Source organism: Ambystoma mexicanum, chromosome 5p (genome assembly GCF_040938575.1).
Source record: "Ambystoma mexicanum isolate Mex_15411 chromosome 5p, UKY_AmexF1_1, whole genome shotgun sequence".
NCBI classification, from domain to species: Eukaryota; Metazoa; Chordata; class Amphibia; order Caudata; family Ambystomatidae; genus Ambystoma; species Ambystoma mexicanum.
This window is the reverse complement of record NC_090930.1, coordinates 1,218,141,883-1,218,286,061: the sequence shown is the minus strand read 5'-3', so window position 1 is coordinate 1,218,286,061 and position 144,179 is coordinate 1,218,141,883.

The following is a 144,179-nucleotide window of genomic DNA, read 5'->3' as shown; positions in this document are numbered from 1 at the left end:
CAAAGTTAAATATTTACCGTTTGGCGTGGACCTCAATTCAATTATAAGTTCCCGCACGGCGTGTTCATCGTGAGCATAGGTTATGTAATCATTTGGGCACTACATGTCCCATAGTGCATCATGGAATCTATAAAGGATAAGGAATATATCAGTTCTGCGCTGGTTTAATTTAAAAAGTGTGGAGGATACATACACTCAGCACTTACTTGACAAAGAATGTCCCAAACGCTATCTTGCTTTTTTTTCTCCTATTTTCGTTATTTTTAAGTGTCAGCTTGCATTGTCAACCAGACCAGGGAATCAAGTCCTGCATGTGGGCAGGAAGAGCCAAAGGAGACGGTCAGCCCTCTAGTTATTTGTCGGGTAGCCGTGTGTGTCTTAAAATCAAAAGAAGCTTACCTTATTTGTCAGTTCACGCGGTGAAAAGCTACCACTGCAGGGCACAGCTTCAATAACATGTACCTCAAGGAGGAACTGCCTGCACAATGAGGAGGATACCTGTCTTGCTGGCATTCAGGCAGAGATCGTTGGCGGCACACCAACCATGAATGGCAGTCAGGCAATCAGAGATGAGAGAAGGATAGGAGGTGGCCGAGGGAAGCCTGAAAATTAGTTGAGTGTCATCATCATAGCACTCAAAATTGGGGCAGAAAATGGCAATGCAGTGGGCGAGATTTTCCAGGTATCGGTTGAAAATCCAGTGTGCTAGATTAGACCCCTGGGGCACACCACAGGTAGAAAGGAAGATAGATGAAAGGAAGAACCCAAGTTGGACCTGGGAGGGTTGATCAGAGAGGAAAGAGGTCAGCAGGCCAGAGCCTGATCGTTGATACCCAGGTTGTCATGGAGACAGTTGAGTAGGATGGTATGGTTGCCCGTGTCGAAAGCAGAGGGGCGATCGAGTAGGATGAGGACAGAGGGAATGTTAGAGACGAGGTTGGGGAGCAGATCGTCAAGGAAGTTCAGGAGAGCAGGTTCCGTACTTCTGGCTACTGTAAAGCCAGACTGATGGTCATGGAGACAGCCAACTGAATCAGAATGAAGGTTAAGCTGAGATATGGCCATCTTTTCCAGGAGTTTACCCAGAAAAGGACTAATGGAAATTGGGCAATAGCTGGACAAGAAGGATCAACTGTGGGTTTCTTGAGAAGAGGATGCACAGGAGAGTGCTTCAGAGGAGCGGGAAAGGCACCTGAGGCAAAGGGGTGGTTGCAGAAATTGGCAAAGGCCAGATCAAGGGCATCAATGTGGTCCTTGATGGTTTTAGAGGAACAGGGAAAATATTTTACTGAAAATGCATCACTGAAGAGATAACCACGGATCTTCCTGCTTCATGAATAAATCTTGTTCTCCTAGACTTTTCACAGCTGAAATAAGTCTTCTCTTGTAATTTCCAGGCCTAAACTCGGACACAAAATAAACAGGACCTACTCCAAAGTCAAACTTCAATGAAAGGCTGTTTAAATGTTCTGCCAGGCCCTTTGTTTGTCCTTCAACCAATCAAAAATCCAGGTTATTTCCACCATCTTGACTTGAGATGACCTCAGTACTCTGAATTGCCCATATTAAGGCCCAACCAACCAACGAGGTAAAATAAAAGGGAAAGTGTAGATTGCCACTAAATGATTGTAATGTAAGTTAGATGCCGAATGACCATTGCATTTACTACCTACTGTCTACATCTACCAGGGACAGTATCCCCTCTCCAAGGCACTGACTCAGGGTCTGGTTTAAACGGATTTCTTCTGCAAAACCTGGCAACAAGCAAAAGAGCATGAACATCATTCACCTCCTACCAGGAGCGTTCTTCGGGACCAAAACCCTTCCAGTCAATTAAATATTGAAGCTTCCCTCTAACCTTAATTGAATCAATTATGGACTTAACTTCAAAATTCTTCTGACTGATCCGCAAGAATGACAGGGAATAGGGCAACTCCTAATCTAGTCCCTTCTTGCAAAGGCTTACATTGACGCACATGGAAGGTTGGATGTATCTTCATGTTAGAGGGTCATTTTAATCTCACTGCTACTGTATTAATAATCCTTTAAACTTCAAAAGGGCCCACAAAACAAACGTGGGCTGAATGTATCCCTTCCCTTTATTCTCAAGAATCTAGTAGATAACCAGACCTTGTCTCCCACAGAATATACTGGACCATGCCTTCACTTTACATTGGCAAACAACTTAAAACTAGCCTTTTTTACATCAAGTACTTTAATTGCTCACTCTAAGTTACTTTTCATGACCTGTAACCTTTCTCAACTGCTGGATTGACTATCTCCCCACCAATCTGCTCCCTCAAAATTCGAGGATGAAAACCTTGAGAAATAAAGAAAGGGGACATAGGTGTAGAATCCTTCATAGAATTATTGTAAGCAAACTCTGTTACCCAAATCACATCCACCTAACTTTGTTCCAGTTTGTAAGTAGCATCTTAGGTACTTCTCCAATTCCTGGTTCACCCGTTCTACCTGATGATTAGTTTCTGGATGATATCATAAGGTTAACTTCACCTCCACCCCAAACATTTACAAAATGCCTTCCAAAGCCTTGATATACATTTAGACCCTCTACCAGATATTACTTGACTAGGTAGCCCATGCAACCGCACTACAACCCTCTTTCCCGCCGGCTGCCCTTGGCCCTCATACTGCTCTTATCTATGAGGCTAAGAACCTTGGGGTCATCTTCAACTCCTCACTCTCTATCTCATATTTCCGATGTCTCTAAAAAGTCAAACTACTAGCTGTACCTCCTCAGAGGTATTCTTGCTTTCCTCTCCTTCCCCCAGAAGCTTACTGTATCTAGAGCTCTGGTTCTCTCTAGGCTTGACTACTGTAATAGCCTCTTTCTAAATCTGCCTGCCTCTACTCTCTGCCCTCTGCAACTCATCCAGAGCAGGACTGCAAGACTTGTCCTTGGCCTCAAGCCCAGGTATTGTATCTCTCCAGCACTGAAATCTTTCCATTGGCTCCCAGTGGGCCAGTGGGTGCAATGATCAAGTTCAAGCCCCTTTGCATTGTCCACCAGGTCTTCTGGGGCATGGGACCAAAATAACTCCAGCTTTCCCTTCTGAAGTATCTTCCTTCTCGAGCTCTTCACTCCTCCACGTTCAACTCCTTGAGGGTCAGTCGCTTTTCCAAGCAACAAGTTGGGGGCAGAGCTCTCTATTCGGCTGGTGCCTCTCTCTGGAACAGCCTCCCTTCCTTTCTGAAACTTGAGCAGAACCATCTCTGGTTCTGGAAACAGATCATGACTTTCCTCTTTGTTTCTGACTTCTCTCTTCTGCTTCCTTGCTGATCCCCTGTCTGATACTGCACTGGTTACCTGGCTATCTTCTGAACCATGGACCCAGGTCCCTGCCTTCCCAGTTGCACACCTGCACTGCGTCCTGGCAACCTTGCACTTGGGGCTGTATCTGCAACCCTACAACTCCCCCCACCTGCACTTATCCAATCACTTGTTTTCTGTACTTAACCATGCACTGCCACCTGTTGGCCTCACTTCTTGTTTTCAATGTTTGATCCTGTCTCTTGCACTTGCTCCCCAGGAAGTGGTTCCAACAGCCCTACTGGTTTTCCCACCTGAACTTTAGCTTGTGCACAGACTTCACAGCTCTTAACAACATTTTAAGTGTCCACTCTCATAGTATTCCACCAAAAATGCCTTCTCACCATTTTGAAAGTCTTTCATAAAACCTGGTTGTCCAGTCAAAATTGATTCATGGAATTATTTTAAAACTTTATCCCGAAGTATCTCAGAAGGAAGGAATAGCCTTGTGTCTTGATAGGGTAATCCTTCCTTAATCTTTCTTGACAGATCGTGTTGTACCCAATTCTCCATCAGATCCTGAGTCATGCTCTCCAGAACCTCCTTAAAAATGCTTTCATTTCTCTGAGTACCAGCCAACAAAAAACACTCAGGAGCAATCAAAGGTTGGGGAAACAGTTCCTCTTCTTGTTCACTGCCAGGAAACTGGCAAGACAGTTCATCAGCCTTCCCATTTAATCTTCCAGGCTTGAAAGTCACAACAAAATCATAATCAGCAAAAAACAATGGCCATTTTAACTGTCTTGGAGTTAACTTCTTGGCATACTTTAAATGAATCAAGTTTCTATGATCGGTTAACACAGTTACTGTGTATCTTCCCCCTTTGAGATAGTGGCGCCACTCTTCAAAAGCTGACTTAATAGCCAGTTCTCAGTCTATAATTGTATAATTCACCTCAGCAGAAGAAAATCTTTTAGAATAATATGCCACTGGAAGAAACTGCCCAGAACAATCATGTCTTTGAGAAAATATGGCAACCAGGGCAAGATTGGAGGCATCTGCATCAAGAATAAATGGCTTAACTGGATCCGGATGAAGGAGAATGGCCCGAAAATAAATCTTTTCTTGAGAATCTGAAATGCTCCTTCTGCTTCTGCACTCTAAACAAATTTCACCCCCTTCTTTAGAGGGGCTCCATCAAATGGACACGGCATGGGCCACCGATACATCCCAACCAAGGGGGTTTCCCAGGAGTGTTTTGAGGATATGGCCACATGTGAAGCAGGGCACAAGGGAAAACTCAGTAGTGTTCCAGGGGCAGAAGAGGGAGCCACCACAGTGCTGCTCGTGCAAGCAGATAGGGCACATTTTTAGAGTGTGCAGAAACAGGGGGATGACGCAGAATTGTTGAGTGCAATACCAACAAGCATATCAAGGGGACCAAGACGACTATGACACACAAGACCAACCACAGCAACAACAAGGACAGACACAGAGTGCACATCCACAGGTACACCAGACCATGACACAGATACAACAGATGCAAGCACCCGTACCACAGTATTTTCAATCACCCCAGATTCAAGGCAGGATGCAGCAGGTGTCACAGATACAGAACAGGAGACAGCCAAACAACAGCACTGTGTCACACATAGACTCCATAGCAACAGCCCCGGTTAGAAACCTGTGAGGGATCACCATGGTAGGGAACAATCCATTTTCTTGGAAAGGGATGTCCTTATACCCTCAATAGGACATCGCACAGACAGACTTGATGTGTTCCATCCTGATGATCACACCCAACCCTGCGGAAGAACCTTGCATAAGGGTGGCGATAGGTGACAAAACGCTTTCCTTTCTTGTAGACACAGGGGCGTCTAGGTCCTACATTCAAGAAGGAACATTTAGGTTGTCAGGCGATACAATGAATACTCAAGGATTCTCTGGTGCTCTTGAAGTGGTTCCTTTTATGGACAATATCTCCCTTCTTTAGGGGAACATGATTTATCCTTGCCTTTACTTTACTCTCGACAGACACCTATAGATATAATGGGATGAGACATTATGAGCAGACTAAACATGTCAATTTCATTCACAGACAAGGGAATAGTGTGCTCTATACCAGGGATACACTTTCTCAATGTGACAGAGATCATTCAAGTATATTGTGTGCACACGGTACATGGGGGGGGTACCAGTAGCTGAGGAACTGTTGCAGTACAAGACTGAGATTGCAATTGCATGTCTCCCAGGGATTCAAGGGAAGATGTTGCGTGTCCCAAATGAGTATTTGTTCAGACAAGAGATACCATTGAATGAGGCACAATAATACCACTAGAGATTGAAGCAGTAATTGTAGGGGACGAGTGGATAGCAGTACATGGGATGGATGACACAGGATGGCCATGGCAAGCAGAGATCGCCGTAGAAGAAGGATACAGGCTAACTACAGTGACAGATGAAGAATTATTCAGAGACGAACGATCAGAGCATGAGATGGTGTTCGAGATGAGTGTGACATATTGGTTGAAGATACACTACAGAGAGGTACCACAGATGATGGCAATGGTGCTGGAAGCACCACAATCCTTCTGCAAGGATCATTTGGCCAAGGTGTCCAGCATCCTATGGACCAAAGGTCCCTATGATGTGGGGCTTCTAAAGAGAGTGGGGGGAGTGAAGATAAAACTGAAACCAGGATTAATTTTACCTAGAGTCAAACAGTACCCACTATCAAAAGAAGCAGATGAAGGCATTTATGAGATGATTGCAGCACTAGTGGAGAGAGGCATTCAAATACCTAATAATGTCAAAATCACCATTCACTACTGCAGTGTACCCAGTTAAGAAAGCAAAAGGGGGTCATGGTGTCATATTCAGGACTTGCACCCCATTAATAACATTGTAGAAGCAGGGTATCCTCTGCTTCCAAATCCAGCGAAAATTTTGTGCAGCATTCCGGCGGAAATTGCGTTTTCATGGTCATAGCCTTGAAGAATGCCTTCTTCTCAATACCACTCCACCCAGACACATAAGACTTGACTTCCTTTATATATAGAAAACAGAAGTAGAAACATATAGGATTTCCTCAATGGTACTGTGAGTCATCCAACATATTCAATAGGGTCCTCCAGATGGACTTAGGCAATGTACAAATGGAGAGCACGGTCATATAGTATGAAGACGATATAAGGTGGACAGAGCAAAACTACCAAATTGTCAGAAAGATGTGCTATATATTGGACAGATGATCTCACAAAATGTCTGACAGCTGACACCAGAAAGGGTGGAGGCAATACGCAGGACAGCAAAACCCACGACAGTGAGAGAAATGCAACAATTTCTGGGATTGTGTAATTACTGCAGACCATGGGTTTTTGATTACAGCACTCACACCAGTCCTTCACTGGGTGCTCTGAAGAAAGCACACAAGGGACACAAAACAATAAGATGGATAACAGAGATGACTGAGGCATTTTATGAGCAGAAAGAAGCAATGTGCACAGCTCCAGTGTTAGGGGGATCCCAGACTACAAAAAGGAATGTTTCTTGCTCTCACACACCGATGTGGTGGTGATGAAGGCTGAGCAGACACAGAAGACAAGTTTGGGGCACATGGCCATAGCCTACTACAGTGGGAAGCTTTTCCCAGTAATGAGAGAACATTATCCTTGGGAACAAACTTTGACTGCTGCCGCCTTCTCAGTGGACAAATCAGCAAGTACTACCATGGGGTGCAGCACAACTCTCTATGTGGCGCATGCCCTCTTTGCGATACTAAAGAAGCCAAAGAGCACACTGACGACACAGAGAGCATCATGGTATGAGGTGTTGCTATCAAACCCATCACTAAAGGTGGTAAGGTGCAGAGTTGTTAACCCAGTCATCTTTCTTGCAGACGTCTTACAGGAAGGTGACTATGCACATGACTGCACGGAAAACATACAGGAATTTAGTGACACCTGTAAGGTACATGATGCACTTGAGGGAGGAGATGTGCTTTACATTGACGGTTCTTCAATGCTTGATCAGACAGATGAGGCCAGATACACAGAAACTGCAGTGTTAAGGTTGAGAGAAGATGGAGCAAGTGAGGTAGTGGTCAGTGCATGATTGGCATCACAGTATTCAGCACAGGAAGCAAATTAGTCACCTTGATACTAGCATTGGAACACAGCAGAGGAAAGGAGGGGACAGTGTTCTCAGATGCTGCCTACGTGACGTCAACAGTACACTCAGGACTGTCACAATGGATGAGGACGGGCTTCAGGAGGCCAGGCGCATCACCAGTACCCTGCACTTTCACTGGGCAGATTAATTGAAGTTATACAGTATCCCACGCAGATAGACATAGTGAAATGCCAGGCACACACATGAGGGGAAGATCCTATCTCAAGGGAAATGAAGCAGCAGACTCAGAAGCAAAATGTGCAGCATATTTTGGAGAGATCCATGAGATGGAGGCCTCATCACATGCCCAAGACTATGCCAGGGCAAAATATATTACCAGACATTCAAATAATAGAGTTGCATGCAGCTGTACCCAGGGAGGAGAAAAACTTGTGGATTTGGAGGGGATGTACAGTTTCTCCAACAGACACCCTATGGCGACAGAATAACATAGGGAAAGTGGTCATGTCACTAGCATTATTGCACACTGCACTGACACAGTTTCATTATCCAACACACACAGAAAAGGAGGACATTGCCGCCCATATTGGAGAAACATAGTTCTGTCCCAACTTGGCAGAACAGGTGGTTGAATTTGTGAGTAACTGTTTTCTTTGTAAGCAGTTTACTGCAGGACATACATTGAGATTTGTAAGAGGAGCCACACCTCGTCCAGCAGGCCCGTTCCAGTATCTCCACGTTGGCTATGTCGACATGATCCAAGTTTGCCAAGGATACGAATACATGATAGTGGCTGTGTGCCCATTCTCTCAGTCGAATGACCCAGGCCCTTGTTCTCATCCGGATGCCTACAGGTCAGCAACATTTTTGATCTGGGAAGTATTCCCACCATGGGGCGTCTGTGAAGTCCTACGGTCTGACAACAGCCCTTTCTTCACCAATGAGATGTTCAAGCACATTACAACGTTGCTGTGCATTCAGCATAAATTCTCCTGTGCTTATCACCTGCAAGCAAACGGGATGTGTGAATGCCTCCATGGCTACTTGAAGGAGAGCATGGCCAAAACAAAGAAAAGTACAAACACAAATTGGCTCCTTTTCTTTCCCCTTCCACTCTTTGCATTGCACAACAAGCCCAGGTGTGACCACCATTTAACGCCCCATGAGTTGGTAACAGGATGGCGCATGCAACTTCCCCTGGCTCCTCCAACTAGGGCACTGAAGGATGCTGAGATTAGTGCAGCTGTGTTAGGCCAGTAAATGTTTGACTACATGACTTCTTTGATTGCAAGTGCCTCTTTTATCTCTTGTCAGATACAATGACACCAGGTAGGCCCAGAACCCAGCATAGAGAGCAACAGTGACAACAAACAAAGAGACTTGCAGACAGAATGACTTGGCCATCCAGGGGACACCGTCCTTTTGATGAACTTTGTAAGGAGGTGGGACGCACCCACATTCACTGGTCCCTATATTGTGGAGAGTGTGGCAGACAGCGATTAAATTGGAGGGACAAACGGTCTGGAACCACCTCTCAGACATCAAGCACTACAATGCGGAGGCCTCACATTGCAACAAGATCAACATCTCCAACAATCCTCAACAAGAACAGCAAGATCATTCTGAATTTACACTGCTGAGTGGAGGATACCCTATGGTTACTCGCTCAAGGGCAGCAGAGTTAGGGCAAGAACTGCAGACACATCCAGAGTGAGGATACATTGTTTGTTTGTTATTTTAGTCTCTACATACATTCTTCAAGAAAGCCGACTGTGATATGTGATGACTGTTCATGTTGCTCAATGATTTACAACGTGATACCTTTTTGGCCCAATTTGTCAACTATATTAAAAGACCCAACCGATTCCAAGCACGTCCACCTAGAGTATAGTATCTTGTTTTCATAGCCTATTTGGCCCAAGCTTACCCACAAATTGAATGAGGAAGCCCGTCAGTTCTTGCCATACTCAGAGGCCCTGGAATTAGAACTGTGTGGGAACAGCTATTTATCTTTGCCAAGAGCGACTATTTGGTGCATTACAGGCGAGCAACTGATATCTTCAAGCTGCAAAAGGATCCAGGAACACAGGTAAAGATGAGTAAAATAATTAAAAAATGTGCTTATTTTGTCATGTCTTTTATTCCCAAGTTGGATATTTGTATTAATATTTTGGAGAATTTCGCTTGTTTCCAGTGAAACCGGTCTATTCTCTACTACCATTACCCTGACCCCAGCAGGTGGAGCGACCATGTCAGGTGGACAGGAGATCACTGAAAGCACAGTAAGGAGAGGTAAGCGCAGTGCTGACACAGACATGAGGGGGGTGGATCTCTATCTCACAGACACTGCTCGAGTGTCTAATAACATGTGGTACAAGAACATGACCAAATGCCATGAGTGCCTCCAGAATGTTTATAGCAACTGAAATACCAGCAGCAAGAGCTCAATGCCTGATGTAGCTGTCCATGGCAACAACTTGAGCAAGATTTCAAGGGAAAACCATAACATTGAGATGGATGTTCCAGCAACATTCCTTTATGATGGCAGTTACATAAAGACTCTTGACATGATTAACAATAATTGCCAGTTAGACCAAGCAATACAGCACATACCTGACAGGCCCAGAAAGGTGACACAAAAACAATAACATTGAAGGAAAGGCCTTGCCTGAAGAGGGCGCTGATGGAAATAGGTGGTTAGCCAGGATGCTGGCAAAGACCACAAATGCTTTTGTATGGCCAAGTATACACAGAAGAAGGATGGGAGGACAGAGTAGTAGGGAGCAGAGCACACACTACAGTACAATCACCAGTGAACACAGTACAGGGAGAACATGGTGAGTGCCTGAAGGAATGGGGCGTGAGTGCAAAGCTGATCACTTGGGTGGACCATGAAGCTGGACCAATACATATAATACCCATGAAGAAGCCAGCATTGTGTTACAAGAATGAAGGATTGGAGATAACACAGAGTGCAGGCATACCGAAAAACACCCAGCAATGAAGATAGGGGCCGCTGTACTGATGGACCACTACTGGGCTTGTGGATCCAGCCATAAAAGAAGCAGCCACACAACTGGGGATGAGTTTGCTCATTGGTACACATCAACATGCCATCACTGGTAGTGCCCGATAAGGGCATATAACGCTTGGTGACTTCCCTAAAGTGGACATCAACTCAAGGAAGAAGAGGTCTGTGAAACCAGAAGCAAAGGGAAGTGAGAAAAGTTCTGAGGAAATTAGTAGAGAGAAAAGAAGCAACTATTTCTCAGATGCATCAGTAACAGCATTAGATGATGTGCCACCAGAACGCAGGTTATTCAGCCGAACAGAAATGTTTTTCTTGTCACTAGTTCCAGCAGTACAGACATATACTAATGCAAAATGGCTGCAGATTACCAGATGGGAGCTGATGCAGACAATGACCTCTACAGTGAATGGATTCAACGCAATAAAAGAAGAGCAAGCAGTAAGGTTGATGGCGATTCTGCTCACATCAATGGAATGAGGAGTTTGTGCCAAAATTGGGAGTTCCTGTTGCACTTTGTACCTGCCAATGACGTAGAGAATGGCACTGTGACTGAAGCAGTGACCCAGCTGTCAGAAATGCATGCCAAAATGGAGGAAGAAGCCAAGGGCACTGGAAAAGACCAAAATTTGATAGCATACCTCTGGTCATGGATGCCTTCATGGCTGGCAGACAGACTAAAAGCTTTACTAGGAGCACTAATATTGGTACTAGTTGCATTGTGTGTGATCAAAATCCGCATCGCTCAATGCCAAAAAACGACAGAGAGAACTATAGGGATGAAGGTGATGATGTATGTCAATTTTGGAGGACAAAAAGACAAAATAGTGGAGGAAAGGGAAAAGCAGAGAGTGAGGATAGTGGACTGTCCACTATTCCCACATGAGGCGATGAAGCCAGATATTCCATTCAATGGTAAGAATTATGAAGGGAAATGGGTATGGTGCAACCCAGTAGGAGTATGCAGTTATATGTACTGGACTTTTGATGATTATGTAAATTATTATGGACACCTAAGAGGGATAACGAACATTTGGCAACTGAAGGCAAAAGGTGTGAAATATGAGGATTTGGTCAACAAGTCGACCAGAGGGGGGACTGAAGAGAGGGTCCCAAGAATGCCCTTCCTCCCCCCTAGATTCATGACAAGACAAAGAGACAGATACGTGTGCAGCCACCCATCTTATTTCAGATGAATCCCGAGTGCACCAATGATTGACAAGTACACAGAAAGGTATCCACTCTGCCAGCCATACAGACATAATCCAATACTTGTCTTCATAGGTATAGGAGAAGAAACAGAGATTGTAGACGTAAATACCTATACGGACAGTCCCGACTAAGCACCAAGAAGCCTCTATGCTGACATTAGTGACAACACAACGTAGCAGTGTTAGACATGAACCACACTCGCAGTCCTGCACTGCATTACGCTAAACACACTTTTGCATATACAAAGAACATGCTTACACAAATCAATAGCTAGACAACTGATACATATACATACTGTCAAAGCTTTATTATTTTTCTCAGAAGCCAAAACTGCAATGCACAAGAGATCCAGAGCAAACTTGCTCATGCTTAAAGCCAATAAGCCTACACAACTCCAGGAGTATATATGGAGGTTGGTAGAACCATGTGTAACTAACGTATAGAGTACTTAGAATAACATGAACATGTCGAAATTATATTATACATTTAAGGAAAATTACAGAAGGCCTCAAGCCACAGAGCATAAGACGAGAAGAGCTGATTCAGGCTGCACAGAGTGCAAAGCAGGCTCAAAGCCAAAGTCAGAGATTCACTGACGCATTCCAATCTTCAGACAAGGGGACCAGCTGCAGAGAAAGGGAATACATCCTCGTAAATGCAAGCTAAGAGCTCGATTTTGTGGCCTCTAAGCACATGGTACATCTGAGCCAGACAATGTACATTCACATGTGGTGGGAAAACAGCACCGATCCCAGAAAGTCTGATGCAGATGGCAACACGTGTTGCAACGTAGGAGCGCTTTCTCATAAGGCAACGGTGATACACACAAGTTACAATGCAGACACATAATCGTTCACATCACCTTGAAGAGGTGCACAGAGGCCTGAGAACCAAATTGAATCCCAGGTCTGGGGAGATCAGCCCTAAGCAATCACAGCTTAGAAAGCCCGGGGTGTATGGCAAAGGGTACCAACCAATGGTAAGCCCATTACTCTGCAACAATGTAATAGATCCTTTTTTGGGGATGGGACATGCCAGCGACCTGACATGCAAGGACGAGTAAAATAACATCTATCGGGTTCCTCCATAGGTAATAGTACTCTTGATACCAAATCCTCTGTTGAGATAGGTTTTTTCGGGTAAGGGCCCAGGTGATGATGCCATACTTGTACAAAACCGGACTGGTTACCATGGAGAGCTGAGAAATACTGGAGAATCTCAATTTTGTTTTATGATCCCTGTAGGTATTTGCAAATAAACCGCAGTTCTAACTTTCTGTTGGCTGAGTCCTCCAGTTATTCGGGGAAGGGCGTTGGGGCCCTTAGGAGTCAGGCAGATCCCCAGACCTCTGTTATACCTTGGGAGAAATTACCCCAACTGTTGAACATTTTTAGAGGTATGGTTCACATGTCCTTCTGCACTAAGGGATGATTCTAGGTGAATGCCTGGATCTTTACTTTCCCTAGTACTGGAATATTGCAGTCCTTGATGTTAAAACTTGAATACCTAGAATTTAATCTTGCCCGGCCCTGAGAGTATTCAAAGATCAGCATCACTGTCTTCCTTCCATTCAGACACATCCAATATTTGGTCATCCAGAATTCAATCGTGCTGTGTATGATTTGGAGATTAGCTGTGTCAGTGTCATACTTGCCACTGATCTCAAGGATCAGCTGAATATCATCAGCGAAATTTGTGAAAAAGACCCCCATTCCCTGAAGAAGACTACAGAGTGGTATGATGAACAAGTTGAAAAGGGTGGGATATAATCATGCTCCCTGTGGCACACCACAGAGGATCAGGGCTGTTTGTGAAGTAGCGTCACCCCAGCATACTATGTATTTCCAATGGGATAAAAAAGACTGAACACATTTTACTGATTTCTGAGCACAGTTTCCTAGGCCGACCAGGGTGTGGAGCAGGCATTAATAGTCAAGAAGGCCAAACGCCGCTGATAGATCCACCAGGACTAATAGTCCTGTTTTTCCTTCGTCCAAACATATAAGTCTGGAGGTGAGCAGGGCCGTCTCTGTGCTATGCTCAGATCTGAAGCCAGACTGCCTTATGTGTAGTTTAAGAGTGGTATCCTGGTAGGCTTGAAGTTGTAGAGGTACAATGAATAGGAGTACAGTAGGTGGGCAGGGGTGCACAGTTTAGATTAGGGTGTCTGCATGGGGATAGACATAATGCAAATAGAGTGGATCGGTGTGAGTACAAACGTTGGTAGTAAAGTGTATTGGTTTAGGTAGAGAGGGTGTGAATTTAGTGGGAGTGTATAAACATAGGGGGAGTAGACATGGTGGAAGTAGAATTAGTGTACATACAGACGGTGTGCGTACACATAGTACACATAGGGTGAGTGGATAGGTAGAGGTAGAGAGGAAGGAGTTTGGATGGATAGGGGTAGAGTGAGTAGGGTACAGTGGGTGCAGGTTGGATGGATGGGAGGGAATAAAGACAATGGGGGTACATGGGAATAAAGAGGATGGGGAACAATGGATGGGGCGGCAGAGGGTGTGATAGAATGGACAGTTGAGGGTAGAAAGGGTGGGATTAAGGTGGATGGATAGGAGTAGATACAGTGGGGTAGGATGAGTGGGCGTAGACAAGATGGGGAAAGAGATGGCAGAGGTAGAGGGGGATAGGGGATGCGACCAGAGAGGATGGGGTGGGTTGGCTGGGGGTAGAAAGTATTGGGGTAGGGTGGGTGCATGGGAATACAAAGGATGGCCGCAGCATGGGAGCACATATAGAGAATGCAGGTAGACACAATGGGCCTCATTACGACCCTGGCGGAAATCGCGGTGCAATATGCACCATGGAGCACGGCGGAAAGCTGCCGATACCGCCATGGGGGTTGGCGGATTTACCGCCCCATTCCGACCTTGGCGGGGCGGTAAATCCCCATTCCCCATTTTACCCTTCCCCATTCCCATTTTTGCCCCATAGGGCATAATGGGAGTGGGGAAGGCGTTAATTACGCCACCGTAAAATACGGTGGCGTAATTAACAACAAGGTCCCGTAGCGCCATGGATTTCTCCGCCCGGAAAAACCAGGCGGAAAACGCTCCATGGCGCTACGGGAACTCGTAGTAGGGCGGACGGGTCCGCCGCGAATACCGCTGGCGTAAACCCACTCCGCCAGGGTCGTAATGAGGCCGAATGAATGTTAGGCAAATGGATTGAGTGAAGAAAAAATTGATGTAGGATGGGTGTGTGGGAATATAGAAGGAGGGGATAGGTTGGGTGGTTGAGAATATAGAAGGCAGTGATAGGCTGGTGCACATAGGGTGCATGGAGATAAGATGGGTGCGTGAGGGTAAAGACAATAGGAATACGTTTGTTGAGTGGGTGGGGATACAGACAAGAGCAAATAGGGTGAGTGAAAGGAGGTACAGTGGGTGGGGATAAGGTGGATGCATGGGCATACAGAGACTGAGGGAAGAATGCCTGCACAAGGATACACATAGTTAAAAAAATACACATGTACAAAGCCTACATTTGTCATTCATTCTTTCCCCTGCTGTGTGTATACAGTATTCAAAAACCTACATATTTATAAGCAGTCAAGTGTCAAAATGAAGTCACAGTATCAATCCAATATCATTAACATGAGTAAATGTATAAACATCACTACTACACGTACATTGAATTAACGGAAATAAAGAAGTTAGCAAGGTCACATTAACAGCATATAACCAATCAAGTAGTTTAACCAGTGCTTAATTTGTGCAGCCCCACCACTTAACTTATGGGCAGGGAGAAGTGACATTTCTGAATTATCCATTGTGTGATGTCTGTAGTACATACTTTGTTTCAGCCACTTCTTAGAGATTGCACCTCAGTGCCTGCTTACACGAACCCATGCCCCTCCTGTGCCCCTTTCCTATTTTTGTATCTGGGAATGTATTAACATAGTCCTGGTAGGCAGACTCATCACGGAAGTACCAGCACTGTAACAGTGCCAGTGCTTCTGTGAACCCATTCCCGTGGAGACCGATAGGACTACACGGAATGGGGACTAACATTTTCCGGCATCTAGCTTCCCGGTCCACCGGGACTTGTAATGTTCCGGTGGCAGCAGGAAGATAGGTGCCTGAAACGGTGTTACCAGGTCAGCGGCAACTCGCCAGTCGCACCGTCGGGTTACCGTAAACTTCGTAATCAGTCCCAATGTGTGTGTAATTATCCCAGCAGTCACCTCATGCATATTTTCACAAGGATATGCCATATTTGTACATGTCATGAGTGATTTTGTTTTTTTGGGAAACATACAAAAACTGCGATTCTAAGTAAAGGCAGAGATATTATTACCAAAATGAACATTGTAAAGAGTCGGCATAAAGGAAGAAACATTATTACCACTACAACATTTTTTTAATGAAAGAACCTAAGCAAAGGCAATAAAACCATTATGAATTTTGTTGAAAGAAAGAGCTTAAACAAAGGCAGTGAAACTATTTCAAATACTGACAGTGTTAAAAAAAGCAAAACACTAAGTAAAGTCAGTCAAAGAAAAAAAATTGTTGCTGACCCAATATTGGAGGATTGTAACAAGCTGGATAAAAGAGGATCTACAACCAAGAGTGAAAAAGCCCTGGCAGGTTAGTGAAGCAGGCAACCAGTGAGTCTGGTACTCACAACCAAGCAAGAAGGAAGAAGTTAGGAAGACAAAGGACTAAAGGGAAGGTTCATAACTCTTTTTAGGAAACAAGGACTAATACCCTGGCATGAGAGCAAACCAGGGAAGAAGGAAATATTAATAAAGCCCAGGGGTCAGAAACCCTAAGTGTAAACGTGTGTATCAGCAAGGGAACACTCATGCCCCTTTAAGCATTACAGATACAAAGGGAGGAAAGCACCCAGGGGTAGAAAGAAATGAACACATCTGAAGTTGTATGATAGTGACACGGGGAGGGAGCCATACCCCCTGAAAAAGGAACGAAAGAGAGAGAAAGTGACAACCTGGATAGAAAAGAAACATCAAGGAGTGAAGCATCTTCTTGGGAAACATTGGGACATTACTGGGTGCATCAGAAGCACCAAACTGATAGAGAGAAACAAGAAGAAACATAGGGGATGGGAGACCCCCTATTTTCCTGGTGGAACACTTTTTCCTTTTCTTTTTGTGCACCTTAGAACTATGTTTAGAACTTCAAAAATAAGCCATTCGTCTATTGCTCAGAGAAATCCCCATGTGCTCCTTATATTCAGTTTAGCAAGTAAGGGTCAGTTTAGAGATTTTGACACAGGACGGAGACACTTTATTTGTTAGAGATCCTGACACAGACATTCATTCATTTTATTGACATCGGGAAGCCCCTCATTGACATAGGGACAATTAGGATTTCCCTAACCTTATAACGAAAAACTCAAACTAACAATGTGCCTGGCTCTTACTCTTGATCCCTTACAATAGCCACAGGGAATATGGGAGCTGCGCTTCTATTTTGTGGTCTGAGCAAGTCCTGCCAGTCTACATTTTCAGCAACCACCAATATTAACGAGAAAGCCCCATTGTTAATGTGCAAGCATTTTTCGCTTAAATTATTTCTTCACGGCAATTTCAACTTGCTATGCACCCACACAAAACTTTATTCACATCACAACATTTAAGCATGGCTACATTTACAGACCTTTCACAAAGGTGTGAATGTGATCATTTTATCCAAGGTTATGTACAAGCAACAAATCTGACATCCAAACGCTGCCAATGTGTGCGCCATATCAGTGATCTTGGTGTCATCCATAGCAAAGAATCCAGGCAACATAATTGTTTTCTTTTTAGACGTCATTTTAATGGTGAATGTGCAGAGTCTGGTGGATGCACTAATAACGCCTTGGAAATATTGAATTTGTGGGGCTTCACTGCGATTCAACAAACACTATCAAAACTGTTAGTTGAGGCATTGGAAATGTTTGCATTACAACCGGTAGTTGCAGGAGGCGTATGTCACCACCATGGCATAGGTTGATTATTATAGTAGCATGGGCAGCAGTGTGGAAGCGAGGTATGCTTTTTGGCTCCTTTTTATATTTAGCTCTGTCGAATGGCAGGCTAAATTAACTTCTAGTAGCAATGACTCTGTCTGACAGGACTCTGAACGTAGTACTGGTGCAAATGCGGTATCTGGCATCAATAGGTGAATGGCCTCCACAGCCATGAGCTTTGGTGAATCAGTCAGTGCCGCAGTTTAGCAGAATGAACTAATTATGCTACAGGCAATGCACAAGACTATCTGGAGATACCCACATCACTGTGCAAGGCTATGTGGAAAAAGCACCATGTACAAATCCGTAAAGATCCTGACTTGGGCCTGTTCTTAAACCGTTGCATCCTCAAGAGTATGCCACTTGCAGAGCCATCTTTGGCCGGTGACTTGAGTCTACTAAGTGGGCAAGTAGGCAAAGGAGACAACCAATATCCACAAAGGAGAGTAAGTTTAACAGCTCTATGCTCATCATCTGTGGGTGATGAGTGGAATTATGATATTGAGTGACCCTGATTCTCCGCCATTACAAGATTAATTTGACACCGATCTGGCTGGAGATTGGGTAGACTCAAATGAGGAACATCCATCTACTTTAGGATTAGTTCACCACATGATGGAATCCATATTTAACCGCTTTGGATTTGCGTTCCATTAATTATTGTGGAGAGGTAAGCCCAGTTCTTTCTGGGCAGGAAGCTGGATAGTAGCTCCAGATGGAAGATGAAGCTCTATATGGAGGGGAAATAACATTTGGTGTAGAGTATTGACTGCAAACGGCCTTGGCCACCTGCCAAAAACAGCTCCTAAATTCATTAGTGCCTGAGACGGCTCATGTGACAGAGAACCATTGGATCCTGAGGTGATATTGTGTTGGCCTGGAGGGCTTTATGTACCATTGGAGATACAAATGCTTCCAGTTGATGTAGCTCGGGGACACCCCTTCTCAGGTGGAGTAATAGGAAGTCCTGTTTGGAGATGGGCTGATGAAGGAGACTGGCACATTTGTAACAATGTTAACTACCCTTGCCAAGGCATGGACATCTCTGAGGAGAATATTTCAACCCACTATCTCTGTCCAGGTCAGCCAATTCAAGGGTAGGTCATTCAGATGGGCTCAAGCCACTAGATGTGGCTTCCAGAAATCCTATTGCCACCCTCAAAGTTGTATGTGGCAACAGAGGAACAAGATACCATTTTTTCCCTGGGAAGGGCAATGAGGCAGAGGGTCCAAAAGGGACGCAAGTCATGAGCTATGTGAATGTAACTCTGTTTCTAATACCTATTTTAAATGTTCTGATAGGGAGATGGATTCAGTACTTTTTTCGCAAACTGAGCATTGATATCCACAAATCTCTTGGTATTAGATACTGTCAGGGGATATTTCATAGAATACTTCATTGCACCACTGCTGTATAGCAGAGGATAGGGCAATAGCTTGTAAAAAAAAAAACAATATAATTTTGCAGGCCACATTATTCCATTTGTCTCAGCAATATCTTGAATTTTTGAAAGAAGCACCATTCTTTTTTGCTCTTTTTTCAATCTACGATCCTTGAACCAAGATTATTTTGAGGCCAGACAATTGGTCTGTTACATTGGACCTCAAATAACAATTACCTACTGATAGCTATTGCACCAGAATGCAGACAGTGTATGTGCTTCCATTGGCAACATTAGTTGATGGTGCATTTCAGCATTATTGAGGTATTGTGGCCAGTAGTGGGTTTCTTAAGACTCAGAGGGGACAAGTTGTTAATTTTCCTAGATAATATTCTCATCATAGCACAATCTCCTGAGGTGCTTTTGGAGCACCTACAGCTTACGGTCAACCTGCTCACAGCACTCAAATTTCTTATTGAAAGGGAGAAATTGGAAGGATCCAGAGGATTCAGTTTTGGGGTTTTGTGATAAAGTGGGCATCATTACGAGTTTGGAGGGCATGGCTGCCTCCAAACTCGGGTCCGAGTTCCCTGAATGGGGAAATACCGGGCCATTCCTACCTTGGAGGGCCCGGTATTTCCCCATTCAGGGAACCCAGACCCGGTCCATCCCCATTCCCATTTGAGCCCCCATAGGGCTCAATGGGAATGGGGAGCATGCTAACAACTGGCTCGTTAATGACGGGCCTGTTGTGAGCATGCTGGGCTGCTCGCGGGACCCACTAAGGACGCCTGGTAAAACCATGCGTCCTTAGCGGGTCCTGTGAGTAGACCTCGTAATTGGGCGTAAGGGGTGAACGGCTCCGGCACCTTTACCGGCGCCGTTAACCCCTTACCGCCCTACTCGTAATGAGGCCCATGTTCTTCTTCAAACCACCGGCTTCTCAGGGAAAAGGTGCACTATATAAAGAGAGAAATTGGGCACTCTCAGTAGACTTATTTTCAGCATACAGCCAGAATGTGAATTTTGTTGGCATCAATTCTGGTTAATTATTTCAGCACTTCTACATTACAGGGCCCTGCAGCGACTAAAGATTCGGGAGCTCTGCAAAGGTGCATGTTATCCCTATTCGGTGGGACCTTCTTCAGTAGGGTTCGATACATTTCTAAGATGGGTCGATCATGTGGATGTTTGGAAAAGCCAGGCGATTTTTTGTTACTGTCCCTAGTTTTGTCTTAGGATCGGATAGGATCTCACTGCGGTGGGTAAAGCAAGGAATCACCGGTCCTATGCGGTCAGGATTTTCACAAAAAACAAGTTATATTGTTGCATCTGGCTGCAAATGGACAATCAAAGATTTGCTATATCAACACACTCGGTAGCACGAGGTCCAAGGCCATTCCCCGTCAGTTGAGAGCATGGCCCATTTTCATTTCCAGGGTCTCAAACATTACCATGTTGCTTGTCGGTTATAATCTCAAAATCCTTCACTTCACAAAAATATCTATATACTACATAAAAATTCAAATTTTTAAATACATCAAAATACATTTGTACCTTTCCCACTGACACCCACAATTTACAAAATCAGAAAACTGTTGCTTGTTTCACAGCTTCTAACACAGATGTGTTCAAGTGGCTTCCTTTCATATGTGTGATTTTCAAAATGCTTATAATAACTTGAATTGAAAATCTACACTTTTAGGTTCCGGAATTAATGGGCCTCATTACGGGTCTGGTGGTAACCGTGCCGGTGATACTGGCTGGTTGCCCACGGACCCGTAAATATTTACTGTGCCTGACTTCCTGGTAACACCGGAGGATTACAACCCCGATAGACTAGAAAGTCAGGCGCCGGCAAACTGTAAGTCCCCATTCCTATAATGTCCTATGGGACTCTATGGGAATGGGGACGACAGAAGCACTGGCACCATTGTTAATGGTGCTGGTGCTTCCGTGAAAACTCTGCACGCGGGTGCCATCCCGCCCGTCAGGTCTGACCTAGCAGGCGGGAGGGCACCCGCCCGGGAGAGTTGTAGTGAGCTGGTCTGGAAACAACAGTGCCAGTAAGCTTACGGGCACTGTTGTTTCCGGACCAGCATGCTTAGAATGAGGCCCCATGCTTTTTGAATAGTGTTTTTATTGTATGTATGGTTCATTAAAACGTTTATACAAATATATAATCAACATCACATTTCAATACATTAATTGAAATTGATTCAAGCATAAAATACTTACATTACACTTGTCATCATACGTTTCATAAAAAAAGACTTAACACGACCTATCATATTCCATGTGCACTTCTCAAGTTGATATACAGTAATTCAATAATAATTTCAAATACAATATATTGGATTCAGAAAACCCTCCTTACTACCTGAATGGCCAGCTTTCTCTCCATGCATCATACATTTTCTTTATAAAAAGATATTTATTTTTCTAAAGAGTGCATGGTGGAGACGAAGTTAATTGTGGTGGGGTAGGGTTGAGACACTGTTGCGCTGGTATAAATTAGATATCTGCAAATACTGTTATGTGAAGGATGTTGTGACTCAGATTAGTCAATAATTTGTTATAATGTATGGTACTATGTTGACTGAAATAGTTGTATGGATATGATAAATATTCTGAAATAAACTTGTTTGACTGACTGATTAAGGTAATAGTCACCTTTACTTGATTCCCCAACAGCAACAGACCCCAAAATGAATTTGACGACAGAAAATCATTTGCTGTAAAAAGTGTAAACTCCAATACAAATCTGGAAAATAATTAATGTATCAGGTAACGTGTATATGCACACTCCAGAATTCAATGTTTCCAGGTCTTGACATCCCCTTGAGTCTTACAGAAGTTTCATCGGGCCACAAGTTTCCAAGTTGGGCAATTGGTTCAACCTAAACCGCATGAACACCAAACGAAAATGATGGTTTGGAAAACAGGTAAGGTTCCCTGGCATAGTATCATATTTCATCACAGTATTTCCATATTCTTTCAAGGAAAAAGAGGACTTTAATAGATCACATCGGTTTACCCAGTCAAACTCTGAGATCTTTATGCTGACTGTGACTTGGTTTATCTCTAACATCTTCATCACACCCAATTTCAAACAGGTAATCCCTACAATCCCTCCTAAAAAAGTTCAACAACAATGAATCTCCTTTCTGTTAAATGTCCCTTAGGGTCTAATATAACAAGCCTTTACAAGGTCTTAAAAACTTTGTAAAATCATCACCTTCCTAGTATTTACCAGTGAATATTTCGAAGATATCGATATCGATTGTAAGTCCAATTCCAGCCATTTGGCTACCATAGGATTAGACTTAGGCAAACCCAACATTCCTTTCCATTCGAGACCCACAAGCGTATCCTGATCTTTCTTGCTTTGAGTGTCAACTACATCTATTCCATATAATAATAAAGGTAACACTTTTTGCTTGTAGAACCTGACCAGCAGTATCAAGGTATATGTACAACAATTTTGTTTGATTCTTTTCATGTGGGTCAGTAAAGGAATTAGTTTCCTGTGAAGACATTTTATCACTTTGCTTTTATTGAATGTATAAACTATCGGATACCCCAAGCAAATCATGTGCCTGCAGGTCTCCAATCTATAATTATCAATATATCAATTGAATGTTCCCCTTTTTAAAAGAAACAATAGCTATCTTAGCCATATTTATCTTCAAATTATGATTTCCTAACATTTATATGATTAGAATTTGCAAGACTTTGCAGCCCAATCGCTGTTGAGTCCAATAAAATAATGGGCCTCATTACGACCCAGGCGGAGGACCATGGTGCTAATAGCACCATGGTCCATGCCGGTAACTTACCGACTCCGCCATGGAGAAAGGGGGAATTACCATCCCATTAAAAGGTTAGCGGGGCGGTAATTCCCACTTCCTCCATGGCCCTTCCCCATTCCCATTTTTGCCTCAGAGGGCTCAATGGGAATGGGCAAGGCGCTAAGTACGGTGCGGCAAATTGCGGCACCGTACTTAGCACCAAGGTCCCTTTGCGGGTCCCTACTTCAACGGCTGGTAAAACCAGCCGTTAAGGTCTGGTCCCGCAAAGGGACCTCGTAATTAGGCGCTACTAGGTTAACGGCGCCGCAGCCTTTTACAGCGCCGTTAACCCATTAGCGCCTGGGTCGTAATGAGGCCTAATGTCATCAGAAAACGCCAAAAATCTAAAATGTCTGTGTCAAATTTTCTGAGAAAAGATCTAGTATTGTCTAGAACCTCTGCCAGGACGCTAATGTATACATTAAATAGGCTGGGGGCCAGATCACACCCCTGCCACTTTTGTCTGACTTTCTTTAGTTAGACTTCCTTTCATATATAATTTCACCTGCATTCGGTATGAGTATGTAGTGCGATGATAAACTTTAGCATGCTCTCGGCATTTCCCACCTCCGCAATTTATTCCACAACATGAATATATCAATGGTGCCGAATGCTGCATGTATGTCTAAAAATGCAATATGCATCGAAGCCTCCTGTCATGACCTAACTTGCTGCCTTAGTAGTTTCATCAAGAAGCCTTTCAGGTTTGTACCTACTCCTTTCCTGTAACCCATATGGTGTGGAGAATCTTTCCACAAACCCAGTACACAAGACTCCAAGGGGGTAATTCATAGAAGTTAGCGCACAAGTGGCGCACGCGGCTAGCGCACAGAGTGCGTGTGCGACAGTCTGCGTCAGCTGTGTGTGCCAAAACCCATTTTAGCGCACAGCGTATTCATGCATACTTACATCCATAACCAGCCATGGTGCAGAATGGCGCAGCGACCCTGCAGCGGCGCCAGTTACACCCCTAACCCCACCCTGTGCGCCAGAAACATTGCACAAATCCCCTACATGGCGCAAAAGCCAGTGTACCAGCATTCAGCCCTCCAACCACGAAAACGCATGGAAAACTCCCCCACACCCTTCGGAATACGCACACCCCGCACACGCCGCCAAAATCGCGTGTAAAACTCATTCCGCACCCCGGAATACACGTACCCCGCTCGCGCCAGCAAAATCATGTGTAAAACTCCACGTGGACCCCCGGAATACACGTATGCCAGCAAAATTGCGTGTGAAAGTCCCCGCGTACCCCTGAGAACACGCGTACCCCACTGCATCAGGTAAAATGCGTGGCAAAAGTCCACCCTGTGGTGTGGCCTGCCTGCGGGGCATGCCCAGGGGTGATGGGCTGCCTGCGGGGCATGGCCAGGGGTGGTAGGCTGCCTGTGGCCCATGGACCAGGGTGATGGGCTGTCTGCGGGCCGTGGACAGGTGTGATGGGCTGCCTGTGGCCCATGGACTGGGGTGATGGGCTGCCTGTGGCCCATGGACTGGGGTGATGGGCTGCCTGTGGGGCATGCCCAGGCGTGATGGGCTGCCTGTGGCCCATGGACTGGGATGATGGGCTGTCTGTGGCCCATGAACTGAGGTGATGGGCTGCCTCTGGGGCATGCCCAGGGGAGATGGGCTGCCTGTGGCCCATGGACTGGGGTGATGGGCTGTCTGTGGCCCAGGAACAGGGGTGATGGGCTGCCTGTGGGGCATGCCCAGGAGTGATGGGCTGCCTGTGGCCCATGGATAGGGGTGATGGGCTGCCTGTGGCCCATGGACTGGGGTGATGGGCTGCTTGTGGGCCATGGACACGGGGGATGGGCTGCCTGTGGCCCATGGACTGGGGTGATGAGCTGCCTGCGGGGCATGCCCAGGGGTGATGGGCTGGCTGTGGCCCATGGACTGGGGTGATGGGCTCCTTTCCGGCCATGGGGAGGGTGGATGGGCTGCCTGCGCGTATTCCATGGGGTACGCGTGGACTTTCACATGCGATTTCGCTGGCCTACGTGTATTCCAGAGGAGCGTGTGGACTTTCACACGCAATTCGGCAGTGTGTGCCCTCCTGGGTGTGCCCCCCTCCCCATGCCCTGCAGGCAGCCCATCACCCCAGACCATGCCCAACAGGCAGGCCACATGGCACCATGCACTCAGGAGCACAGACACATGGCCCACCAAACAACATTACCCAAAAAAACAGATCCATGGCCTTTGTTAGGCAAAATCCACTGCAGTTCCCTTGGGGAGCACTAGAGCAGATTAAGACTACAGGTATATGCAATAAATTCCCTTTGGTATCAGTCTGTACCACAAAGATTTAGTTGGTAGCTGTGGCTGAGCAGTCAGACGTATCTCAAGAGGAAGATGAGCAGTATTAAGGGTTTACACATTAGGACTACAGTACTACGGCACAAGGAAACACTGACCAAAGCTTTGTATTAAAAAGAATATATATATTTATTTTACACACTTCTAGTTCAACAGATGAATCACAGTTATCAAAGTTAGTTAAAACAGTCAAGAAAAGTATACACAACTCCCTATTTAAATTATAGACAAGTTTGAGCAAGAATGAAAACTGAGCAAAATGGCACAGGGTCAACCAAGCAAAAATGGAACTCTAGTAATTTCTCAAAAGGGAGGGAAAGGACAAGTTATACAGATTTAACCTCTTAAACGTACGAGCAATACTTCCCAAGTAGATGGTGAACAAGTTAGGCAAGGTAGCACTTTAGCAATAGTCATACATAGGTGAAAATCAAGCAAAATGGCACTTCAGCAATACTTAAGAGGGAAGGAAGAGTGGTTATAAGAGTTTCTGGTTCACCAACACAGGTGAGGGTGAATAGCAATCTAATGAAGGCAGTTGTAACAGATTCAGCCAAAGTCAATAAGCCTGTGCCAGAGTTAGTGGTACAGGGCAATGTGCCCAGGATCAAACTGTTCTAGTGGCTGCAGTCAATTCTTTGGTTTAACGATTCAAAAGGAGGGTGCAGAAGGTAAAAGATAATGTTAGTCAATAGGGGCGGCCAACTCAGGAGGTAGGTAACGGATTTCAAACACCTTTAGGAGTAACCCTCAAAACGGGAGGCCTGGCGGAACAATGTACCTGAAAAAGTGGAAGCGGCTCCGGCGGTGGCGGTGGTTCCTGGCAGGTCCTGCAGTTTGTGTTGTCCAGCAGAGGAAGAGAGGCTCCCATCGTGGAGGAAGGTTCGAGTTACTGCACTGCCCAGGGAAGAAGCCAGCTGCGGTGATGCCGAAACGGGTTAAAAGGTACGCTCCTTTAAATCGCAGTCGTGGTGTACGGGTGCCTGGCTATCCGGTCTCCATGTGCAGGGCACTGGCGATACGACCAAGGCAGGTCCTGGGAGGCGATTGATGAACTGGTTGGCCCCACCAGCTCAAGAGAAGAAGACTCTTGCAGGCGAAGATCTTCTCAAGTCATTGGAGAAAAGTGGGGAGGATCTGCAGCAGTGCTTCATCCGTGGTTCAGTCGTTGCAGATGTCTTCAGCTTCTCTCCTCTTCGGTTTCTTAGTTCCAGTGGTGACGTTTTGTCCTCCAGTCCTCAGGACCCTGCTTTTATGCAGCAAGACCCCCATTCATACACCCTAGCTGTCACTCACACCGTGGGGTGGCTCTCCTGGTGGAAGAACCCCCCAGTCTATAAGGGTATAGTGCGACTTGGGTTGTGTAGGCAACCGTGTCCAGGCTGCCTATTCCTCCTCCAACACATCCTCTCTACCCCAGATCAGTGGTGCCGAGAGGAGGGCTTCTGTGCAGAAGCCCGCCAAAAGGACGAACAAAGGATCCCCGACCTGGGTTATGATTCTAAAGACACGAGAAAGAATTTTAATCCAAGTTCTGGCAATAAAAACCTACTGGAGTAAAGTTAGTATAAAAATAAACCAACGGTATGTTAGAGGCTGTCAGAAAAAGTGGTAGCCTCGAACAATGGGAAAATCCCATAGGGAAATATTCACGGTCGAATATTTACAGTAGTAACCACTGCCACCAGCCAGAAACTTTTGAGAGAGGGACTGTACGGTACCCCCTCGAAAATGAACACGAAGGAAAAACTATTAACCCTTCCCAGTACTTCCATAGTAAGATGGGGTGTACTGGTTTTGTTCATAAGAATTGAATAGTAAAGTCAATGGGGACTTTACATGCCCTGGGAGACAGTAGTCAGTCCCAGGTTATGGAGTCTATGTTTGGGGGTCACTGCGACACCCCTGTGGTACGGCACGGAGGGTGCTGTATACCACACATGTAAAAACATGATTCGTATGAAGGGGAGAGAAAAACCCCATAGACCATAAGCACACAAGATAGCCTAAAACACACACTAGCAATCTGTCTAAGAGTGGAAAAAAGGGTCTCACTCTTAGCAGGAGAAAAAAATAAACCTTTCAAATCCAGCAAAGCTGCTGGGGCACTCTATAGGTAAGGGAAACTAGCCATAGAATCAGAATTCTCCCTAACAGCCCTAATGCCAACCCAAATCCCCCTTCCCCCCCAGTACAAGCATGCAACCATCCACTGCGCCCACTCCCACATTACCCATGCCATGACAGTCCGAAAAGAACCAACATGCCCATGCATAAATGTACAACAGAGCCACACAGTGGCAACACATGACTGAGGCATGCACAAAAACAATGATAGTACACAACACCAATCATGAAGTTAGAATAAATGTATTAAAAACATAATGAAATAACATGAATAAAATCAAACCTGAAAATCAATAAACAATGACAGACATTACCAAAAAAAACAGAAAATCCAATGAAAACCAGAAATCCACAGCATGAAAAAAGAAAAGTGGTCCATCACCAATGTCAACATGAAAAGAAAATCCAAAAAAAAAGAATTCCATTGATCCATGGAGAATGTCAAAAAAGAAAGTATGTACAAGTCTCCAACTACATACAATCCAAGTCCAAAGGGTCCATGATCGCAAAAACAAACGAAACCTAACAAAATGTCCTTTGAATACAAAACTATGTAGATGAAGTTGAGCAAAGTCCTTTAACTCCAAAAAAAAGAAAAAACAAAGGAAACCTAACACTAAAATACTATGTACAAAGGTGGCCGGCAAGTGCAACGGCTCACTTGTTGATGTTCCGGGCCAGGGCATCATCAAACTCCACGTCCATGTTCCAGAGGTGGGCCTCTTCCCTGGCCTTGAGGTCTTGCAGGGATGCAGTCATGGCGTCCTCCAACTCCCTGCGAGTTGCCTCGAGGGACTCAGCCCACCTCAATGCCCTGCACATGGAGTTCTCCCCCCTGACCATAGTGAGCTGTGCCTCCTCCGCCCGCCGCCTCTCCGCATCTATCCGCTGGCCCAACCGCTGCCACACGGAAGACACTCCCACTCCAGGGTCCTCCTGCCCTCTGGCCGATTCCTACCCCTGTGATGATGAAGGCCCCGTGCCATCATTGCTCCCAACCTGAGCCTGCTGCTGCTGTGCTTGTGGCCTACTTGTCAATGCCTGCACGTCCTCCTCTTGCTGGGGTCCAGTTGTTGGGGTGGCCACCCCTGCTGGACCTCTGACTCCCGACTGTGGCAGGGATGTGTCCTCCACCAGCCTGGCTGCTGGTTGAGGGGCAGCCCCACAGGATGCCCAGGTGACACTTGCGCAGGAAGATGGTATGGAGGACGACTGGCGCGTAGGAGGTTCAGTTGAGGAGGGGGTCGCTGGAAGATCCAGCACGCGGAGGAACCCAGTGCTGGCGACCTGTCCTAGTAGGGTGACGTGGTGAATGAGGTATTCAAAATGACATGCATTGTCCACACTAGAACTCGCACGTCATCCTGAATACCCTGTTGATGCATCGCCACCCCAGCTAGGACAGGCTCAATCCGGTCATGGATTGCCACGTCCGCAGGGAGACGAAGGCCAGTTGTTGTTTGCGTATCCCCTCCCTGAAAACGGGTCTGGACGAAGGCATCCCTGCTGGTGCGGGAAGATGCAGTCACAGGATCGGGGACAGGATTACACACAGGCACCTCTGCGGTGACCTATGCTGCCTCCTGTCTCTGCCCCTGGACTACACCACTAGCAACAGTGGAATGCCCCCTTCCAGGCCCTGTGCGTGGGCCTTTAACAGCCTCCTCCTCAACCAAACACCCCACCAACCTGGATGATTCCATGCCATCTTCCTCCATAGGCCCCTGTGGGGGCTCAGCTGCCCCTACTGCTGCCGAGGAGTCCACCTCCAACCTCCACCTCTTGGACCTTCCCTCGGCAGCTGCGACCATGGACGCGGGATTAGACTCCTCACTCCCAGAAGAGATGACAACGTGGGAGGAGAGCTGGGCCTTGCATCACCGGCTGGCGGTGGGATCCCTGCCTCTGAGCTCCACAGCACCATCTCCGCCTTCTTCATCAGTCGACGCTGCAGACAGGGAGAGACAGAACACAGGCATGAAGGCACTGTACAATGTACGGATACACACATGACAGTTGCACATGAGTGGCAGTGTCAAACTTCACAGATGGCATCACACTCCGCAACACACATATCATTTGAACCCACACATATGCACAAATTGACAGGAATCGTGCAGCAGGCAGCAGCATCCATACACACACAGCAGCATGAACACCTGAAGGTTGGCATGATGTCACAAGCAACATGGGGAGTGCCAAACACATGCACACGCGCCAACAGACAGACATGCATCTGTAAATCTCCACTACCTGTCGCAGTGCAATCATCAGCAACTATGTCACATCTGTCAATTGGGTTCCTACATGTCCGTGTCACATGCATCCATGTTGTATCAATGTCACACACGTGCAACCCACACACACACACGTATGCCGTGCACATACATGAAGGTATCCATGTGTCACATCCCAGGCATGCCATAGTACATACACAGAAATATCAACATGTGTACATCTCCACATGCAGTTGTACATCATGATTTGTAACACATACACCATTGATGCGCGTCACTCATGACAGTACTCACATGCAGCACCGTCATGTCCCTACACATACACATCCATACCTGGACCTTTTCAGACATATGTCCAAGCTGCACACTCCTGGCACACCTCAACATGCACAGATTCCAACAAGTATGCATGTACAGTTACCGTTCGACTCTCGACCGGTCTCCCTCTCGAGGACCTGGCAGTGAAGCCCTGGGTTAATGCGTTCCAGGACCCTCATGTCGTTGGTGGTAAGATGGACCCGGCGCCTCAATGCATCCGCTGCTTCCAAGAGGTAACAGGCCTTGCTGAGGGCCCTGGACCTGAGATCCTCCAAGCGCTTACGGACATGTTGTATGTCGGGGGTTGCCACCCGCTCCGCGTTGATGGCAACCACAATGTCCAGCCAGATGCTCTCCCGTCCGTCCTTGTCAGCGCGTCTTCTTCCATAGAGGGCATCATAATGCACCAGGACTTGCTCCACCAGAATGCCAACCTCTCCTACTGTGAAGCTGGCAGCCCTCTGCCTCTCTGGCTCTGAGTTTCCAGTGGTGTCTGATGGTGTTTCCCCCGACATGGCAAACCCCGAGGCAGGTGTGGGTGGGCAAATGGGTCCTGGTGCTGGGCTGTGGAGCGATGGAACGTCAGTCGGGAGTCTTCTGTTCCAGCAGGGGTGGTCACTGCAACTGGACCCCTACAGATGGCTGACATGCAGGCACCAAATGGCAGGGCACGTGGCCAGCAGGCAGGCCGGCAGCAGCAGATGGCAGGTGGGAGTCTGCTCGGGGCTCTGGTGGCCAGGAAAATGGCCTTCTGGGCAGGAGCATGGTCTTCCATGTGTTGTCGCGTGGCCAGCTTGATACGGAGTGATTCGGCATGTGAAAAAATAGTGTAATTCGAGGAAAGGCCCTTAGTGCGTAAGCGTGTCTGTGACGTAACATGCACATGCATTTCCCTCAGCACGGGTGCATCCGCATGTGCCAAAAAATCATGTACACGTGCGAATGCATGTAATTGGAGGAAAGGGCCTCAGCACGCGGGAGTTGCCTTCAGCACGGGTTAAATGTGAGCGCGGGCCTGCAGAGCACTGTTTGTGCTGTTCGTGGAGACTGATGCGTGCGTTTACTCTGCTGGAATCACAAGCGATCACTTCACAGCGTCTGAAGTCCGTACCTCTTCTTTTGGTGGGGTGTTGCATACACGCACAAGCACGTGTGTTTTTTTTTTTCACGCAAGGCAGGCGGTCAGTCGCGTACGCTATTTTTCCCAATGTGGTTCCCCCTGTAGATCGCGTACCATTTTCAAAGTCATAGGGCCTCATTACACGGAAGGCGGTAAGGGTTAACGGTCACCGGTAATGGTACCGGTGACCGTTAACCCTTACCGCCCTACTACGAGATCCCTTTGCGGGTTGGTACTTTAACGCCTGCTTTTTAGCAGGCATTAAAAACCAACCCGCAAAGGGACCAGGGTGCTAATTACGGCACCGCAATTTGCGGTACTGTAATTAGCACCTTCCCCATTCCCATTATGCCCTATGGGGCAAAAATGGGAATGGGGAAGGGCAATGGGGGAAGGGGGAATTACCGCCCCTCCAACCTTGGAATAGGGCGGTAATTCCCCTTTCCTCCGGTATTTTACCAGTATTTTACCGGTACCGGTACCGGTATTTTACCGGCATGGACCAAGGTGCTAATAGCACCTTGGTCCACCGCCTACCGTGTAATGAGGCCCATAGTAGCTTGCGTGTTCCACGCGTATGTGTTTTTTGTGTTCCTGGGTGCCACACCATAATGCTGGAGGTTAAATCCACGCACGTGGGCTACCGAGGTCGCATGCACATCTTTTTTCACTTTCTTGTTCTTATATTTTGTACATTTCTAAATTTTTATTTTTTTATTTTTAATTTTTCTTTTTGGGGGTGCCTGAGCATTGTGTGACCCGTCATTTTTCCCCAGGGGTCACAGACAGCCTTGCATGGGCACTGGGGTACCTATTCCATCAAGTTCCCATGCCCCCCTCTAGCCAATTGCCCAGGACAATTGTTGAGTGAACCTCCGATAGCCTATTTTCCATTGGTGCCATGGTTGGGAGGCCACCAAAGGCTAGGGGTGGCAAAGCAGGGCGTTCCCCCAGGGCTGGACGTGGTCGGGCACGTGGGCGCGGAGACCAGGGAGGATGGGGAGTCCAGGGTGGCCAGGGTGTCTACAGGGGGGGAGAGGCAGGGGTGCCCCTCTCGGACAGGATGCCTAGCCACATGCTGGTGCAGACATGCCACCACCCCCTGTGGCTCCTGGTGATGCAGCTGTCGCATCACATCCTGGCACCCATATCACCCAACAGCAATTTACATCTGCTGTCACGGGCCCACTGGTGGTGGTAGCTGCAGGTGCAGCTGTGTGCACCTCCATCCGGGCTCTGGGTCAGGCAGCGCATGTCGTGTTGTGTGACGAGGACTCCCAGGACGATTTTCATCTTGTGCGGAGGTTGGGGTCTTGTGTGTCCACTGTAGCTGTGACTGTGGCACATGTATCTGGCGCAGTCATGACATCTGCTGCCCCAAGCAGCCGGGTGGTGGTAACTGCATGTGCAGATGCAGCCAACACCTCCCCGGCAGTGGGTCAGACCCAAGCCAGACCTTCTGTCCTCATACATACACCACTGCCCCTACTGATCAGGGCTACATTTCCCACTCAGGGTCAGTACCACCTGCCAAAAGGAGGAAGCGTGCTCCTGCACAAGAGGATGGGACCCCAGACACGGCTCCGGCCTCTGGCATGTCAAGGAGGAAGCTTTTCTGCAAGCAGGAACTGGACTTCCTTGTGGACTACGTGTCGGAACACCAACACGATATGCTTGTGGACCCACAGTGCCATACAACGCATCACCAGCATTGGGTCCAAAGGCAGCATGTTGCAGATGGTGTGACAGCCATTGGATTCCAGGTGCGCACAGCTCAGGACTGCTACAAGCACTGGAATGACCTCAGACACATTGCTAAGCAAAAGCGTGTCTCCAATTTCTCCATGTCTCTGGTGACTGGTGGTGGGCTTCCACCAGAGGAGGATGAACTCACTCAGCATGAGGAGATCACTTCAGACTTCATCCCGGAAGAACAAATCCGTGGAGTGGGAGAGAGGATGGATTATGATGCATCATCTGGTAAGTATTGATGCGTAACTCAATGACATGTGTGTTTGGCATGTGTGACCCGCCCAGCTAAAATTTGGCTCTTTCCTATCTTCCATCTCCCTCACCACTTGTGTTGTTCACCAGGGGTCTGACTTCTTGGCCACAATTTACAAAGAGCACCTGGAAGCTCTTGACTACTGCATTATCAGTTTCTTGTACGACTTCCAGTCCTATGCTGATGACAACCAACTAATTTCATGGCTGCCCTTGGCCACCTCCTGTCCCTCCCTTATTTCTGATAGCCTCATTGCCATTTGCTTTTGGTGTACTACCAACAGTCTTTGTCTGAATGCCAGCAAGACTGACATCCTCCTCATCGATACACCTTCTCCATCCTTTGCCCTCAATCTCTGGCCAGCCCCAATTGGCCCTCCTCATGCCTCCACCTGCAAGGCCAACAACCTCAGGGTCACCTTTGACTCAACACATTCCTTTTACACACACATTTGTGATGTATCTTGAGATGGATTATCTTCTTGCTTCACCTCCTCAAGGGTACCGTGCCTTTCCTATCATTCACCTACATTCTCACAGTCTATCAAGCTCTGGTTTACTCAAGGTTGGAGTACTGTGACAGTTTCTTTCAATATTCAACCTGCCTCCACACTCCGCCATCTAAAACGAATCCAATACAGGACTGTAGGACTTGTCCTTGGCCTCAAGCCCTGGGATCCTATCTTTCCAGCTCTGTAATCCCTTCATTAGCTACCAGTGGGTGCAAGGATGATATTTCAGACCCTCTGCATTGTGCACAGGGATTTTTTGGGCCTGGGTAGAAAAGACCTTCAACAATCCCACCACCAATTCCTCCCCTCTTGAATCCTTTGCTCCTCTACCTCACACTACCTCAAGGTCAGTCGTTAATTGGATAAATAAGGTATGAGCAGATCTGTGTGTATGGCTGGGAGCTCCCATTGGAACAGCCAACTGGCCACGTTGAAACTTGAGGAAAAATATCTCTGCTTCTGGAAGCACCTCAACACCTTCCTACTTGTTCCTGCATTAGCCCCTCTTCTCCCCAGCTAAAAAATGTTTCCTCTGTTGGCACTGTGCCCCTGCACACACTCTGTCCATCGGGCCAGGTACCTGCTCACCCTGCCTCCCTGCTGCACTGCGTACAGGCCTCCCATATCAATGGGTCCAGTGCATGTACCCATACAGTACAGCATTCTTCATCTGCACTCATCACATTTGCCCTGTCCAAATCATCTTGCACTTGCCACTTGCTGGCTGCACTATCACTTTTTGAATGGCTATTCTATCATTGGACTTCATTTTCCTTCTTTGTTCTCCTCTGTTTGGCACGTTCCCGTTCTCCCCCTTCCTGGGTCCTCAAACCTTTATCCCTTTATCCCTTTCCCATGCACTTTTTTCCATGCACTTGCGTGTTCTCAATGTCACTGTGCCCAGTATGACAGTTGTTTTGAATTCCTTTTCTCCATTGTTCCCCTCCCTTTGCTTGCTTGCGCTCTGAGCCACTTGTGTACGAGTGCAATCTTCATGAGAAGTCATATCATGTCACAAAACATCCTTTGTCCTTGGTACAGTGTGTCTCACTCTGACTGTGCTGATGGCAGTGGCTCCCCATGCACATATGTGCACAACCATGTTCCATGTGCTTTCCATGTATGCCCCTAGGTGTCCTTGACCACCTGCTCATTGTAGTATTTGTCCAGGATGATCCAAGTGTCATCTCATTTGGACAGCCATGTCATGCTCACTGTAGGTCTGTGTGTCATCACGCACGACTTTAGGCTGTGCACATCAGTATCGTGCACATGGCTTCCCTTGTTACAGGCCCACTGCCTCTTTTAAAGTGATGTCTTCTACATGCATGGATGTACTATGGATGGTTCCTCACCTCTCCTCCATCATGTCCACTTCTAAACACTGTCTGGCAATGCACAGTTCTGTGTGGAACATGTCATTGGAATGCAGTGCCTCCATACTGTTGCCCAGAGGGTGGGTGTTTCACGGAAACCATGCTTCATGGTGCATGCCATTTGCACATGATGGCTGCAATTGCAGTTACACTGCCATCATGTTTGAATATTGTCATCACTACGTACGTGTTGATGTTGTAAATTGAGGGGTTACACATGCACTGCACTGCACACACCCACTTGTGTGCCAATGTAAGCCCTTCAACATTCAAACACAATGCTGCTGTGTGATGTTGACCTGACAAGTATGTACCCATGTCCCTCCTTTCACTGTATTGAAAGGCACTAGCGTAGGTGCCTCCTGTGACACATGTACTGTGCATAGTTGATGTCAGTTGGTTGCTTAACATGAACATGCATGTTACATGTTTCATGGTGTGTTTGGTTAGATTTCTAGCTGTGTATATTTGTGTGTTCACACATGCTTCTGCTAGGTGCCATATCTTTGTTCCCATCTCTCATTTTGGCATTGGATATATGCCTGCTAGAGGTTGTGTGTGATGCAGGTGATGTGCAACATGCAATACATGTGTTGCCTTCACATTTTGCACACATCCTTTTCTGCTTTTAGGATGGCCTTGCATTGCAATGCCACTGGATGCATGTTGGGGTTTGAGTTGCCTGTGACATGGCTGTTTCATTATTTGGCTGTCAATGTTGTGAACTGTATGTGTGTGGTATGTGCTAATGACATGCCTGTCCTTGTTGCTTGGCGGCAGAGGATGAAGATGTCATCCCAGACACGATGGTCAGTTCACATGACCAACCAGGCACCAGTGATAGTCATGGGGTGGCAGCCCATGAGAACCAACAGGTGCTCCAGGCCATTGTGTCCAGAGCTGAGTCAGGCTCTGATGTATCCTCTGACCGCTATGTTCAGCCGGATCTGCACCATGACGTGTCGTCACCGATAAGTGATCCTGTGTTAGATGATCTTCTGTCCGCGACACCTGCAGTAGGGGGCCTGGCAGGGTCGGAATGTCCGTCTGTGGTGGTTACGGGTGCACGGTCACACTCAACTCCAGTTGGCCATGTTCCTGTGGCATCAGGTCGATGGAGGGATGCAGTCCTGCAGCCACGGGCGGCACCAACCCAGCAAGGACCACGGCTCCTTGGGCCCAGCAGGTGTGGTGTCTGGCAATGCGGTGGCCGTTTGCCACCGGGGTCAACTGGGTGAGAGCGTTCCATGATTGCCATAGCACAGCAACAGGGGGGAGCAGTTGAGATGATTGCTTACGCTATGGAAAGTGTGGCCCATTCCATCCTCCCCTCTCTAAGGCAATTGGTGCTCCAGCAGCAGGCTACTCAGTCCAAGTGCCGCTCACTCAGGCTGGGATTCGCAGCGTCTGACAGGGCGTGCCGGGCTGAAATGGTGGCTCTGCGTGCAGCACTTAATGCTCAAGCAGAGGCACACCGTGAGCCCATGAGGGTGGAACACCAAGCCCTCCAATCTACTCTGGTTGACCTCATGATGGATGAGAGTAGGCGGACAGAAGACAGGATGGTACAGCTTGAAAGAACCATCTCAGCTGACCGGGAATCACTCTGTTTGTCATGTGAGGCCATGCAGACAGAACTCCGTCTCACATGTCAGTCCTTGCAGGAGGAAGCACGTGTGACACGTGAGGTAATGCATGCTGACCTCAGTCTCATTGCCAGCCAGGAACTGGCTTACCAGACCCACATGCTTGCTGCCACTGAGGGGCAAGGCATGGCTAGGCGTGGTGAGTCAACTGTGCCACGTCCACTTACTGATTTCCATCCAGAGGATGACGACCTATCTCCCACATAGGTCGGGCCGTGCAGGCGCTGAGCCCAATGAGTTTTTTTTATCTCAACATCTACACATGTGGGTGTTGAGGTGCACCCTGTACCTCCCCCCTCCTGGGTGCCCCCCCAAGCCCCTGTGTCATATATGGCCATTTTTGATTTTCTTTTCTTTTTCCTGCAATTTTGTAAGCATTTTTTCAGCAGTTTTCCATCACAATTGCATGGTTTTGGGTAAGTATTTTTTTTTAAATTTCATTTTTCAATGTTTTTTAAATGTTTACTTTGATTTTGTTGTTCTTTTACAATGATTTATCTATATTGTTTTTTTATTTTTTAAGAATTGTTTTTGTTACTTTTCTTTATTTTATTCAATTATTATTATTTTTTTTTTAATTACTCATTTTTTTAAATTGATTCTTTGATTTTATTTGTATTTTCTGCTGATTTTTTATTTTTTTCAATTTTCTTTTGTCTATTGTGCATACATGTGACAGTGTGGTGCTTTGTGGCATCGGAAGGCAGCCACTGTGTGTTCCAGCTGGGCCCATTCAGGCTTGTCTTGTGTATGTGTTTTGCTTGGGGTCCTGACACATATGCTACACCTGCTTCCCCTTTCCATGGGCTCACAAGGATGGCTCGGTGTAACAGCATATCACACATGGGCATTGGGCTTCCTTCATTTCTGTGGCCAGCCTGCAGTTCTACTTGTGTGTACACGCCTAGTGGGTATTCCGGATGTTTTCTCCAATGCATGTCTGCACTTCACTTTGGTGAATAATATGCTGACTGTGCATTTCATTATGTTGCTTGAGATGTTTGTTATGTATTGACTGTCTATGTTAATGCATTTCCTGCTGTAGGTGGTACCATGCACCCTTTGGCTGTGTACGACACACTGATGGTGGGAGGGGTCCATGTACTGAATATGGTGAATTGGGACAGTTTCCCACCAGTGATTTTGATATGCCACATGAAGACTGTATGCTGAGTTACCCATGTCACCATGCATTTCAACAACCACCCATTCCTTGCTAGCACAACTTTGGCCATCTTGCAGCCCTGGCTGGTGTTTTGATGTGCCATTTGAGGTATGACTGCATTGTTCTTAATTTGATTGTCCTGTTTGTGTCCTGGACCTGCTCCCCCCTCCCATTGCTTGCACTTGACCCTTGTGACAATCCGGCCAACCAGGATGCTAGAGCCTAACACCACTACCAAAAGCCCACAAAGGAGGCCCTTTCTATACCTGTCCACCAGCCTTCTGAGTCACTTGATTGCCCCCTGTCTTCCCTGCCCCTGTCAGTGTCCCTCTGTCTCCCCCCTTCATCATCACATCCCCTACTCTTCTTCACCATCTGGTTTCCCACTGCCCCCTGTGTGAGCTTTCTTTCACCATCTTCCCCATTATGCATTTTGAGCTTGGCTCCCTCCTGCCTTCTCTTCTCCCTCTCCCTCTCCACCTTCCTTTACCCTCCTACTTGTACTCTGGGTGTCATTTTCCACCACTACCCCAATTGCCATCAGCCATGGTGCTACGTATGCGCTTTTCTTTGCAGACATTTGCCCTTCTGCCTCCGTCCTTCCACACCCCACCTTCAAATTATTTAGTAGAATTTTGCGAGTTACTTTTATCATTTGTCCCTCCACCACTGATTACAGGTCGGCTGTTCACCCATTCCCTTCTGTGTTTCTTCTACCCCTCCCCAGCACTATCTTGATTCTTTGTTGACCTACCACAGTTTGTCACTTGTTTTGTTACTCTCCTAACCTCTTCCCTCCTCTTCCCTTACTCACCTCCTTATGTGACTCTTGCACTGCGACTATTGCAGTCAGGCATAGGAATGTTGATTCTAGTTTTGTCATACAACATTCCCTCCCTAGACTCTCCCTTATTGTTCCAGGCACTTGTAATATCTACTTTGATTTTACAGTTCATTATCACATTGTAGACTGTTTGAAGGACATGTAGGCATGTACTGTTCTTCTCCCTTGTTCACTCCCTCATTGATGCGCTTTGATGAACTTTGTGTGTAGGTTGTATTATGAATTTGTATGATTCAGTAATGGGCCACTGTCTTCCATTGTCGATGCAGGGTACTCTTTACATGATATGTTCTGCTGGTCAATGGCTGATGCAATGTTGTGATTTATTTTGAGGTGTCAGGGGATGGGTGTAGTTTAACACACAGGGGGGTCCTTGAGTGCTATGTTCACATGTGCTGTGTACAGGACACTGGCACTCAATTCATTTCACATGCATGTATTCAATGCATGTCCCTACTGACAAATACACTTAGGCAACACCCCCCCAACTCCAGTGACACCATGCACACATGTGCAGCCAGATTGCCTTCTCAAGCATGCTGTGTCACGACAAACCATGTTCACTTCTGAGTCATTGATTCTGTACATGCATGACAGGGTACTAGTTGGTTGAATGCCATTTTTTCAAATGACGCTGAAGGGTTTTCACCAATGCAATGCACACTCACTGTGCTGTCTAGTGAGTGGTGTTTGATATGCCAATTTGCAATTATACAATGTGCAAGTCAACAGGTATTCTGACTTTTGTTGGTTGCACCATTGGTGGCATGCATTTGTGCCACCGTTTTCATGGTGTGAGGTTTTGGTCAGTCATTTCTTCAGTTTCCATGCCAGGTATAATTGTCTGCTGCCTATTTACATTTCTCACGTGGCACTTCATGAATATTGTTTCATGTGTTGTGCATAAGGTTCGATGTTTTGCCATTGCCTACCATGGTATGGTGTTGCAGACGGGGTTCAGGGGTGTTGGGAGGGTTTGGGTGGCATACCAGTACTTTCATGCCCTGCTTAGCAAGGGGGTGGGGGAAGCACCTTGCATGTGTTCCCTTTGGTCACATGGGATTGGTTGTGTTTAATTAGCTAGGGATGCACACAATGTGGCACTTCCGCGTACACATTCTCAAGGTGGTAAGGTTGTGACAGTTAACTGTCCCTTTCTCATCATCGATTGTGACCTGGTATGTGCCAGGTCTGTGTGCACTCCACAGGGGTTGGAGTTTAGGTGAAAAATGTGGCCACAAGCTGGGTACAGGCTGCCTCGCCACAAGCCCTTTCCCCTCCCATGTGCAGCGGCTGTGCATGTGGTTGGGAATGTGGGGGCACCACCATGTCCACTGGTATGCCATGCCGTGTTGCAACGTTGTGCAGGACACATGCTGCCACAATGATCCTGCACACTACTGGGGGTGCATATAGTAGCTGTCCACCAGAGCGGTCAGGGGAGTGGAAGAGTGACTTGAGCACTCCAAATGTGCGCTCCACTATGGCCCTGGTTGCAATATGGGCTGTGTTGCATCTTACCTGGGGTGGTGTGGTGGGGTTCCATATGGGCATCATCATGTAGGTGCTCAGAGGGTAGGCACTGTCCCCTGGTAGGTTGATAATGGTTGTCATTAGTTGGGCTTGTGTATTTGTCTGTGTGTGACATGCATGCACGTGCACAGGCATTTGTACTCAACTAGGAGCCATGTGTCGCCATGCTTCCCAGCTTCCAGGGCCAGGCTCAGGGCAGACATTCTGAATATGAAACTATCATGGGTGGACCCAGGATAGTTTGCGTAGACAGAGGTGATGATTTCCTTGGCATCGCATACCACCTGCACGTTGACAGAACGCCAGTGCTTGTGGTTTCGATAGATGTGCTCAGTGGCCCTAGGTGGACGTAGGGCCACATGGGTGCAATCTATGGCACCAAGCACTTTGGAGAAGTGTGCCACCCGGTAGAAGTACAGGACCACGTCCTGCCTTTCTGCGGGGGTTCTGGGCATGTAGATGTGCCTGCAGACTGAGGGGCACGCAGTGATTTTTGCCAACACGTGGTGTAGGCAACGTGACTGAGTGGGCTGTGAGACACCATCCACTATGGCAGTTGTCCCCTGAAATGACCCAGTGGCCTAAAAATTCAGTACATTGAGCACCTTCTCCACGGGGCTCAATGCTTGGGAGCACAGGGTGGGTGATGTGAGTTCATCCTCCCACTCCCTGACTATCTCTAGGATGATATGAGGTGGAACATATACCTGCCATAGACCTGGTCATCAGGCATCCCAAAAAGGCTGGTCCTGGGCAAAAAAATGCAGAGCCTGGCTATTCTCCTCCTTAGGTGTCCCACGATCACTGCTGCAAAGAACGGGACATTCATCGTAGCTGTATATGATGGTTTGTTGTTTGCGTGCACTTTTATGCTGCGCCGGGTCTCTTCCGCCTGCTGTCATGTGCCGGACGTAATTGTGCGTGTGCGTGTGTTTTGACGTGCGCAGGTTTTCCCTATTCGATTCCATGAATACGTGTAGTTCGCGTGCGTGTGGGCGTTCCGTGTACTTCCCAGCAGTACTACCCCAGTTACGCCATTTTTCCACACACTGTTCCCCATTCCGCGTTTTCAGCCCCTTGTTCCGCCCCCTTTTTGATGTGTGCGCTGATGTTGTGCGCTTTAGCTGTGCGCGTCGCGCCCAGCGTTTGGGATGTGGAAGTGACGTGTGCGCCGCCGCCGGTGTGCGCCATGTGCGGATTTGGCGCACATCCCGGGAAATACACGCGCAGGGCCTTCCATGAATCACACGCTTGCGATTCGCATGTATGAGCTGGCTTTTTCACGCTTGCTCCGGCTTGCGCCAGTAATTTCGGCGCACATTTATTCCATGAATTACCCCCCAAATGTTCAAATACTAAAGAAGCAAAAATCATGGGAGAGTCTCTAACCCCTTGTGTTTATAAATTATCACAGTAAAAGTCCCATAACACGAATCAGGCAGTCTGAATTCTGCCTTTATTTTTGAAATAGCAGATGCTGATAGTAAGGGTTCACCTTTCAACATAAAGTTTGACAAGCTATCTGGGCCACTAGCTCTGGAGGGCTTATACATGATGCTCCTTTCGATATCCGCAATGTTCACAATTCAATCCCAATTTAGTAGCTCATTCACACAAAACTCCAGCTTTGTGACCGGTGATAGACCAAATATATTCTTAAACAATTGTGCCCAAACCTCCTCTGAGATTGGATTTGTCTGGGCTCTTTTTTGAGCCACCTCATTAAAGTTGATGCAGTCCCAAAAGGTTTTAGAGTTTTTGTCCTTCACAATCAATAACATATCTTGACTATACGCATTAAGCACATGTGCCTTATGGACTTTTATCCAATTTGTATATGATTGGCAAATGAGCTCTATACAACATACTTTTATCCTATTTATCCTAATATTATGTCTCAAGATTTTTTTTCACCTGTAACATCCGTATCAAAGGAGTGAGCGTTTCTAATAAAATGTTTTCAAGCTAAGCACCCCTTCTTGTCGACAAGTACACGTATCTCTCTATATTAAAAACTGATGTTAGATCATGTTGGCTTATTGCATCACCAAGCTTCTTCACACGTGAGTTCAATTCATCCCTTGACACTGCCACTCTTCCCAATCTGTTTTCCTGCAAGTGTATTTCCAGGTTGGCTAACTCTGGGGCTTCCAAAGTTAAATTCAAACAAGAGTGATCACTTCTACTAGTTTCAAGCACCTCTAGGAATTCTACCAACAGGATTGATTCACTTGAGGTGGACATTTGCTAACGTATGAATCATTTATCACCATTCCTCCAAGTTGGCTTGGCTGGAGTGTCTCCTGTAGCATGCTCATTCAACATAGCAAAGTCCTAGGATTCCATTAGCCTCCCATACAACTCCCTGTCGTTCTTGGCAATGAGTTTTAAAGCTGTCTCCAGTCTTCTTTTTCCAGCACAGTTGGAGAACTTTTCTCTTTCGTGAAATGTGTCTAGTGCCTAGCATATTTATGCAACATTGAATTGAGCCTGGTTTTGAGTGCAACTCCAATTGCACGCCATTTAGCCCTTTCAAATGTTCTACCCAGGATGTAAAAACCAAACATGTACAGCCCTCCACCTCTTGAACATGCTATTGATGCATATATGCACCTTTACCCAAGATAATAACCACCATATCTGTCCTCTTGTATATACATTCAGCTAACTCAATATCAGCAGATGACACTGTTTCAGAACAGGGATAATTGAAAATATGGAAAAAAAACAGATGAGCCATTCAAAGTCAATTCCCCTTGATCTCTAAATATGTGTTCAAATACAATGCTCGTTTTTGAGTACCTGCTTTCATATTTCCCAAACTCAGTCAACTGGATATTCAACTGTTTTCTGATTTGTGGCCCTTCTTTAAGCACATAGTCTGACGATTTACACAGACTTGTTTTTTTTTTTTTTTAAATATATTTTTATTATTGTTTTCTTATATTTTTTTTTTTTTTTTTTTTTTTTGCATTTCAACAAGTTTCAAATAGTGCGTGTCCATTACAATAATGCTTGTATCTTAGATCGTTCATAGTGTTGACAAACTTAAACTGGCAAAAAACCGATAACGAAAAAAAGATGACTTGCACATAAGTACCAAATTAACACTTGTGCCCCCCCCCCTCCCTTTCCCCCCCCCACCCTCCTTCCTCTCCCCTTTTTCCCCTCCCTCCTTCCCCTGAATTCGCTCTGATACAGATATGGTCGAGTCCTATCAAACAGATTGTGTGGTGCTTTTTTTCAACTTTTACAAGTGAGATCCTTTGTGTTGGGTGCAGTGCTCAAAATCTTACTTTGTTGGCTATCCTGTATGGGTTAGCTAGCTGGTGGGGGCAGTTTTCTATATGTTTCTCGCCGATCATGTCGGTGTGTGTCTGTTGCTTCGTCTCATGGTGTCCCTATGCACTGAGTAGAATTCTAAGAAGGGCAGCCATATCGTATTTATGTTCCTCTTAGATTCTTGGATTGTTGCTGTAAGGCTTTCCATTTCAAAGATGGCGTGCGCTTTGGTGACCCAGTCGTTCTTTGTGGGCAGGGATGGGGATTTCCATTTTATTGTCAGACAGACCCTTGCTGCTAGCATTAAGTTGCGGGGCATATGTGTGAGTATTACATTGGAATCCTCTCCGTCTGGCTCTACTCCGAACAGGACTAGGATTGGAGTTAAGTCCCTGTGTATTCCATCTATGGCTTGTATCCAGCCCAAGACCTCCTTCCAGTACGTCTGCACTACTCGGCAGCTCCACCATTGATGCCAGTAATCACTGGTTTCACCACATCCTCTCCAACAGAGTGGAGACGTTCCGGAAAACATCCTGGACAGTCTTTGGGGAGTATAATGCCATCTGACCAGCAAGCGTGCATTGTGCATTTTATATTGGACTGAGATAGATGATGTCCACACTGCTCTATATATGGTGTCCCAGGTTTTCGGTTGTTCAGTTAGGCCTAATTCTTGTTCCCACCTGGCTTCAGATTGGGGGCGTTTCAGACATCCCCTCATGAGTAAGGTTTTGTACATACGTGAGATCAGGCCTTTCATTGTTTGGGGGACGCTTAGTATCTGCTCAAATGGAGTAAGGGGGCGTTTTAACTTTGTGCCCCACCTAGCATCGCTCAGAGCACCTCTTAGCTGCAGGTATAGCATAGGGGTCACCTCGTTTCCACGCATTGGCTCTCTCGCTTCTTCGTAAGAAATAAATTTGCCTTCTCTCCACATTTGGCCCACCCGCGTCAACCCTGCGTCAAGCCAGGGCTGAAAGCGCTGTACGTCTGTTATGAGATCACGGATGGGGGAAGCCCAGATGAGACTGAGAGGGGAGGGCCAAGTCGTGACTCCTTTCATTTGTCGAGAAGGGCGCCATAGAGACCATAAGACTTTTAGGATTGGGTGTTCTCTTATCCTACGGGTCATTGCTGGTAGAGGAACCCACATCCAATCTCCCAAGGTGACTGGTGCAAAAATGTCGTTTTCTATGGCTACCCATTGTTTTTCGGGGTTTTCCCAGAGGTGGTCTGATAAAACTCTGAGCTGAGTTGCCCTGTAGTACTCTTCTAAATCTGGGTATCCCATGCCCCCTGACTCTTTGGGTTGAATCATTGTGGAATATGGGATTCTTGGTTTCTTGTCGGCCCAGAGATATTTTAGGAGCGCTCGTTTGACTTCCGCCATGAACAGCTCCGGTACTATTATGGGGAGGGATTGAAACAAGAACAATAATCGAGGTAGGACATTCATTTTTATAGAGGTGAAGCGGGCTGCCCAGGATAGCGGTAACCTCGCCCATCTGTGTATGTCTGCTTGAATGGTTTTCCATAGAGGGACGTAGTTGGCTTCAAATAGGCCTGATATGGGAACGGTTATGTTTACGCCCAGGTATTTTACAGAGTGGGCCTGCACCAAGAATCCCCAGTCCGCCTTCAATTGCTCTAGTGCTGCGATGTCAGGTTTTAGTGGAACCGCAATGGTTTTTTGCAAGTTAGCTCTGAAGCCCGAGAGAGCTCCATAGCGGAGTATCTCTTGAAAGAGGGCGGGTATGGATTCCCCGGGTCGGGTGAGGTATAATAAGATGTCATCCGCAAACATAGCTAATTTGTATTCCTCTCCTCCTCGTGGAATTCCATGAATCAGGGGGCTTGATCTTATGGCTTGGGCAAATGGTTCAATAACTAATGCGTATATTAAGGGGGATAGCGGACAACCCTGCCTCGTGCCTCGTGTAAGGGTGAATGACGTCGAGGTGAGACCATTAATAGATACTCTTGCTTGAGCAGAGTGGTAGAGTGCTTTGGCCCCTTGGATCCATGTACTTCCCAGGCCGACCCATCCCAATACTGCCCGCAAAAAGGGCCACTCCACGCGGTCAAACGCCTTCTCGGCGTCGATCGATAGGAGCAGGGGGCCTTCTCCCGCCTCTCGCAGTGTCGCCATGAGATCCAGGGTCTTCCTGATGTTGTCTGCTCCCTGCCTTCCCCTTATGTACCCGACCTGGTCGGTGTGAATTTGCTGTGGCAAGACTACCGCTAACCGTGCCGCCAAGATGCTAGAGTAGATCTTGGCGTCTACATTAATGAGGGAGATAGGGCGATATGATGAGCATTCCAGGGGGTCTTTATTTTCCTTTGGAATGACAATAATTATGGATTCAGTAAACGATTTAGGTGCCTGGCCCGTCTCCAAAATTGAATTAAATAATTTAGTAAGGAAGGGGGTCAGGGAGGTACTATTAGTCTTATAGAAGGCCGGTGTGTAGCCATCTTGTCCCGGTGCTGAGCCCGCTTTTAGTTTCGAAATTGCTCCCTGAACTTCGAAGGTGGTGATTGGATCATTTAGTACTCCCAGGTGTTCTTCCGTTATTGTTGGTCGGGGGAGAACGGATAAATATGGGTTTATAGCCGGGGTGTGTTCGTCTCCTTCTGTTGTGTATAGTTCTGAGTAGAACTTAGCAAATCGGTTGACTATGTCCTGCGGACCAGTGAGGGGGGTACCCAATTCATTGTTAATCTTATGGACTGCTCTTTCCGCTCTTTGTTTTCTGAGTTGGTTTGCTAGCATTGTGTGGGCCTTATCCCCCTTCTCGAAGAACTTCTGTTTTAGGTACTTAAGCTGCGTGAGTGCCTTGCCCTGCCATATGTCTTTTAATTCTCCCCTAAGTCCCTTGATTTGATCTATTAAGTCTACCTCGTGAGTTGGATTCTGCCTCAGAGTCTTCTCTAGAGATGTTATCTCTGTTCTCAATTCCCCCTCTCTACGCTGCTTGAGCCTTTTTTTGGCTGCACCCTCTGCTATGAGGAGCCCCCTGATTGTGGCTTTTCCTGCCTCCCATACTGTGTTTAGTGGCATGTTATTAACGTCATTTACTTCAAAATAGTTAGTGATGGCTTCTGCCAGGGTCTCTTTAAATATTAGATCTCTGCACAAGAAGTCATTACAAATCCATCTGCGCTCGGGGTTGGGCAATGGGCCGAAGTTTAGCTCTACAGTGCATAAGTCATGGTCTGACCAGGCTACAATTTCTATGGTGGATTTCAGGATAGCGCTTTCCTCCTCTGCTCCCAGTATTATATAGTCTATTCTTGAGAGCGTTTGATGCGGGGGAGAGAAGAAGGTGTATGTCCTATCCTCTGGGTGTGTTGTGCGCCAGGAGTCAATTAGGTGATGTTCTCTTAGCGAGCTTCGGAATCTATCGCCTTGCAGGTGGCTGGGGGGGTGGACATTCTGTGCCATTGAGAGCCAATCCTTTTCTCTTTCTGCCACTACATTGAAATCTCCCCCGCAAATCAGGGTGCCCTCTCGCCAGTCCTCTAGGAAATCGAGCAATGGTTCGATGAAGGTGGATTGGGCTTGATTCGGGGCATATACAGAGCAGAGAGTAACCTTACGTGTTCTCATCCTGCCTTTCAGAGCTACGAACCTGCCCTCTTTATCTCTATGTATGTGGTCTATTTGGAGGCTCAGGGATTTCCTATATAGTATTCCTACCCCTCCTTTCTTGCGTGGGCCTGATGCCCATATTGAGTCTTCCATGTCCCTGCCCACAATTTTACGTTCTTCCCCTTGGGTATATTTCGTCTCTTGGATGAAAAGTATATCAACTCTGGATTGTCTAAATTGGCGGGATAACATTGACCTTTTTTGAGGGGAGTTGAGGCCCTTAACGTTAAGGGAACCGAAGACGATTCCGTAAGTTCTAGCCATACTGACCAGTGTGGATCTTGTACTGTGCTCCCTTTATCTGCTGCTTTTGAGGTAGCTCTGTTTTTAACACCTGTTTTTGGTTATTGCTGTATTGAAAAGGACCCCCCATGTGTAAAGTGTCGTGACGTGTCAATTTTTCTGTTCTGTAGGATTGCTTATTCCCCCCTCCCTCCCTTCCCTCCCCTCCCCTGCGAGATGCTCTCGGGAGCATCTCATTTGTGTGAGAATGAGACGCCCTTTTCATAGAAGGGCCACACTAAAGGGGCCCCTCTCCAGCGACATTACTTATATTTTAACCTAAAACATGAACAATTAATGCGGCCTGCTTAGTGCAACTATTAACTTATATGGGTCCGTGGCCTTAACTCTAACATGACAAATGTCCAATCTACTATTAGCCTGTGGTACTGCGGTGGGTAAGATCAAAGCCGGTTTTCCCTCGTAGGCCTCGAGAGTTGCTGTGCTTGTGCATTCCATAGGTGTTTCTCAAGGAGTGTTAAGTTTCTTAAATTTCCATTTGGATTGCGCTCGTCCTCGTCGTGGTGGTTTTGGTGCTGAATCGCGCAATGGGCCTGTTGGTTCTCTTCTGGGCTCGGAATTCTCATCTCCCCCTGAGACCTGCAGGTGTTGTAGAGCTCTTTCCGCCTCCTCGATCGACGTGAGCCTGAACTCCTCACCATCGTATTCGAAAGAGAGTGAGAAAGGGTGTCCCCAGCGATAGCGGACTCCCCTTTCCTGCAACCACCCCGTCAGGGGCCGGCATCCTCTTCTTTTAGCCAGGGTCATTGCGGATAGGTCCTGGAAGAGTTTGACCTTTGAGCCCTCGAAGTTTATGGTGTCCTTGTTTCTTGCTTTTGCTAGAATTTCTTGCCTTTGCGTGTAATAGTGGCATTTAACAAGGACTGAGCGGGGTCCGCGCGGTGGGCCTCCCGCTCTGTGTACCCTGTCGAATTGTATTGCTGGGGGGATTTCGCCCTCATAAAGAGATAGAATCAGGGATTTTATTTTGCTCTCCAAGCTGGTTGGGGTTTCCCCTTGCGTTTCTTCGAGACCCATGATTCTTATGTTGGATCTCCGCTCCCGGTTTTCCAGATCGTCCATTTTGGACTCCATGTCTCGTTCCTTCTGCTCTAGGTCTTGAAGCCGAGCTTCGTACTGCATGGTGAGAATGTCCCCTGATTGCTGGACGTTCTCCACGGCGTCCAGCCTGTCTTCTACCTTGGCCATTTTAGATTGGAGGTCAGTTACAGTTTCTGTGAGGCTTGTCTTTATCGACCTAATCTCCCCGAGAAGGAGGCGGATGTCGGATTTTGTGGCACTGTCACGGTCGTTACCTGGTATCTCCGAGGAGCTTTGCACTTCATTCTGCTCCATTGCCTCGTTTGGACGACTGAACCTGCGCAATGTTGCCAGGGTGGCTGGATCCAGCTTGTGCGTGGATTTTGACGGGTGTTTTAGTGTCGACTTAGAGTAAGTAATACTCCCACCAGCGATGTTCAGGGTGACAACGACCGGTGCAGTGCGTTGGTGCTCTATTGTCTGGCAGCGTGAGAATCTCCCTGTGCTCTCCGAGTTCTGTGGTGGTGGTGCGGTGAATCGATGGGAGGCGTCGCTAGCCTCGATGCAGGATCTCCTTTTTTGCTTATGTGGTTCAGAGCTTTCCAAAGTATTTCTCTATACTTTGTGCACGCGTGCCGCGGTGGGCTGAGATCACTTTGCAAAGTTCTCTGGGCGTTGGGGTTTTGTACTGCTGTGTGAGAGTGCCAGTGCTCTGTCCATGCGTGTCGCTGGGGGTCTCCGTCCCTCTCGTCGAAGGGTTCGCGGCCTGAATGAAGCCCGGTGCCAGGTTGGAGTGAGATGGCCACCGGTGCTTTATTATTTGAGTGCGTGGGGGTATCCACACACTCTCAGCGATCCGTGGTAGCTGTGCAACGAGCTAACTGGCGGTGATGCCAGCTTTGGTGCGGCCTCCCATTTCTTTTGTGTGGCCCTCTTGCTGGTATAATAAGCACCTGGATTATTTTTTTTTTTTTTTTTTTTTTTTTTTTTTTTTTTCCCCCCCCACCGGCAACGCGGAACCGCAAGTCTTTTGCCGCGTATGTCGCCTCTGGCCTGTTTATGAAGAGGCTCTCAGCGCGACCTTAGCCGGGAGCCTGGTTGGACTGGGATGAGCGCTTCAAGCAGTTCAATGGGGGGGAGGGGCGGGTGAAGCCATGGAAGCCCGTTCCCCACTTTTTGGGGCTTTTCAATCGCACCTCCCCGCACTCCTCACCAGTTGTCCCTTGCGTTGTTTCTGCTGCGGCCGGATTGTGGCTCGTGGATGCAGGGCACTTCGCTTGCGTCTGCCTCGGGGTATTTTGTAGTCTCGGCTTCTGTTAGTCGGCCGCCATCTTTGTCGTTGATGTGACGGCTCCGATCGTCTGTCTTCCGAGACCGCGTTTACTGGGAAGACGCTTCCGATTCTTCTTCGGTCTTCTCGTGCTTTGTCCCAGAGTATTCACGATCGGTCTTGTGCATTTTTCGCGTTGCGTTCGGTCTTTTTTGGAAAGTTTGTTCGGCGTTCGTTGTCGCTGGAGAGGGAGACACGGGCTTAGGCTGCCTGCATGTCTGCGCCCCCTGGTGGTCACCCAGACTTGTTTTTTTAAAAAAAATGTAACAAGTTGCACACTGTCCTCTCTATAGTAAATGCAATAGGACTCCTATACAAATGATAAAATAAATAAATAAAATATTGTTGTCAATACTGAATCAGCACCCCCAAATCCTCCATGTCAATGGAACAATCCCCCATGTGATTTGAGTGATCCGATTGCTCTTCTATAGGCTTACTCTGCAACTTTGTGAGGAACGGAGCAATGGATTGCGTTACTTGCTCAACCACAGCTTTAGATTTTTTATGATCTGCGTTGTTTTATCTTTTTTTCCGTCCCTTAGCTTTGCTACTTTTCCTTACCATAGATGGCTCCCCTGAAAGTATCATAACCGAGTTTGAACCTATTAACACGTTTCTAAATTTTGAATAAGGCCTTTGAGGACATAGGTTTCTTTTTCTTATTATTTTTATTTACCTTTGTATCCTTCTCCAAACTAACAATTCTTTTTGATTTTAATCTCTCTTCTTTCAGCACCTCATTTTGATTAGATATATTCTCAGGTATTTCAATCTCCCAACTTTCTTCCTCCAATTGCTCCACTAACTGCGGAAGACGAGAGAAAATCAAAATATCAGAATGTGTATGAGAAGTACTAGCTTGTTACAGAACGTTTCCTTACTTAAGTCAATTGGTTCCCTATCTAATGAGTTTACTTTATCCTGACCTGCAGAACGATAGCAAGCTACAAACTATTTTAACAAAACAGAGTTACTCTGTCTTTATTTGGTCATAGAGTCTCACAAAAGACTGTGCCATGAAATGGATTGCTGGCAGAGAACCATTATATAAAGCAGATAGAGGATACAAGGCTTATATGTTTGCTTCGACTTTCCTATGAGAGTCACCATATTGTTCCCTAAGTAGATGCTGTGACGAGTTACCCACCTGCTCCTGCGTTGTTCCATTTACTTGTGTCGGTATGGAGGCAAAAAGCTATGGAGTCATCGAGATGTATCTCGCCTTGCAATCCTATGCTTCCTTTTCCATACTATTGCACATATTTAAGAAGGAATCCTCCAGCTCATATAGGGGTCCGTCTTTGGGAGCAATCACTTTACATGCAGAGACACCCGAAACCTCCAGGAAAGCGATGGGAGACTGTTGGCTACGGACATAGAAAGAATTTTCCCTTTTCCCATCATTGGCTTTGTTATTTGTGGGGCTGAAGACTAAGACTTTCTTTTAGCTGGTGTTGAATGAAAATGCATGTCACTAGTCAGAGGTCATTTGACAACTCAGGACATTAGAAAGCAAACTTTTGTCCCCTTTGACACTCATATGCTCAGGCCCACCAATATAAGATATCCACGGATTTACACCACCCATGGATATAACTTGGACTTGCATCATAGCTGATTCAAGTAGGCGGGAGTACTCCTCAAATTATACTGGAAACCAAGCTCTTGATCATGTTCAGTGGACATCTCTGTAGAGACTGACAGCAGACAAGACCCGAGGAGTGGGCGGGACTTACTACAGTGCATAACTTTTCATGGCAATCAACAATAGAACGCTCTTCCACTCCCCCTCTTCCAAAGTGCCACTTACCGCACTTGGCCCGTGCTCGCACTCTGTGTGTCGCTGCTTGGTTTAAACAGCTCCTGCTGTGCCTCAGTCAAATGAGTCTTTCAGCAAGTCAAACTCCAAAATGAAGCAAACTGCCAAACATACTCACACTTTGCGCATCATGGCTTGGTTTAAACAGCTGCTGCTGTACTCTAGTCAAATCAGTCCTCCAGCAACTCAAATTCCAAAACAAAAGAGGGCGCTAGAGGGCCATCCAAGATGGCCGCTTAAGTCTCAGCTCCCGTGTAGCCCCGCATCAATCCTGCCAGTTCCTGCGGTCCCTGAAGGGCTAGCCACCTTAACAACACTCTCCCGAAATTTGGAGTAAAATCGGCGCTCCCTGCCCAAAAATCGGCCTAGGCGGCCCGACTGCCGAACAACGCAGGGACGGCCCACTCGACTCCACGCTCCCAGGGCCGGCCAGTCTAACTACAACGACATCGAGCACCTCCTGTGCTGTCTACGGAGAGTGTGCCCAGAGTGAGGGAGAAAGATCAGCAGCGGTCCGAAGCACGTGCCCCGGCCGGTGACGAACCATTGGGTGATCCTGACTCCCCCACGTGCAGCGGAGACAGCAGTCGGTGGATTGGGCTGCTTCATCGTCCGCCCCCATCTGCTCCGGCAGCCGGCTTCCCAGCCATGGGCCGTGGAACGTTGTCTTACCCCCCTGCTGAAGAAGGCGGTGAAGAACCAGAGGGAGCAGCAGTGACGCGAGGAGCCGGCGTGCGGCTGCGCCTCCAGCGGCCTCTTCATCTGAGCCCGGCCTCCTCCACCGAGCCCGTCCGGCGATCGGAGCCCGATCAGGAGAAGCATTAGGAGAGAGTGCCCTGTGCGAATTGAGCGCAGTTGGTGGCGTCCCAGAGCTGCCGGGAGGTAAAGAGGGGTGGAGAGACGGCGACTCTCCCCAGGAGCTGCCCCAAGGGGTGGGGACCCACTCCCCCAGCTAAACTCACACACCAGCCCCCTCCAGTCAAGGATTGTTGACACACCCGTGCGCGCGGAGCGCTTGAGGAACCCTGTACTACTACACAGGTGTAAGGACATTAGACTATCCCTCCTCCTCCTCCTGCTTTAGATTTGCCTGGAAGGCCCAACGTTAAACAACCCGGACATCTATCAAAGGCGCCCCATTACAGTCGGCTCCTCATTCTAAGAAGCCCATAGGGCGGGTATCCCTCGTCACACATCAGTCCTGCAACGAAACTTATCGTGGAATCTGCGCCATCTGAGGAGGGCTCCATATACGACGAGAACCGACCCCCCCCCACCCTACTCCTGTACTGCCGCTAAATCTCCTATTACGCTCAACCTCGCCCGAAGGTGGACCCAAGAGGGGTGAAAAGGCACAGCGAGACCTCCCGCACCCCAAATTTAAGCTGTTTCGATCCCGCAGCCACGATGGGGAAATACGATAAATCGCAGAGGAAGCTGAACTTCGAAAGTGGCACGACCCCCAGGGCTCTGCCCCACCAAGAAGACCAAGCTTCTTCGTCTGTCTGCCCCCAACAGGAGGCAGTCGCGGAGAACCCCTTTGAAATAATAGAAATCCTTCTGGACCTGAAAGCAGGCATTGGCAGTTTGAGTAACAAAATGGACGGTCCAGCGTCCAAGGTCGATCTCCTACAACATCGCATGGATTCCCATGCCGAACGCATGAACGAGATGGAGCAAAGCGTGTCGGATCTCGATGATAGTTCGGCAACCCTAACCAACAGAGTCTCTCAGCTGGAAACACAGATGAAACTAACCACTGCCAAGTGTGAGGACTTAGAGGGTCGTTCGAAGCGGAACAACCTGCGGATAGTCGGAGTGAGAGAACAGCAAACGCAGGAGAAAATGGAAGACTTTGTGGAATCTCTATGCACCAATCTATTTGGGCGTGAGGCCTTGTCCCAGCTATTTATTATTGAGAGAGCCCACAGGATTCCCGTGACGAGACCAGCTCCAGGTGCTCCTCCCAGGCCAATAATAGCGAGGTTGCTGAATTACAGAGATCGCGACGCCCTGCTCCGTCTCGCCAGGGAAAAGGGCGAGCTAAGCCATGACGGGGACACAATCCACCTCTATCTCGACTTTTCCCCAGCAGTACAGTTGCAAAGGAAAACATTTGCTGGTGTCAAACAGAGACTCCATAACAACCAACTGCCGTATTCAATGCTCTATCCAGCAAGCTTGAGAATCCAGCACGAGGGGAGGGTCCAGCTCTTCCAAACCCCAGACGAAGCAAATCTGTTCCTGGATCGTCTAGGTCTCCCAGATCTGAACCAGGTTCGCCCCAGACCTCAAAGAGACAGGAACCCCAGGAATCCTCCTTAAAAGGCACTTTAAAGCTACGCACAAAATGCGGCACAGCAGCGCAAAGTAAACCAGTTCATTACAGCAGTACGAGTCGGGGCAAGGTCACTTGGGAGGCCCCAGGTGCCCCCAGCACAGCTACTGTTCAGTTACTGTTTGCCTACGTTGAGTCGGTACATTCGAGGTGTGATCTAACGCCTCGGCATGGCGACTCCACGGGCCTTCTTGGTTTTGTGTTGGGTAATTCAGAAACTCGGGCCAGTTTGGGGTTGCCCACCCAGGGGAGAGTTCCGTCTCGGGCCTGTTGAGGTTAGCCCGTAGCTCAAGCCCCTCGATGTTAAGGGGAAAGTTAAGCGCCACCGGGTCATGACTGTCCTGCTCCTCGCCAGCTCCCTGCCCGCTGCCGAACCCGTCACCGCACCGGGGCCCACAGCCCGGGAGCGAAGACCCCGACGTAAGCTCAAATACGGCCAGACCTTCGCAACCCATGAAACCAGAAACACGGCTCGATATGAAATCTAAGTCGCCCCATTCAATGTTCTAACGTGGAATATAAGAGGCGGCAAAATTCCGGCTAAATCTAGGAAAATTCTGCAATACCTAAGGCGCCACGAAGTGGATGTAGCATTGATTCAAGAGACTCATTTTACTCAAGGGAAGGACCACCAGTGGGCCAGAAGCTGGGGCTGCCACAGATACTTTTCATTTTACTCCACATACTCGAGAGGAGTCGCCATCCTCATACACAGGCGGCTCAGTTTCCGGCTACTACACATGGCAAAAGACGACGAAGGCAGAGCACTATTGGTGAGCGGCATCATCGCAGGTCAGAAAGTGACCTTTGTTAATTCTTATGCTCCGAATATAGATGGCCCTGACGCCTTTGGCTGGGTGTTAACACAGCTCTCGTTGCTCAACCCGGCAACAATTGTCTGGGGCGGAGACATGAACACGGCGATAGATTCTGTAAGAGACTGATCGACGACCGTTCAATATCCACCCTCCAAGGCCAGTGTCCAGATAAAAGAAATTTGTAGAGCTTTTGATTTACAAGACTCGTGGAGGGTCTCCAATGGGGAACAGCGTGAATACACCTTTCATTCGACGGTCCACAATACAAGCTCCAGGATTGACTACTTCTTCACCTCAACAAACGCCCCCCTGCCATGCGGCCGGTGCTGCATCCACCCAAGAACACTTTCAGACCACTCACCAATCCTCCTTAAGCTCAAACCAGCCAACCCCGCTCCGCCACGACAGCGTTGGCGCTTTAAACAGGGATCACTTCGGGACGAGGTCTTTGCATCTGAACTAAGAGAGGAGATCGACCTGTTCCTGGAGGCCAACCTGGGGTCGGTCCCCTCAGCAGGTACAATCTGGGAATCCTTAAAATGCTTCATCAGAGGAGTCTGCCTCGCCAAAGAAAATGGCATTCTCAAGCTTATAAGGAGCGAGCTTACAACCAGCGAAAAAAAATTGAAACAACTCGAGATCCAGAATCCGAACAAAACCAATCCGCAGTCTGCAGTCGCTATAAAAACGGAACTGCAGAAATTCAACGCAGCAGCAGAAGGTGAGGTTAAGTTTCTATACCGCACCAGCCAAGTCCATCAATATGGTGAGGGCCAGAAACCAGAAGTTCTACTGGCAAATCTAATCAGAGCCGACAACAAGCAGTCCCAAATCGAAAAGATCAGAACCAGGCAAGGAGAGGAAGTCCACACGTATGAAAAGATAACAGAAGAATTTAGACTTTTTTACCAAGATCTCTACAGCGCCAGGCTCCCGAAAGACTCGAACCTCCCTCTGAAATACTTAGAAAACACTGAACTCTATTGGGTCGAGCATCAGCTACGCGGACCTCTGAACGAACTGATTTCACAGGAAGAGATCAGAGCAGCTATAAAAACCCTACCATCCTCCAAGGCACCAGGCCCTGACGGCCTAACGGGTGAATTCTATAAAGCCTTTGCAGAAACCCTGGCTCCCCTGTTGGCAGCAGTATATGAGGAAGCGTTGGAGCGTGGGTCTCTTCCTCACTCCTCCCGCGAAGCCAATGTCATTCTACTACACAAATCAGGAAAACCACCAGAAGAATGCGCCTCGTACCGCCCAATCTCATTGCTTAACCTGGACAATAACATTCTTGCCAAGATCCTAGCGAATAGATTGATGCCCCAGATGCCTGCCCTGGTGCTAGCTGACCAAGCAGGCTTTATACCGGGCCGGAATACGACCTTCGGCATTCGAAGAATGTTTGGAATCATCGAGGCTCTGGACCCAGCAGACCAAGCAATTGCAGTCCTGTTAGACGCAGAAAAGGCGTTTGATTCGGTGGAGTGGCCGTTCTCACCAGGATGGGGTTGGGGGCCCGCTTCATCAAACTCGTCTCCCTCCTATACACCAATCCACAAGCTAATATCGTAGTGGGCATGGCAAAATCATCCTCAATAAACCTACAGCGTGGTACAAGACAAGGGTGCCCTCTTTCGGCACTAATATTCGCTCTGGTAATGGAGCCACTAGCCTCCAATCTGCGGGAACTCTGTCAACAGAGGGGTCTCATCATCGGCCCACACAAGCTCATAGTGTCCCTATACGCCGATGACGTGGCCCTATATATACGTGACCCGGAGGTTAATCTGAACCCGGTCATGCGGGAAGTCATCAAATTTGGGGCGGCCTCTGGTTTGAAAATCAATCATTAAAATCAGTTGTCTTCCCACTGACCCGAGACACAAAACAGTTTGCCGATGACTTCAGACTCACGTGGAGAACCGCCGGGGTTCAATGTCTGGGGATCCAGCTGTCGCTGGACCATCAAGTAGTGTTCCGGGATAACTATGAAGAGGTGCTTTAGTCCCTGCACGACAAGGTTTCTCGCTGGAAGACGTTCCCACTGACACTCTGGGGCAGAACCTCATTAGTCAAAATGGTAGTGTTGCCAAAATGACTGTACCTCTTCAACAATATACCGCTGTTACTACCACAATCCTTCTTGAAAAGGCTAAAAAGCTTGGTTCTTGAGCTACTCTGGGCTGGCAAACCAGCTAGAGTGGCGTATACAATACTGACACTTCCCGTGTCCAGCGGCGGAATGGCCGTCCATGACCTTGAAAAATATTTCTGGGCAGCCCAAGCACAGTATCTCAGCCACTGGTATGCAACGCAAACAATCCGCCCTCATGTACAGGTGGAACGAGCCCTGGCGACTCCCAACTTCCTGACTGCAGTGGTCTTCTCCGAGCTCCCCGTTCCCAATCGCACGATGAAGGTGATGCTCACAACATACAAGATCTGGAGGACTGTGGCAAAGAAGCTGGGGGTGCACACAAGGTACTCCCCCCTCTTGCCAGTCAAATTTATCCCTGGAATCCCTCTTACATCAGAGAAAGTGTTTCACCAGTGGGTTGATAAACTGCATATACAATCCCTAGGGGATCTATTCACAGAAGAGGGTTTCATGACACCAGACCAAGCCAAACAGAAAGGGGGCAACACAGCGCTAGACGTGTTCCTCTACTTCCGAACTCGCTACACCCTGCAGACCCAGCTGCCAGACTTCCCGCGTCAACCACCTACGTGGCAATTGCTGCACGATGTCATTCAAGCACAAGGAGACGGCAGGTTGGTGTCGCAAATATACAAAACTCTAACCACTGGAACACCCCCCGTCAACACTGGGGCGAAAACCAGATGGGGAAAAGCGCTAAATACAAATATAACAGACGCAGATTGGAGCTACATATTGAATCAGACTCAGAAAATTGCACTTAATTCCTGGCTCAAACTTATTAATTTCAATTTCCTCCACCAAACATACCGCACACCGGAAAAAGCTATCAAACACCATCCCGACATCCAGGCAGAGTGCAAGAGATGCGGAACCATAGCCGTGAGCTTTATACACTTGGCATGGGAATGCCCTGAGGTAGCCCCCTTCTGGAACAGGGTGCTAGATACGTCAACGGCAATCGTGGGAGAAGCAATACAACCGAGATGCACGGCAGCCCTGCTGGGGATGACCAGACTGCTATCCGCTCCTTCGAGGAAACTGGCCGGAGTCCTACTAACACTGGCCCGCAGGAGAGTCGCCCTGGCATGGGGCCGCGGCCCCCCTCCTTCCTACACAGCCTGGTGAAAGGACCTACTCTATTACCAAGATGTAGAGGCAGACTTCATTAAACTTCTCCCTCAGCACGCGCGCCCGCCTGACATCTGGGGCCTGCTGTTAACTTTTCTGATAAATGAAGAAGAAACCTCCTCAACAGGCACTTCGGAGTCAGGCAAACCACCCTGATACAGTCTGAAGTCAGGCCAATAACCCCTGGTACGAGGACTCAGCGGGGCGAACTGTTGCCCTCAGCACATCTGCCTTGTGGCGGCGGAGGGGGGGTGGGCGGAGAGCACAGGGAGGGGGATGGAAAGGGTCCAAGTTGACGGCGCAAAGTTGATAATCCACCCTAATGTGGGTGTATATTTGTTCGGTGTGTTAAATACCAAAAATAAAGGTTTTAAAAAAAAAGAAAAATTCCAAAACAAAGCACACTGGCAAACTGCACTTGCTGCTCATGCACTGTTTACTATCCCCTGTGTTTCCTTCTGATTAGTCTTTTTAATAAAAAAATGAACTGAATCGCAGGTCCATGCCCCCTGGCTTGAAGAGTGTTCAGGTTGCTTTAAATGGATTTAAGCACCCATACTCTTACACTTCCCAAATTAGTCCCCCTATGCAGTTCAGAATAAGCTGTTGCATGGGTTTTATATTTGCACTATGTTCTGAACATAGAAACAAGTCATCTAAGCTATCTCCTATCCACACATTTCTTTTACTAACTGTGGCTATTTTGTATCAGATTATGAAGCTTCATGATTGCTTCATAGCTCAAATCATCCACTATGCCGGCGGGGACATATGGAGTCTATTTTAATTGTGCTTAACTTTACAAAAACAAAACTGACCCAAATTATGTATTTTGAGTCAATGATGCAATATAGGCTTATTTAACTCAAAATTAAAATGCATTGAACAGATATGGTTTGTATTTCCACTAGGGCCAGGACTCCAACACTGCCACACAAACCATTTGGGCGGTTTCTTTCAATGATGGATAGAACCTTCCAATAGGCCTCAATTGACCATATTGCAGGGACTGCTGAAGGACAGACTGAAAGGTGAAAAGTAATGCAAATATTCTTCTTTTAATTATCTTCAGAACATATACATAAATCCTAAGGACCTGTTCAGTTCAGATAATATTCTCTCTACCCCCACTGCAAGGCATTCCTCAGTATGCTTTGAGGGCCTCATTACAAATTGGTCAGTGTCACTAAAATGTGGTGGTATTACTGTATACCACTGCATTAACGCACCACCCAACTGTAAGGTTGGCGTTAAATTGGAGGATTCAGATCTACTGTCAAATTTTGGTGGAATTACCGCTGGCAGAAATACTGTTAATGGTAATTCTGCCAAATTGCCCCTTGGAGTCCTATGGGCCTTATTACGAGTACGGCGTTAGTGGTAAATTTGGACCACTCCAATTTTACCGCTACCCCAAATTATGTGTTTTGGCTTTGAGTGGAAGATTTGCCTCCAGCAAACCCCTGGAGGTAAATCTTGCCACTCAACGCCAAACAATTGACAGAATTGGCGATTACTGCAGCAGTAAATCTGCTATGGTAATTCTGCAAATAAAGCCCCATTGGGTCCAATTGACTCAAACTAAACAGGGATTTACACCACTACCACCATTTGTAATCAGGTGGAAATTACGCCTGACCAAGTTGTGGTAACAGTAATTTGTTTTCTGCGGTTTTACTGCAGAATTACCGCCATACTCGTAATGAGGCTCTATGTACTCAAAATGAATGGGGACTAACACAACCACTTGTAATCCAGGAGTAATACTGCTGGTAACAGTAACACAGTTTGGTGGTATCTCGGCAGATTTACCACCGGGATACCACCAAACTTGTAATAAGTCCTTATTCTTTGTTTTTCACAAATGTGTTCAAGATCATTTCTCAAGGGTGTGGGGATTTGCTCTGAAGTGAATCTTAGGTTAGATGTATTTAGAACAATGTCAAACTGAATTGAATGTACAGGTTGTTTTTATTTATTTTATTTATTTGTATGTAGTTCAAAAAAACCTTACAATCACACCAATTACAAAGATTTAACTAATTTTGACATACAAATGGATATGCCTACCATCTTATATAAAATGTGTCATTCCACTTACAGATACAAATGATAGTACAGAGTTAGAGAATGTGCAAGTGCAAGTACAATATAATACAATCTGCATTTAGCCGTAACCCTGACTGTCACAGCCTTAAGGGCAGTACAGTACCGACCCACTGTGTTCAACCCCCCCACACCCCACGAGCCCCAGTAAAGTGTACCCCACACTTAAAACTAGTCTTATGTGGAGCCAGGTCTCAGCTCTACCATCATAAACACCAACAAAACCAACAAGAGCACTATTATGTGGTCTCTTAGTACATAAATATTAAAACAAATGTGAGGCAACCAAACGGGAGCTCACCAGGTATTGCTACATCAATACAGAGCCAAGCAAATGAACGTCCCCGGTCTACCAGTGGACTGAACCTCAGGCTGCCACACTGGTCATAGACGGCTTATGGTTCATCGGTCAACTTTTCGTTATTTACTTAGAATGAGCGTTTCTCTGCAAAGCCCCAGGTACCAAACAGAGCAATATTGACCCTTTTGGACTCCAAATTTACACAGTAATTTCATGTTTTATTGCATCATGATCATGCACCATCCCACCCATGGTTGTCATGTAGGCCGTACCTAAAATTTTACACTGCGTAAGGATAGACAAGGGGTTTCTAATGCAGCAGTTGTGTTACATATGCAGCATGTCCTGTCAGTTTCCTGTACCTTGGATCTAGCACCCAGGAATATTAATAGAGGCAAGTGGTTCATTCGTAGTTTCAGTAGGAAGGTCTGCATTGCGGGGTAAGGGCATTATCTCAGATAACGTTGGGTTTGCAAATAGAAGTGAGTAACATTTGCTACATACTTGTAATTGGTAAGTGGCGATAGGTGTGTGTAGTTGTTAGTCCAATCCCATTTCCTTATTCTATTTTTAAATAATTGATTCAGGATGGCTGTCCTCGTTCTTCTACTGAATTCCGGGTACCAGCCTTTCCACCCATAGATTCTGGTAATTAAATTGCCATATTCTATTTCACTTTGCCGGGTCAATAAACCACCCCTCTCACTTAACTTAGTGAGTAATTGACACTGCAGGTGGGAATTAACTTTTATATGCAATAGATCTTGTCGTATCATCAGTTGTCCCTTCAGGGAAACCAACCCAATTTCCAAACAGAGATACTCCATAGGGGTGGAAGCGCTCAATTTTAACAATTGCTTCCAAAGATAGCCCTCTAAGCAGGCTACCCCCTTGTAAGTCACCCATACAAAGAGCCTCCAACCCATACAATATCATTGGGCAAATACACTGTCTATACAGGTCAATAATCCTGTCCAAGGTGATATGATATGATATGGCATTCATAACATGCCAATACACAAGTGTTTCAAGGTGTAACCAGTGGTCTTAGTAGAACATGTTCCCAACAAGGCAGTCAATCGACAGGCCTTTATGCCCTTTGCCTCTTTAATTTCCTTGTAGGCCCTATTGGCGCTCACCTCGAGCCCCAAATATTGTGTCTACATAATCATTGGTCTGCAGGCTTGTAGCAAAGCTAACATGCTTAATACCTTGAGGCAAGATGGTCATTAGCTTTGTCTTCCCCAAAATAATTGTAAGGTCATTATCCTTTGCATACTCAGCTAAGGTTTCGAAAAATGGCATGCGCATGTTTGAACCTGACCAAATCGTCCGCGTACAGCATATACGGGATAGGGCAGTTACCGATCCTCGGGAAACAACCTAGTCCCGGCCTGAACCACAAATGAAGATCGGTCTTGTAAAAATTATACAGAAATGGGGCCTATTGGCACCCCTGTTTTACTCGCCTATATAACTCCACCAATTGAGTCATAGTGCCCTGATCATCCTGTCGAACTCTGGCTTTGGTATTTAAATGCAGGCCCCTGAGGATATTCAATAACCACTATGTACACCCCCATTTTTCCATTTCAGCCCACAATCTCCCTCGGTTTACACCATCAAATGCTGCACGGAAGTCTACAAAAACAACAAACAGCACAGCCCCACCTTTTGCAGAAGCTTCACGAAACAATACATCAGATTATGTATCGTGCTACACCCCGGCCTAAACCCAGTTTGGTTAAAATGCAATACCTGCATGCTTATCGCCCAGTTCTGCAATGCCTCAAGTGTAAACATGGAGAAAATGTTCCCCGTAACATCCAGTAGGGAATGTAGTCTATAATTATCGGGTAATGCCTGATCTCCTTTCTTGTACAAAGGCACCAATACCGAATCTGCCACAAGGTAGGGATGGTTTGGCCACTACATACTTTGTCTAACCACATCTTAAGTACAGTAGCTCATTTGTCTGGGTTTTGCTTTAGGACCGCATTAGCCAGGCCATTAGGCCCAGGGCTCTAGAGTCCTTAGTCTCAATATTGTTTTTTCAATGTCTTTTGTCCCAATATTCAATTGCCAGATAGCCAGTTGGTGAAGCATCTACTGTCAGGCCTCCTCTTTCCTTTAGGTACTCTATCTACCTATATTCTTGTATCGGGTTTAGCATCCTAATACCAGCGTCATCTCTTGCCTTTGTTAATTCTGCCCAGATTTTCTTTGAATGACCCCCCCCACCGTAAGATGGCAATCATATGTTTCCAATATGCATTCTGTTGGGAGCCTTCCAACCCCTGTGCCAATGTTTATAATCCCTTTTAATCTGTGCCACCCCAACCAACCTCACAATTTCTGAGGTCTCAGTACAATGTAGCCACCTAAGTTTACACCGCTTAGCATGTTTTGCATTTCTTATGGCGCTATCAAATGTATTCATTGGTTTATCGCAATTGGGGAGTAGGGCTCTGGCACAGCTGCCTGTTTTTTATGCCACAGACCTATTCCATGCCTCAATATCATTAGAGCCGAGCTGGGTCAAATGTTCCAAAATCTCACAAGGCAGATCTGCGATGTACTTACCGACCCCAGTTATTTGTCTAGCAGCCAAGCAAATGCGGTTACCTCCATTATTGGACTACATTCCTGCCCCTCCATGGATCTTAGTGCCAGGTGAGTATAGGCTAAGGTCTAATGCCAATATATGATGGTTGCTATTATCATTGGGGATTTTCGCAAATTTCTCCACCGCCACAAGGCACTGATCATTCCCAAAATAATAATCTATCGTCGACTGGCAATTATTCCCTGTCCACATATATGTGCAGGGATATCCCACTTAGTTCTTCCATTTAACATTACCAGGACCCACAATCTCATAAACGAAACCCACCTCCTGCCCTTTTCATTAACTTTATCTTGTCGCATAATACACTACTGGGTCACATTTTCACAGGGAGCACAAAGCGTTTCATCCACACATTTAGCATTGAAATCAACGCCCACAAAGACTGAGTAGTCAACACAAGGGCCGCTATTAGTAGCAAGGACCTCTTCTAAGTGGTCAAGCATTTTATCCATAATACCCAGGCCTGGTGGAGAATATATATTAATAAGTAGCATCTTCCACTCATTAACAGGGAAATCGGTCCCCAACTCTACGGCCAACACATTGTCCCCTACAATCATGGGCAACCTACCACAAGATCTTATTTTGTGGCTGGCCCCAATCACAAGCCTGCCCGAAGGGCATCCCCTAGGCCTTTTACTGGCCAAAACTTGGTGCACCTGGAGACCGTCCACCACCAATGCACAATCCAGCCAAGTTTCCTGCAGCATAAATATATCATAGTTAGCCAGATCGTAGCCTACCCCCTTGCCTGCCAAGAGGTGTCTAAACCCCTGAGTATTCCAACTTACAATTTTCAGTGATCAATGTGACTGTATCTGGTTTCCTTCCTGCCAGGCCTTTTCCTGGGGTATCCTCGCCCACTGTACAGCTCCAAAACCAGGGATGGGAAACTCCGTGGACGAATTGGGGGCAATACTATGACCAATTTGATCTGTAACCCTATAATCATACTGTCTAGCTTTTCCTGAAGTATGTACACAATCCCTATTAGAGTCAGGGTGTCTAAGTGGGGCCTGCAGATTGTTACATACTTTTAATTACAACCCAAGTGAAAACAAGACATCAGCATTGGCACATCACAGTGAAACTGTAGATGTAGAAACAAAACAAACAAATCAGCACCCAATTTGTGATGCTCCCCCATTTGGGTAATTCCAAATGAGATACCACAGGAAGAAATCGTAGATAGCCACTCAGTGTGTTCCCAGAGTCGAAATAGGGTAGATCTATTCAAAAATGGGCTTCCGTCTGTGGGCCCCATCTCTTCCACCTTTACAGAATTTCCCGACCTAACAGGGTGCATCACCCTGTCCCCTGTGGTTATACTGTACGGACCACATATCTTAGGCACTCTCGTCCCCAAACACTCAGAGACTTGCATAAACTTAAGGTCCCTGGGCCTTTCCCTTTCATGGGATACAATACCCACTTCTGGTTCATACAAATATGGCCCAGTGGCATTCTTAGCTGCGGTTTGTAGACCCCATCCCAGCCTATTGGGGAGATCCAATGCCGGGTTGCTACCCTTAGCAACTGTAGGTGTCTTCTTTACACTTTCTTTCCCCAGGCCATGATTAATAGACACTTGGGCATTACTTGGCAGAGGCTTCCTCTTGTGTATAGTGCAGTAATCCAGGGGGGGTGGGGGGGGCCTTAAGTTTCACCGTCCCCATCGTGCCATCAGTCTGGAATCTGGTTACTTTATGTGTTTTCACACAGCTTGCCTTATAGGAATCTTTTTCCAACGTCCCCTGAGGTTTGGGATGAGAGGCATGGGGGAGTATATTCCCCACACCCACCTTGTTCCAGGCCATAGTAAGAGGCTTAATTGTAGGCAGGGGGGAAATAGGGTTGGTTATAGGGAGGGGGAATTCTCCATCATTGAACTTTACGCGCCTAGAGCATCAAGTGCATCCATCTCATTCCCTGTCCAGATGTTAACTGAATCTTGGGAATTCCAGGACACATCTGTCCCCTATAGCAAGTCCGGAATGAGTGTCACAGCCCCCCCACCCCACCCATCCCTATGCATGCCTGATATACAGTACCTGGAATTCAGCCTAACTCAGTCTCACAGGTTAACTCTGAGGTATACCGGGTAGCTACACAAGTGTGGGAAGTGGCTGAACTGTAGGTCACATGATCCACGTTAGCGTCCATACAAATTTCCATTTGTTGCTTCAAATCGCCTTGGTCTGCAGCAATTACAGAGCAAAGTGGCAGGAGAGCATCCAATTTGAGGTAAGCTTGTTATGGTTTGGTATAAGTTTATAATCCTTCCAAAGAGTTGCCCCATTAATCGTTTGACCTATGGTCCCTGAAACACTATTGGAGTCCCCTGCAGCCTCCAATTTGAATGCAAGGGCAACCAGATTGGGGCTTGTAGATAAGTTAGTCACATTATCAGCCCTGTCCAAGTGAACATTGCTGTAAGTATTCTTATGAAGAGATTTACAGAGATTTAGGAGCAACCCGTTGTTATCCAGGGACTGCATGTAACATGACATCAGTACCTGAAATTCACCCCCTCCACACTTCCTGTTTGCAGTACGTTCATTGTTGAAACGTTGGATTCTAGGGGCAAAGTGTCAATATTTTGAGTCAGAGGGATGGGAGAATCCAAAGGCACTCTGTGTGTCTGGGTAGATGTATTACCCACTTCCGAGAGGAACCCAGAAATGCTGGATTGATAGGTGACAGAGCCAATCCCACTTGGCCCCCTGTCTCTCTTTTCCTTTGTTTACCTTGGCGCATCTGTGGGAGCTTTCCTTTTCAGTGGTGGGCTGTGTAATCACTTCACTCTCACCAACATATCACTTCGTAAACCTTGCCTCCAGTCCAATTTAGGCTTCATAAATCCAACTTAATAGGTTGCCAGTAGGTTAGTTGACAACAAGACTAATGCACCCATTCTCTTTCTAGGCATCCTTGAACCAGTAACCATTTGCAATCGAACAATAGAAGTGATTCAAAATTAGTTACAATGCATCCGAGGGGAATTTAAAATCCCAGCGTCAACAAACACTTTCACCCTTGGCGAAGTGCGGGATTAAAGTTAAGAGATAACAAACGGCCGAGAGAACTGTCCTATCTGTTGTGCAGACAGTGGAGAGGGACCTGCTACTTGTTTGTTTATTTGTTTATTTATTTCTAATGCGCACCAAACCCGGAGGTAACAGGGCGCATAAATATGAAGGTGCAAGGCTTACACAGTTTCAAAGTATTTCACAATATAACAACATAAATGTAAAGGTGAAATGACTTACAAGGCAAGATATAGGTATAAATGTTCAAATTATATACAATTCAATTATATACAGTTCAGTTGCAACTATTATTTACAATGATGGGCAACGTCAGCATGGTGTAGACAGTTGTGACAGTCTAACTAGCCTTTAGTAAAGTTGAGATAGGTGATATATCTCTTTCTAAAGTGTGGATACGTTTGGTCTACTCTCAGCTCGTGAGGCAGGGAGTTCCAGAGCTTGGCAACCTTCATAGGATAACTGTTACCACCAATCTCGCTAAGTCTAAATCTCGGTACCACGAGGCAATTAGCATTACTAACTCTTGTTGGCCTACTGGATGTTCTTCTCATCAGTTTGTCTATTATGTAACTAGGGGCAGCATTGTTTAAAGCTTTGTGGGTCAAGGAGGCCATTTTTAGCTGTATTTTATTATGGGCAGAAAGCCACTTGTGTTGACGTCAGGTCGAGGCAATGTGTACTCTTTTGTTCATACCTAGTATGGTTCTTAGAGCGTTATTTTCCAAAATGTGTAACCTCTGGATAATTGCTTTGTTAGCACCACTGTAGAGAGCATTGCAGTAATCTAACCTAGAGAGAATTAATGCTCTAGCCAGGATAATGCAAGTGTCATTTGAAAGGAAATGCTTACCAGTTCTGATAAGCGTGCATGTGTAGGCTATGGTAGAGGCCAGAGATTTCACTTGTTTATCAAAGGACATGGTTGAGTCAAGGTAAAAGCCAAGGGATTTTACCTCCTTAGATACCCTAATGATATTTCCATCAATGGTAAATGAAGAGTATTCATGACCTAGTTTATTGATGTTAGAGAGAGTACCTACAATGATCAACTCTGTCTTATCATTATTCAGGCATAGACTGTGGGTGGCCATCCATGCCTGGATGATGAGATAGACAATATTGAACAGCGCCAGGTCCTTACAATGATCCCCAGAAAGCGGGAGGAGAATCTGTATATCATCTGCATAGTTGTGTAGGTGATACCCAGAAGGTCCAGTTCATTGAACAAGGGTTTGGTAAATATATTGTATAGAGTAGGGGAAACGCATGAGCCCTGAGGTACACCACACAGGATTGGGGTGGGGTCCGCCGCTGCCGATGGGGAAAACACCCTCATGGTTCTCTCGCTTAGGAATGATTCTATCCATTTGATAGCCTCTGTGGAAAAGTGGGCTCCTGAGTCCAGGTGCCTGCAAAGGACCTTATGATCCACCAGGTCAAATGCAGCTGAGAGATCAATTAATAGGAGCAGTGCTGTCTTCCCTTTATCTCTCAGCTCATCAATCTGTGTTTTCAAATCAATCAAGGCAGTTTCTGTCCCATGTAAAGGGCGGAAGCCAGATTGTCTAAACCCTAAGAGCTTATGCAGCTCAAGGTACTTTTGAATCTGAGTATAGGCAACTTTGTCGAGTATTTTAAGTAGAAATGGTACCGTCATGATGGGGCAGTAGTTGGTGTCAATAAGTGGATCTAAAGTTTGCTTCTTTAGGAGTGGGAGAACCCAGGATTGTTTTACTTGAATGTGCCAGACCTTACCAGCGTGCAGGATCTGCTCTTTATTCCACTGCGACACTGCAGGTGATACTCTCCCAGCAGGTCGATAGATGTGTTGCAGTAAATGGCCACTCGTGCGGAAAAGTACAGCAAACCACAACGTGTCACATGGGTCAGAAGGTAAAGCTGCAGATGGGCAATGACACCCACACCCAGACACCAAGACACTCTGCCGCGCTCTGCCAGCAGCTACGCCTTTCAAGTGAGGTTTTGTATCAGCCACCAATGTAGCAGACACTGTAAACAGACTGCAGGCAGCAAAACATGTGTCTCCTTCTCGTTAGGACCAAGAAACTCAGCTGCATTCTGCCAGCGGCTCCGCCTTGCAATTGAGGCTTTGGTATCAGCCTCCAATCTAGAAGCCACTATAAACAGACTGTAGGCAGCAAAACACGTGTCTCCTCGTTAGGACCAAGACACTCATCCGCACTCTGCCAGCCTCATGCACAGGTTTTCAAATCACCCAACGTATGGCAGTTCAGGCTGTGTGCATAGAAAATATATTAACGTGCATCAGTTCAATGTGTCATCATAGCTTTGCACAATATATTTTAGTTGAATAAATACATTATTTACATGAAAATCTCTTTGAAACAGTGAATGCATTGCCCTTTTCTGCTCCATATTTCAGTACTGTCGAACCTTTTAACATATAACAATGTTCTTTATTTCTTACTGAATATCTTGCTCACTCCATTTAATATAGTCTGATATTTTTGCGGCACAACAGGTCATTCATCGCTTTACCTAATCAAGTGGGGAGGTTGACCCTCTTTACTTTTGAGGCAACGGGTTTTTCTGTATCTTATGTTGTTGCAATTAAGTGGATTACAAACACATTTATTTCGGCGTTACTGGGGTCTCTGTGAAGACCTCTAACAGTTTGTAAGGTCTACACGTCTCATTCTTTTCTGGCATACTATTTGTTTCTTATACAATTAGAGCCATATGCACCACATTTAAAAGATAAAATACATTTTTTCAGTATCAGTTTGCTTTATGGAGCTAGTCAGTTTCCATATATTCCCATATAACAAGGTCAGTAATGTTTTTTAATTAGTATGCATCTTAAATATTCTCCCCCCTATTGCCCTTATGCAGATTGCAATCTTAAACAGACATTACCACATCCTGTTGATGTGCCTTTTCATACCTCACTTGGAATAACATTCACTTTTCTGTTCCTCTGGTGATCACTTTCTGTGCTGGACAGAACATTCTCAGAGATTACCTACAGTCCTCTTAGATCCTGCATAGTACTATTATTAGTAGTAGGCGTTTGTCATTAATTAAACGCCTTTAACCCATCACTATGGTCTCAATGCGCATGTGGGAGGAACGCCTTCAGGAGACGCAAGTCCAAGATATAAGACAATTATCAGAGGTTTAGAATGCGTGTGTGTGTATTTGCCAGATAGGAAATTAGGTGGGATGGCAGAGGCCTAGTAGGCTACCCATGATAGTCAGGCATGTGGATGTGTGATGAGAGATGGTTTGAAAAGTGTGCAAGTGCAAGAGACTCATTATGTGTCTAGCTAGTCCTAATTTTTGCAGTGGGATTTAGCTGTATTCTAAAGGCAGAGAGGTTGTGCTTTGTGTTGTAGTCTGGTGTATGGAGGCGAATGTGTGCCAGTGGGTGGCAGTTCCTGTGGCTGGAGTCCACCGAAGTGGTGAGTAAATACGTACCTTGCAGCTCATTGGAAACTTTGCTTGGGATGTGGCTGTGTTGTCCCTTTCTCCGGTCCGCTCCGAATTTAAACTTTACTTTGCTCTGGAGAATATACTGCAGGGGTACCAACAGTGTCATGGCTTAGGTGTCATTAAGATAAGCGTGAAATGGGGAAAGTTAGTCAGTTTGCTGAAGGGAATAGCCAAGTTGTTAGGGCCTTCCTAAAGGAGATGTGATATTCTTTGCAGTGGATGCTGAGTGGAAGGGAATTCCAGAGGGTGGGGGCTTGGACAGAGAAAGAGAATCCTTCAATTCTGGTGGAATTGAAAGGGGGATCACATGGAGGAGTGCAGAGCCAAATCTAATGTTTCTGATGGGGTCGGTTGTGTGAAAGCTTGTGTTGGAGGAATTCAGGGCCTTCCTTTGGTGGGTGTGGGAGGGTAATGCAAATGGCCTTGAAATTCGTCCATCGGATGATGGAAAGCCAGTTGAGGACCATGAGTGTAGGAGTTATGTGGTCTCTGGGTGAGAGGGCAAGGAGGAGCTTAGCTGCTGAGTTTTGGATCCGTTGGAGCTTTCTGAGCTGATAGGCAGGAGCACCCAGATAGAGGGAATTGGCATAGTCTAGGTTGGGAGAAATTAATAGCCAAGACTCTGTGAGGGTATGAGGGATAAGGGAAGATGCAGAGGTGGAAATGACATGATCTGGATATGGCGTTGATGTGGTGGGAAAGATCAGAGTCCTAGGTCCATCCCAGGTTTTTCACTGAGTTGGATGCTACGAGCAGGGGCCCTCAAGAGGGTGGCCAGGCGGAAGGTTGGGGAAAGAGTGAAGTTTTACCACAGATCAGTATTTTGGTTTTACCAGGATTATGGAGGGGGTGGTAAGCCATCATCCACTGGCCAATTTCAGAAAGACAGGTCTGCAAGGTCAGGATGGGAGAAGGCTTGGTTTTGGGAATCTAGAAAATGATCTGATTGTAATTAGCATGTTTGTGGCAGGTTAGGTCATGTGAGCAGATGAGTGCGGGCAGAGGGCTTAGGTTGAAGGGGAGGGGGGACAGTGAGGCCCCCTTTGGGACCCCTTTGGGAATAGGGAGGGGGCAGGAGGAGAAGGAGCAAGGAGCATGATTTGTGAGCGGTTGGCTAGGAAAGAGGAGATCCATCTTAAAGCAGAATCCCTGATGCCTAGAGATTGGAGTATATCCATGAGGATGTAGTGGTTGATGGTGTCAAAGGCAGTTGAAAGGTCAAGGTGGATAAGTGCAGAACAGCCTTCTGAGTCTGCCGTTCTTTTCATGTTTTCCCAGATGGAGACGATGGAATTTTCCGTTGCTTCGCAGGGGTCTGAATCTGAACTGGGCAGGGCTCAGTAGGCAATTGAATTCGGTGAAAAGGCAGAGTTGTGTGTATGCTGTGTAGTGTAAGAGTTTGGCAATGAAGTGGGTGTTGGAGATAGGGCGCTATTTGGATGGAAGGAGGGAATCGAGAGAGGGCTTTTTAAGTAGAGGCTTGAAGTGGGAGGTCTTGAAAAGGGCAGGGAAGATGTCTGATGTCAGTGAATGGTTAAATATGGATCTTGCAACACTGCCTGCACAGGTTGAGGATAGAATGATCTTTTGGAATGATGGGGTCAGGGGTCTCTAGGTGATGCAGAGGTTGGAAGGAGGGGATCCACATTATAGTAGTTTCAGAAATGCAGGTGGAAAATGACAGTGAAGGAAGAGAGGAGGGGTTGTGCGGGTTGAGTGGGGTAGGAGTCAGGAGAAGGAGGAGATGAGGGGGTTGGTGAATGTGGCTAATTTGGTGCTGATGGTGTGGTGTCTTTTGATAGTGATGTTGTTGAAGCAGTCTGACAGGGCATCACAGAGTGCCTGGGAGTGTGGCGAGGGTGTGGTAGTCGAGTGGAGTCTTAAATTCTGTTAATTCTGCGATGATCTCATGGTGTTCCCTGCTAGGGTTATGGTAGTTGGCTAGTCAATTTCCATAGAAGGATCTTTTGGTTTTCCTAATTTTTGTCCAGTAGGCCCTGGTCTGTCTGGCATACATGGCTCTGTTCTTGGCAATTGGGTTGGCTTGCCATTTGAATTCCAGGTAGTGCTTACGGATTCTGAGGGATTTGAGGGAGGGTGTAGGGCCTGATCTGTGTCAAGCAGATGTGGTTCAGGTGAGAGAGAGGAGGGCATTAGAGAGCCATCTGGAGAGTGAGGTTTGGAAGGGAGGATAGAAGGGAGTTTGCCAGGTCAGGATTTATAATTACCTTGTTCCAAAGAGGTATATGGGTGGAAGGGATGGGGCTCGTGAAATGTGACATGGGCTGACGGTTATGAGAGAGAAGAAGATGGCGGAGTGATCAGTCCAAATTACTGGACGGCAGAGTGGAAATCAAGTTGGTAGAGCTGAATAAAGCATCAAAGTTGTGTCCTGCTTTGTGATTGGGCTTTGATATCAGTTGGGTCAAGTTGATGGCTTCCATGTTGCCAAGAAGTGGTGGGGTCATAGAGTTAGAAGGGACATAAAAACCAGATGTTGAAGTCCCCTAGCATGTTGAGGGACGGTGTGATATGAAGATGGCTGCGTAGGAGTCACTAAGGGAGTCTGCAAGTTTACTAGTGTAGCTTGGAGGTATGTAAAGGAGTAGGACGCTGAGGGGGATGGAAAGAGTGAGTTTGAATTTCATTAGTAATGATTTCCAATCAGCTTTTCAGGGTTGTTTCTCGGAGTGTAAGGGTGTGAGGTGTCGTTAATGGAGAATGACTTACACCCCAGCCCTGCTGGATCTGTTGTGTATGATCAGGGAGTAGCCAGAGGGCAAAGTCTCTTATGCGATAGGTTCAAAGTACCAGCTTTCAGCAGTGATAAAGAGGATGTCTGTGCTTTCAGAGGAGAGAAAGTAAAAAATGATGCGTTTGGCGACAGATCTTGCGTTGATGAGGATCCATGAGAGAAGGTAGGGTGGGTGAGGGGGGGGTTGGTCTTGGAGAGCGGGGCGGATTGGGAGTTCCCGGGGGAAGAGAATGAGTTCAGGGGAAGCAATATTCTAGGTGGAATCCCAAAAAGGGTTTTGGGTGCGAAAGGGTGTGCATGGTGGGGGAGGAGAGGTGGTCGATGGTAGGAGAAGGGAATGCTGGGCGTAGTCTAGGGCTGAGCAGGAAGAGTGCTAGTGAAGGGAACGTTCTTAGGGAGATGGTAGGGGATGGGTGGTGGCAAAGGTCGATTAGAGGGGAAAGGGGTGTGGGCTAGGGTAGCTATTGGAAGGAGTGGAAGTGTAGGAGAAGCTGGATGGGGAAGAGAGGGGGGTCGGGGGAGGGAAGAAGGGGGAGAGTGGATGTTTGGTGTGGGTAGGTTGAGTTGAGGCAGGTTTGGGAGAGTTTGCATGGGGAAAAGAGAGTGGGCTATCCTGGGAGTTCGAGGGGAGGGCAGTATGGTGTACAAGTGGGGAAAGGTGTGGTATCTAGGTGAGAGAGGAGGTGAGGATTCATTAGATGTTGTCCTCTGTGCATGTGGCCTCTGAGTTTAGAAAGGTCTCTGTGTGCCAATGGTGTGTGTGTGAATGATGGTGGGGCTGTTGAAGCAGTGTGTTTGCCAAGGCGGCCCAAGCTGCTCTTAGGGATGGGAAGTGTGGGTGAGGGTAGATGGAGGAGGGTATAAGTGGGAGAGTGTGGGAGTGTTGGGAAGTTTGGGGTTGAGTGAGGAGTGGTGTGCGTATTAGGGGTCTTGCTGGTTGGGAGGGGATAATATGGAGATGTGATGAAGCACGGTAGAGGGACAGGCAAGGGCAGGGGAGGGTAGATGGGAAGGGAGGGGCAGAGGTTTTGTTTCTGGAATGCCATAGTGCTCCTCTGACCTTGGAGCTCCTAGGCCTGGTGGAAAGATGCTGTCTGTGTTTTGAAAAAGGACAAGGGCATGGCTAGGGGGTTGGAGGTCCTGTCTGTCTAAATAGGCCTGGAGAGGGGGGAAGGAGAAAAGCAGGTGCAACACAGGGATCATGGTAAGTGGATGACTTCAGAAATGGGTGGGGGTGGCATACGTAGGTGTGGTGCTGTAGTTGCCTGGGTGTCACTGTGATTCAATGGTATTGATAATACTCAAAAACCCTTATCGTCCAACCACATTTAAAGTTTCACTGCACCTAATGCAAATGAAAGTGAAACAGTCATTGTACATAGTGTAGAGGGTTCAGAGCATTTTGATGTATCCACAATATGGCTAGATTCAAAACATTTGTAATACCTAATATACAGCTAGATTCAAAACATGTGTACTATCAAACAATGCAGCAGGATTCAAAAGACTTGTAGTAGCTAATATGCAGCTAGATTCAAAACATGTGTAGTATCTAAAATGCACCAGGATTTTGAACATGTGTAGTACCTAAAATGCAGCTAGATTCAAAACATTTGTAGTACCTAAAATGCGCCAGACTTCAAGGAGTTGCTACAGTTCAGGATGAATACCACTTCAGGGTATGCTAGGGGTAATGGCTAAGTGGCTACCTTGGGAGGGACGCTGAAATGAGACTGTTTCAGTAAGGTGGGGCCGGGTGGTGGGCCAATCACGGCCTCAGGCCAAGCAGGGGGAGTGGGAGGAGGCAGGTTTCAGGGAGCTGGATGCGGGGAGCAGGTGAAGGGAAATTGACAATGGGCCTGGACAAAATCAAACCAATCTATCTAGAATAAAGCAGTGCTTACCGAACTGGGGTGCGCTCACCCTCGTGTGCTGATGGATATGGGCTTAAAAATGGTGTGTTTGGAGATAAGGTCTCTGCTGCACACCAAGCTCTCTGGTCATGTGGGGCCGGGTGGTGGGCCAATTATGGTCTCAGACAAGGCACGGGGAGTTGGAGGAGACAGGATTGAGGAAGGCTGGGCATGGGGAGCAGGGGAAGAGAAAAGGACAACGGGCCTGGGTGGTGGGTCAAATGAAACAAATCACTCTAAAATAAAGCAGCACTTACCAAGCATGAGTGTGCTCACCTCTGTGTGCTGATGGAAATTTTCTGAAAGAAAATGTGCACGGAGATAAGGTCTCCGCTGCACACAAAGCTGTTCCAATCATGTGGGGCCGGACGAATAGCCAATCACAGCCTCAGGCCAGGCAGGAGGAGCGGGATTAGGTTGGATTGAGAGAAGCTTGTTGTGGGGAGCAGGAGAAGGGAAAAGGACAACAGGCCTGGGTGGTGGGTAAAATCAAACAAATCAATCTAAAATAAAGAAGCGCTTACCTAGCGGGGGTGCGCTCAGCTTTCGGCCGTTGCCCCTCCTCCATTTTTCGGTGCCCCTTTTTTCTCGCTTTCCCTCTTACGGCTGGCTCTGTTCCCCCTCTTCGCTGCTGTGGTGACTTCTCAGTGTTATTTTGAGGTTTTTCTTCCACTCTCTCTTCACTTGCCTATCAACAGCTGTTTGTCTTTCACTTCTTGGCCTTTTGCTGGTCTCTGCCTCATGTGCTCGTGGTCTACTCTCTTTAGGAGCTCCACCTCCTGCTGCTGTTATTGGTACTCTACTTCCTCTTCTTTGACCTTCTCACCTCAGTCTGTCTGTATCCCCACGTCTGCCCTCTCCGTTCTCCCCTTTCTGAAGGTAACTTTTCTTCTACCCATGCTCCTTCTCCTCCCCTCCCCACCCCATCTGTGTAATCTTCAACCTCCTTCCTCAATGTCATTCTCTTTCCAATCATACTCTTCCCCATCTATGTACTCCCCCACCTACTTCCTTGATGCCATTCTCTTTCCACTCCTCTTCCCCTGCCCATCTATGTACTTCTCCACCTCTCTCCTCTATGCCATTCTCTTTCCACTCGTTCCCCTCCCGATCTATTTACTCCTCCACCACCCTCTTCAGTGTCATTCTCTTTCCTCTCCTCCTTCTCCCCTCCCCATCTATGAACTCTTCCACCTCCCTCCTCAATGCCATGCTCTTTCAAATCCTTCTCCAATCCACTCCACTCACTCTCTCTTCTTCCACACCAGTCTCTCCCCTCTCTCTGGTTCACCTCTTTCTGTGTTCACAATCGGTCTCCCAACTCCCACTGCGCCCATCTTGCTAGCTCTCCTTTTATATCCCTGAAAGGCAGGCCACGGTTCAGGGGAGTGAAATGCACAGGAGCTGTGCACCAGGTGGAAGCAGAATCAGTAAGTGATCTGCCAATGTTAAATACGGACATTGTTGAAGCTCAGACTGGTTTTGCTCTACTCGCTCTCACACACTCCAGTCTACTCACTGGGCCTCATTATATTAGTTGCAGGAACCGTTCATTCCGTCCCGCCGCATTACGAGTTCTGCTCGCGGGTCCCTGACAGCCCGCCAGTAGAACTCGTGATTGCACTGCACCATTCATCTCGTAATGGGCTGGTTATTAGTATATTAATTCCTTTGATGTCACTTCCTGAAGTGTATTTGAAACTTATTTCAAACAATTAGGACTTGGTGAATTAACTTCTTTTTTTTCAATTTGAAAATCATCGTTTTTGGATACTTTGAAAGGATTTTTATTGCACACACTTATTCTGCACAGGCTAAGTTCTGATTACCTTTTTCAGGCTACTACAAACTATTTTACCTCAGGTGGACATGGAAGACTTTCAGAATTGGCTTAGGTGTGTTTATTGAATTGAGTGTTTATCTTTGTTTTTTGGTTCATTTTTTCATCTGCTAATGTTGTGCGTGTTTTTCGAAATGTAGCAATTACGTGAACATAATTTGTTTTGCTGCTAAATGGACCCATACATGGCACATGGAGCCGTACCAATTTTAGCAGTAATTACAGGCAAAAGTCTGAAATAAAACTGCACAACACATTACACACTCAAGCCAACTCCAATATGCGTCCATATTCTAAAAAAGAAACTGTATCTGTGCAAACGCTATCATGTACAAATTAAAAGGGGTCCTACAACTGTGTGCACTACACGAAGTGCAGTGATCCATGTTTATCAGCCCGGATTACGCTTTATAAGCCCCATACATACATATATGCATATGTACAGTAATATATTGTAACATTTTGAAATTCCATTAAAATACTGGCAACCATTTTTCACAAGCAAAATATATTGTTGTAATCCCCAAAAACACAAATGGCCAGATTACAGAAACGTTACATCAGTGCAAGTGCAATTTTTCACAGTATTAGCACTTGGAGCAACGTTTTCCCTGGTGCACAAAACATTGGGGACATATGAAATCTTTGCCCCATGGCATGTGCAATTTTACCTGGTATTAGCACCAGGGCACATATATACTTTCAGTGCATAGTTGCACCAGGGCAATGTTTGCCGTAGTGCTTATACCATTATTAGAACTAGGGCACACTTTGCCCTGGTTAAAAAAAGCATGGAAAGAATAGATATTTGCATTTACACTATTGGAATGTTTCTCTTATCCAGTCCCAGATATATAGAAATACAGACAGGCAGATATTAACTGCAACTGTGGGCATGCATTACACTGAGGTGTTTTCAGTGACATCTGCAAAGTAAGAAGTGTCTGCAAATGTGGGCATGCATTACACTGAGGTGTTTTCAGTGACATCTGCAAAGTAAGAAGTGTCTGCAACTGTGGGCATGCATTACACTGAGGTGTTTTCAGTGACATCTGCAAAGTAAGAAGTGTCTGCAACTGTGGGCATGCATTACACTGAGGTGTTTTCAGTGTCATCTGCAAAGTAAGAAGTGTCTGCAACTGTGGGCATGCATTACGCTGAGGTGTTTTCAGTGACATCTGCAAAGTAAGAAGTGTCTGCAACTGTGGGCATGCATTACACTGAGGTGTTTTCAGTGACATCTGCAAAGTGTGAAGATCGAGTTATCTACAAAGTCACTCAGAACTCATGAGTGGAATAAACACAGTTGTTGAAAGTTACATTTAATTGTATGTCGATTATGGCCACCTGTATCCTTTTTCTACTGCACAGAATGGAGAGATGGACATATGAGATGGTCAATTTACACTGCAATATATATATGAGGATTCATAATGAAAACACAAATCACTTTCTTACACATTTCACACGTGTCAAGCAGGCACAGCATTAATATGCAGTGCAAAATCGACAATGTTACCATTCATAATGTATGGGACAAATATGGGACAAACGCAATTATATAAATGTGTATGTATCCGCGTAACGCAGTTAGAAATTTAATAAGAAGTCTGCGAATCTGTCTCATATAATTGCAAAACACTTTTATAGATGTTTTCGGCACAAATTAGTTCGAAAATGCACTCTTTGGCTCATTTGACAAGCTTCTTTTAACCAGAGAAATCCTTTGACATTCTGTCTTAAGGCATTGTATGTTTTAATCCCCAGAAGATTTCCTGCCTTTAATAACTTGTCAGAGCACTGGGCAAGTGCTTTTGGTTACTGACATTCAACTAAACCACTTCAAAGCAAAGTACTTTCATGATCGGATACTTAATTCCAATTAATTAGATTGAAAGAGGCATAAATTCCTAAGAGCAAAGCAAATTCAAAGTAACCTGTGCCGTGGGAGTCGCTTTAAATCCATTGATGTTTACTGCCATGCATGCTAAGAGTTTCAGCAACAGTGAAGCGATGAATTAAATATTTTCCTTTTTACTTTGCCTTGTCTCCCTGATAGACCATTGGCTTGTAAATGATATTGGCCTGGTCACATGAATCAGACAGCGGTCGCACAATATTTCATCAGAGTTTGGTAATATTGCACAAACTATTTTCCTGATCGACCAGTGCAAAAACAATAATTGCAAAGACTACTGATTTTAAGTCTGTGCAAAACTGTCCAGCGTCAATCAGCAATTGCTTGCACCCTGGTGCACACTGCATGGTCCGTTCCAAAGTCTTGCACTGTAAAGTCAACCTTGAAATACAGAGAAGTGGTTGCCATATAATGTCACCTGAAATGTTCTCTTTGTTTCTTATTTATCTCGTGAACAAGACTTTGAAAGGTAATGGAGTACAATACTACCACAATATGTTCAGTTAATCTGATAAAAGGTATCAAAACTTGGATTTTATTTGATCTGAAATTTGGAAACTGTGCTAAAACCACACTATGGCGACAAATTATCTGGAAGCAGATTCACTTATGGTGAGTAGAAGGCATGAGCGAAATTTTCAGACGGCAAAGTAAAATAAGTGTGGAATCAGCCGTGGAATCTGCTTCTGCCCGTCCCGCAAAATCAACATTACGGTGCCACCACCCCGAAAAATGTTGCTCGGTTTTGTGTGGTTTTGCACATTGCATGGTGTTTCATTCCCATGTTAGTTTCATGTAGCAAGAAGAGAAACTTCGCACAGGTTTTTTTTTTCTATCCCTGTTAGTTTTGTGCAGTGCCACGAGAAATGTTGTGCTGTGTTTTGATTCGTAATAGGTTCACGCAGCGACACAAGAAATGTTGTGTGGGTCTTTTTTTGATGTGTGATAGGTTTGCGACACATGAAAGTTTGTGCTTGTCTTTTTTTGATCAGTACTAGTTTTGTGCAGAGCACGTGAAACGTATGCAGGTCTTTCTGGATATCTGGTAATTTCGTGCAACGGCACAAGAAACATTGCATGTTTTTTTCAAACCATGCTAGTTTCGCCCAGCGACATGAAAAGCATGTAGTAGTTTCATGCAGCGGCATAAGAAACTTCATGCCACTCTTTTCGATTCATGCTACGTTAACAGCGGCACGATAAACATTATGCTGCTTTTTGTTCAATCTGTACTAGGTTCGCACAGCCATGGGTGTAATTATAGTGGGGTAAAGGGGGACAAGCCCCCTGCGCCCAACTTTGGTGGCATGCCGTCTTTTGGTGGGAGGGCAGGGGGGCCGCATTGTGGCCACCACAATCATTGATCATGTAATTGGACAGCGCATGCCTGGCTGAGGTGCCCAGCCAGGCTTGCGCTGCCTCGTTACATAATGCCGAGCTGAGCGCAGCTGCGTGTATGTTTGCTGGAAGGCTGGGCTGCAGGCTGACCCTAGTGAGAGGTCACATTTGGGGAAACACATGGGGATATCCAGCATTGCAAGAGTGGGGGGCGAGCTGAGCCACAAAATGCTGTGTGTGTAATAGTCTCATTCACACTCTGGGATCGCCCACCCCTGCCCCAGTCTACTTCATTGGTAACATTAGTGGCAGATGGCATTTTTACACATTAAAAATAAAACTGCAGGATCATTGCAGATGCAGGAAACTCATCTATTAGAGCTCTGTTCATGCCCTCTGAGGCAACATACATGAACACCTCCTAATTAACATATGGATTGCACCAACAGAAGTGACTTCACAGACAAGGACATTGCAACTAGCATCATCAGTCTTTGATACGTGGATGAACCATGGTTCTGACTTTAGAATAAGTTGCCATGAGCATGCAAAGTGGCAAATAAGTTTGTGGTGCAAATACCTAAAATGCACCATTGTTATATATGGAGCAACTCTATAGTCATTAGGCTTTTTATCATAATATCATGATATATTAACATAGGCTTTGAAGTGAATTAGAATCATGGACAGAGCTCCAGATAAGATAAAATGTGATTAAATGAATTGCCCAGGATCACAAACTTTGGTTAAATGGTGAAACTGGGATGTGGACAATTTAAGTAACTGTGCGCATCTTCGCAGGTTTCCTTGATATAGATATGTATTAAGGTTTTGCTTTACATTTCATGTGCTTAAATAATTATTTATAGAAGTGCCTTGGAAGCAAACAACATTGCATAATAATCTTGCCTATCATAGTAAACTAACTGTACACTATATACATTGTCATAGAAATAAGTTGAGGAATAAGATTATGGCTTTAGTTTTATTCTTCCCATCATGCATGCAAAGTCACAATAGTATCATACAGTTTAACGCAAACCTAACAAATCCTCCTTGGGCTTTAAAGCCATGGTCATTATTTCATAAAGCTTGCAACATCATGCACCCTTCTCACTTCTGATCACTCCCTCCCATACACATTATTAAAGAGACAACATGCCGTGCTAATAGTTGCCCCCTCCCTCCCATCAGTGCCTAATGGCTCAGTGTAATGCTCTGTTGATACAGAGAAATGTGATGACCTTCTGCTTCCCAGAGCTCCTTGGGATATTGTCCTGGAAGCAGGCACCTCTACCATTTGGAAAGGGTAAGTTGTCCTTCTGCCAGGACAATAAGCATGCTGAGCAGGAATTGCTCGGAACACATTGTCTTGCCAGTGGGACACCTTTCCCGTTGGTCATCCTCTTCGAGTTGCCAAACGGGAGTGGTGTCCCACTGACAAATGTCCCAAACTGACCTCCCGCTCAGTATGCTAGGGATTGGGGTCATTTGAACACAGGAAAACATACATCAGAATGTTGCGAGTAATTAATAAAATCAGAATAAGCAACCTAATGTGCTGTTTTTATATCTTTCAGACATCCATTTTGTATTAAGTCTATATGATTGTTTGGCGTCCCGCAAGGGGACCAGGGAGCAAATAACAGGCCCATTATTAAAGGGCCCTTTATTAGCTCCCTCCCCATTCTGATTGAGCCCTATGGGGCTCAAATTGGAATGGGGATGGGTTTTTTCAATGAGGAATTACCGGGTTCTCCAAGGTTGGAACGACCCGGTAATTCCTCATTGAAGGAACCCGGTGCTGGAACCCGGTATTAATGGCATGGCTGCCTCCATACTCGTAATGAGGCCCTATGTATTGGTACTAATACCTAATTGAAACATTTTTTTTTTACAGTTACAAGTGACGCATATGTTAGCATAAGGCATACAAATCAAAACCATGCAACACCTTCTGTAAATTTGTAAACAAAAAGTTACTTTGTCATCTACATTATTGCTCAGTAGAAGTCTTAGTACTTATTTCAGCCATATTAAAGCAAAAGTGTTCCCACATATATTTAGGACAAAGAGCCAGAGGAATAAGTGAAATATAAGTCTTTCCTAGCTATAAATGCAAGTTATCTCAGCCACTTAGTACATGGGGGCTCACCGAAACTTCCAGCAATGTAAAATGCATTTCCTGGCAATAAGACATGCTAGAGTGAACAACCTAAACTTAACAAATGACATCTTACTTGTATCCTCAAGTAGGTGCTTTCTTGGTGCTATATCTGTAATTATAGCTAGTGTGTTTGCAACTGCTGACCAAAAAGCAACAACTAATGGGCAATACCATAACATATTAATAAAATCTGTGAGCATTCCATGACATTTGAGGCATGCATTACTATTATCAAGAGAGAATGTGGTGATTGCAGCTGGTGTGTACTGAAGCCTGTTGAGTACTTTCAATTGGATTAGGCAATATATTGTATTCAAGCATACTTCTTTGGTTAGGAAGCAACTTCACCTGCAGGCCTCATCCAACTCCAACTCCCTCAGGATCAGTCGCTTCTCCAAGCAACGAGTTGGTGGTAGATCTTTTTCTTCAGCTGGGGCCTCCCTCTGGAACAGCTTCCCTGCCTCCCAAAAAACTTGAGGAGAACCATCTCCGGTTCCGGAAGCACCTTAAAATCTTCCTCTTTGCTTCTGCCATCTCTCCTCCTCTTCCCCTGCTCAACTCCTGGCTGTAACTGAAACTGCACTGGTCACCTGGCTACCCACTGTTGTCGGAGCCAGGTCCCCTCCCCCGCCAGTTGCACCCCTGTACTGCCTCCCTGGCATCTGCCACACTTGGGGACTGTTTTTTGTATCCCTACAACTCCTTACCAGCACTTGACACAAAATGTCTGCACTTACCATTGCCACCAGCTGGCCGCACTTTTACTTACTGCTTTTATTTATTCTATTTATTTTTACTGTCGTTCCCTTGTACTGCACAGCCCCCTCCCTCTTCCCCCTGCACTTTTCCCCTTCCCCCTTCTCCTGCACTTGCACAATCTCAATGTCACCCGGCCTAGTAAGATCGTTGTCTCTGTCTTCCCTCTGTTCCCCCTCCGTTGCCTTGTCACGCCTTGAAACACTTGTGTATAGGCGCATTATAAATGCCATATCATATCATATCCAACAGGACACAATCAAGGTCGGACTACCTAAGGCCAGATGTACAGCTCGGGAGTGGTGGAAGTTAAGGTTTGCTGGACTTTGCTATATAGCAATAATGCCAGCTTGCTGTGGTATGAAGCTTGAGTAATAAAATCAACCAATGTTTTCCATTTTCGCCTGAAGGCATTTTCAAACGAAGGTATTGCAAAGTTTTTATTGGAATCATAGCTCTATTACAAGTTCACCCTCTTCATCCCAATTTGACTGCCCACTCTTGTTCTGTGTGAGCATAATGTCTGGAAAATCCCATAGGGGCACGCAGCAGCTATAAGAGGTGGTTATTTCCGGTCACAGAAATAATCTCAACCAGGTGGCAACAGTTGTCCTAATAGCATCAAAGTGCAAGTATCGTCAAATTAACTACTTAATATGACAGTGCGGGTTATTAAGAGCTACACCATTTTACTCTGTATCAGTATGCTGATGATTAGGGCATGATGCATACCAAAATGAAGCAAACTGCGCCCTGGCGACCAAGTAGTAAAGTCTGAAATTGGGGGGCACGGTGCCTCTCTGACCGTATAGCTTTGCCATGTCACTTTAGACAAATCGAGTGCTACTCGGGTGCCAGCGGAAGCTGATGCCATTGAGGGGATTGTATCAAAAATGATCTGTACATTTGTGAAATGATAAACCAGCTTGAGGACTAGACCCCTTTTCCTGTAACTGAGCAGTCTCGCTATGATAGCACACAGAGGAGCACCAGGTTTAGGTTATGGCTGCAATGCTCTACAGGATCTTTCGACTAGGTAATGAGAGGAGAATTGTGGATTTCCAAGGATTGAACTTCAAATGTTATCAACAAATGGCTCCATAGTACCCTTGGGAAATGACTCATGTATACCAAGAATGCACACATTATTGTGCCCTAGAACTGGATTCGATATCTTCACCCTTCATTTTGATCGAGATGGAATACAAATGCGCCAGCAGAAACGGGGGAAAACAGGAAGCACAGATGTTTGCAGGTGTAATGATATACCCTCCAAAATGTATAGTAGGATGACAAGGATGTTCGCACAGCAAGCGAGCACAGTCATGTCATACAGCAGAGTACACTGTTCACAGCATTTCGAGATGCGCTGTGCCTGCAGAAATGACTCTTCATTAGGTCTCATACCTCCAGGTCTTTACAACCCAACATAGTATGAATGCTCCCAAGAGGGCTCCAGCATGGGTATGTGTAATATTAGCTGGAGCTTTCACAAGGTGTAGTGGTCAACGGACAGTCCATCAAGCCTCCCACAGCCTCCCACAGCAGTATTACATTAAACATTGCAGAATTGCCTTCATGCACTAAGTCATTAAATATCATTCCACCAACCTTTTTTAGAATCTCCTTAGCCAGATAGCTCTATAAATATGAAATTTGGAGCAAAAAGAGTACTGGCGCTAGTGAACCTCACTAGAAGATCTCATTCTTCGTGGGAATGTCTAGTATAGTTTTACTGTAAAAAATCCACATCTTACTGTCGAGAGAGAATCTTTATATGATACTGGATCAAAGGCAGAAGGTCTCTATCCATGCCCATTCCTAGCAAATGTGTCCACAGAACCTTTCAATGATGGTGTCAAACGTCTATGCAAGTTCAGAGAAGACAACAAACCAGGCCCGTAGGTTAATTTTTAGTAGTGCCTGAAATAGAAAACAGTAGTCCATTGTTACTTTGCATGTGTTCTAAATTTACATTGATGATGGAAAATAGGTTGTTTGAATAGGCCCACTATTCTACCTTATTTAGCTGCAATTTCCCCTAAACATTGGCAATCATTTCCAATAATTTTACTGGTCAATAAAATACAATTTACTCACCGTAGTGACTACTGTACTCCTAGCCCATAGACCACTTTCCCCCATACATAGGAGTTCCCACTGCATATGGAGGAAGAGGGACTGTGGTAGGAGTACAGTAGTCAATATGGTGAGTAACGTATACTTAATTGTATGTCCCACCCCTTCCTTCATGCAGCTCCTTCCTTCAAGATTACAAAGCAGAAGGCCCAGAGAGGGCGACATAAACTGACTAAGCAAAGAGGTTCTTCATGACTGCCTGTCCAAACCTGGCTTACAGAAAGCAGAAGGAGATACCCACAAGGCAGCACTGGATATGACCAGTTTCCGTTTAGCACTGGAAGGCAACCAAAGCTACCTTTTGTTCTCAAGGTATATGCATGAGACCGTTAGACGGGGTAAACATTTGACTCTTGTGCACTTGTAGTTTTCATTCATGTGAGAAATAATCCACCTGGCTATGGTAGACTTCAAAGTCAAGTGATCGCAAGAATATCCCCTGCAAAAGTACTAAGATACTACTCAAGGGCCGAAATGTATGGGTCCTGTCAAGGTAAAGGTTATGTGCCTTCCATGAAAGGATTAGGGGGAAGAGCTACTTTGATTCCACAGTCTCGAACCTGGTTACCTAGTCAATGTTTCTGACTTACACTTCCTTCTCTAAAATTGGGGTAAATGCCCAGTTTTGGCAATCCTCATTTGGAGGAACTGAGCTCTAGATTTGAACCTTACCGATGATATGTTTGTTTTCGTGAATATAATGATCTGTTGCAGGTAGGTTGTTTTGTAGCACAATACGTGTTACTATTACCAAAGTATATATACATTCAAGTTTATCAACATCAGAGTGAAGAAAGGCTGAGGTGAACTTCCTGGAATGTGGTACCGTAATCAGGCATATGAACACAGATCTCTGCAAGGAATGCTTAACACCCTTATCTTCTCAACCATTGTGGCAGTCAAACTTATCAAGATGCATTTCAACTTTCGTTATTGGATATGATCAATATATCACCGGTAGAAAGGCAAAAGCACTGCACGAGTTGCGATGTAGTGAACAAAGTGTATGTTCTATCGTGAACACAGAATACATTAGAGGATTAATTGATCAGACTGGAACGCACTTATGAACAACAGCCAGAAACGAATTCTCAGCAGCTTACAACATCTTGACATGTTATTTATGTTTTGCAAAATGTGGACACAGACTCCATTGAATAAAGTAGCCAGATGGGAGCTCTTCCTCAGCTGGGGGCCCAGGACACGTGACATTTCTTCCCTCTCCTCTGGACAAAATACTCAGCCAAGTCTCTGTCACTCGACACATAAGAGCTCCTGTTCTAATGAGCCGTAATGTAAACGGAAGGTGTAAAAGCCTTGAGTAAGGTTTTTAATGCTGTCCATTCACACCACATTTATAATCATTAGTGTGGCATAGAGGCGGGAGGAATTCAACTTGCGTTTCCAATGCCTCCCTTCCTCTCCACCATACAAATGCTCCAGCGTTGGTGCTGGCATAGATTTTCATGCTGGCGCAAATGCTGGCGTTCCCTATGGAGTTCTCAATATTTATGTACCAGCATATTTGTATTTTATTTATTTATTAAATTTGTTATACGTCCAGACCCTGAGGTATCATGGCGTAGTTACAGACATCTTGATTATTGTAAAATACACAAAAAAGTACAGCAAATAAACAGGCAAAGAGTTACACAGTCATTATAGATCAATAAATCAGAATACACAATTATTATATACAGGAGGAAGGAATTATACAGTCATAGTTCGATCAATAAAATGAAATACGCAATTATTATATACAGGAGGAAAGGGCGGATGTTAAACTTATATGAGTTGTAGTGGACAACTGAGGCAAAGTCTAATGTTCTCAAGGTTAGATTAATCACTTAAAATTGGTTAAATAACCGCGTTTTAAGGCTTTTTTTGAAGCTTAAGAATGACTCTTTAGTTTTGAGGTGTATCGGCAGTGTGTTCCAGTGTTTAGCGGCCAGGACTATGAAGCTGCTGAAGCATAAAGGGATTACTGAGAAATGAACGATTCCGAAATGTCAGAGGGAGAAAAAAACGAAAGTACATTTTTCAAAAATGATTTTCGGTTTTGTCTCCCATGGACATTTCGGACCGCCCGCTTCCCCCCTACTTACCCTCTGGCGGCAAACAGCAAAGTGTGCCGCCGCCTCTGCATTCCCCCTACAGTGCTGGTTCCCTACATGCATATGGAAGGTAACTGCCACCAGAGGGCCCTTCCCTTTTTTTTTAATAACTTTACTTATCCCCCGTTTTCCTTTTTATGGAAGCGGGGGGGGGGGGACACCTGCAACCCTCAAGGCCCGGAATGTCGATCAAGAGGAGTGGGGGGCACACCCCCACAACCCCTACTCCCCCTGATGTTTTACATTTGGTTTTTTCTCCCATGCCATATTCAGCATTTTATCCAGTTTTTTTTTTTTTTCTTCATACAATTGTACGGATTCTACATAAAGCAGGCAGACTTCATAGGGATTCATTGTACATGCTGCCTGCCAAGCTTGCATGAGTGGCAGCTTGTACAATTACAATTAAACCCTCCTGTTCATGCAAGCATATCGGGCTCGGTTTAATTTCAATTGAGAACACTGCTTTCCATGCACGCATGGTAAGCAGTGTTCCCGATTTTAAATTGAATCCCTCCACTACATGCAAGCATATCAGGGAGGGTTTCATTGGAATTGTGACCGCCGCTTGCCAACCGTGGATGGTGAGTAGTGTTTCTAATTGAAATTAAACCCAGCAGGCATGGCAAGCAGTGATCATAATTAAATTTAAACGCTGCCTGGCACTCAAGCATCCCAGGTTCAAATGGGTCCTTTTCTCTCTTCTACCTCACTCTCTACCTGCAGTGTCCCTCAGAGTTCTATCCTTTCACCATGGTTTTTTAACAAATACCTTGCCCCTCTTGGCCACCTGATCTCCACCTTCTCTCCTCACTTCCAGTGTTATGCGGATGACACTCAGCTCTCCTTTAATCTTCCCTCCTCTACCTCCTCTCCCTCCTCTCTCATTCCCAATTGTCTGACTGCTGTTATTCCCCCTACTCTCTGGCCGCTCTCCTTGGGCTCACTCCCCTCACCCTGTCAAGATGCGCGTCCCGTGGACGCTGCATACCTGTACTTCCTGAAGGCTTGCATGCCGGGGTCGTCAGGACGTTGATTGTAGAACGAAAGATGACAGGGTAACGCCAAGAACCGGCCCAGGTCCCGTCCTGATTTGCAGGATTGAAAAAGGGTCCGATTCCTGACGCCACGGATGGACACTTCCCTGTATTTACGTGGCGCCAGAACAGTGCAAGCACTGGCAGGGAAGGTCGGTAGATGTAAACAGAAGGCTTGAGTGCGTTGCTTGCTGATCTTGCAGAAGACCCTCTCGATGATGGTGGAAGAAAGCAGCCGAGATGGTAGTAATGGCAGCAACTGCAGGCAGCAGAGAAGGCAGAGTAGAGGCACCTTAGAGGCACTGGCACCCAAGCACAAGGCAGAGAAAAATTCGGGCAAGGAAAGGAGGGCAGGCAGGGAGAGAGGTAGGGCGGCAAGAAAGGGACAAGAGGAGCCCCGGACCAGGATCAGACTAAGCCCAAACCAGGAAAGCCAGACCCCCAACCAGAGGAACCAGACCAACAGGGCAGGACAGGGCAAGGGCCAACAGGAAAGGGAACAATGGAAGGCAATCGGAGTCACCAAGAAAGGACAAGGATTTCCAGAGGCGAGCGGGAGGTCAGGACCAAACCGCGTTGAGACGCGGCGAGTGCAAGACCAGCAAGCTCTTTATAGAGACTCGGCATGGAAGCGAGGCTTGACCCGCAATCCGAGTCGGCGCATGCGCGGAGTCAAGGCATTCATGGAAACGAGGCTTGAACCACAAGCCCGTTCCCTGCCGTTTCCGCGTATGAACGCATGCACCCCGACTCGCCCGGAGCTGGCACGCACCCCAAGTAAGTGAGGACCCGGGAGAATGCACCTTCGGCCAAGACGATACCACGGGTACAGCCGCCAGGCATCTCCTCGCCCGCGAGGATACGGACGTCCTTGCTCCCGGGTGAGTGTCCTAACACCATGCTCCCTCCTAGAAAGACCCAGGGCCCCGGTTTACAAGGATGGCGTAAATAGAACTCACGCACCAAACGAGGAGAATGAACATTCCCAAAAGGTTCCCAAGTGCGGTCACAAGCTGAATACCCCTCCCAATCCACCAAGAACTGCAATTGACCTCGATGGAAACGAGAATCACAGATTTCCCGGACCTCATATTCAGGAACACCCTTCACCTCAATGGCCGCAGGACCGGAACCCGAGCACCCATAGGGGTCATCCAGGTAAGACTTAAACAAGGAGACATGAAAAACGGGATGCACCCGCCAGGATGAGGGCAAATCCAGTTTGAATGCCACTGGGGAGATCCGTCTAGTAATTCAAAAGGGCCCTAGGAAACGGGGAGCAAGTTTCGTAGGTAAGTTGCGAACAGGTAAGTTCTTGGAGGAAAGCCATACCTTCCCTCCAACCCGCAATGTGGGTTCAGGGGTATGCCTCCTATCTGCCTGTGCCTTCATGTCCTCACGTGCCTTAACCAGGGTACCAGTCGCCTGAGCATGCAGTCTTCGGATCTCTTGAATCAGCTGGTCAGCAGAGGGAACCGTGCTTGGTCGTACAGGAGCAAACGGAAAAAGTCTAGGATTGAGTCCAAAGGAACAAAGAAAGGGGCTTAACCCTGTAGCAGAATGGATCGAGTTGTTATAAGCCACCTCAGCTAAGTCCAAATGCAATGCCCAGTTGGTCTGAGAGGCGTTGGAAAAACAGCGCAGATACTGTTCCAACGTCTGATTGGTCCTCTCTGTCTGTCCGTTGGATTGTGGATGATAGCCGGAACTAAGCGCCGATGTATGCCCAGGTGACGACACAGCTGTTTCCAAAAACATGATATGAACTGGGAACCGCGGTCTGAGATTATCTTATCGGGTAGTCCATGTAAACGGTAAATGTTGTGCAGAAATGCTCGAGCCATAGAACTAGCAGAGGGAACTTTAACAAAGGGGATGAAATGAGCCATCTTGGAAAAACAGTCAACTACTACCATTATGCATGTGAAGCCCTCGGAAGGTGGTAGTTCCACTATGAAATCAGTAGCTATGGTATTCCATGGATATGGCGGTGTCTCGATTGGTTGGAGTAGACCGAGTGGCTTCCTTCTGGGTATCTTTACTTGGGCACACACTGGACAACATTCCACGTATTGTTTAATCTGTTTAGCCAATCCTGGCCACCAAAACTGTCTGGCGACAAGTTCTTGAGTTGCACGTATGCCCCGATGGCCCCCAATTTTCGAGTCGTGAAATGCTTTCAAAACGGCAATCCGAAGTCGGTAGGCACGTACAATCTCCCACTGAAGAAGAGCAACCCCTCGTTCTCACTAACCTGGGGTAATTTCAATAGTTCTGTTCTGTAGGGTTCTGCCAATGTTTCTTGTAAGAATGTGTCCAGACAATGAGACACGGTAAACAAAAAATGTTCTGGGGCTAGCAATAGCTGATTCTGACTGTCTTGCTTGATGTCTTCCAAGGAGCGAGACAATGCATCTGCTTTCAGATTCCGAGCATTGGGTATGTAAGTGATTGTGAAATCGTAATGTGAAAAGAAAAACGCCCAACGGGCCTGGCGGGAAGTGCGACATTGAAGAGATCGTAGGTACTGTAAATTTCTATGGTCGGTACGGACCTCAACAGGAAACCGGCCTCCCAGAAGGTGATGGCGCCATTCTTCAAAAGCTAATTTGATAGCTAAAAGTTCTTTCTCGATCACAGCATAATTCCGTTCGCTTGATGTTAATTTTCGGGAAAAATAAGCCACTGGAAATTCAACATCTGACTGCGGGTCCTTCTGTAGCAGAACAGATCCAACGGCGAAATTCGACGCATCTGCTTCCACAATGAATGGTCTACACTCGTCGGGATGATGTAGGATGGGAGAAGTGCTGAAGGCTTCCTTGAGATGTTCAAACGCATTAGTTGCTTCTTCATTCCACACAAACAATGTCTTACTGCTGGTTAAACTGGTTAAAGGTGCTGTTAGAGTCGAGAAACTTGGTATAAAGCGCCTATAGAAATTGGCGAATCCAAGGAATCGCTGAAGGGCCTTCACATCATTAGGTTGTCGCCATTCCTGAATTGCCCGTAACTTAGTTGGGTCCATCTGTATGCCAGAACGGCCAATCACGTACCCAAGAAACTCAATCTTGTCTTGATTGAAGAGACATTTCTCAGCTTTAGCGTATAAGTGGTTCTGATGTAAACGGCTGAGAACTTCTTTAACATGTAAAATGTGTTCCTTCTTATCTCTTGAAAAAATCAGTATATCATCTAGATATACCCACACAGATATTCCGAATAAATCCGAAAATACGTCATCCATCAAACGCTGGAAAACGGCTGGGGCATTGCATAGTCCGAAAGGCATTACACGATATTCATAATGCCCCAAGGGTGTCTTAAAAGCCGTTTTCCACTCATCACCAGTCTTAATTCGTACCAGATGATATGCCCCTCTTAAATCCAACTTAGAAAATATACAGGCAGAGTGCAAGGATTCCAGCATGTCACGTATTAGAGGCAACGGATATCTGTCCTTCCGTGTAAGATCATTTAACTGCCGATAATCAACACAGGGACGTAAAGTGCCCTCCTTTTTCTTAACGAAAAACAGCGGAAATCCTGCAGGAGACTTGGAAGGGGTGATATACCCTTTCTGGAGACAGTCGTTTAAAAATTCTTGTAAGGCTGTTCTTTCTTGTGGGGATAAGGAGTACACTCGTCCATGTGGAATCACAGAATCTGGGAACAGATCTATGGCACAATCAAAACTTCTATGAGGAGGCAAAGGAATATCCCCTGGTTCCGAAAACACTGAATAGTAGTCTGCATATTCAGATGGTACGGCAGATATCTGGCATACATGAGAACTTCCATTCACCTCTGTCTGTGTGGCAGTTGTGGATATCCCAAAGGATAACCTTGAGGAGGAACAATCCAGTAAACAACGATCTGAATTAAATGTCAAAGTACGGGTTACCCAATTAATTTTAGGGTTGTGATACAACAACCAGGGTAAACCCAACACGATCGGATAAGACGGTGACTTAATCACATCCAAAGAAATCCTTTCCTGATGTTCATTGATCCACAACTGCAGAACTCCAGTGTGGTGTTGAATGGGACCAAAAGACAAAGGTGTACCATCAATGACCTCAATCGGTGTAGCTTGATTCTTCTTAAGTAGAGGTATTTGGTTCTTCTTAACAACTCAACATCAATATAATTACCAGATGCTCCACAATCCAGACGACCCATGATTTCAGTTGACTTGTCCTGCCACAGTACTTTAATTTGAAGTGCCAAGAGGGCTGCGGGTGACATGGGCTGTAAGAAACCATCGGAATCCGGAAGGGCTGGTTTAAACGATGGGCCTGTCATTGCCTTCCTCACACATGACAGGCCTACTAGTTTTCCGACTTCCTGAGTGGTCGTAACGGACAAGTACCCAAATAGTGCCCAGCGGCACCACAATACAAGCATAAATGCAAGTCTCTTCTTCGTTTCCTCTCCGTCGCGGACAAGGGTCCTCTGAGTTCCCCCAATTGCATGGGTTCCGGACCCGTCTCTGATGTACTTGAAGCACCAGCTGGTAACGGAAATGACCTGGAGTATGTCTTCTCCAACCGACGTCTTTCTCCCTTCCGTTCAGCCAAACGGTGACCGATTCGAAGAACCTGTTCCTGAAGTACCTGTAAAGTATCCGGTTCTGGTATATGGAGAAGTTCATCCTTGTACTCCTCTCTCAGGCCTCGCCGAAAAAGCGTCTTTTGTGTTACTTCCGGCCATTGAGAATCCGCCGCCAATTGACGGAACCGACCGATGTATGTGATCAGATCGCTTGAACCCTGCTTTAAATCCATCAATTGATTTTGTGCAGTGGCGGCCAAGTTAGGGGACTGGAACACTTCCAGGAACGCTTTCTCAAAGGCGGCAAAATCACTCAGAATTAGACTGTTAGAGGACACTGAAGGAGCTGCCCATGCCAGAACATTTCCGGTTAGATTCCCTAGAATATACCCAATCTTCGCCTTCTCATCGGTGAAATGGGCGGCCCGAAACAAAAAATGAATCCTGCAGTGATTACAAAATTCGGCAACTCTTCTAGAATCCCCATCAAACTTCATGGGTGTCGTCTGTGCCATGGCAGAATCAGCCTGAGTTGTGGTGCTAGTCCTATGCACCACCATCTGACGTAGTGTCTCATTTTCTAGACGAAGCGCTGTCATTTCAGCCCTTAAAGATCTGATCTCGTCTCTGAGATCAGAAGATTCCTCCATCTCTGTGTCCGAATCGGAGGTTAGGTGTCTCAATCTGTCAAGATGCGCGTCCCGTGGACGCTGCGTACCTGTACTTCCTGAAGGCTTGCATGCCGGGGTCGCCAGAACGTTGATTGTAGAACGAAAGATGACATGGTAATGCCAAGAACCGGCCCAGGTCCCGTCCTGATTTGCAGGATTGAAAATGGGTCCGATTCCTGACGCCACGGATGGACACTTCCCTGTATTTACGTGGCGCCAGAACAGTGCAAGCACTGGCAGGGAAGGTCGGTAGATGTAAACAGAAGGCTTGAGTGCGTTGCTTGCTGATCTTGCAGAAGACCCTCTCGATGATGGTGGAAGAAAGCAGCCGAGATGGTAGTAATGGCAGCAACTGCAGGCAGCAGAGAAGGCAGAGTAGAGGCACCTTAGAGGCACTGGCACCCAAGCACAAGGCAGAGGAAAATTCGGGCAAGGAAAGGAGGGCAGGCAGGGAGAGAGGTAGGGCGGCAAGAAAGGGACAAGAGGAGCCCCGGACCAGGATCAGACTAAGCCCAAACCAGGAAAGCCAGACCCCCAACCAGAGGAACCAGACCAACAGGGCAGGACAGGGCAAGGGCCAACAGGAAAGGGAACAATGGAAGGCAATCGGAGTCACCAAGAAAGGACAAGGATTTCCAGAGGCGAGCGGGAGGTCAGGACCAAACCGCGTTGAGACGCGGCGAGTGCAAGACCAGCAAGCTCTTTATAGAGACTCGGCATGGAAGCGAGGCTTGACCCGCAATCCGAGTCGGCGCATGCGCGGAGTCAAGGCATTCATGGAAACGAGGCTTGAACCACAAGCCCGTTCCCTGCCGTTTCCGCGTATGAAAGCATGAACCCCGACTCGCCCGGAGCTGGCACGCACCCCAAGTAAGTGAGGACCCGGGAGAATGCACCTTCGGCCAAGACAGTACCGCGGGTACAGCCGCCAAGCATCTCCTCGCCCGCGAGGATACGGACGTCATTGCTCCCGGGTGAGTGTCCTAACACACCCTCTTGTGAGGCAAAAAACTTGAGAATCATATTCAAATCCTCTCCCTCCTTCTCACCTCATATAGCTGACCTTGCCAAGAAGGCTCACTTTCAGCTTAACCTCCTCAGATGCATTCTCCCCTTCCTCACCTCCCCCCAGAAACTAAGGGTTCTCTCCTGGCTGGACAACTGCAACAGCCTCTTGCTCAATCTGCCTCTTTCCTCCCTCCGCCCTCTTCCACTAATCCAGAATGGGACTGCGAGACTCATCCTTGGCCTCAAACCCACGGACCGCATCTCTCCAGCCCTAATATATCTCCACTGGCTCCTGGTGGCTGCAAGGATCAAATTCAAAAACCCTCTGCATCGTCCACATGTCTTTCTGGGGCATGGGGCCACGCTACACCCAGCTTTCTCTCCCTCAATACATCCCTGTTAGAGCCCTGCGGTCCTCTAGCTTGAACTCTCTGCAGGTCAGACCTTTCTCCAAGCAGAGAGTGGGGGGTAGACCCCCCTCTGGAATAACCTCCCTGCCCCTCTCAGATCTGAGCTGTATCGCCTTAAGTTCTGGAAGCTTTTCAAGACCTTCCTCTTCTCATCCTCCTTCCCTCTCCCCATTCCTCGTTAATGCCCCTGCTGCCGCTACTTGCCACCTGGTCCACTCTGAGTCTTACAGGGGCCAGGCCCTCCCTCGACCAGTCTGCCTCAGCACCTCCCTACTAGCACTTGCCTACAGAACCCTTCTCTGACTTAACTACTGAGTCTGGCCCATCCCTGTGCATTAACTGCCCCTTATCCTGTCCCCTAGCACACTTGCCCTCCAGGCTCCCTGTAGAACTTCCCCAGCTTTTGGGCTCACCTCCTGCCTTCATCCTCCCATCCCTCTTCATTCCCTTCGCCCTGCCCCCCACAGCACCTCATGTCTGCTGCACTTGCACGATCCAAATGTCACAAGCCCCAGTAGGACCGTATATTGTTTTTATCCTCCTGTTTCCCCCTCCTCCTTAGTCTTGTGGCACCTGGAAACACCTTCTGCTGTAAAGGCGACATACAAATGTTCAATAAATAAAATAAATAAAATAACATTGCCAAGTTCCACGAAAAAATTTGGTCCAGCTTTGAACGTAGTCTTTTCCAGCTTTTCCAGCTCAAGATTTCTCGAGCCAATTTTCTATCTTTGCTGTTCCTCTAATAATCTACACAAAATGTCCTTGCTGCTCCCGCCTCATGTACTGTTATGCTTCTTCTTTTAACCTCTCAGACCGTGTCTCCCAGAAAGGACACCCAACCACAGCGCTTCAAAGCCAAAACATATGGCTTGAGGCACTATACAAATGAAAGATAGCATAACTAGCCCTTTTCATGAATAATCTGCAACTTCGTTTTAAAGTTAACAAGCTACATATGTTATTTGCTTACTTCTCGTGTAATTTTTCTTTTTTTTCACTTAGCTATACTTGTGCTTAGTCCAGACATACCAGGAGGGCCATACTAAAGATCAAGTTAATGCAACTTGTAGTGCAATGTGACATATGGTATAGCTCTTAGCCTTGTGTGGCCCCTTGGGCCAGTGAAAACACCCAATTTTGTGTTTGGCGGGTGAAAGCCCATTCACTTATATGGGCGAGTTCGTTTCTTGGCGAGTGAGCAAACTGTTTAAATGGCCAGGTTTCACCCACCAAAAGCGTGTTAGTTGAGAGTATGTTCTGGGGTGGATTGATGCAAAACGTTAATTTAGCCTCGCCGCAACCAGAGAAACTCTATAATATCCACAATATTTTTGCTGGAGCGTGGACAAGTGTATCTCTCCAAACAACATGTCTCTGAAATAGCATCAGTGTTAAAAAAGGAATGCACATACCCAGGTGAGCGACATAGCATTTTGCTTTAAAAGAGATTACAAAAGTATTTTGGTGACAAATGCCATTTTTCACCAACTTTGGGTTGCTCAGACTTTTGCCCTGTGCTTCCCCTCCTCCACATCAGGAGGCAAAATGAGCTCTCAGGTGTGAAGGGGCCATAAAAGGCTCTGGGCCACAAGAGCTTTAACATTGCAATAGGTTTTGGCCTGGCTGTACTCTGATTCCCACGACCCATGGCTTTCATTGGGATCCTTCATGTAGGATTGTTTAACTATGCAAACAAGAATTCCCATAGCAGAGCATTTAAAGTGCACCGCACTGCAAAGATACGTTTTTAGACAAATGAAGGTTTGATTTATTTTTTAAATTATTATGTTACGGTTAGTTTAACCCAAAGGTGGAAGCGTAATCCAAATCAAGGGTATGCCTGCCCTGCTACTAATTCATTTAAAAGAGCGTGCATGTTGTTCAAATGCTCACGCAGAGCCGTCCTGAAAGGCTTTATTTCGTCCTGAGCCAAAAATGGAATCTGCTCAGCTGGGAAGCAAGCACTGCCCATTTTGAAACTCACAAGGAGTCTGAAATACACACACAGCGTGCTTGGGTCTGCAGGCAACATATGCAAAACTTTCCTTTTGTTATCAGCAAAGCTTTTCAAATGCGCAATCGTCGGGCCATTTCAACTGAAGGACCCCAGACAGAATCAGTTATTTAGAATATCTCTATCTGCTTACCATTGGGATAAAGTGGGTAACGGAATAAAAAGCCCCACAGAACATTTTTCTCTATACGGAAGTGAATTTATAACAAACGTCTTTTAGTGCATTTCTGAACACGGTGAAAGTGCAATGTTGTTAAATAGTAGATGTTTCAGGATTGCATTAGTTTGAATTCTGGCACTTATAGTTTTCCTTTTCAGGATGTAAAAATAAAGCTGCAATGATATTCTTTTGGCTTAACATGTTTCCATAAGGATTTTCATGTTAGATTTCTGCAGTTTGTGTATTTTTCAAGTAAACGGTATAAGGCAGTATTAAAGTAGGCCTTGAAATTCAAATCTTAAATATTTTTACCAAGTAAAGTTTAGAAGATGTGTGGTCAAGTGCTGACATTGTAGAATGGAATAAAATACTTGCTTCGCTGTTTTGCTAAGGTGTGTGATCTTGGCATATAATTTACTATCACTATCACTCTGACTTATCTGCGAAAATTGTACTTATAATTGATTAAGCTCGCATTTTTTTTAAAAATAATGTCCTTACAATGTGGCAATTTTTATGATTTTAGTGACACAATTATGTATCCTCAGACTCCTTGATTAGTGTTTGCAAAGCTGTAATCCAGAATTCGTTTGTAGTCTCTAGGCTGCAGCCCCCAAAGGCCTATGTACGGAAGGCCGCACAAGGATGACTGCCTCTGACCTTTTGGGGCTTTTTGTGGCTGCAGCCTAAAAGGAACCTGGAAGACTGCGCTGTAGCACCAAAGGTAAATGGGGGATGGAGTGTGGTGGTGGGGCTGCACAGCCGGAGTGGGATTAGGGGGGCCATCAGAAATTGACAGATTAAGGGAGCATATGTGGCAAAAACGGACCTTGAGGGGGCGGCTTTCACAGCTGCCTACTGCAAGATTGGTCATTTGTATGCAGAGCTTAGACCCCCAAACCCTAGAATTTAATTATTGTTACACTGGCCCTCTCTCAATCCCATATCACCTATAGATGTCTGCAATGAGAAAGTCTGAAGGCTAAACCAGAACAATTGCCAATTCCATCTAGCTTCAGTCTGTTATTTGGGGTATATATTCTCTTCAGAACTTATTGAGATGGACCCACATAAAATACAAGCTTTTCTGCATGTCTGGCCCCTCATTTGTAAAACAAGTTTGGGTCTGGCCAATTTGTATAGGCAATTCATTAAAGATTTCTCAGCACAAATTCAGCCCATTACTCGTCTTCTTAAAAAGGAACATCAAAAGAACAAATTCCTTTTGACCTGTGAGGTGAAAATTGCCTTTCTTGACATGAAAACTGCCTTCACGCAGGCTCCTATTCTGTGCCAATCTGACACTTCTCAGCCTTTTATATTGGAAATGGATGCTTCAGAAGCAGCAGTAGGAGTGGTTCTCCTACAATCCCAAAGTGATGGTCATGAGCATCCCCACTGCTTATTTTTCATGGTCATTGACCTCCAGTGAACAACGGTATTCCATCATGGAGAAGGAATTACTTGCTCTGAAATTAGCTTGTCAAGAATGGGGACACCTGTTGACTTGCACCAGATACCCAGTCGAATCCTGGACTGACCATAAGAATCTGCTTTCACTACAGAATTCAGAATGTCACAACAATTAGCAGGCTTGTTGGGCATTTGTTTTGCAAAGTATCATTACTTCGTGAATTACATTCCTGGAACAAAGAACATCATGTCTGATGCCCTGTCCATACAGGATTCGTGTAACCCATACTCTACTATTTTTCTCGTGAATATCTTCTGGCTGGAAAGAAATTCCTTTTCTCAATACAATCTTTTTTCAACAGATACTTAAAGCCACAAAGGACTTAAATCCATCTGGTTTATCTTTGGCAGGCCCTTTTGCTTGCTTCAATTCCATAAATGATATGTCTTTAAAGACGGGCAGCATTTTGTGCTTTCTGCAACTCTTCAAGAACAAGCCTTGTGCCTATCCCATGATTATCCAGCAGCTTGTCATCGTGGTGAAAAGACAACAAGTAAACTTTTCAGCAGTTTCTTTTGGTGTCATCATTGGCACTCGGATGTAAGAAACCACGTAAAGTACGTTCCTTATGTGCCCAAAGTAAATGTTCTTCACAACCCTCTTTGGGCAAGTTACATCCACTTCCTGTACACGCGGGCAATGGGAGGCAATTTCCACAGACTTTCTTATAAATCTACCAGTTTCCCTGGGAATAACCACCATAATGGTTACCATGGACCGCTTTATCAAACTGGCACATTTGGATGCCCTGGCAAAATTATCGTCTGCTGCAGAAACAGTATCAGTGTTTTTGCAAAGCATCTTTCGTCTCCATGGACTACCATGTTTATTGGATCTCTCCGAGTGCCCCAATAAGTCTCTAAGTTTTGGAAGTACAGATTTCTGCCATTCTGTAGAACCATGCGTTCAACAGAAGGTTCTGCCGTTCTACATAATGGCAGAAATCTGTCATCAGGATATCACCCTCAAACCAATGGGGCCGCAGAACACATAAATCAAGTACTAGAACATTATCTATGATGTTTTTCCAGTGCAGTTGCTGATAATTGGGTAAAATTATTGCCCTTTGCTGAATTCGCGTATAACACTGTGTTTCACTCTTCTTTGAATACATCTCAATTTTTTGCACCTATGGATTCCATCCCACATGTTTCCTGGGCAACCGTGCTTACTGATTCCTCCCATTGATTCAATGGCCGTGAGCATTCAAGAAGGGCATAAGCAGATTGTCAAACAGTTTCAGGAAGCTCAGGAGACTATGAAGAAATATGTGGATGTACAGAGAGGGCCAACCCACCTTTTTATGTTGGAGATAAAGTCTGGCTAGCTTCACAGCATTCTACTTGCCATCTGTCCCCTTCCAAGCTTGCACCTCGATATTTTGTCCCTTTTCAAACCCTTCAACGAATTAACCCTGTAACTTACAGTCTCCGACAACTTCGTACATGGCAACGTATACATCAATGCCTTCCCTCTACCCAACTTCGCCCTTACATACCTTCTTCGCCTGCTCACAGTAACCCTTGCAGACCACTGCAAGGATGGCATGGTATTAAGAGTAAGACAGACACAAGTGATCACAGTTCAAGGGTGTTTATTGAACTTCAAAAAGGGTTTGAAACACACCTATCTAATCCTAAATCTAAAGATGGGAGAAAGCTATGACCATCAAATAATAACACAGCCCTAGTGGTGTCTTGTCAAAACAAAAAAGCTTATACTAAAAAACCTATTGCCAATCCTTCCTTCTAAATACAAAGAGTGTGAGAAACAATGTTATGGAAAAAGAAAGAAGTGTACAAGAACTGATATGTCAGGCTATTCAGGCCGTTGGCCTCCCTTCCCCATGTTTTCAGCATGGGACAAGGCGGCATACTCGATCTTAGCTCAGCCTCTGGCTTCTCTAGCACAAGGTTGCAGTCCAAACATTAGCATCAGGGTCTTCTGTGCTCAAGTGTCTTCGCCTTTCAAAGTCTCTTCTTTCAGAGGGCCCGATGCGACAAACAAACAATAAGTTATTTTCCTCTCAGGATTTCACACATACTCAATTTCGTAGGTGATTCGCTATTCACCTCGGATCCCCCTCAGTCGGGCTCAGATCCCCTTTAACACAATGCTAGTAGGATTTTCATGTATTCAATTTCACGCTTGATTCACAGTTCACCCCGGATCCCCTCAACCGGACTCAGATCTGTTTTAACAAAATGTTCAATCAGTCTCCCTCTGCCAGGCTCAAACAATTTAATTCACTCTAACACAAACTTGATTTAACCCAAAGCTTTCAATTGATCTCTCTCATTCGGGCTCAGACCAACTTTATCTACTTTGTCATCAACTTTCTTTGCAGTATCAACATCAAAGACTTTTTCGATTGTGCACAGGGTTTTGCTTGACCTGTTGCAGGACCACTTCGATGCATAGTTATTTGTCACTCTTTCACCTTTGTCAACTCTCAGTTGGATACCTTACAGAGACCTTCGAATGAGCACCTACGCGGTGCTGGACCACTTTGTCAAAGGTGTCTTATCTTGATTTCAAAGATCAATCACTCATCTGTTGTTCAATTGTACTTGTGTTGGTTATCACGTGGTTCATATAATGTAAATTTCAGCACTCAGCATACAATGTTGCTGCTTGCAACCTTGGCTTCAACAAAGACCGTCTGGTATCAGTCTCCTCAGCTCACCGGCTGTGTTGATTTCACTGGTGCTGCTTTGTTGTAGGAGTCAAGGACAGTAGGACGGCAGCAGGCGATACTCCCCCCTTGATTATCGACACGGGAGGGCCCTGTGTACCTTCCGACACACACAATGCAGCTTTCTTCAGCCTGGTTTCCTGGTCTTGCGCTTTCTATTCTTGAGGGATTGTGAAAGTAACGGTTCCTCATCAAAAAGGTCAAGGGCACTTCCTTCCTTGTGATCCCCTTCTGTTTTGCCGTCTTTCTCCTCATCTTAAACTGCCTTGGAACTGTTGCTTCCTTGTGTGCTTTGCCTTGTTCAGAGTGTGCTCTTGTGCTCCTCCTTTTATCCATGTGGGGCAGTGTAATGGAAGTGAGGTGTGCGTAATGGTCAGTAATTGCCTGACCCTGCCAGACCATTGCATTGGAACTTATCAGGTATACTGCTCGGGTTTTAGTGAATTTTCTCTCATAGCGAGCTATCCGTGAGAAAGTGTTCATGTTGTGAAAGGGGGAGTTGGGTTCCTAAGTATCCTACCTGGTAGGATGGGTGAAGGTGTTACAGGAAACGCCATCCACTGTCGCACGCCCACTCCCCAAGATCCCTCAGCCAGGTGATCCTCCTGCACTGGTCCACCCCCAGGAACTGGATCCAAAAGTGATGGCTGTGTCCTGGCCACCTGGATGGCAGATCCCCAAGTATTAGCGGGTGAGACACCTTCAGGTTTCTCACACCACCATCTCTTCAATGCAATGATTCCACTAAAATTGAAGTTGCCTCCATTTGTGATTCTCAATACCATCGGGGACACCTCCATTATTTGGTTGACTGGAAAGGTTACCAACCATGTCATCGTACCTGGGAACCAGTTGGCCACATTCACACCCCTGCATTACTATGCAAATTTCATCAAGCACATCCTGGAAAACCAGGTTCACTGCACTTGGGGAGGGGGAATGCTGCCGTGCTTCTGATGTATTGAGGACCTTTTGGTACGAGATATGCACTTTGGAAGCCACGTTAGTGGTCTAGTGGTTGTGTTGTCATCCTCGCACTCCACGTAGATCCAGGAAGTTACCTTGACATTCGGTGAAGGAAGCCTGCATTGAAAAGCCTCTAGCTTGCAGGTATGCTCCGTAGTTTGTTGTCTCTTGTTCCTTACTTTTGGTTCCTCGACCCTTGCTTCTTCTTTTCCTTGTTTCCTGACCTCATTCCCTGCTTGTCTGTTTTCTGCTCAGCTGTCCTTCTCCAGCATCACGCTCCTTGGCTACCTTGTCTATGGGCCCGATCACGACTTTGGCGGTAACCCTTAAATCCGGCGGTAGCACTATTACCGCCGGATTTAAGGGTCTGCCAAATCAGGACTTTTGCAGATTTTGGCCCAGCTCTGAGCTGGGGGGAAATCTGCTGCAAATACGCGCTATTACCGCCAGCGGGAAATCCGCCGGCGGTAAGAGCGCAAATTTTCACCATTGAGCCCAATGGGGAATGGGGCATTCCCAAATGGGCTCAATGGGGAATGGGGAATTACATTACCGCCGAACTCGTGATCCGGCGCTATTAGCGCCGGGGAGTTCGGAGGTAGGGCTAATACTGCCGGCGGTATTACCGCCGGCGTTACCCCCAAAGACGTGATCAGGCCCATAGCTCCTCCACTCCGTTGTCTATGTATGCAGCCAGCTCCTCCACTCTCTGAATACTTTTCCTTCAGTACCCTTACTTGTGTGACTCTGACAATCATTGCTGGATTCCATGTGTTCTGCTGTTTACCGCTGTGACGTACTGCTGATTTGCTACTCGGAGGGAGCATAAAATGATAGGAGGTTTTAGAATGTAATCCGTTCATTGGCGAGATGAAGTTGTAGACAAAATGAGGGGTAGATGTAGAGTGGGTGAGGTGTTTTGGCACCATTTGGGATTGAGATGATTCGTACATTTCTGGGGAAATGAGTAGGCTGGCTTAATCATTGTGTCTCCTAGTATTTCTTTGTGTTTTTTCTGCGATATCTGTTTGTTTTTCCTGTATTCCTATTGGACGTGGTGTGCCTTGGTTCCTCGTGTGTTCTGTTGTGAGTAACAGGCACTCCACCTTCTGTGCTAGGGTTAGGTCACTATTTGATGTGCCTGTCTGAATGGAGCAGGATTCCATGGGCTCATCGCACCTTCTGAAATGTTGGGCTTCCCCCTACTTTTGTTCTTTTGTTCCTGTGGAGGGTCTGCCTGGGGACCACATTGATACAGTTCTCAGGCTGGCTGGCTTCTTGTAGGGATAGGCCAGTTCTCTACTCATCAAAAGCCACCCTGAAGACCCGTGGATGAAGGTCACCAGAAAGCCTTATCGAAAAGGGTGAGCCACCTGTCGAAAGAGAACCACTTCAGTCTGATCTTAGTCCTGACCATAGTCCTTTCACTGGCAGTAGTGATATGATGGTGAATATGTCAGTTAAGTTAGTTTAGTCTAATTCACCATATAGTGAACTCTCCAAAATATCATAAACATCTTAAACATGTAAAAGTATAGAATGCACCACTTGACTGTGTGAAAAATATGATATTAATTATTTTTTTCAAATGGTGGGTTACACAGCAAAACACATTACAGGGCTTCCGACATTGATTACAAGACATATTCCATTATAAACATATGTATTCACTTTCCGGCAACACGGCAACCCTACAGAAGGTGCTAGCACTTTTACAACACGCCCAGCAATCCCTTTAGATAATTCTGGTTTTGATATAGAGCAGCATTCGTTTCCTTCTTTTTCTGAAACGGTGGCCACATACCGCATACAGGGCCTAATTCACAGAACGTTTTACAATGGGATTGCACCATTATAAAGCGCTTCTGTGAATCGGGTTCTAAGTGTGTTCCTTAGATGCACTAAAATGCCTGCTTCCAGTAAACACAAATGACAGAGAATGTTGTTGTAGTAGTCAACACATTCTCCCATTTTTAAATTGTGTCTGACATTCCGTGTGAACTGGTCTCTAAAATCCAGACAGTCGCCCTCCTGCCAGATGATGAAGGGGTCATTGGAATGGGGCATGTTTTTACATGTGTGCTTTGCAGCACTGGAATGTGTCAGCCACTAGTTCTCCTCGCATGCTTTCCTACGGTAGGTGTTTCAAAAGATACGCCTTTGTATGTCCTACGCATGCGTTTCTTTGGGCCTCCTTTTGCCTTACCGACCATTCCCATTGTGCATTCACTGTTCAGTTAATTTCTGCACTCCATTTTGCACTGATGATACTGAAATGTCACCTAAAAAACATGTATTCAAAGTTTTCATAGGTGAGAAATAATAGTTTCACGGGTTCAACATGTTTGGAATTGTTACCTTTGTATATCATAGGGGCACATCTGTAAGGCAAATGCTTGTGTTATTGCACAGTGGTTCTTCATTGTGCCCAACCAAGACATTTTGAAAACAAGAACATCTGTAGTGGAAAAGACATTACTGAAATGTCTTATATCCTAGACACATTCTGAAATTAAGGATCTGATGTGTAAAACATCCCCAATATTCCTTCGTAAACTGTCTCTCCTATTTCCACCTACACCACCCTCCATGCAGCATGATCCTCAAATGCCCCTTTCACAATCAAAATCACACCTTAACAGTAAAGGCTGGATACTGGGACTCATTACGAGGCTGGCGGTAGCCGTGCCTGTAATGCAGGCACGGCTGCCGCCGGTATTCATTTTTTTTCTGGTGCCCAGAAATGGGCAATTACCAGGTCATTATGGCCTTGCCGGACCCAGTATTTATCCATTTCTGGGCAATGGAAAATATTCTTCCGTATTCCCATTTGAGCCCCACGGTGCCGGTGCATCCGTCATGCTGTGCTCGCGGGTGCCTTTCATTCCGCCAGGACAAACCTGGCAGAATGAAAGGCACCCGCAAGCACAACTCAGAGTTTGCCGGTCCGGGTACAACGGTACCGGCATGCCAACCGGTACTGTTGTATCCGGACCGGCAAGCTCGTAATGAGGCCCACTGTATCATTTCTCACATGCAGCTAAACCATCCCTCACATACTAAATCTGCAACCAGTAAAAAAGTAAGCCATCAATCTCAAGCTCTGGATAAGTCTGGCCAAACTCTTCAGCTAGAACATTGAATCACCTGCTGTTCCGGTGATTCCACCAGGTAGACCTTCCGCCAAACCTTCCAAGAAGTTAAACCTAATTCAACCTCATGCAGGGCTGAGGAAATTTAGGGAAGGGTTAATAAACTAGTGTCGAGATAGAATAGTTGAGTGGCGAGAGTTGATGAGTAACAAGACCCGACTTTGATGCAGTAGATTCTGATGTGTAAAAGGGCAAAGTGTGAGGCACCAACACAGAGCCAAAGCATCATCTGCTTCTCAGTGTTTCGATTAATGTTACTTCATCTACCTCATGGTTTGCTCCTTCTAAAAAGGTCACAATCAGTGTGACTGATGTGGCTTCAAATGTTAATTTGGCAGTCCCTGGAACGTGCATAAGAGATTTTTGCTAACTATTATGATTGAGGTTTATTTTGTGCACGGTCCCAGTGTGAGGCTGGGGTTGCTGTTACTTATAGTCCCATCAATATGTTTGTGTTTCTGGCACCATACAAATACAAGAAAAAATACAACATTTCAGAAGGGGCGATGAGCCCATGGAATCCTGCTCCATTCAGACAGGCACATCAAATAGTGACCTAACCCTAGCACAGAAGGTGGAGTGCCTGTTACTCACAACAGAACACACGAGGAACCAAGGCACACCACGTCCAATAGGAATACAGGAAAAACAAACAGATATCGCAGAAAAAACACAAAGAAATACTAGGAGACACAATGATTAAGCCAGCCTACTCATTTCCCCAGAAATGTACGAATCATCTCAATCCCAAATGGTGCCAAAACACCTCACCCACTCTACATCTACCCCTCATTTTGTCTACAACTTCATCTCGCCAATGAACGGATTACATTCTAAAACCTCCTATCATTTTATGCTACACTTACAAGACTCACACTTGTGTTATGTTTTGGGGAGAACGTAGCAGAGTTTCAGGGTGACAGGAACTTCCTTATTGCATCTCGTAGAGTGAATGATTCAAACATTTGCCAACAAGTGACACTAGGGATGAGGAAGAGTTGTAGTAGAAAATCCCTGAGGGCAACTGTGAAACTCACTCCTGTAGGACTTTCATGGTTAGATTGTAGCAATGATTCAAGAAACCGGGAGGTACAATTCAGTGACCGTCTCCGGAAGTGAGTAAACCAGACATGTCCCATCAAGTGACACTTGGGAGAAGGAACAGGAGAAGCAGAGAATCCCTCAGGGGAGCTTGTACACATTTTCTGTGGTGAAAAGAAGCAATCTGGGGAGTTGGGATATGCCATTCACTAAGTGACAACTACAACATATTCGAGCAACAGGTCTCGTGCACCTGAACATACTAGAAGAAGGGGGGACAGGTTGCAAGTTGTCTGTTTATACCTTCTGAAGCACTTGCATGCACTGCGGATGCCAGAATTTCACATGACCAATTGACTGCATCATCCAACTCAAACTCCTCACCCCTGTCACATGTCAAACTGGAGTACATGCTTCAGTACAAGTATATGCATTGGTATTCCACCACAAGGATGAACATCAACTCAGACCAATAGAAGAAGTTGTGCTATTGGTTGATTACGCTATCTCAAGGCCATGGGGATAGGGATACAGATAATAGCTACTGAAGATCTCCAAAAAGCAACAAATGGTGTCCGTTTACAGCGGGAGGAATATGAACATTCCACATCACTATGTCCACCACTCCCTTTGACTGATACGTCAAACAATAATGTTTATGAGTATGACATGGATGAAGATGAAGATAAAGATTACTATCCCTCCCTCAGAGTCTACACAGGAATGTGTTTCACTGTTGGAAAGCATTGACTTTGAGGAGGAATTGAGGGACAACACAGAGACAGAGGCTTTAGCAGCAATCGAAGCTCTCCCCTTCACCTATGTATAGTCTCTTTGAGATTAGCCTTCTTTTCACAGATCACTAAGATTACATCACATCATATATTGAATTTAGCACATTACCACCACCTCCACAGACATTGCAACCATATGAAAGAAGACTGTGAATTAGCCCACGACGAAAATTAAAAGTGTGCATTACTTCAACAAGGATAAACTGAATCTGTCCACTTTCACACTCTGCCACAACAGGACAGGCTACGCCAAGCAAAAGCATGGGCCAACTTGGGTACTTCATTTATGTGGTCCCTTATGCAGTGGAACAACAAACAGGCATGGGAAGAAGTGAAACGGTATGAGGTGCATCCCTCCCACACCATCGAAGACATAGCAATAAACCACCTATCCTCACAATTACCCCAGAAAATGCTGCAGCTGTGTAATTGCTTGTTGGGGCATAAAACCCTATTCCTAGTACTCCAATGAGCCATAGCAGTGATCCACCATTGTGTCAGGTGTAGTTTACAAAAATGGAGGTAGCAAGAAACCTGTATCCATTAGCATTTGAGGTATAAGCAGGTATCCCATGAGGACAGGTTTCTGGAGAATGTGATTGCACCTCTACAACCAAAATTCTGCTGGCAATTGTATCCCCATAAAATAAGGGATCTACCAGGAAAGAAATAACTCCATGATAGGAAAATATGACATTGAACCTTTCAGAATGCAGTATATCTTTGTCATATATCGGATACTAACTGACATTTAGGGGGTAATTCATAGAATTTAGCGCACAAGTGGCGCACGCGGCTGGCGCACAGTGTGCGCGTGTGAATCTCTGCGCCAGCCGCGTGCGCTAAAATCCATTTCCACGCACAGCGTATTCATGGATTTTAGCTACCAAAACCAGCCGTGGCGCACAGTGGCGCAGCGACCCTGCAGCAGCACCAGTTACGCCCCCAAGAACGCCCCTCGCGCATGGAAAAGCCATCAAAATCCCCAATCCAGCACAAAGGGCTGCGCTAACCCTGTACCAGCACGGCAAGCGGGGGAACGTGTATTACTGGGGTTCACGGGAAGTTTCACACGCGATAGGCCCTGTGCGAGTGGGGTATGTGTATTACTGGGGTTCGCGGGAAGTTTTACACGTGAAAGGCCCTGTACGAGTGGGGTACATGTATTACTGGGGTTCGCGGGAAGTTTTACACGCGATTGGCCCTGTGCGAGTGGGGTATGTGTATTACTGGGGTTTGCGGGAAGTTTTACACTCAATTGGCCCTGTGCGAGTGGGGTACGTGTATTACTGGGGTTCGTGGGAAGTTTTACACGTGAAGGGCCCTGTGCGAGTGGGGTACGTGTATTACTGGGGTTTGCAGGAAGTTTTACACGCGAAGGGCCCTATGCGATTGGGGTACGTGTTTTACTGGGGTTCGCAGGAAGTTTTATATGCGATTTGAGCAGAGACCTTCGAATGAGCACCTACGCGGTGCTGGACCACTTTGTCAAAGGTGTCTTATCTTGGTTTCAAAGATCAATCACTCATCTGTTGTTCAATTGTACTTGTGTTGGTTATCACGTGGTTCATATAATGTAAATTTCAGCACTCAGCATACAATATTGCTGCTTGCAACCTTGGCTTCAACAAAGACCGTCTGGTATCAGTCTCCTCAGCTCACCGGCTGTGTTGATTTCACTGGTGCTGCTTTGTTGTAGGAGTCAAGGACAGTAGGACGGCAGCAGGCGATACTCCCCCCTTGATTATCGACACGGGAGGGCCCTGTGTACCTTCCGACACACACAATGCAGCTTTCTTCAGCCTGGTTTCCTGGTCTTGCGCTTTCTATTCTTGAGGGATTGTGAAAGTAACGGTTCCTCATCAAAAAGGTCAAGGGCACTTCCTTCCTTGTGATCCCCTTCTGTTTTGCTGTCTTTCTCCTCATCTTAAACTGCCTTGGAACTGTTGCTTCCTTGTGTGCTTTGCCTTGTTCAGAGTGTGCTCTTGTGCTCCTCCTTTTATCCATGTGGGGCAGTGTAATGGAAGTGAGGTGTGCGTAATGGTCAGTAATTGCCTGACCCTGCCAGACCATTGCATTGGAACTTATCAGGTATACTGCTCGGGTTTTAGTGAATTTTCTCTCATAGCGAGCTATCCGTGAGAAAGTGTTCATGTTGTGAAAGGGGGAGTTGGGTTCCTAAGTATCCTACCTGGTAGGATGGGTGAAGGTGTTACAGGAAACGCCATCCACTGTCGCACGCCCACTCCCCAAGATCCCTCAGCCAGGTGATCCTCCTGCACTGGTCCACCCCCAGGAACTGGATCCAAAAGTGATGGCTGTGTCCTGGCCACCTGGATGGCAGATCCCCAGGTATTAGCGGGTGAGACACCTTCAGGTTTCTCACACCACCATCTCTTCAATGCAATGATTCCACTAAAATTGAAGTTGCCTCCATTTGTGATTCTCAATACCATCGGGGACACCTCCATTATTTGGTTGACTGGAAAGGTTACCAACCATGTCATCGTACCTGGGAACCAGTTGGCCACATTCACACCCCTGCATTACTATGCAAATTTCATCAAGCACATCCTGGAAAACCAGGTTCACTGCACTTGGGGAGGGGGAATGCTGCCGTGCTTCTGATGTATTGAGGACCTTTTGGTACGAGATATGCACTTTGGAAGCCACGTTAGTGGTCTAGTGGTTGTGTTGTCATCCTCGCACTCCACGTAGATCCAGGAAGTTACCTTGACATTCGGTGAAGGAAGCCTGCATTGAAAAGCCTCTAGCTTGCAGGTATGCTCCGTAGTTTGTTGTCTCTTGTTCCTTACTTTTGGTTCCTCGACCCTTGCTTCTTCTTTTCCTTGTTTCCTGACCTCATTCCCTGCTTGTCTGTTTTCTGCTCAGCTGTCCTTCTCCAGCATCACGCTCCTTGGCTACCTTGTCTATGGGCCCGATCACGACTTTGGCGGTAACCCTTAAATCCGGCGGTAGCACTATTACCGCCGGATTTAAGGGTCTGCCAAATCAGGACTTTTGCAGATTTTGGCCCAGCTCTGAGCTGGGGGGAAATCTGCTGCAAATACGCGCTATTACCGCCAGCGGGAAATCCGCCGGCGGTAAGAGTGCAAATTTTCACCATTGAGCCCAATGGGGAATGGGGCATTCCCGAATGGGCTCAATGGGGAATGGGGAATTACATTACCGCCGAACTCGTGATCCGGCGCTATTAGCGCCGGGGAGTTCGGAGGTAGGGCTAATACTGCCGGCGGTATTACCCCCGGCGTTACCGCCAAAGACGTGATCAGGCCCATAGCTCCTCCACTCCGTTGTCTATGTATGCAGCCAGCTCCTCCACTCTCTGAATACTTTTCCTTCAGTACCCTTACTTGTGTGACTCTGACGATCATTGCTGGATTCCATGTGTTCTGCTGTTTACTGCTGTGACGTACTGCTGATTTGCTACTCGGAGGGGGGGGGGTTCCCTCCCCATGAGGGCTTCCCCCTACTTTTGTTCTTTTGTTCCTGTGGAGGGTCTGCCTGGGGACCACATTGATACAGTTCTCAGGCTGGCTGGCTTCTTGTAGGGATAGGCCAGTTCTCTACTCATCAAAAGCCACCCTGAAGACCCGTGGATGAAGGTCACCAGAAAGCCTTATCGAAAAGGGTGAGCCACCTGTCGAAAGAGAACCACTTCAGTCTGATCTTAGTCCTGACCGTAGTCCTTTCACTGGCAGTAGTGATATGATGGTGAATATGTCAGTTAAGTTAGTTTAGTCTAATTCACCATATAGTGAACTCTCCAAAATATCATAAACATCTTAAACATGTAAAAGTATAGAATGCACCACTTGACTGTGTGAAAAATATGATATTAATTATTTTTTTCAAATGGTGGGTTACACAGCAAAACACATTACAGGGCTTCCGACATTGATTACAAGACATATTCCATTATAAACATATGTATTCACTTTCCGGCAACACGGCAACCCTACAGAAGGTGCTAGCACTTTTACAACACGCCCAGCAATCCCTTTAGATAATTCTGGTTTTGATATAGAGCAGCATTCGTTTCCTTCTTTTTCTGAAACGGTGGCCACATACCGCATACAGGGCCTAATTCACAGAACGTTTTACAATGGGATTGCACCATTATAAAGCGCTTCTGTGAATCGGGTTCTAAGTGTGTTCCTTAGATGCACTAAAATGCCTGCTTCCAGTAAACACAAATGACAGAGAATGTTGTTGTAGTAGTCAACACATTCTCCCATTTTTAAATTGTGTCTGACATTCCGTGTGAACTGGTCTCTAAAATCCAGACAGTCGCCCTCCTGCCAGATGATGAAGGGGTCATTGGAATGGGGCATGTTTTTACATGTGTGCTTTGCAGCACTGGAATGTGTCAGCCACTAGTTCTCCTCGCATGCTTTCCTACGGTAGGTGTTTCAAAAGATACGCCTTTGTATGTCCTACGCATGCGTTTCTTTGGGCCTCCTTTTGCCTTACCGACCATTCCCATTGTGCATTCACTGTTCAGTTAATTTCTGCACTCCATTTTGCACTGATGATACTGAAATGTCACCTAAAAAACATGTATTCAAAGTTTTCATAGGTGAGAAATAATAGTTTCACGGGTTCAACATGTTTGGAATTGTTACCTTTGTATATCATAGGGGCACATCTGTAAGGCAAATGCTTGTGTTATTGCACAGTGGTTCTTCATTGTGCCCAACCAAGACATTTTGAAAACAAGAACATCTGTAGTGGAAAAGACATTACTGAAATGTCTTATATCCTAGACACATTCTGAAATTAAGGATCTGATGTGTAAAACATCCCCAATATTCCTTCGTAAACTGTCTCTCCTATTTCCACCTACACCACCCTCCATGCAGCATGATCCTCAAATGCCCCTTTCACAATCAAAATCACACCTTAACAGTAAAGGCTGGATACTGGGACTCATTACGAGGCTGGCGGTAGCAGTGCCTGTAATGCAGGCACGGCTGCCGCCGGTATTCATTTTTTTTCTGGTGCCCAGAAATGGGCAATTACCAGGTCATTATGGCCTTGCCGGACCCAGTATTTATCCATTTCTGGGCAATGGAAAATATTCTTCCGTATTCCCATTTGAGCCCCACGGTGCCGGTGCATCCGTCATGCTGTGCTCGCGGGTGCCTTTCATTCAGCCAGGACAAACCTGGCAGAATGAAAGGCACCCGCAAGCACAACTCAGAGTTTGCCGGTCCGGGTACAACGGTACCGGCATGCCAACCGGTACTGTTGTATCCGGACCGGCAAGCTCGTAATGAGGCCCACTGTATCATTTCTCACATGCAGCTAAACCATCCCTCACATACTAAATCTGCAACCAGTAAAACACACCCAATTAGAGCCATCAATCTCAAGCTCTGGATAAGTCTGGCCAAACTCTTCAGCTAGAACATTGAATCACCTGCTGTTCCGGTGATTCCACCAGGTAGACCTTCCGCCAAACCTTCCAAGAAGTTAAACCTAATTCAACCTCATGCAGGGCTGAGGAAATTTAGGGAAGGGTTAATAAACTAGTGTCGAGATAGAATAGTTGAGTGGCGAGAGTTGATGAGTAACAAGACCCGACTTTGATGCAGTAGATTCTGATGTGTAAAAGGGCAAAGTGTGAGGCACCAACACAGAGCCAAAGCATCATCTGCTTCTCAGTGTTTCGATTAATGTTACTTCATCTACCTCATGGTTTGCTCCTTCTAAAAAGGTCACAATCAGTGTGACTGATGTGGCTTGAAATGTTAATTTGGCAGTCCCTGGAACGTGCATAAGAGACTTTTGCTAACTATTGTGATTGAGGTTTATTTTGTGCACGGTCCCAGTGTGAGGCTGGGGTTGCTGTTACTTATAGTCCCATCAATATGTTTGTGTTTCTGGCACCATACAAATACAAGAAAAAATACAACATTTCAGAAGGGGCGATGAGCCCATGGAATCCTGCTCCATTCAGACAGGCACATCAAATAGTGACCTAACTCTAGCACAGAAGGTGGAGTGCCTGTTACTCACAACAGAACACACGAGGAACCAAGGCACACCACGTCCAATAGGAATACAGGAAAAACAAACAGATTCTGGTCAGATATTGCAGAAAAAACACAAAGAAATACTAGGAGACACAATGATTAAGCCAGCCTACTCATTTCCCCAGAAATGTACGAATCATCTCAATCCCAAATGGTGCCAAAACACCTCACCCACTCTACATCTACCCCTCATTTTGTCTACAACTTCATCTCGCCAATGAACGGATTACATTCTAAAACCTCCTATCATTTTATGCTACACTTACAAGACTCACACTTGTGTTATGTTTTGGGGAAAAAGTAGCAGAGTTTCAGGGTGACAGGAACTTCCTTATTGCATCTCGTAGAGTGAATGATTCAAACATTTGCCAACAAGTGACACTAGGGATGAGGAAGAGTTGTAGTAGAAAATCCCTGAGGGCAACTGTGAGACTCACTCCTGTAGGACTTTCATGGTTAGATTGTAGCAATGATTCAAGAAACCGGGAGGTACAATTCAGTGACCGTCTCCGGAAGTGAGTAAACCAGACATGTCCCATCAAGTGACACTTGGGAGAAGGAACAGGAGAAGCAGAGAATCCCTCAGGGGAGCTTGTACACATTTTCTGTGGTGAAAAGAAGCAATCTGGGGAGTTGGGATATGCCATTCACTAAGTGACAACTACAACATGTTCGAGCAACAGGTCTCGTGAACCTGAACATACTAGAAGAAGGGGGGACAGGTTGCAAGTTGTCTGTTTATACCTTCTGAAGCACTTGCATGAACTGCGGATGCCAGAATTTCACATGACCAATTGACTGCATCATCCAACTCAAACTCCTCACCCCTGTCACATGTCACACTGGAGTACATGCTTCAGTACAAGTATATGCATTGGTATTCCACCACAAGGATGAACATCAACTCAGACCAATAGAAGAAGTTGTGCTATTGGTTGATTACACTATCTCAAGGCCATGGGGATAGGGATACAGATAATATGTACTGAAGATCTCCAAAAAGCAACACATGGTGTCCGTTTACAGCGGGAGGAATATGAACATTCCGCATCACTATGTCCACCACTCCCTTTGACTGATACGTCAAACAATAATGTTTATGAGTATGACATGGATGAAGATGAAGATAAAGATTACTATCCCTCCCTCAGAGTCTACACAGGAATGTGTTTCACTGTTGGAAAGCATTGACTTTGAGGAGGAATTGAGGGACAACACAGAGACAGAGGCTTTAGCAGCAATCGAAGCTCACCCCTTCACCTATGTATAGTCTCTTTGAGATTAGCCTTCTTTTCACAGATCACTAAGATTACATCACATCACATATTGAATTTAGCACATTACCACCACCTCCACAGACATTGCAACCATATGAAAGAAGACTGTGAATTAGCCCACGACGAAAATTAAAAGTGTGCATTACTTCAACAAGGATAAACTGAATCTGTCCACTTTCACACTCTGCCACAACAGGACAGGCTACGCCAAGCAAAAGCATGGGCCAACTTGGGTACTTCATCTATGTGGTCCCTTATGCAGTGGAACAACAAACAGGCATGGGAAGAAGTGAAACGGTATGAGGTGCATCCCTCCCACACCATCGAAGACATAGCAATAAACCACCTATCCTCACAATTACCCCAGAAAATGCTGCAGCTGTGTAATTGCTTGTTGGGGCATACAACCCTATTCCTAGTACTCCAATGAGCCATAGCAGTGATCCACCATTGTGTCAGGTGTAGTTTACAAAAATGGAGGTAGCAAGAAACCTGTATCCATTAGCATTTGAGGTATAAGCAGGTATCCCATGAGGACAGGTTTCTGCAGAATGTGATTGCACCTCTACAACCAAAATTCTGCTGGCAATTGTATCCCCATAAAATAAGGGATCTACCAGGAAAGAAATAACTCCATGATAGGAAAATATGACATTGAACCTTTCAGAATGCAGTATATCTTTGTCATATATCGGATACTAACTGACATTTAGGGGGTAATTCATAGAATTTAGCGCACAAGTGGCGCACGCGGCTGGCGCACAGTGTGCGCGTGTGAATCTCTGCGCCAGCCGCGTGCGCTAAAATCCATTTCCACGCACAGCGTATTCATGGATTTTAGCTACCAAAACCAGCCGTGGCGCACAGGGGCGCAGCGACCCTGCAGCAGCACCAGTTACACCCCCAAGAACGCCCCTCGCGCAGGGAAAAGCCATCAAAATCCCCAATCCAGCGCAAAGGGCTGCGCTAACCCTGTACCAGCACGGCAAGCGGGGGAACGTGTATTACTGGGGTTCACGGGAAGTTTCACACGCGATAGGCCCTGTGCGAGTGGGGTACGTGTATTACTGGGGTTCGCGGGAAGTTTTACACGTGAAAGGCCCTGTACGAGTTGGGTACGTGTATTACTGGGGTTTGCGGGAAGTTTTACACGCGATGGGCCCTGTGCGAGTGGGGTATGTGTATTACTGGGGTTCGCGGGAAGTTTTACACTCAATTGGCCCTGTGCGAGTGGGGTACGCGTATTACTGAGGTTCGTGGGAAGTTTTACACGTGAAGGGCCCTGTGCGAGTGGGGTACGTGTATTACTGGGGTTTGCAGGAAGTTTTACACGCGAAGGGCCCTATGCGATTGGGGTACGTGTTTTACTGGGGTTCGCAGGAAGTTTTATATGCGATTTGAGCATGGTACGTGTATTTCTGGGGTGCGCGGGGAGTCCTACCCGTGAATTGGCAGTGTGGGTCCTCCCAGGTGTTCCCTCTACACCCTCCATGGCCCCTGCAGGCATCCAACACCACAGGGGACTACCCTGCACCCCTGGTCATGTCCCGCAGGCAGCCCATCCACCATGGGCATGCCCCCAGCCAAGCCACATGTCAGCTTGCACTACTGATCACCAACTCATGTCCCCATGCACCCCACCCCCCAGCAGTGTGGGACACCTGCCAGCAGGCCTCCACTCATGTCCCACTCATGTCCCCTGCACCCCCACCCCCCAGCAGTGCGGGGCACCTGCCAGCAGGCCCCCACTCATGTCCCCCTGCACCCCCACCCCCCAGCAGTGCGGGGCACCTGCCAGCAGGCCCCCACTCATGTCCCACTCATGTCCCCCTACACCCCCACCCCCAGCAGTGCGGAGCACCTGCCAGCAGGCCCTCACTCATGTCCCACTCATGTCCCCCTGCACCCCCACCCCCCAGCAATGCGGGCACCTGCCAGCAGGCCCCCACTCATGTCCCACTCATGTCCCCCTGCACCCCCACCCCCCAGCAGTGCGGGGCACCTGCCAGCAGGCACCCACTCATGTCCCACTCATGTCCCCCAGCACCCCGACCCCCCAGCAGTGAGGGGCACCTGCCAGCAGGCCCCCACTCATGTCCCACTCATGTCCCCCTGCACCCCCACACCCCAGCAGTGCGGGGCACCTGCCAGCAGGCCCCCACTCATGTCCCACTCATGTTCCCCCGCCCCCACGTCATGACGATCCTCAATCATGGCCCTTATGACCAGCCTCCCCAGCCCAAAGACCCAACCAAATATTGCATCCACCCACATAGAAAAGCCAATTACATGATACAACCACAAAGGCAAGCATGTAAATGAACACATGTCCGTCTCAAACACACAATGGGTGCAAGTGAATGTGAAAACCCATATCATGACATGCATGAAACCAATGAGATAATACCACACATCGAAGTATGAAGAAAAACATGTATTAAACACAATATGAATGTAATTAAAACAAAACACACAACAATAGGAATAATTCAAGAAATGCTGCATGTCCGTAAAAGAATAAAAAACAAGAAATCATAATCCAAAGAAATCCAAAAGAAATGGTGTCCAAAGTCACAGTCCAACAAAGCAAATCCAAGGGAAAAAAGAAAGTGAAATCCATTGCTCCATGGTGAAAATAAAAAAATGAGAATAATCCAATGGTGAACTGTGTACAAATGAACAATCCAGGGTCCATGAGCCCAACTGATGAAATGAAACCTACCAAAAATACTACCTAATAAAAAACTATATACAAAAACGTGGTGCATTGTCCAAGCGCAACCGAAATAAAAAAAAAAGGAAAGGAAACCTAACACTATCTAACTATATACAATGGCAGCGGGCAAGTCCTGCGGCTCACTCTGCACCCATTGTGTGTTTGTCCTGCAGGTCTCGCAGGGAGGCACTCATGGCCTGTTCCAACTCCCTGCGAGTCGCCTCGAGGCACTCTGCCTGCCTCAACCCCCGACGCATGGAGAACTCCGCCCTGACCATGGTGAGCTGAGCCTCTTCCGCCCGCCGCCGCTCCGCACCTATACGCTGGCCCAACCGCAGCCACACGGAAGTCAAATCCATTCCAGGGTCCTCCTGCCCTCTGGCCGATGCCTGCCCCCTGATGTCAATGGCCCCGAGCCATCATTGCTCCCACCTAGAGCCTGCTCTTGCTGCTGATGCAGCTGCTGCTGTCCATGTGCCCTGTCCGATGATGCCTGCACATCCTCCATCAGCTGGTCTCCAGTTGTGGTTTCCACCCCTGCTGGACCGCCGACTCCCGACTCTGGCAGGGATGGGATCTCCACCAAGCTGGCTGTCTTGGTCAGGCCAGGTCCACAGGGCGCCCTGGTGGAATCTGGGCTGGAAGACGGCAGGGAGAATGACTGGCGCATAGTCTCCACAGAGGAGGAGAGGTCTGCCAGAGTTTGCGTCACTTGTAGGAACCCACCAACCAGGGCCCCTCCCAACAGTGCCACGTCACGACGCTGCTCTTCGTGATGGAGTGTGTTCTCTGCCCAGGAAGAACGCACGTCATCACAAATGCCACACATGCACAATGCGACACCAATCAGGACGGAGCCCATACGTTCATGGGATCCCTCGTCCGCAGGTAGTGGAGAGGCAGATGACATGGCACTCTCCCCTACCTGCGGACGGGCATGGGACGGGGCCTCCCTGCTGGTGCATGGTGGTGCAGTCACAGGGTCAAGGACAGGGACATGCACAGGCACCTCCGCGGTGACCTGTGCTGCCTCCTGACCCTGGCCCTGGACTGCACCACTTGCACCAGTGGTACTACACCCACCAGGCCCCATGTGCGGCTCAGTAGCGGACTCCTCCTCCTCTGTGGAGACCACCAACCTGGATGTCTCTGTACCGTCTTCTGCCATTGCAAGCCACTGTGGGGGCTCACCCGGCCCTTCCGCCACAGCCGTAGTGGCAGATGCGGCACCAGCCCCCTCGCTCCCGGATGCTGGCAAGTCCTGGGAGGGTGGCTGGGCCTTGCGTCGCCGCCCAGTGGAGGCCTCCCCCCCGCTTGGCTTCACAGCGCCGTCTCCACCCTCTTCTTCACTTGACGCTGCATAGAGGGAGACATAGAACACAAGCATCAGGGTATAGTACAATATTCCCCTAGACAGGAAGCAATAACACATGAGTGGCAGTGTCTAACGTCACTTCCATCCTGTCCCTCCACAACACATGGGAGAATGCACACAACACACATTCATAAACAGGCATGGCACCTGCAATCAACATCAGCATCCATGTACAAGGGCCTCTATTAATCAAAATGTTGCCTTCAAACTCACATGCATCCTGGCTCACAATGATCCCATGCACACACATCACCCGAGGGTCATGAATCATGCCTTGTACACCACAGACACAGTGGATAGACACAGTGCATACAACGGTGCCCACACTGCATGAGTGAATCTCCACATCATCACAGACATGTGTCATGAATCCATGGCGTATCGAAGTCACAGACACACTTCTCAGACACACACACATGTGCACCATACATGTACATGACAGCAGCACCCATCCCTCACACCCCCACCATGTGCAAGAACAGACACTGGCATGCCTTCATGTGTGCATTTGCCATACAGCTCTTTATGTAGCATTGGAACTCATGCCCCAACCATGTGGTTCGCACATTACTGGTCTCACATGCATGACCATGATGTCCCTGCACACACACATCCATACATGGCCCATGTCACACATACAGGCAAGTATCAGACTACCAGCACACTGCAACATGCCCTGTCTCGCACACCAATGCTTGGCCACTTACAGCTCAACTCCAGACGGGTCTTCCTCTGAAGGATCTGGGCGTGGAGCGCTGGGCATACGTGTGCCAGGACCCTCATCTGGATGTCACTCATGCTCACCCGGCCCCCCGTCGCGAGGTGCCGGGCCTTGTGGAGGGTCCTGGACCTGAAGTCCTTCCAGCCCTTCTTGACGTGCTTGATGTCGTGGGTTGCCACCCCCTCCGCGTTGATGGCAACCACTACGTCGTCCAAGATCCTCTCCAGTCCTTCCTTGTTGGCGCTTGAAGTTCCGAAGAGGGCATCATAATTCCCCAGGACATGCTCCACCAGGACACCAACTTCCTTCACACTGAAGCTGGTGGCCCTCTGCCTCTCTGGCTGGGGATCGCCAGTGGTCTCAGATGGTGTTTGCCCCGATATGGTGACCCCCGAGGCAGGCGTGGGTGTGGGGCAACTGGGTCGTGGGGCTGGGCTGTGGAGCGATGGTAACCCAGTCGGGAGTCTTCTGTTCCAGCAGGGGTGGACACAGCAACTGGTACCCTGGCTGACGTGCAGGCACCAAATAGCAGGGCACGTGGGCAGCAGGCAGTCAGGCAGCAGCAGATTGCAGATGGGAGTGTGCTCAGAGCTCTGGGGGGGAGTAATTCGGCCTTCTGGGCAGGAGCATGATCTTCCGCGTGTTTTCGCGTGGCCAGCTTGATACAGAGTGATTTGGCACGTGAAAAAATTGCACGTCAGCGTGTAATTGGAGGAAAGGCCCTTAGCACGTAAGCGCGTCAGCACACTTACGCAATTTCATTGGACCAAAGGCCCTTAGCGCGTAAGCGCGTCTGTGATGTATCGCGCACAGGCGTTGCCCTGGCATGGGTTGAAGATCCCATGTGGCTTTCCATTGCTCTGTACGTGCTTTTTTGGGGTGCGGGCGTGTGTTTTCCAGCCGTTGGGGTTCACACGCTGTTACTTCACAGCGGGTGGGTGTTGGCTACGCGTTCTTCTACACACAAGGCAAAAGGTGAGTGGTACCCCACTCGCACAGGGCCCTTTCGCGTGTGAAACTACCAGCGAACCTCAGTAATACACGTACCCACTCGCACAGGGCCCTTTCGCGTGTTAAACTGCCCACGAACCCCAGTAATACAAGTACCTCACTCGCACAGGGCCCTTTCGCGTGTAAAACTTCCCACAAAACCCAGTAATACACGTACCACACTCGCACAGGGCCCTTTCACGTGTGAATCTGCCCACGAACCCCAGTAATACACGTACCCCACTCGCACAGGGCCCTTTCGCGTGTAAAACTTCCCACGAACCCCAGTAATACTCGTACCCCACTCGCACAGGGCCCTTTCGCGTGTAAAACTTCCCGCGAACCCCAGTTATACACGTACCCCACTCGCACAGGACCAATCGCGTGTGAAACTGGCCGCGAACCCCAGTAATACACGTACCCCACTCGCACAGGGCCCTTTCGCGTGTAAAACTTCCGACGAACCCCAGGAATACACGTACCCCACTCGCACAGGGCCCTTTCGCATGTAAAACTTCCCGTGAACCCCATTAATACACGTACCCCGCTCGCACAGGGCCCTTTCGCATGTAAAACTGCCCGCGAACCCCAGTAATACACATACCCCACTCAGTATATACGTGCTTTTTATTTGTGCACACTTTTGTAATGCGCAGGAATGTTACCGCCTGCCTTCGTGTGGTGGACGTGTTTAGGCCTGTGCGTGTCTTTGCCCGTGAGTGGGTTTGCCCTATTCGATTCCATGAATACGTGTGGTTTGTGTGCACGTGGTTGTTCCGTGTACTTCCCAGCAGTACTTCCCCAGTTACGCCTTCTTTTTGATGCGTTATTCCCCGTTCCGCGTGTTACGCCCCCTGTTCCGCCTACTTTTGTTGTGTGCGCTGCGCTATGTGCGCTTTCGCTGTGCGCTTAGCGCACGCTGTTTGGATACGTGTGCGCCAGCGTGCGCCATGCACGGAATTGGCGCACAACCAGTGGGAAAGTAGCACAGCGCTTTCCTTGAATCGCACGCATGCGCGTGCGCTTGCTTTCTCACGCTTGCGCCTCCTTGCGCCTACTTGCGCTGGGATTTTCGGCGCACGTTTGTTCCATGAATCGGCCCCTTAGTCTCGGGAGGATAGCTAAGGGGCAACGTGCTTGCCTTGTAAGCAAGACGACACAGAGCACCACAGGTTCAGTCCCCGGGTCCGCACTTAGAAACATCTGGGTATTAAGCATTTTATAAATAACCTATCATATCATATGCATGTACTCCTGTCTACACAGATCGTAATTCCTGTGCCTTTAAGAGGAATGCTAACATTTGTGAATTACAATCCATATTGTTTACTCTGCCATAAAAGTCACTCATCCTAGATTATATCTGCTTAGAAGCCATATCCATTTATGACAGAGGGCCCTTTTAGACGAAGAATTTATCCTCACTGTTTTTTTTTTTTTAACCTTTATTTTTTTTTCAAATTTATATCTAGTATTATTTATCCCTTAGGGGCAATACCAACCATTTTTTGTAATACTTGGGAGATTTTTTTGGAGGACATCAGTTACATTATTTACTCTGAAGAAGGCTGCGGCACACTAATCATTTTGCAGTTGTTATTGAAATATGCTGTTCATGTAAATAGTCCCCTATTTGCAAATTAATATATGACATATAATGGGAGGATTCCCTCCCAACCACATAATTAAGTGATGTTATTTAGCTGAAGGGCTTTTTAATAGTATATTCGTTCTGTTGTGTTTGAAGGAAAATATATCACTTTGATCGGATATTGTCATATCTGCCGTAAATTCTTCTATTTTAAAAGAGATGTGTTATTCACTGAAGACAAATCACCAAAGCTAAGTATGTAAATCTCTCTTTTTACTTCTTATGTAAATAAAACATGTTATCAAAGGCAGAGACTGCTCAGTGCTAACATGGTTGTGATGTTGGTAATTGTCCTCTTGCCCTAGTATTTTGTGAAAAACAATATATTTCAGCAGATTATAGGAAAAGTTGATCATCGGTGGGAAGCTCCTATAACAAGGTTATGGCTGTGATGGGGGATGTACAACATCATTCTCAGGGCCAAAACACCAATTTACCAGAAACATGTCAGCTAGTGCTCAGAGCATTGGCTACATGGCCAACAAAGCACACTGGGACGCCCTTTCTTCTTCTAAGAGCAGATAAGGATATCTTGTAATGCCAGGGGGCAGCAGGTGTATGCAATCTCGTACCTGGCAACAATGTGCATGCACTGATTTAGGGCAGATGCCACAGGGATCTTGACATCTGACAGAAGGCATGGGAGGTGGAGGCACAGTGACTACGGTATTTTAATTTGTATTTGGGCGTTGTTAAAGCAGACAATGGATTGAGTGTCCCTAAAGCCGTATGAACTGGTATGATAATTCACGCCCTCTCCTTTGAGCATGTCATCTGCAACGCTGTCACATGCTTTATTGGCAATTGTTTATGAGGCCAGATATACACTGTGTCAACTGAAGGAGCACCACAGCTGCCACTGCACAAAGTGAAGACAACCAATGCCAATCTATTTGTAGCATACTTTGTGTATGTAGGACAGGTTATGTGAGCAGTGCAGTACCATGAAAGGTGGTTGCAACACTCACAACAGTGATCTAGATATGTTGGTGTCTGCTGCTGTGTATTGTCATCTATGCTCTGTGATGTTTTCAAGGAAGCCACAACGTGGGTAGGTTTTCTCCTTGCATCGCCCAGTGAGTTTCTCCTTCGGGTGTAGTTACTTGAACCAAATTCAGTAAAGATGGTTAATGACCATGCCTTGGCAGGTGATTTGGGTGAAGCACAGCTGTTGAAGGACATGGCTTCAACCTTACATAGTGATCAGCAGGTTGCTGGATTTACAGGTTAAGATTGAGTAACTGCTGGCTTCCTGTAGAGTGCCACATTTCAGAGTAAAAGTTGCTGTTTTCTTTATCACTTTATGTGAGTTTTGATGGTAGTGGACTCACATCACGAGAAGACACTGGACAAATATGCAAGGACGCCTAACTACAGTGCTTGCAATATAAGTTGGTGAAAGAATGTTAATAATAATAGGCAGCAGTAAGAACACCAACTAAACCGCATTTTGCCATCTTCACTGGGAAATTCCCTCTAAAGATTGACAGCATTAATGGGTAGTACATCACCTGTTGTCATCATTGCGATCAATGAGGGGACACCCTCCCAGTTACTGGGTAATATTGAATACAGCCATTTCATCAACTGAAACATACACTGGACCATCAGCTACACAGATGCTTAATGCCCCTTTTCTCTCACGTGTGGCATGGTATGTTGGCCCGCTATAGTATTGGGACAGCACGCTGTCTGTCTACAGAGTGGCACTCCTGCAAGTTGCTTTAAAAACATTGCAACATTAAGCGGTCCGCCTTTAAGTGTGCATGTGTAGAGGGTTTTCGTAGAGAGTTAATCATTACATTAACAGGAGAATCAGAAATAAATAAATACAAATAAAAACATGATGTCACCAGACAGTCATTAAAAATGTTAAAAAGTCCCTTCCATAAAAACTAAGTACATATACGATCAAGTATTTATAGCAGATATGCTAAAGCTAAAAAGATGTGTACAACGTAGTTCTTAATAATAGAATTGAAATATGTACAATACATTGCACGCACTAAAAAAACATTCCCCATAAATATATCCAATAAAAACTGAGTAGATGCTAACCTAATCTACAATATGCCAATTCCATAGGGAGACTATTGAAAATTCACATAATTCAATTTCTTTGCAACACATTAAAGCAGAACCGCATGCAATCGTGCCCTATCCCTATCTGGACATTTCAGCACTTGGCTACTCCAGTTTTCTTTAGGGCAACTCTTGAATGTGCTTATAGAGTAAACTTCCCCACTGCGTCACAAGTACTTATCCAATCTCTTAATGACACACCATGCTTCACTTGGCTAGGGTTTGTAACTAATGCCTCCCTTGTTGTATCCAGGTTCAGAAGTTCCATACAGTCATCCTCAAAATCTTGAAGTGGCTCACTTACAGATACCACCACAGCATTCCCCACATCTGCATGCAAAAAAGAAGAAGAAAGGGAACATAATCATCTACGGAATATGGCCAACAGTTACCAAAGCACTTTGTTATGCAGAGATTGAAGGCACAGCGCATGGCATATACCCACAAGGGTTACAAACGTAGGAATAAAATGCCGTACCCTCCTCCATATCAAATCTGCATAGACATCCAATTCTTTGCTTATTCACAATGGAAGTACTTCCAGCCCATATATTAATTTTGGGACCACCTTTCCAATAAATCATCTCAGACCAGGTGCACGGGAGAATTTCTGATATTTTTTTTATTGATCTTTTCCATCTGAGCAGCTAATAAAATCGATTCCTTACTTAACCTCTCATTGTAGTAGATCTTATTAGGATGGGATAGAATCGGGAAGCCCAAGTAGGTATGTCATCATTAATTTCCAATCGTACTTTGTTAATAAACCAGGAGGATTTGCACCTCTTCTCCTTATGACAGAATGTAACTATGTTTATCATTGCCGGATTGATCTTTAACTTGTTCCCACCCGTATAGTGCTCAAAGGACACAATCAACCACTGCAAACCCATGGGTGTCATGTCTACAAGTATAAGGTCATTGGTGTATGCTAGCCAAATATCCCAATCACGCACAACTTCTGGATAATAAAAAAGCCTTCGTCAAGATCTCACCTATATCACTCACATATGAATTAAAAAGACAGGGTGCTGAAACGCACCCTTGCCTCTGGCTGTTACACGTACCTATAGGTCTAGTCATCATACCTTCATGATCTTACCTAACTTGTATAATTGTCCCCTCATGCATGTAGAGAAGGACTTTAAGTAGACCAGCTGGTATGTACCACCTATTAGGTTTGGCCCAAAAAAGGCTATGGCTCATTTAGTTGAATGTGGTGGAAAGATCTAATGAGACTGTGTATATGGCCAAATAATCTATCTCCCGGATCAGCTTCTGAATGCAGCGGACAAGAAACGCATTACAATCAGTCCCTGTGTTCCACTAGAAACCCATTTTGAGCTTACTTAAAATATTGTTCTCACTTGCCTATTCCTGCAATCTCCGCAAATCCACTGTAATACAAATTTTACAGTCCGCATCTGTAAGCGTGATAGGTCGATAGTTACTTGCCATTCGTTTATTTACCCTTTTGTATGTAGGGGTCACCTAAGCATTCTTCCAAGATACCACAGTTTTCTGTTTGACAACCATATTTACATAATAATATATATAGAATGCTGCCCCAAATTGTAGGATCCTGCTTAAAAGCGGTGTTTGTTAATAAATTAGCGTCCCCCACTCTCGAGCCACTAACCCATCTAATAATCTTTTCAATATCTAAAGTAAACTCAAGGATCCAAGTTGAACTCCCTCTTAACATTGTTTGTAGCGGGGCCCACCCTTCACCCCATATACATCTTTGAAATGTTGCACCCATGTGTTCTCTGAAATTGGATTAGAGTGCATCTGTGCCTGGCCAGCTTTCATTGTATTAATTGCGGACCAAAGATTCACATCTTTTTCCTGTCAATAATGGCTAGCATCGCTTCCCCATCCTGTTCAAGGAGCTAATGCTTATGATACTTTGACCCATTTTTAAGCCTGTGTTTCTCCTTCTTAATAGGCATACCCCTTTTTTAATTATCTTTCTCCCAACAGCTAATTTCACAAATCCTTCTACTGCCTTCCTTTTTTGTTCTTGCATGACTGTATCAAATCTATGTAAGTGACATTTAACCATTATAGATCTATTTAATGATAGAGAAATAGGAACTGACGCGTGTTGGAAGGTACACTCAATTTCATTCACAGAGTATAAGTTTAGCTTCTGCTCCAAAGTAGAGTTAATGAAATTAAAGCTCACATCCCTATTGAACGTGGCTATGTTCTTATTGTTCCATTTGAGCATATCATGACTATAATTAACAACTTCAGCTTTCAGACCCCTTTCTCTACTGTGCTTTGTTTTAGAAAGACATGTTGCCACAAACATAGTGTGATCGCTCAAACACGTTGCATCAATAAGAACATCTGTGTAAATATCTAGCAGGTCTTTAGTGACAAACATATAATCCAATACGGAAGTGGAGGAGCCCCTATGCCAGGTAGGGTTGCTCTTAAGATCCCCACTCTGTTGATCATTAAGCATCAACATGCCTCACTCTTCCATAGTTGATCTCAACATCAAGCCTTGTTTTGCTTTACGAGTGCCCTCCTGTGTGACATGACCCCCCTACTACCTCCCTCAACCATAGTTGTTTCCTCACCAAAATTCACATTCAAATTTCCAGCTGCTATTATGTTACCCCCAGGATGGTTAATATGCCACTCTTCAAACATTAGGTGCAATATGCTTATAATTACATTAAGGTTGTCATGGAAACTCTGCCAATAGATGTTAATAATCAAAAAATGCTCTTCAATTCCATTCAGTTCCCCCTTCAACAAGACAACTAACACACCTTTATGGAGATCCGCCCTATGGTTCACGCCTAAAAACACTTGTGTACAGGCGCATTACGAATGACACATCATATCCTAGTATGTCATATGCACGTGTTTCGTTACCACAAGCCCTGAATCATTCCGGACAGCCAGTATTTGGCCCCCCAAAGGTTGATCCCCCTACTGTTTTATAGCAGGCTGTAAGATGACCTGAAACCCATCGAAGATAGGACAGGAGATTTACCATGCTTCCTGCATCCACATGAGTGTGTATGATTTCAGTTTAGAGCATCATTCTACATTATTCATTAGTTCCTTGAAACCCTGCACATTCCATGAAATGCACCTGAAATACGACTGCTCGCTAAAGATGTCATTTTAGATCTTTCAATTGTGTAATGGAATCTTTTAGTGCCATTGCCAACCACCACCATTCACTTACATTGGCAAAATGAGGGACCGGGGGGAAGGCAAAGCGTTTCCCCCGGGGTGTATTTTGGCGCTGCACACGGCCAGCGAGTGGCCGTGGGGGGTAGAGCGCCTCCAGGGAGTATATAAGCTGTCAGGGAAGGTTCAGGAGGCAGGCGACGGTTGGTCTGTGAGATTGACCCGCCCTCCCACCCCATTTCTTTTGGGTTAGGTCTGGTATCTGGTTTTATTTCTAAGGGGGGGGCATGTACTTGTGTTCTGCAGGGTTTTTTTACTTTCCATGTCAAGTTTTTTAGGGGGTTTTTGGTCAGTTTAAGGAGCTATTATCTGGTAGTCTTTTGTGACAGGTTGGGGCACTAGTGAAGTTGTAATGTAAAATTTCTGTTGCTGATGTGGCAGGTCAGACTGGCTGCAGGTCATAGGAAGGAGGAGATTGCTGTAGAAGGGAGTATGAGGGGTCTTGAAGTGGTTCCGGTTGTCTGGGGCATGCCCCCTTTATATGTGGGGGGAGGGAAGCACAATGGGGGAATGGCGCGGGAAAGGATGGGGTGGTGCTGTTTGCACAAGCGGGCCACCCCGGGGGAACAGGTATTGAGCCTGGAGGGGCATGGCCCCGGGGAGAAAGCGGGACGCCTGGAGGAGGGATAAGGAGACGGTAGGGTCCAAGGGATAGTTAGGGAGGCAGTGGTTTTATTTAATTACTTAATTGTTGGGGGAAAATGAAAATGTTTAATTATTTAATTGGTTGTTTAAATTAGTTCTTTAGTCTGTAAGGCCATGGAGCCAGGTAAACGTTTAATTGTAAGCTTTGGCCTGTCACATTAAAGTGACCTTTTCCACTTTTTAATGAGTCTGGGTTTTTATGCAGTAAGCCAAAATGAATATCCCGAGCAGTCAGACCCTCACCTCCTTTTTCCTCAGTTGTTGACCCACCCTCCTCCCCTGCATCCATCTGCAAATCCAGCTCTGACCTTCTTATTGTGCAGGGCTGATGAAGGGAGTTAAGTCAGATACCAGTAACCCCAAGCTGTTCACTTACTTTAACATCATATCATATTCAATCGTTGAAGGGATAGCAAGAGTAATGCAGTCATCCCTGCCTAAGTGCATAAACTACACCACCTCAATGTCCTTAGTCACAATCAGCCAAAGCCCAGGAATCTCTTAGAAAGGGGCCAATACCCTTGGTTGATTTATGATTCCCAGCCCACCTGATTCAAACTGGTATTCCAGTAGGAGCTTGGTGGGCATAACTCAACCCCCTGCCTAACACCCACCCTTTGCCCATGATGTCTCACCTGTCCTTGGGACTTGCCCTTAATAAGCAGTTGGCTACCCCGGCTGGTAGTTGGTCTTTTCTGGTTGTGAAAACCAACATATAATCTGAGCTATTGTCCCTGATTTGGTCATGCTTGCTTAAATTATGTGGTTGCTCCCTCTGGCCTCTCTGCTGCATCTCCTGGGCCATAACGTATTAATGTTACAGGAAGGGACGACCAGGACTGATACTGTTATTCCTTGCGGGCCTTGACTAAGTGAATAATGTTTTATCTGCTCAGTTTCTTTGTGCTCACCTGGTAACACTGGTTTTCTTCTCCCAACGACTGCAGGCAACTGCTGATGACGGCAGCACCTCTGTAGCAGCTGTGGGGCGGTGCACACCAGCAGGGAGTATATATACAAACTATGCTGTCCTTTGATGACTGCAGCACGTCTGGAATGCCCTGCCGAAAGAATTACATTTGACATATGGCTTTTGAAAATTTCAGAATCGTGTCAAGGCTTGGCTATGGAAAATGGCTTTTTAGGAGTTTAGAGGTGATGATAATATGCATATTTGTATCTGAATTTGTGCATTCTTTTACAGTGAAATAACCTTTTAGGATATGATCTGATTTTTAATTAAGACCTAGAAGTTGTTTTAGGTTAGCAATAATTGGGTATCAGGTAATAATATCGTCGGGAAAGGCCACAGGCGATATTATAGGTGGGCATCATTTTTGGGGTAAATTGGAGGGGGGTTTGTGAGGGTGTACCCCGCTCCCTTTAAAATAATATGGGGCTTGGGTGGGTTAATATTGCTGCAAAAATACGGCGCCATTCTTGTATGCCGATATTTTAGCAGGGATATTAACACATGGAACCAATAATTGTATGTCTATAGTCTGTAAACTGTGTTAAATAATAATTGTTTTCATGTTTTTATTGTATAGCACTTTGATGCCCTAAAACCAAATTCACACTTTAGAAAATGTTTTAATAATATACAATTTGTTGACTTCAATGCAGAGTCATGCCTATTAACACACATGTTTGTAGCTAATTATTGTGTTCATACTATGCAATTCACTGTTGTGCCACTTCTAGGTAGAAACACAAAGACCATTAATTCATGCTAAGTTAATTGATGCCCTTTATGCTTTCTACACTGTTGCTTTAAATAAGGAGGGCAGTATAAGACTAAGGGCCTGATCCATGGAATATTCTGTGGAGAAAAAAGAGACTTGTGCGCGAAATCGCATGCAAATCCTGGTTTGTCGATTCATGGAAAGCAATGCACCGGGTTTACCGGGGACTTGCGAGGAAACTGGTCCGCCACTGTGACTCGACGAATGCCTTGCACGAGACTCCAAGAAAAGGGTGGGCCGGGAATGCACAGCCATCTAAAAAGGGGGCAGAACACACAGAATGAGGAAGAACAAGTGAAAATGTGGGGGTTACGAGGGACGTTGCATCGTCACGCAATCACACCGCTCATACGCACGCAAAATAATTGTATTCATACAATTGAACTGGGAACATCAGGTCGCTAAAAAAATGCGCAGATCCCGGAACACCTACGCCACGCGAAAGAGCACCCTAACAAATGCATAGAAAGCACAGAAGCCCACCAAACACACAGATACAGCCACAATGAATGCACCATTTGTTACAACAATCATCCTGGAACACGGCAGCAGGAGGAGGATGGCTAGGTCCTGGATCTTCCACTCATGGGCCAGCCTTTTTGGGATGCCTGATGACTAGGTCAATGGCAGGTATTGTTTCTTCCCATATCATCCTAGACATGGTCAGGGAGTGCGGAGATGACCTCACATCACCCACCATGTGCTCCCAACCACTGAGCCCCTTGCAAAAGCTACCACGCCATAGTAGGTGGCATCTCCCAGGCCAAACAGCACAAGCTTCTGTTCGCCGGCATATCTATATGCCTATAACACCTGCAGAAAGGCAAGCAGTGGTCCATGATTTTTATGGGGTGGCACACTTTCCAAAAGTGCTAGGTCATACTGATTACACCCATGTTGCTCTACGTCCACCTAGAGCAACAGAGCACATCTACCTCAAAGAGACACATTGGCCCTGCATCAGTGTTCAGGTTGTGGGTAATGCCAAGGGCATCATTACTGAAATGAATGCCAACTATCCTGGTAGCACACATGATAGTTACATCTTCATGATGTCTGTGCTACAGTGGACCCTGGAAGCTAGGAAGCATGGCAACACCTGGCTCATTGGTGAGTATGAATGGCCATGCACATGCATGCATGTTGCACAAAGACCAATAGACACTGCCAACAAATGGCAATGAGAACCATCCTCTCCTCTACAGGGGACAGTGCCTACCCTCTGAGCACATACATGATGATGCCCACACGCAACCCCATCACACCTGCTGAGGTAAGCTACAACACTGCCCATATTGTGACTCAGGGCATAGTGGAACACACATTTGGAGTGCTCAAGTTGTGTTTCCTCTCCCTTGACCACTCTGGTGGTTTGTTGCTATATGCACCACCAGTAGTCTGCAGGATGACTGTGGCAGCATGTGTCCTGCACAATGTCGCAACATGGCTTGGCGTCCTGGTGGACATGGCAGTGGCCCACCATCCACCCCCACAGGCACCCCCCCTTGTGTATGGCTGGGGAAAGGGCATGTGGAGAGGGTGCATGTACCCAGCTTGTGCAATCTTTTTTAACCTAAAATCCTTCCTCTGTGGAGTCCACATGATCCTGCCAAATCCCAGTTGTCATTCATTCAATGATGACAATGGGCCAATCCACTGTGCCCACAAAACCAATCTAAGAATGTTCCCTTGGAAGTGCAACTTAGTTTGCATCCATTAGAACTAAAAAGACATGTACCTGATGTTTCCAAAAGAAACACTTTGAGGAGGGAGTACAGCACTAGCACCATGGCAAACATTGAATGAAATCACCCCTTACGCACAAGAAAACATCCCATAAGACTAACATTCCCATCAAATGTGTAACCACTGATAATTCCATAAACTCACCAACCATCATATCTGAGTTGCGAGCCATTCATGGCCTCAAAATTAACATGTCCCCAAAATACCAGAGGCACAACGGCATATTGCTGTACACCTGTTTGAGTATTTGCATGATGTTCACAAACATGTCCCTATTGTGGTGTGTGGAAAAGAGGTACACTAAGGATCCATGTGTGACATAGATTCTGGCAACATGACCACAATGCACCTCATCCCAAATGAAGCACTGAACAAGAAGTAATTGACAATTGTGGCAAAGAGGGCGACACACCAGAATGGCCACATCCAGATATGCAGTAACTAATGTAGCAATTCCGTACGGATCAAGATAAATGCACATCTTCCCTGTCCCCTGGGCTTGCAGTCGGCAGTCAAAATCATCCCATGAAATAGCCATCATTCCCTGAGAGAAGGATCTGCAGACAATTCAAAAAATCAAACTGAATGCAGCCAACACATCCATGCACCCAAAAATTAAAGGCACACGTTCCCTCCTCTGTGACATGCAACAAATGCAAACACCAACTCACAAGGCAACCATCAACATGTGGCCCAGCACACATGCAGCAACACCTGCATACTGCATGCAATTTAAACACACAAAACACACACACTGACAAACAACCACAACCTCCACACTGCTTGACCCCCTGAATGACATGCAGCAAATGTGCACATCACATATCCCCAATTCCAAGCCAACGGCACATACACAAAACACACATCAGTCAACATGCTGCATGAAAATGAGAAGATAACAGAAATGCAGATACATGAGCCCCCAAGGAAGCAGGGACCCCTCTGGAAGACAAGCAATGACATGACAAGACATGCTATCACAAACATAGTAGTGTGAAAGTCCAGTAAACACAGCCATGGGAGCCCATGATGCAAAGCACGAGAAGCCCAGTACACAAATACTCACCTCTTGCACTCCAGGCTGGACCATACTGGAGGCAGCATTTCACAGAGGCTGATGTCAGACTGGAAGGCTGGCCACTGGTGCAACTGCCATGGAAGACATAAGGCGACATGACAAAGCAATGTGAAACTGCAAACAAGGATAAATGCACGCAAAAAGGTAAGATGCAAGAGAAAACTGCAAGGTCAATGCAGATTCGTTCTGACAGCATACAATTGGTTCAATTGTTCATTCAACTGAATGCATCAGCACCATGCACCCAGCTGTGGTCAACTTGAAGCTGCAAACACCATGGTTCAGCATGCATGGGACACACATGTGATAACACCAACACTGCACAACGTAGCATGCCTGTTCACAACATAGCATCCCAACAATGGGCATCAATGGCTCCATGTTTGTGGATGGTAACTATGGCTGCACACCATCAATGGGGAACCCTGAACAAGAGAGGCCAAATGTGCTGTTGAACCATTATCCCACAAATCTTGCATGGGATGCGAAGTGTCACCCAGTACACATATGCAAAGTGCAATGAAACACACACCAGCACAACCATCAACAATTCTCACAGGCCACACACAGCTGGCCCTGTCACCCACTCCCAACCACCCAAGAAAGGCCCACACAGCTGGAACTCCTACAATTTGTAATCTGCAACCTGTGGCCCCATTGATCCATAGAAACCACACCATGCCCACACATATGACCAGAACCACACCATGTGACACAGGCACCCATTAATTAGTACCAGTGCCTCACAAGACAAATCCATCTAAAGTGATCACACACAGTGCAAGTCTCCCAACCAAACACCACAAAAGTGTCTGCAAATCCCCTTCACTTACCTGCACAGGGAACCGACCTGCCTTGCATTTGATGCAACCCACCAGGAGACACATCCCCTAAATGTAAAGACATGCATAGTAAATACAGAAAAAAACTGCACATCCATCACAATGTCATGGCCATGAAGTCAGGGGCACAGTCATGCAGGGGTCGCATGCACAGGAGGCCTGTGTGGACACTGTCCTGGCACCTTTGGCACCAGGCTCATGAACAAAAGTAAACAAGAACATCCATTTAACACCAAAAAGCTTTTATTATGGACATAGCACTTCAGATGCATTAACCTTGAACATTCCATCTATTAAGCAGCCCCAATTATATTCTTGGGTGTGGCTGCTAATGGATTGCCTTGGCACATGCTCACTCTCTAGGAGTGGCAGGGTGTGGCTGCTAAGCCGGCCAAATGGGCGTGCCCACAATCTCAGCTATATAAGCTGCCCCGATCCTCAAGACAGACGCTTCGTGTTATTCTGCACTTGCAAGCAGTGTAACGCTCACCGTCACCTGAGGTCAGACTTACCGTTGAAGATCCTGCTTCCTGGACATCCTGCTTCCTGCCAGCATACCTACCAACTGGGGGAAGCTGTTCTCACCTGTACATCTCTTCGGCGAGCCAAGTATTCATCTTTACACTTTCCAGAACGCCAAAATTGTCATCTTGGCACTGCAGCACGACTAGCTCCATCGTCGACAGCAGCGCCTGCAAGGAAAAACAGAAGACAAGGTTAGACATCTTCCATCTGCCCGCGTCTCGCGTCTCGCAGCTGCATTGAAGCCACATTTCCATCTAAAGGAAGAAAACAGAAGAGAGACATTATTGCAGGCATACATAGTAGCAACATATAAAGACAAACAGAACGAGCAGCATCCCAAGAGCTCAATAAAGACTTACCAATCATAAGGAGAAGCATAGTCACAGCTGGACTGTACTAATCCTTATCAGGGATCAGTGAAGGAACTAGATCCCATTTGACGCGCCCCTGCCAGAAGTAGCAGGATGGAGAGCTTATGTTCTATAATTCACAGGTGAGCTTTATGGGCTAGCGTATGCTCACAGAAACCGTACTTTGGGGTGAAGGGTTTGAGAGGTACAACAATCACAGATTGGCACATTCACTCACTCTTATTGCCACGCAGGAGCAGTATCACCACATACCACCACTCACAGCTTTTCTACTGAGGGAGAGGCCTGAAGGGGTGATTCAAGTTCAGGGAGTGCTGCAACCGTGCCCCAACACCTCCGCAGAGAACAGGTGAGCGTAGCACACAAAACATGAATGGATGACGAAAATATGCTGAGACCACCCACTTCAGAAGGTCCACAGGGTGCAAGATGGTGGCAGGACATAGATTGTGATCTGCCAATGAATGCAGCATAGCACAACAGAGAGAGTGACAGTAACGGAGGAGGCCAAGTGAAAAACACATCAAGGAGTACACTGTCTGGATTGGAAATGGATAAGGGCATGCACTACATCACTGACCTCCCCACCACCACACCTACTGCTAAGAAGCAGCCTTCATGAAATTGCCTCAACGGCTTCACACATATCTGGTGCACCCATGCACCTCTCTGTCCACTGTCTTGAACTTTAGTTCCAGAGGGCGTTCAACCTACTAGTCCTTTGAGATCATACAAATGATACATAAGGCGCTTTATAAATGCCAAATAACATAACAAAACAGTAGGTGTGGGTATAGCTGAGTTGACCGATGAAGGAAGACAGTGACATGAATACCACTTTAAAAACCCATCCTGGCCTGCAGCAAACATAGGGAACAATGACGCATGCTCACCATGCAAGACAGTGCTCATGCTCACCTGCTGACTGAGCCGGCATGATGTGAATCCTGCATCACCTCCACCGAGAACTGTGCCTCCAAATGAGTGAGAGGAGGGTGAGTTCCTGGCGGAGGGCATGGGGAGCATGGACATCAAAGGGTGGAGGGTGTCTCCCACGGGACAGCAGTCACACATCATTATGGATTGCTTAAACAACATGGGATAAGACATTACAAAAGGCATAGTACATTACCATTCACACAGCACACATGTTTGAGGAAACACTGTACCCATAGTTACCTGCACATGCCATCCTGAGCTCCATAATGCAAACATGCAAGTTGACCTCACTCTGCATGACTGCATGTCCACTATTGCATAATGCATGGCCTTGAGAGGGCAACTGCTCAACTCCAATAACAAATAAAAACTCCAAAAATAAAAAGAAACCAGGAAAGGGCAACTCAAAAATAGCAGCACGTGGACCGCATGACATGCAGCTGTTTTGCCGGGAGGGTCATTGAAGTGGCCACCCTATTCATGCCCTCAGCCAAACTCTGAAAGGTATCATGCTGTGGGTGTGCAGAATGCAACATCTTCTGCTTCCACTCTGTCTGCCCAGCCTGCACACATCCCCCACATGTGTTGGGCCCATACATGTCTGATGCAAGGGAGTATGTTGCTTGCTGTGAGGACCCTGTCCTTAGCTGCCGGTCTGCAACCCTCCCTTGGACATCTGTCCCAGGACCAGAAACCAATATATGGGGTGGCCTTGCAACCGTATCCACCGCAGACGGGGAGGCCACCTTTGACTGGCCTTGTGGAGGCACCTGACCCCCTGCAGACTCACAGGCCCCAACTGCTCCACCCATTGGTGCACTCACCACTGCCAGCATTGAGGACTGCACATCCGGTTCAGCATCAGAGCAGCTGAGTCCAAAGATTCAGAAGAGTCTGCAGCCCGGCTGAGGATGGTCTGGAGCACCAGTGGGTTTCCACGGCCTGCCACGCCACATCTCCACTGGTGGTCTGAAGCACCACAAACTCTTCTTTATCCTCCTCCTCCTACTCTGCATTTGGTGCATCCTCACCTGTACATGGACATAAAAACATTTGTATCACATTGCTGTCATGCAACAAAATGTATTCATAAGAAATACAGCATCCACACACTATGGGCAACACCAATGGGAGCATGGCATATGCAGACTGGCCATCAAATTCCCTGCTCAGGGCCATACTGGCAGTGGACATATTGCCATCCAACAGGGTTGTAAAGAGGCACGATATGGGCCTTTGTACTGCACACAGTTGACTAATAGCAATGAAATGGGCATGGACATGTGTCTCTGTGATTTGCAATTACATTACTTGGCAACAGGCAGCCACACATATCCACACACAAGGCTACATCCATCACATGACACACCAGCGTTTTCTTGGTACAGCGACAGGGGACAATGAGAACATGCCATAAGTTTGGGAAACAGCAAATAGTCCCAGGTGATGTATGGCTGTAAACGGACCACCTAGGCAAGATCCGTAAAGTGGAGAGAGTGAGTTAATGGAGTTCTAGATAGGAGCAAGGTGCAGTAACCCACAAGAGGGAGAGGTTTGTGGGCCCACAGAGTGTGGGCTGAGTGTGGGAGGGTAACATGGAGCAGGCTTCAAAACGATTTGCCTCTGGAGTCATTGCCATTGGGACAGCGAAACGTGTACAGTCTGAACATATGCAAAGTGACTCAGGGCATGTCATAAGGCCATAAGGCGTGTTGTGTGTCAGCTTGGATGGTCTATGTGGCATGGCAGCACGTACATACAAGTGTAAAAAGGGATTCAATAGCCTGCATGGTTTGAAGTGTAACTAGGATTTCTGGCACACACAGATGTCTAGCAGAGCACAGTCACTCACATCAAGGATGCAGCAAACAACTGTGAATGTTGTGGTATCATGTTGCAGATGTTGGGGGGATGGAGCAGGTGTTTCACCACCATGTTTCCAACCCCAACCCTGTCTGCCCCCTTTCCCTCTTTGGGCCTTTCCACTCATTTCACAGGTGTAAGGGAGGCACACCAATTATTGTCCTGTGAAATGTGAGTCAGGGAACAGTTTGCATGATGCACGACATAGATGTGTGGTTCAGCAAGGCTCAGATGCACCACAAAAGAGAAAGAAAAACATAAAAAGTGCATACGGGGTACCCAGAAAGCCTCCGATGACTGAAAAAGCAGTACGCTATACGCATTGGCAGCCCTAAACACAAAAATAGCATACACGGTTCTCGGGAAGCTTCTGATAAGTGAAAAAGTGGTACGCAATACGCAGTGGCACCCAGACATCAAAAATATACATACACAACACACCCTATTCCTCAGAAAGTACACAAAACATGCACGTATGCACAGAGGCAACCCCCCCGCACCCCCCAAAGAAAATTAGGTACATGATACCAGAAGGTAAGGTTTCCATAGGATAAAACACATATAACTCTGTAACTCCTCCGGATCATAACTTTCGCCCACAACTAGTGATGCCCTTCACTTTACTTATATAACTTATATAATGGACACATTGCCGTGAGCCATGTAGGCATGTTGTGTAGGTGAGCAGCATCACTGCATGCAGGACGTAATTTACGCATTTGGACCGTTACTCTGCTATCTGCTTTGGAGATGCAAGACGCATATAGTGCTGCTGCTTTCTCGAGAGTGAGTGCCTGCCTGCAACCTGCACACTCTTAGTTTTCCAGCTGCCCCACTTTTGCCTTTAATCCTGTGTTGGTCCGTTCCCACCTCCTCCATAGTTTCCAGGGCTTCCACCTCTACCAACACCACCGTTGCTCCACTACACCTACCCAAGAACCAGGAAGCCCATCCCTGTCTCTGCTGTGCCATGTCTGCCCCATCTACATCATCTGGGGGGGCAGCACCCCCATGTTGAGGCAGAAGGCTGCCAACTTCAGCAACACAGAGCTTTGCATCCTGGTGGATCGGGTCATGGGCGCCTATGATGCCCACCATAACCCAACTACACAGCTGGTCACCAACACAAGGCAAAGGATCTGGGATGACATCATGGCATCCATCAAAGCAGAAGGGTTGGCAGTCCGGCCTAACTAGATGAGCCAGAAACACTGGGGCGACCTCAAGAACTGCAGCCATAAAAAGGCACTGGAAGCCCTCTCCATGGAGCCCACTGTGGAGGTGTACTGTGCTGGCTGCCACATGTTCAGCAAGATACAGCTGCGGGTACTTGAGAGGGTCTATCCGGACCTCCACTCCCGTCTCTTTGCCTGGAAAAGTCATCTGGATGCTACTGGTAAGTATCTATGTGGGACAATGCATGTTTGCAGATGCCAAATACTGTTTGTGGCTTGTGTGTGTTGTGAGACGCATCTGATTGCTGACTCATGCCAATGCAGGCCATTTGTGACATCAGACATTGTATGCAGCCATTTGCATGAGGATTGTCAGAATGGGCATTCATAGATTGTTGTTTTTGTTCACGTAGAGTGTGTGAGCATGGAGCAAGTGCTTGGACATGACCAATATGGGCATGCTATGTTGCGGGCATGTGAGTGACGTGCATGATGTCTGAGTCGATGTGTGGCACAACTGGCAGTGCATCCATACAGGCAGATCTGATGATAGTGACACATGTGCTTTTATGCCTGCTTGTGTGGGGTTCCTGCATTGACTCCTCCAGGACTGGCATGTGACATGTCATTCCACTGGAATTGTAAGATGAGTGTATGTGTGTACATTCAATAGTATGGTTGGCCAACTGACATGTCTAACCTGATTTCCGACTTGGCTAGTGGTACATGTTGCTTGCTTGCAGGCCATGCTGTGACTTGTGGACATTAAGTGACTGGGTTTGTGTGGGCAGGTGACCTGGTGCTGTCTCCATGACCATGTCTGAAGGTCGTTCATGTGTTGGTTGATGATTGATATGGCGGTGTTGCCTGTTGTAGGGGATGTGTTGTTGGGCACTGTACAATGTGCCTTTTTTCACATTTGCATGGGTCATGACTGTGATTGAGCCTTCACACTACAATCATGTGATGTTTTCAATGCTGTTTGCCAGGGCACATATATGTATGTGTGCATTGTGTGTTTGTCAGTTCATGGTTGTGACATGATGCATGATTGCACTTGTTAATTTTGTGTATGTTAGACATCCATTCATGACATTTACTGATGTTAATATTTTTTTGAAAATGTTGAAAAAGTTACTGCAGCTCGTGAAGAGGGCGCAGGCCTCATTGTGGAGCACAAGGGCAGGGACAAAGACACCAGGCAAAAGTGCAGACTCCGACCAGCCCAAATGTAGTCTACTTCTTCCAAGGGTGAGTTGGCTGGAGGAGTGCAAGTTCCATAAGGCGGAGCTGCTAGGGGTATGTCCCAGGAGGTTGTTGTGGAGAGGGACTTCTCAGTGGCTGTGCGCCAGGGTGCAGGGACGGAGGGGCCATCCAGGGAGGAAGACTCTCTGGAGTCATCCAGGGAAATGGAGATGGTGGTGGAGGAAGATGAAGGCCAGCCCACAGAGTCAGGTGGGGACATCCAGAAGGGTGTTCAGGCTTCACCCCTGGGCCAGGGACAGGAGGATGTGCCATGCACCATGGAGGGAGCTGACATACCTCCTGTCCCTGCTCCATCTGATGCAGCCATGACCACCATCGTGGATGCCTCCACCCAGGCCGGGCCTGCCTTTGGAGCCACGGAGATCACCCCTGAGATGTTGCATGCCCTGCTGGATGTGATTGTGAGGCATACGTGTAGGATTTGCGTTGATGTGAGAGAGATTTGTGACCTCATCTTGCATCATCACAAAATCCTGGGCATCTCAATGTCTCAGCTGTCTCGTGCGTGGCTCTCGGGTGGTCACTGTGCACTGGCCCATTCAGCTACCCCATCCTCCACTGCTTCCTCTGTGCCCCAGTTATCCTGTGGGAGGCCGTCCTTATCACTTCCCATCACGACTCCATCTCCTCTTGTCCTACCCACACCGCCCAGTCTGGTGGTCAGCACTTCCCTGCCTATAGTGGAAGTAAGAAAAAGTACAGTGGAGGTGGTCGCAGGTGGAGCGCTGCCGGTTCAGGCAAATGATGTGCATCCATATGGATTTGCAAATGCAGCTAATGGTGGAGAGGAAGAGGGCTAGAGTGGCACCAGTTGCCAGGGCCAGGGCAGAGGTGGTGGAAAGAAGGACACTGCGGCTGGTTGAGATTCTGGAGGAGGCTTGCATGGATGCGGGGGAGGAGGAGATGAGGATGAGTGACCACCTGCAAGTCATCCAGGACCGGACAGTGGCCCGCCTCCAAGTGGAGGACACTGAATGTGACTCTGCCTGGAGGATTTAATGACAGAGTATTGAACCCACTGCCAATGTAAACAGTTGATTGTGTGGTTTTTGGTTTTGGTTTGTTTTTTCCCTAGGACATTTCCCCCTTTCCACACAGAGATGTGTGCTAGTGTGCATATTGTTAATACAGTTTTGCGTTGTTCATCACACAGTTGTTCTTGTCTCTTTGTTTGTGTCTTTTACTTTTATTTTGCTATGCATTTCTTGTGCTACTGTCACGTGGGTTAGGGACAAACAGTGGAGGGGTGGCATACACTCTACAATTATGTATGGGGGTGGTGTGGGGGGGCACACAATGCATGTCCACCCACCAACACACATCAACTTCCAAACAGTGTGTGGTCGCATGCCATTCTGCTGCTGGATGGCTTCTTCATCATATGTGGCTTTGGTTTTATGTGGCTGTGCACATCATACTTCTGCTTGGCTCACACACTCGCACAGTTCATTTGTATGGCCCCATAACATGCCTGTACAAATTATGTTGGTTGCAGAGGCAGAGAATGTTGTGCTTTCTGGACTCAGTCCATTGATTCATTGCATCTTATTTGCTACTATGCACTGACATCACATGTGCCACTGTCCTGTCAGTGATGTCTGAGACTAGTGTCCTCCTAAGTCATTCACCTACAGCAGTTTGAGGCAATTGCAATGACACATGTCTACAATGATACATCACATTGCAGTACATTGCTTTACTGTGTGACATGTACCTGGTGGTTTCACTGTGTAGCTACTGCTTAATTCAGCTGTTCTATTGCTGTGCCGAGTCCTGTGTTGAGGTGAAAACCTGCATTCCACATCAGAGCACCCAGTTATTGGGTATATGGGTGGGATTGTGGCCTGTGTGCTTCATGTTGGTGGCAGGCCAGTTGAATTGAGGTAAATTGTTGTGCACTATTACACTGTTATGGGGATGATGTAGCAGGGCAAGGCTGTGTTGGTGTCAGTGAAGAGGGGGGCTGGTTGGTGGTGTCTGGACTTGATGGAGCTGCCTGGGGGCAGTGTTGGAGGTGAGGCCAGTGTGGGGAGCGAAGTGTACTGTCAAGGGGCTACCTGGGGTTGTGTCGGAGGTGATGGTGGTGTGGGGAGGGGAGTGTACTGTCAGGGGGCTACGTGGAGTAGTGTCAGAGGTGAGTGGTGTCTGGACTTGAGGGGGCTGCCTCGGGGTAGTTTTGGAGGTGAGGGAGGTGTGGGGAGGGTGGAGTACTGTCAGGGGTCTGCCTGGGGCAGTGTCAGAGGTTAAGGTGGCATGGAGGGTGGAGTACTGTGAGGGTGATGCCTGGGGTAGTGTCGGATGTGAGGGGAGGGGAGTGTACTGTCAGGTGGCTGCCTGGGGAAGTGTCACAGGTGAGGGTGGTTTGTGGAGGGTGGAGTACTGTGATGGTGGTGCCTGGGGTAGTGTCAGAGTTGAGTATGGTGTGGGGAGGGGAGCATACTGGCAGGGGTTGCCTGGTGTAATGTTGGAGGTGAAGGGGTCTGGTGAGTGCTGTGAGGCCTGCCTGGAGTAGTGTCAGAGGTATGGGGGGCTGTGGCTGTTGTGAGGGCTGCCTTCAGTAGCGGCCGAGGTGAGGTGGGCTGGTGGGTAGTGTCTGCACCTGAGGGAGCTTATGTGCAGCCAGGCTATGTGGCAGCACTTTGTGTGCGTTGGGAGTAGGGGGGATGGTTTGCAGGCCTGCAGACATTATTTACGTGCAACCTCAGGTAAAGTAGCTGGGGTACATCCGTTACTTACATGGGACCATACACAGAGTAGCTGGGGTACAGCCGTTACTTAGGTGGAACCTTGCGAAGAGAAGCTGGGGTCCTGGATGTTGTGTTGGTGATGGACACAGAGCTTTGCGGAAAGGTTGGTCTTCGGCTATGCGTTTGGTTTGGGTGGGGTCGTGTTGTGTGCGTTCCTCGCCTGGCATGATTCCCTTTGTGTGTCTGATGGAAATGCATATTCAGATCCACAAATGCACATAGCGGGCATTTTATTTCTGCGTGCAGGCTCACACCGTGTGGTTCGCGGCACACACCATATGCGGGAGAAATGCACACTTTTCCCTGAATTGGCAACTATAAGTCTTCTGGCAACTTAGTAAATAAGTCGTCCCGAAACGTAATCTTGTATTGATAACATTTTTGAGTACCCAATGTTAAACTTGTGGCTTGTTCCTCTAATTCACTTGATGTATTGCGAAACAGTGATGATTTAGTGTATTAGTTGGATACTGTTGATATGCCTCCTTCCAAATGTAAAAATTGTCACATTTGTAATTCAGAGAATACCTTCTAAATTGTATACACTTTATGGCCACTAACACTTGTTAGTATGATTCAATTTTGCATTAGTATTTACAGTGTAATCTGTAATTCCCATGTATTGTTTAAACCAAAAAGATTATGGCCCTCATTACGACCCTGGCGGAGAACCATGGTGCAATTTGCACCATGGTCCATGGCGCTAAGCTGCCAACTCCGCCATGGTGGTTGGCGGACTTACCGCCCCATTCCGACCTTGGCGGGGCGGTAAGTCCCCAATCCCCATTTACCCTTCCCCATTCCCATTTTTGCCCCATAGGGTATAATGGGAGTGGGGAAGGCGTTAATTACGCCACCGTAAAGTACGGTGGCGTAATTAACAACAAGTCCCGTAGCGCCATGGATTTTTCCGCCTGCAAAAAGCAGGCGTAAAAATCACCATGGCGCTACGGGAACTCGTACTCAGGCGGAAAGGTGCGCCATGGTTTACGCCGGCGTAAACCCCTTTCCGCCAGGGTCGTAATGAGGGCCTATGTGTTTAAATATTGTATTTCCACATCAAGAGGACGTATAGTATTGGCTAATCCCTCTATTTGTTAGATATGAAGATCTGGGTAACATTTACTGAGAAAATGTTGCCATCTTTTTAGAAAGGTAGGATCCCACCATCTGATATCAACGTAGTGCACATTCCTGTGTATGACTCAAAGCACTCTCCATGGATAACCATCTGCTAAGTCCAATAATTCAAATTAGATGCATTAACAATTATTGAATATTTCAAGTAAATATGAAACCGTTTGCTGATGATTATGATAAAACCATTGAAATTCTAACTAAAATAATGCGTTACACACTGGATGTAAGTGAACGTGGATTTGATCTGTTTACTTGGCATGATACAAGCAGAATTGATTAACTTTGCTGATCTATTGACCAGCGAGGCGCATGCGCGGGTGAATAGCGGCCATGCCTCTTAGGCTGGCGCTTACCGCGCATGCCCACGCGAGTACCATCACAAGAATAAAACACGCAGGGTCCGGAGGAGTGCAGGTTATTCGCACACCGGACGCCGGGCTGATCATGCGCTACATTTAGCGCACAGGAACAGGTAAGAGACTATTGTAACGCTGAGAACGGAGACAACTTGATTCACATGGGTGGAAGCGTGGCCTACAGGGTAGAGAGGCTGAGTCCTCCACCCTTTTAAGCTACTTAGAAGATTGATGATTGTCTATTTTCTGGTTGAATTTGTGATGATTTGGTTTTTTAAAAAAAACTCCATCTCTGACTTAGGGCTAGCAATGAGATTTACCAGTAGACACTGAGCAAACTTATGCGATTTGCACCCCCTCACTGCATTGGGTTGGGGGGAGGGCAGTTTCTCTGAAAAATCGAAAGTTTATGCTGGCAGACCAGTTTGTCTGATTCCCTTAAACCCCTACTTGCGCACATTGTTAATAGACTTGAAGGTTTGATTTATGTCTGCTTGTCCTTTAGAAACTACTGCTCCGGTACAGACAATTTACAGGCTTGGGTTTCTGAACCCCTTTGGAGACAGATGCAGTTTACCTGCTTTACAGCAAGCTCCGCCTATCTATTCTTGTTCCCTGCTTCAAGAATATATGAGGTTGGTGGACAGTACTTTAACTCTGATTTAAATTAATCATATTAATTGGCTACACAACCCTGATGGTGGGTTCTCTTTTGTATTCCACCTTAGGTTGTTATTGTATGAAAACACATATGTCTTGGAACCAATGGTATCATCTGCTCTGAAGATGGACTGATGGCGAGTCCGAAATGCGTCGGCTACTAATGAAATATATAGATTTGGTACCATTTGGGACGAGTGTGAAGTAATTGCCAAAAAATTGCTGAATCACAAGAGAATATTGTATTTGGCAATAATTAAAGGATAGTTCCGGGACTTTTTTTTATTGTCCCTACGGTTCGGCCATGTGTTTTTAAGCATAACTCGGTCGATCGTAGAAAACTTTCCTATGGACCTTACCCGACTTTTCGTCCATTAACGCACTCGAAATCAGCCGCCATTTTCTGACAATCCTATCACTTGCCGCATCGCCCTGGCTCACCTGCTTTTGCGGCACTAAATCAAATCCCCGCCCCTGAAACCGACTTTATCAAAACATTCATATTCCCCGCCTCTATCCGTGACGTGACTGTGCTGCGTAGGCAAACGCGCCCAGGCGTCTTCTACGCGACTCCACACAGAACCC